The following is a 144179-nucleotide window of genomic DNA, read 5'->3' on the forward strand; positions in this document are numbered from 1 at the left end:
TGTGTGTGAATCTCTACACAAGGAGCAGTCGCACTGAAGGAGGCTGTAAGCTTTGGTAAATGTCACCGTGACCTTCTGGATGAGTGAAAGAGATCCAGTCAGACTGACACTGGAGGTCATGAATCTGGTTCGCCAAACGTCGTTATTCACACAGAGGACTACAATTCCCACATTATGACAGTTGAAGAATAGCAAAAGCGCCCTTTTTAAAGACAATTTTCTTATGTTTTTCCTATTAATAAATTAATTTGAGAGTCTTCTGTCTGTACTTTGGTTGAACTCAATCTGCAGCATTCTCATTTTCCTTTTTTTTTCCAAACGGCCTCAAACGTCTCATGATCTTAAATCATATTCCAACAAAAGCTTCAGCTGCACGCCCATGTTTGGAATTAACATTTTATGCTGTTAATTTTCCTTCAAACGCTAAAAAATCTTTAATCTTTAAATTGCTTTTAAAGGGGAAATGTTTGACACAGCACATTATTCATCAGGTTAGTCTTTTGTATTTGTTATAATTAAAATTTTCTTCTCCCACCAGATCTCTAAATTACCATCGTTGCATATTTCAAGCCTCGTAAATGAAACCTGTGCATGAGCAGCGATGAGTCGGCAGGAGTCCTGAGGATCGACAATCTGCATCATGTGGAGAGCAGCGGAGTGGCTGATCAGGACGAGATGGAGGAAGATGCATATGAAGGAACAGAGAGAGACGTACTCTGCTTCATTACCACGACGCAATCAACGCAGCTGTTCACTGCATCATCAGGCGATAGAAGTTAGGACCGCTCGCGAAGAAGAAATGAACTCATGGAGTGAGTTAAATCACTCGGGGCAATGTTGACTTAAAGAGTATCAAACACTCTCACAACTTGGCCTGAGAGGTGGTTGTAAAAAGTTTGTTTCATCTTAAACCATCACTCAATTTACTAAACGATACTGTGGAAACTGCTCATAGCCTGTCGAGGAGAGTCGGTGCAGAGCCAGACCTCCTGGAGGAATAAACACCCAGAGTCACATCGGATTCTGCTTTTGATCTGGAGCTGAACCGATGCAAGCAGAACATGGGTTACTTTTTTACTACTGGGATTTAAAAAGTGGATTTATCCTCACGCCTGTTTATCAGCCTAATGTCAGAGATATTGCAACTGTCTCGGACATTATACAGCGACAGATGACAGAATGAAAGGCATCAACTTTTTTTGATTTGAACTTTGAGCCGTGTACTTGAATTATCTAAAACATTGAGGCGTTTTTAGACATTTTGGTAACCCTTTCTTTTACAGCCTCCTAATTACCAGGTGTATTTACCCAGTTAATAGCTATACTTAATACCAATAGCGCTTTATAATGTACTGGGTAAATACCCAGTATTTTGGCCATGGTTACATTGTGCTTACCTTTTTATTACAGTGGTTAATACCTAGTAACACATGTTTGTTACCATATATTTACTGAGTAAATAGCAAGTAATTAGGGGACTGCAGCTACCTGCTTATTACCAGCATTTAAACCAATAACGCACTAAAATTTACCATGTAGTTACCAGGTAGATACCCAGCATTTTGGCCATAGTTTCATTGTACTTACCACCTTATTACCAGCACTAATTACCCAATAACACAGTATAATTTACCATGTAGTTACCAGGTAAATGCCCAGTATTTTGGCCATAGTTTCATTGTATTTACTTTCTTATTACCATTGGTAATTACCTAGTAACACTTTTGTGTTACCATGAACTTACCAGATAAATACCTGGTAATTAGGGGACTGTAAAAGAAAGGGTTACTGACATTTTTATGTAAATGTATACAACCTTGAGTTCATCATTGATTTTAATTTGATTTATAAATTTTTCTCTCTGAGCTTTATCATGCCATAGTTTAAAAACATAGCCCATTAACAAAAAAAAGCAATTTAATTCATCTTGAGTTTTAAAAAAGATGTTTGCCTAAAGGTTTGAAATATACGTCACAGTTGGAGTTGATTGCAGCTGAATTCATGCAGATAACTCCTTCGTGAAGAACTACAAACTTTCACAGCTAAACTTGGAACCAAATTCTTTGAAATGTTCAATTTAAGAAGGCCGATCTTGTAAGACGTGTGTATATAAGTCAACAGATCATGATCGAACCTCCTCCCGATACATCCTGGAGGGTCCAGATGCATTGTGGTGGTTTTTTATGGACATTTTTCAACAGATCAGCTTCAGGGTTGCTAACTTGTAAAGGCTGAAGATGACGGATCCAGTTGATATTTATCATCCCGATACGACATGTTAACTGTACACTCCCCTGCCTAAAGATCAGGGAATCTGTATCACACTGAATTCTAGTTTGCAGTAAAGTTGTTGATCCTCATGGTATTCGACACGTTCAATATCATCTGTGTGAATCAATCGAGCCGAGATCAGTGAAGTGAGGCAGCGAATCATCTTGTAACCGTCTGAGCGTTTAAACAGGCAGAGAGGCTAAGTGACTCTTCAGAGCATCACTTTGATATCCTCCGCTCCTTCACAGCTTTACATATTTCCCTCATCTGTTCTGCAGAGAGACGCATGTTAACAGCCGTCGCTTAACCGTCAGCGAGCGACAATAAGGAGAAAAGTGCGAGTTAATAATGTGCGTGTATACGTCGGGGGTTCAAAGGGAAATGAAAATCACACTCAGTCTCTGAAAAAACATTTTTATTTTCATCAAACAGGATTTTATCTGTAACCAAACACAACGTGGTTAAAAGTGTTTTTAAATTTTTTTTTTTTCAATGGCGTGTCACTCAAACTCACTGACATCACTGTTATATCACCGATACTAAGAACCATTACATTATTATAGTTACACTGAGAACTGTTCAGCTTCACTACAAACCTTCGCCAGACGATAAACCGAACCACTGTCAGCCAAACCTGACTGCTAAAAGTTAAATTATTAAAGGTGTGCAGGTGCGAGACGAACTGTTGTGATGCACCTTTTTTCTGTCTGTATGCTGTGAATGGTATCTGATCGCTGTTTCAGGACCACCACTGTAGCTGACCAATCACAGAGCTTATGTGACTTTGATTTCACAATTTGATTTATGTCCTTTAACTTCTTGATCTCAGCCCAGAATAGATGCTATTAAAGGTGCACTATGTAGTTTTTGGGGCGTGTGCATTGAGTTTTGTTTTTATGTCTAAACTTCATAAATAAACTATTCAGGTTATTCAGTCATGAAAATGAAGAAACAAACTGACCTTAAAGGACAACAACAGATTCACACTGGTTTACTTTGTTTATATGTGGCGGACCCTGCCACCTTTCTAGCTTCACATAGTGTTCTGGGACATTATTTTCCTCTGAGAGCAGCTTATTTGTTCACTTATGGAAAAGAATACACATTTCTAACCTCGTTAATATTGTAAATATTAAAATTCTGAGTTTGAATTTCTTTCCCCTGAACTACATAGGTCTCAACTTTTGGTACAAATCCAGATAAATGGACAGATTCAGGAATTTTCATCTCTTTTTGGTAAATATCTCAGGGATTAATGACTGTTTTTTTTTTTTTTTTAATTATAGGGGACTGTTTTAGAGCACATAACTTCACCAAGGCCAGAGTGCCATTTTAGTATTCACAGTGAGTTAAATTCCTCTTTTTCTGTCTTCTGATGCAGCTTCATTAGATTTAGGCAACAAAAATTGTTGGTCAGCTTTATGAAAACACGGGTTTTGTTCAAATAGACCCAATCATTACATTACATGTGTTTTTGAAAGAACTCTCATTTTCCATCCTTTTTTCTTTTTATGGAAGTGAATCATGCAGCTATGATGTTTTGGTCCGTTACAGTGACGATCACGCAGCGACATTAATCATGACGAGCCAGGAACAGAACCAACAGTGTCATCAGATTCTGTTAATGAGCCGTTTACTGCCAAAAGATCTGAACAGCCGAGACACATTTTCGTGACTCAGCTTTTACGACTGTGAGTACATGTACACTTATAAGTGCAACCCTTTATCAGAGGATGGCAGAGGTCCAGATAATTGGTCCTTAGTTGAGTTTGTTGCCACTCATCCTCTTTGCTCTTTTAGTGCAGATATTAGCTGAGACATCTATGAACCCACGCTGACTTCAGTTTAAAAGTGGCACTGGTAGGAACTTGTTAACAGCGGTGTCAGAAAACTGAGCCTGCCATCAGAAGTTCCCTTGTTTTTCGGGTGACATAGAAAAAAAAAAAAGCACAAAGAAATTAAGCTTAAAGACACTCTTTGTAGTTTTAACAACTTTAGCCATTAAAAACCCATCTGTGCTCGGGGGTCTTGCAGAGAGACGGTGGTTTGTGTTTGATAAACAGCTGCTGTTGTTCCCTCTGTCAGCGGTGCTCTTTACACATGGAGGGATTTGCTTTACGTGTTAATATGTGAAGAGCGGTTTGCCGTCGCTTGACGCTTCCTCTCGGATTATCTTCCCGTCTCATTCTGATCATCTCTCTGCGATTTATAATCCAGCCGTCAGACCGAAGCAGATTAGCATTTCAAAAAACACATTAACCGTCTCTGCGTGCAGCGAGCGCGGTGACAGACAGCCGCAGTGTTATATAGTGTGTGTGTGTGTGTGTGTGTGTGTGTGCTGCCATCAGTGTTAAAAGCTTTACTGTTCAGAGACATTTAGAGAGCTGGGGGACGACGCTCCCAGCAGGCGGCAATCAGCAGGGAAGGAGAAAACTTTTTAAGTGGGGATATAAAGAAAAAGTACGGTGAACAGAACGTGGAGAACCATCCATGTGATGGAAGCGATCAAAGTTCCAGGATCAGACCGGGTTTCCCACCAATGTCACCATATTTAGAAATCAAACACAGAGAGAGGAAACTGAACGCCTGTGTCTGTCCAACGCTACCTTAATTACGGCTCCGATATCTCGAACCTTCACTGCAGCAAATGAATCGAGACTAACGCACAAGGAGCCTAGTTTCACTCGATCAAAGTTTGAATGATGGGAAGAGAAGAAGTCACTCTGGGGGAGTTTCAGCGGGAGAAACTTCTTCTGATTGGAAATTTTCTAAAAGTGTCTCTGAGGCGACGTTACTCAAGAGATTAAACTTTGCTATAGTTTAGAAAAAATGCTGCAGAGCTGGTGTGTGTAGTTGTAAAGGTTAATTAACTGATCCACAACTTTCTTGATGACGTTCGCTCCGTCACTTCTTCTTGAACCCTGGTTTGTAAATTACTTGCGTCTCTGTGTGTGCATATATAGTTTACTGCTCTGTGAAACCAAAAAAGCTTATTTTGGACACCATTTTTAGTTGTACGTTCTATAGCTGCCGCCAAGATATTTGACAGGAACTGATTTGCTCTGACGTAGCAAACATCCAGCTCTGATCGTGACGGATCAGCTGTTTCCGCCGCTGCGTGCATTACAATCATTTCTCCGTCGTCTCCGCGCAGCGTGCAACATGGCCGATGCTCGCTGACATGCATGAACAGTTACAAACTTGCCTTTACCGAAAAGTAATTCCTGGAGACCTCTCCTCATTTTGTCTCCTGGTTTTTTGTTTACCTCTAGTCTGTTTACTTCCACAGATAAACTGGTAAAGGTTTAAGCTTTCACTCTTTAAGGTGTGATAGTAAGAAGGTTTTTCAGAAGATGAGGACGTCGTAAAATATCCCTGGAGGGTTGGAGGTCGATTTTAAACAAGGTGGGAGAAATCAGATAATCACAACCAAACGTCTGCTGACTGAGATTCTATATGAAACCCCATCCTGCCTGTTTCTAGTCCTCGGCTGTCTCTGCGTATGAACACCCGTCTCTCTCCAAGAGAAACCCGACCACAAGAGGGCGTAGCTTCACTTCTCCCCCACTGATCCACCTTTTTTTTTTTTTTTTTTTTAAAAACACTCCATTACTTCCAACATTTCAATATGACAAAGTGACGTTAGCCAGAGATTGTTACAAAGACATTAATTAAACATTTTTTTTTTTTGGAATATTTACAGTTGTAACAAGGATATCAACATCTCATAAAGTCCAACACTGTTGCCTGTTTGTATCAGTATATTCACAATGTATAGTAAAGCAACAGAAAGACAACACTGCGTGAATTGTTCTCATTTGCCTCCACATGCTGTGGAGCCGCTGCAGCCGGCGAAGTCTCTGAAGGCTCTGAGTGCAGTGTGAAGTCCTGAGGCCCGACAGGACGTTCCCCCCCCTGTCTGCACCTTCCAGTTCATCAGGACATCAAATGAAATACTCCTTTGGGTTTTCACTGGAGGCGTTCTGGGGGTCGGCCTGGTTGTTGAACGGGAAATCCGGGCTGTCGTCCTGATTGACTCCCTTCACTTCCTGGTTTCGGTACGTCTCTTTTCTCCGGTAGAGGAATCTGGCGGTTATCGCCAGGCCGGTCACGACCACAAAGATCACCACCGCGATGAGTCCTGCGAGGAAGGAGGAATTTAGAGATATAAAAATGCTGTTATATCGGGTAATTGTCCTTTTTTTTAAGGTTTCAATATACATGAATCTTCTAAAGGAACAGAACAAAAACATGCTGTATCCAAATTATACTGCCCGTCTCGCTAATCTGACTTTCAAGTACGTTACACGCCGTCGTAAATCTTTTGAATCCATCAGGCTTTTTCTGCTCCGTTGAGCACATTTGGGAAATATGAGGGCAGGTTTCATTTTAATTGGAATTCCGAAATACATCTGAAATCAATTTATTACTACATTACATTTAAAAAAAAAAGGAGAAAAAAAGACTCTGCTTTTTAAGATAACAGCAAAAAAAAAAAGGTTTTCCCATCAGCGATTCATCCGCGCGCCGGTTTAATTAGGTGAGCTGCCCTTTTGTGCGCGGAGACAGAGTCAGGCCGGTTTAATGGACAGTTTTAAATGACTTTTCTGTGTCTCACCCTTTTCCATCCGCGCGATTTATAGATTGAACCTTTTCAGTCTTCACTTTGAATCAATCTGTGCTGGCAGAGCAACAAAGTTTTAAATGAGTTTTAAATGGACTCTCGTCTGGCACATCACTTTACTCTTTCTTTGGAGCTCAACATCTGTCCGCAACTTGAGCAAAAGGTGATGTGGAACCTTTTTTGGACCCGATCTTCTATCAGTTCAAAACAGCCACACGGATGTGTTTTTAATGTTGGTATTTGATAGATAGATATCAGGCGGACTGGCTTGAGAAATGATTTGTCAAAGAGGTGTACCAAAAGAAATATCCTGGTAGAACATGATGAGACATTTCTATTTCAGTAAAGTGCAACAGGGTGAAAAGGTTCAGTACCTCCAATCAGAGCAGAGTCAGTCCTGATGGCATTGACTAAAGGCTGACCTGAACCCACTGAACCAGACCGGTCTACAGCAGAGAGAGAGAGAGAGAAAGAAAGAGGAAAGTGGTGGAGGAGAGGAAGAAAGAAGACGAGGGGGGGGGAAAAATGATTAAAGTGGAAAAACCAGGAGAGCACCAAGACACAAGGCAACGAGTGGACAAAGAGGGAATGATAGAAAATATAAGAAATCAAACATATCGGATCAGAAAAAGACAAGATCAGAACATCATTCAGATTCATTCCAGATTCATCTAATAAAGCATCACAACGTGGATGAGAGCGAGCCCAGAGGACCCAAACCTCAGAGGAAACTTTCCCTCTGCGGTCCAAATTAATTTCAGCACCGATCACACCGCCAAAAGAAAAACAAGGAGGAATACTGTTCGTGATTAATGAGCTGGAAAAGCAGCTTTCATGCAGGTTTGTCACAAAGACATGGAAAGAAGACTGGAGATGCAGACAATACTATCTTAATCGTGATCTTAATAGGACTAAAAGTTAACCACATTATCTTATTATTCACCTTTTTTCTTAAGTCATAAACACACAGAGAGAATTTTTGATCAGACTTATAAAATGGATCACTGGAGTTGTTTCCTCACTTCCCTCTCAGCGATCCATGTCGTGTTGTAGCGCCGTTAACTACAGCGACGTCTCGACATCTGTTGCTGTTTTTTATTATTCTGAGCTCTTGTGATTTCCATGACAACTGTCAGCTCCCGACCACTCGCACGGTCAGAGTCTTTGTTCAGCTACATGTCAGCCATTAGTGCGCAATCTGAGTGAGCTGAGCTGTGCAGCCTGTCGTGCCACATCACAAAGCTTCAGGCCTGACGAGTTGACCAAAGATCACTTTAATGACTCCTTCCCTTCTCCTACCTGACAGGTGGTGTGTGTTCTCCGCTGCGTAGGGATTGGCTGAAGCCGAGGAGCCGCAGTTTGACCGCGCTAACGGCCCGGTGATGATGACGGGGCTGGTGTCCGGGTGGAGCAGAGCGGCTTTCAGAGGGCTGATGGAGTTGAAGCTGACCACCGACAGACAGCCGGTGAAACCCAGAGACCCCAGCCGGGCCAAGTCTGGATCCAAATCATCAGACGCTGCAGGAAGACATTCATGGACCGTAAGTAAATGTATACAATTTTTCATACGTTGTCTACACAATCAAGAGAACCACAGAAAATCTCCTCTTCACATTCACCTCGGCAGAGTTCCCTTAAAGGGATATTCTGGTGTAAGTTTAATCCATGGTCTAAATCACCGTGAAACTGTGTTAGACTCCCTCTCGAGAGATCAAGTTAGCAGACCGCTAATTTACGGAGTTTTATCAACCTCAGAAACGACCGCACGACAACAATACACTGCAGTAAATGGATCCAAATATAAACCGCCACCAAAAAGCCACAAATAATGCTCAGAACAGCACCAAACTTCAGCAACAGTACAAACAGGGTCTCAGCACATAGTCCGGGGCATCTAACCTCTGCTAGCTTAGCTGGATTTCTATTGGGAAGCTAAAAATAGATTTCAACTCTCCTCCATCAGCTTCCGGGTCGGGGAAGTCCCGATGAGTCGATTACCGAGTGTAGTAGAGTTCCGCGGCTCATGGATGAAAATGTCTGATTATGACTCCATGGAAAAGCAATCAAAGTTCATATGTGTCTTACCTGCCAGTTTATAACAGTTATTATCGAGAGCGGACAGGGAAAAGAACGGAATTGAGCATTTCTAATCCGCACTCAGGTAATCGTCGCGTCGGGACTTCCCCGACCTGGAAGCTGATGGAGGAGAGTTGAAATCTGTTTTTAGCTTCCCAATAGAAATCCAGCTAAGCTAGCAGAGGTTAGATGCCCCGGACTATGTGCTGAGACCCTATTTGTACTGTTGCTGAAGTTTGGTGCTGTTCTGAGCATTATTTGTGGCTTTTTGGTGGCGGTTTATATTTGGATCCATTTACTGCAGTGTATTGTTGTCGTGCGGTCGTTTCTGAGGTTGATAAAACTCCGTAAATTAGCGGTCTGCTAACTTGATCTCTCAAGAGGGAGTCTAACACAGTTTAGCGGTGATTTAGACCATGGATTAAATTAACACCGGAATATCCCTTTAATCATGATTTGCTCAGTGAAACTCTGAGTCAGGAGTCTTTTGGGAAACACTGTGATGTTTCTAACTGGTGGCCACCTCATCACCTCTGCCTCACCTGAACTCAATACACACCTGTTAAATTACTGATTCTCCCTCTTATCCCTCATTAGGAGGACATCCGGTGGCAGCGCATTGACCTGATCTGATTAAGCTCCTGTAAACATGTCAGTCATTCATTATGCCGAGTACAATGCTGGTTTGTTTGCTCCACTGAAAGCAGCGGCAGGAGGAGACAAACTGACACCACGTCAGGATCCATACTTCTCATCAGCATCCAATCAGAAAGCCGAACAGACAGAACGTCAATGTCTCCGCTTCCTGTCTGCGTCCGTCGCTCCTCCGGACAGATGTGCGCTCTCACCTCTATCTGTTCACTTTATTGACTAAGCTCCCTTCATCCTTCACCTCCACTCGTTCACGGCCTTGTAAACAGCAGCTGTGAGCGCTGACATCACCGCTGTAAACAGCTGCATCAATAACGCGAGAGGTGACTGTGGGGTTTTTCTTTTTACCACGACACATCTGCATGTTGATGAGAGCGGCAGGAAACATTACAGCCGCCTGTGAGCTCCTCTCAGCCGAGACACTCGTTACTCCATCACCTCCCTCTCCGTCTCTCTGTATTCCTTCCGGGTCCATTAGTTAGGCTGATGGATGACAGGGTTGGCAGGAAAACGACAGAGAAATCCACTTTCCTGCTGCTTTTCTGATCCTGATCTGACTCTCCGCCTGCTCTGGTTTGACAGAGGGGAGGACCGGTCACGTTCTGACATGACACACTGAGCCCGGTTACACCACACTGCAGCCTCGCATCCACAAAGACAAAACCGTATGAGTAACTCCATCACATGTAGCGTGTGTGCCTCAGATCAAATGAAGATTTATTCAGTTTTATTATGAAATTGTGTCGCTTTTATGCTGTAACAGATATGGATGTCTGGAAGGTCTTTGTTTTGAAAGTAACTGAGTTTAGTTTTGATCAATTTCGTGCCTAAAATGCGTGTAAAAGATGTTTTTGAGCCCTGATTTTATGATAACAGCCTCTGTAGCTTCAATCAGCCTGAGACAACCAAAGACCGTCTGAATTTAATCAAAAGAAAAATAGTTGTGGAACCCAATTAAATTGAAATGTTTTGCATATAATAGAGAATAACTGCGCTGCTGAGCTCTAACACGAGTCATAACAACAAAAAGCTGCTGTTACATTCTAATAAAGAGCCACTTAAACGGGAAGCGCCAGAAAATTAAAGATGCCGTCATCGTCTTCCTACTCGCCATCACTTTAAAGCCATTTTAAAGAGCTGACTCACGTCTCACTGCCAGCCGCTGTGTTTCCCTTTTTTTAAAATCGACGGTGCAGTTTCTGTGTCCTCGTCTTATCACAGAGCTGTGACGGCAGCCTGAAGCCTCTCAGCCCCTCGTGTTATTAACGGCTTACATCTCAGTCCCTCTCTGATGGAGCCATGACGGAGCCAATTACTGTCTGGCCCCGGCTCTGTTACAGGTCCCTGTCCAGGACTACACAGTTAAATGGATAAAGCATGGCACTAAAACAACCTGGTTTGGCGACGCGTTGCAGTAAAAGCATCAATTAAATGGACTCCTGTTCGCCTCAGTAACAAGACAGAGGAGGAGGAGGTGAGCTTTGACCAAACAGTCTCCCTCAACAATAAATCAAATGTACTGAATAACCAGGATTATGCATTCGTAACAACCAAACGTTACCCACACATTGGAGGATAAATTCCCCCCAAAATAAAAATATAGTCATTACCTTCTCCCCTCTTTGAAGATGGGAAATTGGGTGAAGTCATGAAAAAAAGGGGGGTAAATAAAGTCTCGAATTGTCAGTGAATATACACAAAGCCAAGAGAGCGGAAACATTTGACAGAATAATCGACGGCAGCACATAAAAGTATAAGTACCTCATCTTTTGAACTCCAAAACGTCGTGCTCATGCTGTGACGGATATTAGGAGCAGGAGGTTACAATTTCAAGGCACACTGTTAGGACGAAGCAGCGAGTCCCACTTGTGTGCATGTGGCATGAAACAGTGTGTACATGCGATCCACAACACACCCATAGATCAACGGAAAAGAGTCCAACCATCTAATTCAGTCGTTTGGGAGAATTTTGCAACGCTGTTTTCTTGTGAAGCTCCAGAAATGTTTAGCGGATCTAAGAAACTTTCCAACAGCACGAGGGTGAGTAGATAATGACTGAGTTTTCATTTTTGGGTGAACTTTTCCTTTAACATTCATTTAGATACTGGGTAACAGGGTGATCTGGATGCAGGAGAGAATACAGCAAAGCATCATGGGGTTCCTGCCAACTCCAAACCTGCTCACAAGAACGACACAAGAACTTAAACATGTGGCTGAAAACATCTTCATCTGCTGAGCTGGTTCTTCTGTTTGAAACTGGACTCAGCACGTCCAGACACTCAGCATGATCATTTTAGTGCTAACAGCATGTTTACTGTCTGGCTCTACAGAGATAAATGCAGCCGAGTGTCGGATGAGGCCGAACACCTCGGAGCCGCCGGCCTCCTTTCTGCACTCACCGTGCACTTTGCCCAGAACCAGCGACTTGACGGCGTTGAATTCTCCGTCAGACGTCAGGTTGAAGTCTTCTCTGGGATTCTGGTCGACCTGCAACAGAAACAAACAGTGATGTGCTCAAAGGGGAGGCAGGGGGGGGGGGGGCAAACCCGATTGTTGAAAAACAAGCGCTAAAGTGCCCTCCTGGGAGCCAAAACGTGTGCTAAAGTGCCCTCCTGGGAGCCAAAACGTGCGCTACAGTGCCCTCTTGGGAGCCAAAACGCGCGCTAAAGTGCCCTCCTGGGAGCCAAAACGTGCGCTACAGTGCCCTCCTGGGAGCCAAAACGTGTGCTAAAGTGCCCTCCTGGGAGCCAAAACGTGTGCTAAAGTGCCCTCCTGGGAGCCAAAATGTGTGCTAAAGTGCCCTCCTGGGAGCCAAAACGTGTGCTAAAGTGCCCTCTTGGTTGGCAAAACACACTTAAACTGCCCCCTTGGTTGGTTAAAACATAATAAACTGCCCTCTTGGGAGCCAAAACGTGCGATAAAGTGCCCTTCTTTTCGCCCCTGCCCTTCAAAAAGTCTGTGCACACCACTGGAAACAAACACTTTCTCTCATTAATTGCAGGTAAAACTATTTTTGTCGCCTCACGACACAATTTAAACAGAGACAGCAGCTTTTAAACGACTGTTGGTTTGACTTCCTCTGCGACAGTTTTCATTATTTAGAAGTCAAAACCTGTCGTGATCTCTGTTTTATAAAGATGTATTTTTAGAAGAGCGTTCAGCTTCTCCCTTGATGTTTCATCTCAGCGGGAGACTCGAGTCCATAAACATCGTCACTGGCGGTGAAACTCTCAACTGGAGATAATTTTAATGAGGGCTTCTCTACTGACGGTCTCACCACGAGGCTTCAGAGAGACGAGAGAAGGTAGTCAGAGTCAAAACAGGCGGAGACCTGAGCATTTAAAGACTATTTAATACAAACACATGAAGAGATAATACATTTTAGTCTAATATTTAACTTGACTTGACTTTTCTTATCGGAATTTTAACCCATTAAATACTTTAATTGATCACTTGACTTGAAACTCTTGTTGAAACACAGTCTAGTCAAGTCCAGGAAGTCTATATCTTGTTACAAATGTTGTAACAAACTTGCATGTCTTTGGCTCTGTAGGATTTCAGACATCTCTTTTAAAAGGGAGACCTGGCCAAGAACAGTTGCAACAGAGTTTTAGTAAATTAACAGCAGACACATGAAATAATGAAATAATCACAACTAACCACATATTCTTAAGTTTAACTTTAGACTGTGGAATTGTTTCTTTTCCCAATTCAGTTCGGACTTTGGGAACGACGAATCACAAAGCGTCAAGAGAAAGAAGACTGCGATTTCCACAATTCAAGTTTAAAAGAGAAGATAAGTAAATAGAGAGTTTGCCGAGAATGGCTTTCAAAACATACCATTGATCGAGGCGACGAGCACGTACAACGGACCGTTTCACTTCTGAGTATAAAGCGCAATCAAAGTAAGAGAACCACAGTGTGTAATGAAACTCAAAAGCATCCGTTGCAGAGCTGAACTGAGTGGAATAAGTGGGTTGGATGCACGTTTGTTGGGACCAAATAAATGGTTTCCTTCTACTAAATAAACCATCAGAGACACACACACACACACACACACACACACACACACACACACACACACTGAAGGAAAGCTCCAGGTAAAGTTCTCTCTGCTTTAAATTAATATGATTTATTTCAGTTTTTCTCTGAACACGGTCGACTAACTGGAGCACGCTGTGAGATCAACAGGAAGTCCCCTCGGAGTAAAAAACATCGGACACTCTAATAACATTATAAAAACGGAGGACGCTGTGTTTTTTTCTCAGCCTGGAGTCAGCGAGGCTTCATGAGTCATTCTTCAACGGGACACCTGCTCAGGGAGGAGGACGCGATCCTGTCCACCTGTGAGACGAGCGTGGAGTCTGTAGGCTGCTGGCCGAGCTCTTCATCGAGGTTCACCTGACGTCCCTGGAGTGCGTCGTTAAAAGATATAATGAGTCAAGGTGATGGAAACTGGCACGATGAGATGCAGCTCATATTTCACTGGAGCCTCAACGACGCGGTGAATCGGGAGGCTGCACCCGTGCAGGACGAGGTCACCTTGCATTTCATCTCAGGGTGACGATAATTATACAGACATCCAGGCGGCTGTCTGCTGGTTAGACGAGGTTAACCTCATATATCATCCGGGGCCATGTTGTTAACAAGATAAGACGTTCGGTAGATCCACATGCGATTAAGACGACTCATTTTTCATCTGACGCTCTTCTAATGTGAAGTTTGTCCCCGCTGTCATCATTGAGCCTTTATTATGGAGAGGAACAAACAGGCAGGACTGAATTAAAGGACTGTTTGTTTCCTACCTTGCAGTGATTTGAATTACACCCACACCTGATGTGTGAAGTGTGTCTGTCAGATCATTAGTTACAGTATTCGAACACTTCTGCTCCGTCTTCAGTGACAGCAGGCAACTAATTATCTCAAAGGAGGGATAACAAATATTTTTAAGAGGCATTCGTGACAAATGGTCACACAGATGTTTGACTTTTATGTCCGTGTTGTTGCAGCAGATGATGATAATTACTGGAAAGTGAGGTGTCTGGATGGCAACACATTCTGATTTTTGAATTTACTTAGTGTAGATTAAATGATGATAATTGTTTCTCCTCATATGAGTTAAAGAGTGCAGACAGAGGGAAGCTCACAGCTCCAGGGGTCCTAAAGTAGTTTTTCAACTGGTGAAGGCTAAAGGTTAGTAGACGGTAGGCCATCATAAAGTACTAAAACCTGAAGTTGGCCCCCACCAAATGGTGGGAGATGCCCAAACGTTTATGTTCCCATAGAGGGATGGGGAACCCATTTGGGTCATTTTGGGGACAAGACCTACAGTTGACCGCAGCCAGGTCGGATGAGTTAGGTGAGAAGAGTAGAGAAACAGGTCAACTCCTCTTTTAGGCTATTGGATAATATGCCAAAATAACCAATTAAAAGAAGTGGGTGTTTACTGGGAAAGGGGCTCTAAAGGCCGGTGCAGGGAAAGAAACAGGGGTGGCACTTGGAAAAACCTAAGAGCAAAAGGCTGAGGTTTTGAGGGAGCAGAGGGCAGAGCATTTTTTGGCATTGTTTTGTCCACAGATTTGATAATATCAGAACACGGCCGCTTCTGATCAGGACTCAAGGCGCTAGATTTTGTTTCAATAAAGATTGCTTCTACATTCCACCCGCCTTGACTCGGCAGACTCCTTTTATGATCAAACTACACGCCGACACCTTAAAGAAGAGAAGCCCAGAAACCACAAATGAGACCCTGTGTGGTGGAGTGACTGAAGTTAACGTGGCTACAGTGACAAAAATCTACTTACGGTGGCAATCCTGCAACTGCAACGCTGTTTGCCATTTATCTGATATGGACAGAAAAGCACGGACGCTTGCAGTTTGTTCACAACTTCGCACTATTAATCAAAACATCAAATAGATTTGAACACTGCTTCATTGCCTGGTTCACCGGCGGCGATTTATCGGTCAACATCAGCAGCCCGTGCTCCACTGTGCACTGATGCCAAATCATCATATAACAGAAGCTGCGTCTGTCTTGGAATTATGACAATGACGACACACATTAACAGCTGTGTTGGTGACAAAAGGAAGAAAATACTGAGAGCGTGAGTGAAAAACACGAGTGGTTATTTTTTATTTTCTCGCTTTAAACTGGATGGAAAGTGTTGGAATATATTTTAAACCGACATCATCTCAACCTTACCTCAGCTGCTACACATGCAAGACGAGGTGGCAGACACAAAAACCTTTATTGAGACAGATTTTATGGAGCACAGTTACTTTCGTGAGTGCATTTACACCCTCGTGCACCTGTAACTGAGTTGATTTCACCTGTTCTGAGTAAAAGAGATTACCATTCCTGACAAATAAGGTGTAAGAAGACACGCCCACTCCGGTCTGGAGGATCGTGTCTGTTTGAATCGGTAATGGCTGCATTCATGGTGTTGGCCTGACTATCTGAAGCAATTTGGGGTTCAGTATCTTGCTGAATGACACTTTGACATGTAGACATTAGAAGGAGCGGATCGAACCACCAACCCTTTAATCACTGGACGAGCGGCTCCTCCTCGTGTGCCACAGCACGATGGAAACCCTGCAAACTACATGTGGCTTTTACTTTGAAAGTATCAGGAAGAATCTAAAGGGACAGCCAGTCATCTAAATGCTTTCGTTAATTTCATAATGCATAATATTGTGTTATGTATTCAGCTCTCCGCACCAATATATATATATATATATATATGAGTAGATAATATGGTGCATGTGTCTTGTTACCTGCAGAGACACGGAGTCCGACAGTCTCCTGATGGTGACGGTGTGCAGCTGTCCGTTGGCGAGACTCCTCGCTCTGCTTCTCAACACCTCGGCGTCTCTGCCGCCGTCCAGCTTGTATCTCACCTCCAGCTTATCTTCACAGACACGCGCGCACACACACACACACACACGCACACACACACCCACACACACACACACACACAAAGTTTTTCCCATTTAAACTTTTTCCTCTCGATGTAAACATCCGGGTCGTCTCCTCTAATCTTACTTCCCCCTTTTTTTTTTTAAGGATGTATTTTTCTCCTCGGTGATTAATCTGAATGATGAGTATCTGAGTCAATAAAGCTTTCCATATTAAGAGGATTAGCTGGTAATTCCCTATCAATGCCACAACCCCAAATCTAATTAATTTTACTAATATTGGGAGGATTAAGAGCTGATTTAATAAAAAGCCCCGTGGTGTCTTTGAGCTTTGAAGATTTAAACTACGCCTTGTCCTTCAAATGCATACATATTAACATTTATTTTACTTTTTTAGGGATAGTAATTACTCCCATAAAGAATATTTCATGTTCTTTTTTTCATAACAAAGCTGTATTCCCCAAGAAGGAATAATTATTTGCTCTGAAAGCTCGTCTATGTGGCCGTTGTTTCTGGTAGTAAATGATGTGTTCTTGTGAAAAGGCCTTAAGTGATTGACGGAGAATTGCCGTGTTTGGGCTGAGGAGGTTTTTACTTTGGCAGGGGGTGAAAGTAAAAAAGAAGAAATGAGGCTAACAAGAGAAAAGCTCTCAGGGATTTAATTGGACACTTCAGCATAAGTGCGTTTACCTGACGACTCCGCGGTCAGCATGAAAACCTTAATGCCCTGCTGTCCATCAGCGTCCTCTGACTCATTAACAGCAGAGAGAAAAAAAAAACTCCATTTACACCTAATCTAGCTGCAAAGTGCTGATTTTTATTGGACTCCTGGATGCTGAAAATGTCATTTTAAATTCAAAGTGCCTCCTTCTACGCTTAAAAGCCAAATTTTCACAACATAATTATTTCATACAAAAGTTTATAAAACACATCGGCGAGTTTAATTCAGCAGCACAGCGAACTTTACCTCCCCATCAGGTCTCTGTGATAAGACCAGTGAAGACCATTTCTTTTTCTCCAGCCTGAGACAAAACATAATGGCCGGCCAGGCTGGACGGATTAAAAGGCAACAGAGGCTGACGGGGTGAAACCAGAGAGAGGAAAGATCTGACAGATCCTGATAGATCTGGTAAAGCTGCAGAGCACAGCGAGAGGACGAGGAGGAGGAAGGAGAGGAGGAGAGGAGGAGAGGTCAGTATCAGGAGAAGATGACAGGGATAAGAGGAGGAGGAGGAGGAGGAGGAGAGGAGGAGAGGTCGGTATCAGGAGAAGATGACAGGGATAAGACGAGGAGGAGGAGATGACAGGGATAAGAGGAGGAGGAGGAGGAGAAGATGACAGGGATAAGAGGAGGAGGAGGAGAAGATGACAGGGATAAGAGGAGGAGGAGGAGAAGATGACAGGGATAAGAGGAGGAGGAGGAGGAGAAGATGACAGGGATAAGAGGAGGAGGAGGAGGAGGAGGAGGAGGAGGAGGAGGAGAGGTCGGTATCAGGAGAAGATGACAGGGATAAGAGGAGGAGGAGGAGGAGAAGAAGATGACAGGGATAAGAGGAGGAGGAGGAGGAGAAGATGACAGGGAGAGGAGGAGGAGGAGGAGGAGAAGATGACAGGGATAAGAGGAGGAGGCGGAGGAGGAGGAGGAGGAGGAGAGAGGAGGAGGAGGAGGAGGAGAAGATGACAGGGATAAGAGGAGGAGGAGGAGGAGGAGGAGGAGGAGGAGAGGAGGAGAGGTCGGTATCAGGAGAAGATGACAGGGATAAGAGGAGGAGGAGGAGGAGAAGATGACAGGGATAAGAGGAGGAGGAGGAGAAGATGACAGGGATAAGAGGAGGAGGAGGAGAAGATGACAGGGATAAGAGGAGGAGGAGGAGGAGGAGAAGGAGGAGGAGGAGGAGAAGATGACAGGGATAAGAGAAGGAGGAGGAGAAGATGACAGGGATAAGAGAAGGAGGAGGAGAAGATGACAGGGATAAGAGGAGGAGGAGGAGAAGATGACAGGGATAAGAGGAGGAGGAGAAGATGACAGGGATAAGAGGAGGAGGAGGAGGAGAAGATGACAGGGATAAGAGGAGGAGGAGGAGGAGGAGAAGGAGGAGGAGGAGGAGGAGGAGAAGATGACAGGGATAAGAGAAGGAGGAGGAGAAGATGACAGGGATAAGAGGAGGAGGAGGAGGAGGAGAAGATGACAGGGATAAGAGGAGGAGAGGAGGAGGAGGAGAAGATGACAGGGATAAGAGGAGGAGGAGGAGGAGAGATGACAGGGATAAGAGGAGGAGGAGGAGGAGAAGATGACAGGGATAAGAGGAGGAGGAGGAGGAGAAGATGACAGGGATAAGAGGAGGAGGAGGAGAAGATGACAGGGATAAGAGGAGGAGGAGGAGGAGGAGGAGGAGGAGGAGAAGATGACAGGGATAAGAGGAGGAGGAGGAGATGACAAGGATAAGAGGAGGAGGGGAGGAAAGTAAAGGAAAGTAATTGAAAAAAAATTGATGGTGGGAGACGTCAAATAGGAAAGATTTGTGATTTCAGATTTGAAGATGAGGACGGAATAACGTTAAAAACATAAAGAGAGAAATGCAGAGGAGGGATGGGATGAGTAAGAATTTAGAAAAAGGCGATAAAGGAACGAAATAAGACTGCGAATGAAAGGAGATGAACCTGAAAAGGTGTTTACACGCAACAAACAAGCTCCTTCAAAATAAAAGCCTGCTCACCGTGCTTGTTGATGAGCAGGGCGAGGTGCTCTCTGTAGTACGAGCTGACAGTAGAACAGCACGGCCGGACTCTGGCTGGTCCTGAAGCTCAGGGAGACGTTCTCTCCTCTCAGCGTCGTGTCCGAGTAGATGGAGGACGGCAGAGCGCTGCTGTTCCTGCTCAGCTCGTACGGCTCCTTGAAGGTGTAGCTGACGGAGGTCCCCGACTTGAAGCTGGCCGACACCTCTGGAGGAAGAGAGACGAGAGATAGTGGATTTTAATTTGCTGATATTGGGAACAGAAGGGAGCATTTCAAAGATGGAACATGGTGCACTTTGTTTCTCCACTGTGGCCTCGTTGTTTTCAAACATCAAACGTTACTCTGACCTAAAAAAACCAAAAAAAAACATCACATAGCTTCAATCTAATTGATTCCTGCTGACTACAAACACATTTAAACCTTTTGATCCTTAAATAAATGGAGGCTTTTTGATGTTTTCAGAGGATGAGTCACTGCCATTTAATTTTAATAAATGAGGTGGACTTCCAGACAAATTACTAGTATTAAAAAACATCTGTACTTCCCCCGGTGCTCCGGAGATCACAGTCCTGGTGGAGTCGACTAATGTGACCGCTAACTGCACGGTTAACTGAGCTAACGAGCTAACGGCAGCTACGGTTAGCAGAAGTTATAGTTTACTCTGCCCAATATTTGTTTGGAGTTTGCTTCTGGATTTGACCCCTCCAATTCTAAATAATGAAGTGCAGTAAGTGATGTTACTCATGGGCTCAGTTGCATTGTGGGTAACGTAGGCCCAAGCGTCGCACTCCTGTAACACTGTTCGAAACAGATGATCAAAATCAATACAGCAGATCCGGAGATATCACCTTTTGTTATTCCGCATTCCACTTCCATTTTAGAACCTGGTGCCTACATTACCCACAATGCAACATACACACTGAGTGACATCACTGGAGGCAATTTATCAGATTGCATACAGCTTCTTCTGGTGACACAAAAGGGAGTACATGACTTTTTTCAAATATTAAGTAGTACTTGGCTGCAAAAACACCATGTATACTATTTGGAATTGCCCTTTAGTTGTTCATAATATCGTCTTTGCTATTCTACATTTCCGGACTGTTTTCAGAACTCAAACTCTGTAGGATTTAAGATGCTGCTGCTCGAATAGCAGCGAAGTAATTTGCCGCCGTTAATTACTTTAGTTTAGCTTCACTGATGGATTCCTTGGAAGTGGAATGAATCGACTTTTTATCCCGCATGAACACCATTTATTTCAATTTGCAGCCTCCCTTTTCCCTCCCTCCGTTTTTTTTTTTTTCCCTCCAGTGGAATAATTGTTCAATAATACCGGGGAAGAGAACAATTGCTCCTCCGGCAGAGAACAATTCATATATTTTACAATAACTTTTTTTCCCACTTTCAATCACAGGATGAATTGCTCGGGTTAAATTGAGCTCGATCGGATATCTGCGGCATCTAAACAACTCTGAGATGATCGCACGAGGCTGTTCTCGAAAATTCCAGCACAAATCCTGAGTACTTATTACAGAAGACGACGTTTGATAAGTGCGCCTCTGTTCCCTTGAAACGCAGCTCCAGTCGCGCAGTGCTTCCACAGCCTGCTGACGTAGATGCAGATAAGTGCAGCAGATCCCAGCGGTGCATCTGGAGCCACAGAGAGTCCTCTCACTTATCGAACTAAGACATAAAGTTTAAATGTGATGACGCGCTATAAGGGCGATGAATTAAACATCAAACGGAGACTAAAATAGAACTCCAACACTTCAAACGGACACTTATTTGCATGAAACCTTTGATGCCACATGGAAGCTAAGTACTTCCTGATGAGTGTTTAGTCAGTAAAAGGTTCGCTGGGACGATGTACAGATTCTTAACCTTTAAAAAGCGGCAGAGAAACACCCACACGGACGCTCTCCACCATCTCTCCTCCTCATCTCGTGTCTCTTCTCCAGTTTTGTAAAGGACATTATGATAACATGTCCTATTACAGTCAAACAGAAGCGACCGCCCGTAATGCATTAAATGGCTTATTAGACCCAAGCGTTCAGGGTGAAGGCCTCAGACAATTTCCCGCTCTTCCATTCTCCTGCTGAAGGAATCACAAGCGTCAACCTTGGATGTCGTTTGAGCTAAAGAGCAAAGAAATGATGGAATAAACCCTTTTTTAATGGCTTCAGCTTTATAAAGACCTTGGGAACTTTCTACTCAAAAGATACAATCAAAACTTTGCTCTTCAGTGTATCATGAATGTGCACAAAGACATGCACTTTTGTAGAACCTCAGAATAACCTCCTGAAACCTGTTTGGTACATGAAAACACTCGCTGACTGTGTGACTCGCCTTCACCTCTCCGGTCTTTATGTGTGTTACCTGTGTTGCAGAAGACTCCGGTGTACGCCGACAGGCCGCAGTCGCAGTGGAAGCCGTTGACTCTCTCCACGCAGCGGCCCCGGTTCTGGCAGAACGAGCCGTAGCTGCTGCAGTGACCCGGGCAGCCGGGTCGGACCCCGGGCGTGATCCTCGCCCTCTCCTCCAGGTCCAGGGTGACGCCGTTCAGCTGCAGAGAGCGAATGCAGCCCCGGAAGCCCTTCTGCCTGGACGCCGTGCCTCCTGCAAACATAAAAAAACATTGCATGGCGTTTTATTATTTTTACATCACAAGTTTGTTCTACTGTCCCAAAACTGATGCAATCAGCATCCAAGCCTGGAGGAATCAAAGCTAGCACACCCTGAACAAAGATGAAACGCATATTAATTTGTCTGTCCTGGTGTTTGTGTGTCAACAAGTCTGTGTGTTTTCTTTCTCCCCGGTTGTTCATTTCTCCTCCTCCTTGTCATCTACAGTGAATCCACACGTCGCCTCTGCTCCCCCGCCAGCTCCTGACTGTCAGCGCTCTTCTTATAAAATGACACGATGAAACGCCGATGAGGCAACGAGCCGGAGGTGGAAAACTGAATCGGGGGCACAACTTTCATCAGCTGTCACGCGGTCCGTCCATGCAGCATCATTCTAACTGCTGAATGCCTTCGCTGAGCTGCTGTCAGGCCGGGTGTCTGGTCGCGGTGTCGGCTTTCTGCGCGCAGCGGAAAGCTTTTCTTGCACTCCATCACCTTTCCTTGCACCATCTCCACCTCAAGTGCAATTCTTCAGATTTCTTTCACGACAGCTACATACCTGAGGACGGTTGAACAGGGTCAAGAACAGATGTCCACCTTTGCTCACACATATACTGAGCACTTATATGAAATGGCACAGCAAGAGTGACAAACCTGATCTGTCATTTCTACACAAATCAGAGACTGACATTGCTTTTGTCCTTGTGGTTCAGATGTGCCGGCACTTTGCTCTCAGCTGTCAACTTCCTACCATCCAACAGCACCATCAGCTTTTCAAACCCATTAAATCGCAGCGCTCTGCTTGGTCCCTCACAATGCGCTGATACAAAAATTTAAATTACTCACCTAGGTTTCACAAAAGTGCTTTTGTGAGTGAGTCTCTGCACTCAGAGAACCAAGGTTACAATCCAACCAAACAGTGTTCTTCTCAATGACAGCTGGTTGTGGAAAGACAAAGAAAAGGAGCCGACAAAGGCAGCGGGCAAATCAGACTGCTCGCAAAGCAAACATGGATGTGAACAATGCAGGATTTACAGTATTTCAACTGATGGATTAAGTAGGAAGAAAATGCATTCGACACATTTCTGCAAAGATCAGGGATTGAAAGTGTTTTTGTCCTCAGAGTTCAGATGTGCCGACACATGTGCCGGCTCTCAGCCTTCAAAGCTGACAACTCGCGACTTGTTCAGCGGCAGGAGCAGCTTTTCTCTTCAATAAATCACCGAGCTCGGCTTAGTCCGTCTTTATGCGCTCAGTGAATGCTGTAAATCACAGAACTGAGTAGACTTCACAAAAGCAACTACAGCGCCGAGTTTGAGAAATGTCACAGAAGAGGAGAATACTTTAATTCAGCTCAGAGTTACAATATACCAGAAGCTGATCTTCAAAACATTTTGACCACATCTTGTTAAAGGGATATTCCGGTGTAAGTTTAATCCATGGTCTAAATCACCATGAAACTGTGTTAGACTCCCTCTCGAGAGATCAAGTTAGCAGACCGCTAATTTACGGAGTTTTATCAACCTCAGAAACGACCGCACGACAACAATACACTGCAGTAAATGGATCCAAATATAAACCGCCACCAAAAAGCCACAAATAATGCTCAGAACAGCACCAAACTTCAGCAACAGTACAAATAGGGTCTCAGCACATAGTCCGGGGCATCTAACCTCCGCTAGCTTAGCTGGATTTCTACTGAAAAGCTGACTAAATTTACCACTCTTCTGCAGCAGCTTCCTGTTGACGGGAAGTCCCGACGAGTCGATTACCGAGTGCAGTAGAGTTCCGCGGCTCATCGATGAAAATGTATGATTATGACTCCATGGAAAAGCATTCAAAGTTCATATGTGTCTTACCTGCCAGTTTATAACAGTTATTATCGAGAGCGGGAAAAGAACGGAACTGAGCATTTCTAACCGCACTTGGTAATCGTCGCGTCGGGACTTCCCCGACCCGGAAGCTGATGGAGGAGAGTTGAAGTCTGTTTTTAGCTTCACAATAGAAATCCAGCTAAGCTAGCGGAGGTTAGATGCCCCGGACTATGTGCTGAGACCCTATTTATACTGTTGCTGAAGTTTGGTGCTGTTCTGAGCATTATTTGTGGCTTTTTGGTGGCGGTTTATATTTGGATCCATTTACTGCAGTGTACTGTTGTCGTGCGGTCGTTTCTGAGGTTGATAAAACTCCGTAAATTAGCGGTCTGCTAACTTGATCTCTGGAGAGGGAGTCTAACACAGTTTCACAGTGATTTAGACCATGGATTAAATTTACACCGGAATATCCCTTTAACTTATTTGATGTATTCCGGCCAAATATCAGATATCAGAGTGGGATTGGAAGCAGGAACATTAGAGCAGCAGTTTTATTGAAATGGATGTAAGAAAATGATTCCAAATCCTCACAGTGCATCTTCAATGATCAACGTTTAGGTATATATACAAAAATCTTTTAAGCTAGAAGGTAAAATTGATGGGATTTTATACAAAATGATACAAATAATGAGGCTGCGGAACCGGGAACCGCAGCATTGAGGCATCTGTTACAATTTCCAGCTGTTTGTGGCGACAGAAGCGGGTGTTTTGAAGGAGACATCAGTACATTTTGCAACCAACAGAGGTATTTTTTTAAGCCATAGGTTGTTTCTGAGCCTAAACCTAACCATAACACAGCGTTGTGAAGAGACAGAAATGGAAAACTAAACCTAAACTAGTGTTTCAGCCGCTCTGCTTCAGCTCAGACAAACACGATGAATTGAAGACTAAAGTTCTGGGAGGAATCACGACTGGAAAGGTAAGATCATTTATAAAAGGCATAATGAGGGATCTGTGGAGTTAATGATTAAAAGCAAAGATCAAAGAAGCCGAAGGCGGATAAACTCTGACCAAACGAGCAGAGCCATCAGTGAGACCTTCAAGATCAGCAGGAATTTCTACCTCGGCTCTAACAAGAACGACTACGGCCTCTCCACTCGAGGTCCTGCATCGCGAGCGTGCTGATGGAGCAAACGGAACGAGGGTGAATGGAAAAACAATTAGTGAAACTGAGATCAAGAAAATCATCAAAGGCAAAGCGAGCGGCTCGAAACACAACGGGCCTCGACCTGCCGGCTCTGAAAAGCAACGTGAAGAGAGAGTTTCAGAAAGCTACTGCACAACGAAACACAGACGAGACACAGTTCATGACCAGAGAGGAGATTAACGCTGCAGCTCATTTTTATTTTTTAATCATCATTAGAGTTAATCTGAAGTCATCATCGTCAAGATCTCAACTGCAAAACAAAAGATGTTCCAATCAAGCTGAGCAGATATTCAGCCTCGTTTCAACTTGACTCACTTTTGGCACCAGGAGCTTTTCTCAATCTGCCGATATTAGCATCTTAATATGCTAAATGTGACACTTGATGAATCTCAGCTTGTTAGCACTGTCATTGTGAGCCGGTGTTAGCATTTAGCGTAAAGCGTCACTGTGTGCAAGTACCGTGTCACAGAGCTGCTGGTGTGATTTCAGACTCTGTCTTACTGAGTCAGTTAGCGAATCATTTGCTCCACAGTAGTATAGTGAAAAGCTGAAGGGCCCTTGGAAACATTTTCAAGCTGCTTGTTGTGTCTGACTAAGTCAGTTCACAGCAATAAATATCAGATAAACGAGGAAAATTCTCCGAGTCTTGAATGACCTTCCAATTAATTTGCACTCCTCCTCCTAGCTATGCACTGCTCCTAGCTAACGTCCGGTCGCAGGACAATGAAATAGACAAAATTGGACTCAGGTTGATCAAACAACAGGAAGTCAGACACAGTTGTGGTCCCATCTTCACAGAAACTGTCCTCACCACAACATCTCGGATCAAGCCGTTGCAGGATGAGAAGTGGACTCTGTGTTTACATCATTGATGCTTGCTAAGTTTAAATGTGAAAATGCAGATCAAACATTCAGAAATAGCGGTTTCACACTGGCACGGTTCTGGTTCTGGCACTGGTTCGGTTCTGGAGTCTCAGAACCTTGGTGCTGTCTGGCGAACCAGCCCGCTTTCACACCAGTTCAAGTGGAACCAAAGTGGGAGGACGTCATTCTGCGTCACACAGGCGGAAGTAAACACAGCAACAGCAAAATGGAAGATCGTGTGGATTATTTACGAGCGTTTGTTTTGTTACTGCAGCCATTTGCTCAGTTTTTTAAAGTTTATTAATTATTTGGTCTGGCGTTCGGGTGAACCCAGCCTTGGCCATCTCTTCCGAAAGTTGGTTTTATAGTTTGCTCTTTCTTGTCGAGGTCTCTAATTTCTCCTGGAATTCCGGTGATGCCCAAATCGCCACCAAACACTTAGTTTCTTCTGCCGACCACTGAACATTTTTCTTCTCCATCGTCTTCTCTGCTTTCTTTCCTTCTCGACACGCCCACTGATGATGTCACGGTTCCCAAGGAAAAACCAACTATTTTTAGGTTCCGCTGAGAACCGACTTTTCAGGTTCCGAACAAGTTATTTTTTCAGTCTGTACTTGCCGGCCGGTTCAAAGTTGCGTTCGGGAACCAGAACCGTGCCGGAGCCCTGCCAGCGTGAAACCCCTAAAAGATGCAAATTCAAATACAACAGAATTATTTCCTGAGTGTATTCATGCTTTATGTATACATGTTTATTGCCTCAATACCTGTGGATGCAGCCTCCTGCAGAGTAACAACAATTACATCACCTTGAACCCCGAACCTGTCTAATAACAGCAGGTTTTTTTTATTCAAACTAAATGGAATTACCGTGTCCTCCGGCACAACTCGCAGGATGCAGAGCAATAATATCTCCACATACCAGCCGACACCGAGGCCGATGCAGCGCCAATAAAACTACGGCTTATCTTTCCAGACCAGGCAATACGACAAGTAATGTGGAATGCCGCTCGCAATGAATGCAAAAGTCCTCCAACTGAAACCGCTGCGTGTGGATATTTTACACCTGCACATATCAGGGCAGTAAAGACAAGAACCGAGCAATCCTATGGTTTATAAATCCATGCGAGGCCATAAAACGGGTTGTTAATCTAAACGATGTGATTCACTGCCGTATAAATCTGTACAAGGAATAATTAAGGCTCTTAAATACTTATGAATTCACGGACGACAACAGCACCGTATCTATTTATCCACGCAGCTAAGGCGACCGACTAATAAATCTGCGGTGGGCTCATAAATGTGCATGTGATAACGCAGCACGACTATTCAAAAATGCATACATGGATTAAGAATCCCAAGAGAAGTAAACATTTTTCCACATGAATTTATCGGAGGCAGGATTACAGCTCGCCAATCAGATGCACACAGCTCATGACTGCACACAAACTGAGCTGTCAGTAATAAATATGTATTAATATATTGTGGACTTGTGCACATTTACATTACATGAAAACAGCCAATTCCCCCAATCGGCTTTCTCAAGGTCACTTTAGCAGGAAACAGATTATAAATGTTTTTATACGGATGAAGATGAAACATCTGTTACCAAACTATTCTGGGAAATAACGCTCTTACAACACATATAACTACATTTGACTCATCCCACCGGACTGTACTGATTATTCAGAGGTAAACATACGCGGGATGCAGCTTGTCGGTGACCTCAGAGCGGATTATCAGCTAAACACACTCAGCCAATCAGCGTCCAGCTCCTGTCTCCCCGCCGCCTTCATCCAATCTCGTCGCTGTGTGTCGGTTTGTTTTCCCTCCGCAGTTTGTGTTGACTGATATGAAGTGACACACATAATGTTTGCAGAATGATAAAACCTGATAATAACTGATGGATTTTCTTCACACAGGATCTCAAGTGATGAAGATGAACGCGGCTGCAGGACCGATGAAGCTCGCATCAGAGTCGATTAATCACACGACGGCTTAATGAATCAATTAGAGACCCTCGCTGCAAGAAACCACATCACACACTACACTTTATATTACTGCTCCCTGATGCATGCTTTATTTATTAACCGTGATTATTTTCAGTGTTCACAAACCACCGACTCAGCACTTTTATATATTCAATAGTGCTGAGCAGCTAATGGCGTTCAGCCAACAGCAGTTTAGTGCTTTGTAACTGAATATTTCTTTTCCTTGTAGACTTTGTAGGAAGAGGATTGTCTCGATTGGATCTCAGTATATTAAGAATTCACACAGTCGGGCTAAAAGGCCCGTAGAATAGATATTTAGAATCAGCACCTTTTTATTTCTAATGCAGCTGAGCCGACATTAAAAGAGAAACAAAAATACTTTTTTTTTTAAGCTCCGTCTGAGGATTTAATCCCAGTCTGATGGTAATCTGTACGATCACCTGAACTAACGGCTAATGACCTCTAAACTTCCATATCCCCCGAGTAAGTGTGTGTTAAAATGGGTTTTCTGTATTCACAGACTCTGAATGGAAATTAGTCAAACATGTGTGAAACAGCCACAGAGAGGAAACTCAGATTGCTTAACTTTGCATCTAAGCCAAAGTCTACTTATCCTACTTCTTCCAGTGTGACAGTTGATTGCGATTTATATCTATAAGTGTTGATTAGTTAGACGTACTCAATTTTTTTGTGTCCTTATTTCATGAAAGGTGTCCAGAGAAGCTTTTGGACAACGAGTGGTTGTTATGGAGCGGATGTTTTCAGGAGTAGTACCCCGTTTTGTTGTTATCACTCCACAGCGTTTAGAGTCAGATTACTGTAAATACACTAGTGTAGCAGAGCTTGGTTAACGTGCACATCTAACATCATGTTATTGTGTTATTATAACAAATCCTACAATGTCACCCAGCGTCAAAAGCTGTAGGATCCAGAATTATTAATTATTATTTAAATTTTTCACAATCTGAACACGACGGACAGATAAACACGTTTCACGACAGGTCAGTCAGTTAAATGATCCTTGTATTTCTGCATCTTAACATCACAAAACAATCCTTTCTTCGGCCTGCAACCGATAATTGGGTTTTAAATTTTCTCCTGGCGTATTACAAGTGTAGCTCACAGGCAGGATCAGTCGTCGTTGCTGCCCTCTGGTAGCTGGGAGTATTAATAAGCTCCACCACTACACTGATAATGAGCACAATTATTGATCAAATGCGATGGTTGTCTGAAACTTATACAGCTGTACTTTCCCTCGTAAGTAACTAGAAGTAGAAGAAGTAACTAGTGCTGTTCTAATAATGTGAAGTGAAGCATGCAGGATGGAGATCGTAGGTGAAAAACACTGAGGTTTCAAATTCTTGCAAAAATTGGTCCTGCGACTGTTTTGAACTTGAGAAGTTTTTCCTGCTGCGAGGCACTTAAAAAAATGTACTGACTAAAAGTTTCTGTGATCAAGCTGCTGACTTGAGGAGTCTGAAACACTGAACTGCTGCCTCTCTGGAGAGCGAAGAGGATATGAGACACGAGGCGAAGTGTGTTTTGTAATCGGTGCCTGAGAGACGCAGAGCGGCAGAAAGAGACTGTCGCTTTGGTCCCACCAGACCTGAGAAGGAGCCGTGAACCCGGCAGCACCGAGACTAATGAGGCCGAAATTCACACAGAGAACAACAAAGCGACAAAACAACAAGGCTATGGAGAGTTTCTGTCTCCCTGCCCAGCAAGAATCCAAAAACAAAAAGATAATCTCATCCTCACCGATGAACAGCTGGCTGTTGAGCTGCAGGTGGAAGTGTCCGTCGGCTGGAGCCTCCTGCGTGGCGGCAGGAAGGTCGTCCAGTCGGAGCGACGCCTCCTTGACGTTCCGCTCGGCTCGGACTCGGTGCCACCGGTTGTCGTCCAGCGGGACGCTCGACTCCACGCGGACCTCCAGCGGGCCGTTACCCACGTCGAAGGAGAACACCACCTGAGTGGAGGCTGATGGAGAGAATAGAAGAAGGTGGGAGAGGAAGAGAAGTCAAAAGAAAAAACAAATAAATCTCTGTATTCCCACCATCTGCTTCATCAAACAGAACTGATGAAACAGACGCATTTCATTGTGTAAAAGACATTTTTAAATTCCACCGACACATCAAACCGACAATACAGTGCTTTCATTACACCGCGACAACAGAAGATTCATTTTTAGCCTCCGCAGAACCAAATTTTAATCAAGGAAATGAATCCAGGCCTGCCAATCAACCAAAACCAATTTTCGTCTTGAATTAATCAATACCAGATCAACAAAGGGACAGTTGTGTCTTAATGAGGTTTCAAACTCGGCAAAAACAACATGTCCTGACTCCAAACAGCAGCAAAATGGAAATTTAATACTGATCTTATTTATAATTTCCCCCTTCTTTTGGACAAATTTGTATATTTTTAAAGTCCTGCCACTAAATCAACCAGCGCTGACATGAATGAGGATGTGAGGCTGAAGGAGGAATCTGTATTTTTACATAAAAAGATGGAACAAGTCTTCGCTTTCTAGCTGCACGTTTCCACACAGCTCCCGCACGCCGTCTCAGACCTGCCAATACTCCACGTGGGAATAGAGAACAGGAGCTTTAACAAGTAGGTACTGTTGGACTCGAGTGTACGGAGACCAAAACAAAGCAGATGTGGGGGGGGGGGTGTGGTGGTGGTGTAGGGCTCCCTGGAATGTGGTTTAATTACTCTTTCGCAGCAAAAACAACGAGCACAAAAGCCAACGGGGCTTGTAACTGAGGCAGCCCGGGTACAGTTCTCTAAGGATAACAACAAACAAAAGACTGCAGGGTCTGGCAGGAAGGCGTGTGCCGATTACGTGGAAGAACTCGCAATGTGAAAGGAAAAATGTGACGCAGCCAACCTCCCAGGTAGAAGCAGGTGCTGATTCTATTCTGGGCCTGCAGGCCTCCGCTGGTACATGTAATCAGGTCGTTGCACGTGTACGGTTTTAAAATAGTTGTACTTAACTTGAGAATTACCATTTTATACTTCTTTCTATTTATACTCCACCACGTTAGAGGGGAATGTTTTCGTCTCTACTACACTGTTTCTATATGAACTGTAGTTAAATGACATATACTGTATACATTATATATGATTATCAGTGAAATATAAAGTATTTATACGGATTGATTAAACTGATACAGAAACAAACAAGACTTTGCAGCATTAACAGGCTGTATACATGTGCAGGTACAGTATAATGATGTAACACTCTGATGTGTACTTAATGTGCACCGAGAGCATCCGTGACTTTCACGTTGTATTGTCCACAATGAGTTCAGTTGCATTGTGGGATATGTAGGAACCAGGTTCACTGCTCTGTGTCGCGCTCCTGTTGGAGTCATTACGGACGGTTTCAAAACAAATTGAAACAGCCGAACCAGAGATGTCACGTTTTTCATCCAACGCACTTTTTTAAAACCTGCTGCCCACATTTCCCACAATGCAACTTGGCCACTGAGTGACATCACTGAAGGCAATTCATCAGATTACACGCAGCTTCCTCTTCCTCAGGATTTATACTAACTTTATCACACATGCGGTAGTGATCTGCAAGACTAATAAACACACTTTAATGTATAGAATTGGTGGAGTAACCCTTTAAAATGCTACTCAAAAGTTAAAGTCCGGGATGAGATCTCCCAACTTTACATTTTTGTGGGGGAAATTCTCTCTTATAACGGACAACTTAACTCTTTTTTGTACTTTTATTTTGTAAAATTACAACAAGTATCTGAAATATTTGTATTTTTTGCAGCAGGTCTTGATGTTTTTTTTGCACTGCAGCTGTTGCCGCACAATGTCGGTGGTGAATCTTAAGATGATCGTCGTCTTCAACATGATACAGTCAGACAGGAACTATGGTGCTTTTTCTTTCCTTTTGAGATCCTTTATTCACAAACCAACCAGAGGAATGTCTGCACTTCATCGTTTGACCGCGTCCTTGCGAGATGCAATCAATAAGACCCGAGATGTGTGGAAAACATTTCTGTGTGGTATCTGTTCTGGTGATAAATCTGTTTGAGTGGTCTGAAGTGTTTTCAGTCCATAATTTGGTATCACTCAGTTTGCTTTAAACCTCAACCACAGTGATATAAAAAAGTACCAGGCACCATCACCAACTTTTGACAAAAGAAAACCCAAACAAGCGTGTGAAGCCGAGCCGACCCGTAAAGTTTCTCTCCGAGCTCCAACGCTCAGGACCGCGGCCGGCTCCACGGGCCTGTTGCTCCGTGCTGAACGTGTCCACTCCTCTCCAGTTGTCTGCTCCAACAGCAAAAGATTTACGAGGGCAAAGGCGAGGCAAACCCTCATCCTTCACGTTGCGCTGGTGGAAGGTGAGGACGTATTACTATGGGAGCCCAGGACAAGATGAAACAATAAACCCCCAGCATCCTGCGGTAACTTCATTTCTGAAATTGTCCTCCTCAGACTCCACAGCCCACAGTGTTGCAAAACGATCCGAGGAAACCGACAACAGAGGATCGGTATTCAGAGCTTGGAAACAACCACGCAGACAATAATTTCCCCGAGGAGAGAGAGAGACAGTGTCCCCGTATTAGATTCTCTTTGTCCCTTCAAATCTCATTTCGAAAAGACAAATTCCTCCGAAACGCAGCCAAAGAACAGCAAAGTAAACCAAACTAAAAAGGTTAAGTGAAGTAAAACGGCGTCAAAAGGACTCTTATAATGGATACAAGGCATCCAGAACACCGTCACACACCACCGCCGCCCATAAACATGGACGTCGTTCCAGCCGCGACACTGTGAGGACCATATGAGCACAAGGACACCTTGTTGGGTATTACAGCTATATTTTAAATGGCACATTATATGATGGGCTATAAACATACCTCTCTCTCACCGGCCACATTTCCATGGCACTCATAAACTAAATAACACCCTGTTGGTTATTGCTGTCATAATCTAAATGACACACTATGGCGCCCATAAATATGTGAATTACATGAGAGACAGGAATTAATGGAGGGTCGCGGCTGAAGTGTCCCCGAGAGTTCATAAAGCTGTAAAATTAAAAATGAGAGGAGGGCAAAAAAATAAAATAAATAAAGCTGTTCCCTTTTTTTTATGGATTTCATGGTGGATGCATTTTGTTTGTGTTGTGAATACAGTAATGTCCCACGAGGGGCCAGCGGTCGTGCATTCAACTGAAGTCTTTTGTGGTGGGGGGGAAGAAAATTGATCGGAGAACACAACAAACGATTCAACCTAATGCAGAACAAACACACGAGAGAGCAGCACAAGCTGCATACAAACCAGCCGCTCGATACGACAGCAGACTGCCAGTCACTCAAGTCCCGTACAGATCAACAAACAGGACCAACACAGGAAAATTATACAAAATTTCTCCTTCCACACGAGGGGAAACATCGATATTTTCATTTTTGTGTCATTGCACGCCTCCTTTGCAGCATCACAAGGCTGATTTCAACCTATCGGGGCGCAAAACACACGGCGGACGATCGAAGACGGGACGAAACAACGTTAAAGAGTAAAAAAGACTGTGGACCAGCACAAAATGTGGAGATTTGGCTTCCTGTGAATGAGACTCAACAAGCAACTATCTTCGTGGTGTGTTCAGGAACAGCTGGGACAAATCCAACTGTTTGTTTTAGCTTTTCACAGAAATGACCGGTAGAAATATCCTTCAGATGGATAGTTATTTTTATACTTTGAGTCCATTTCAGAGCCTGTACTTACACAAGTATCTGTATTTCTACTTGAGTTAAGAATAGGTGGACTTTCACCACCTCTGACAGTCGTGTGTTAAAAGACTCGCACATATCTAATCCCCTTAAACTGTATCTGATCCGGTCTTCATCCAGCAGCTTCTACTCACAGCTCAGTTCGATCCGGATGAAGTCTTTGATGCCGAGGTTCTCCAGGAACACGCCGGAGGAGGCCGTGGTCTTAAACAGGAAGGAGATGTCGGCGCTCAGCTCTCCGTGGAAGGTGGGGAAGTGGAGGTACGACGTCTCCTTGTCGAAAAACGCGGCGTTCCAGAAGTTCTCTGACAAAACAAGAGAGCTCAGTGTCAAGATCTTCGAATGGAGATCACAGCAGAAATGAGCCCGTTTGAATCGGCTGAAAACACAAAATGTGCAGAGATTCTGGATGTGCTTCAATGTGTCATATTTAACTCTCTGTTTGAAATAAAGTAAACAGCGTTCACTTTAATCTGTTTTGAAGACATGGGTCTCAATCAAAACAGAAAAAGACGTAAGTAGCGTGGGATCATGGGAGTTATTGTCTTGAAGTTAAACAACCAACATCGCCATGAAAGTCTCTCTCTGTGCATCAGGTGCACATTATCACGGACGAGGTTTTTCATTTTATGTTCTTTCTTACTCTGTTAATGTTTCCTTAAAGTTGTAGAGACAGATGACCGAATGAAACACACATTTACCTTTAAGAAAATGAAATGTTCGAACACTGATTGAATGTTTGGGATGATGTCAGGACACAACTCAACAAAATATGCATTGGAGGTTGAGTTTTAAGAAAGTTTAATGCAGAAAAATGTTTAGTTTTTAAAGGAATAGTTCGACTTGGACGACTCTCGCCTTCTGTTTCCAGCCTTTTATGTCGTGCTAAGCTAATCGGCTGCTGGCTTTAGCATCAGTCATGCAGCGACAGTCATTTCCATACCGAGACGTCTTCTCTCATCTCAGAAATCGTGTGTAACTAGGCAACTGGAGGACTTGACTTACTGTCTCCATGACAACGGAGCGGCCCCACCCTGTAGGCGGCCTCTGACCCGGGCCTCTGGATGTCACCCAGCACCAGAGACCGGACGGGGAGGCTCTCCTTGTGCGTGAGCAGGCCGGAGTCTTCAGTCCTGGAAGAGGAAAAACCAACACACATCACTCACAGATCCCAAACTACGATGATCTGCATGCAGAGATGTATCTGCGCTTGTGTTTTCCTCTTACATCTCTCTTGTGACAGTATTACATGTTGTAACCAGCTGATGTAAACATTGCACCGTATAGTTGCAGTCTCTCAGGGACCTATTTATTCCCCCCAAAAAACTGAATTATAACCATCTTGACAGTCAGCATCCATCCCTGGCAGTTTGTGAAACCGCTACTCCCGAAACACAACACCACCTGTCCGTTTGACGCCCACATGCAGCTCTGTGCCCCCGCGAGATAATCCGCCCGTTAGCCTCGTAGCGAAAGAGGAGTTGTGTTATAAAAATACATCCAGGACTGGAAGGACTGGAAGCGAGACGTGTGCACAGCACTTTGTGTGTCTGATGAAATATTGAGGAGCGGCAGCGGCAGCTCCGGTCTGCAAAAATAGAGTCGGCGTTGCACAAACAGTTTGAAATGGGAAAGAGATGGAAGGAAGGAAGTGAAGCAAAGACAGGATTGTTTACAACATGTGGAAAAGGTTGAAACAGTTTTGTATTCGCAGCTGCTCGATTTATCCCGGTCGACTCGTTGTTTGCCGCCACAGTTGCAGGTCAAAACTTCTAAATATGCAGTTTCTTTAATTTGATTCAGTAAAAATACACCAAATCATCTCCAGATCTGCAACTGCATCCTACATCCTAACAAAGTTTTCTTTAATGGATTTTAGAACAAATCAGAACATTGCAATAACAGTTCCTTCCCTTGCTTTTGTTTAAGTTGGTTTCTCATAATCAAAACATCATTCTGTCTTTATCTACTAAATAAAGTCCATGTTTCGGTCTTTGTTTCACACATTCACTTGCGCAGACGTTTGTTTAAAAAAATGAAGACGTACCTCATCACTTCTTTTGTTATTGTTAGAAGAAATTCCTAACAGTGTATTTCTGAATGAGTTACAACATTTTCCAAGCGCTGCAGCGGATCAGAGCCGGGCTAGCTCAGGGTGCAAAGCTGGAGAAATAAACACCACTGCTGATACAGAATTCATAGGATGTGACTCAGACACAACGTCTGAATGATCAGTTAATGTTTTAAAGTCTAAGTCTAGTTTGCCGACTACCCAGAAGTAACGATTGTCAACCAAATGAAACACAAACCAGTGGATTCTCTCGGTTTGATCACTGATAGACACATAATGTAAGTACACAACTCGACAAAGTACGTAACAGAGTTCTAGTTGTTTTAATATGTGTGAAGTGTTCAGTACCACTCCATGCGGTCGGCGTCACAGTTGCAGTAGTGTTGTGGGTCAACACAGTCGCCCTGCAGGCCGCAGGCGCACTGCTGGCTGCCTGGCTGAGCTCCGCCCCAGTACGTCTGGACCCGACCGGCACCGGGACCGCCGAGCCACCAGCTGAACGGAGAACCCTCTGAAACACACACACACACACACACACACACACACACACACACACACAATCCACAACAACAACAACAACATTACTATTCTGCTCAACAGTGAAACATTTACAGGTTCGGCTGAAATACCGAAGCGGCACTCAAACATGATGCATTCAGAGACGGGACGCAAAAACAGAAACATGAAACTTTTCCACCTCCTCTGGGGACGAAGCTGCAGACTCAATCTTGGCTCTCACAATCAAAACTGGAAACACTTTTTAGAAAATATATCGAGGCGCATAAATAAAAAAAAAAGTCTTCTGTTAGGAGTTGGAGCATCATTAAAATGAGAACGTTGTGAGTTCGGGGTCGGAAGAGGTCGATCCGTTCCCTCATTACAAAAAAGAAAAAATCAATAACATCCCTCTACATCGCTTTTTTAATGTGTTTTACTGGAACATTTTCTGCACAACAACAACATCAGTAAGTCCATAAATACAGCTTATAGATGTTTTTCAGCACGTACTGTTCTCGACTTGTCATTAGATGATCAGACTGAAGTTTGATCGGCAATAACACTTGATTATAAGCCAACGAATGCCCAGAAAGTAAAAACCCTCCCTTCACACATCCGTCTGTTTCTTCCCCTCCCCTTGTTTTCCTTCCAACTGTAACCAGACTGAAGACACAGGATTTAGATTGTAACGCTAAAAACAAATGTTGAGTTTAGCAAAATGCAAATATAAACATTTACTCTTGTTTCCTTGGAAAATCTCAGCCAATTAATGACTTTGTCAGCGCGATGCAGACAGAAAGAAACATACAGACGAGCTAAGTGGGACTTAAAGCAGGCGATGTTTAAACAAAATCGCGCGCAATCCATTAATCCGGCTGACTGGTGAAGAGGAGGGAAATCCTCGGAGGATGAATGAGTCTGAAGCAACGAGCGTAACAATCGTTTTGTTTCGTCTGGTGGGGAGAGAAAGATGTGTGGAGCCGCGGGGAGCTGAGATCGTTTCATATCGCAGCTTTTGTTTTTATAAAACAAAACAAAAGATAAACGCCTCATAACTCACCCTGACAAAACTTTAATGCAAAGATTGGGTACACATATTTGTCTTACATGGTGTGCATTCAGTGTTTACAACTTGAATGAATCAGAGTTTTTCTATTTGTTTTGCCCTCGTTTAGTCTGAGTCGAACAAAACCTCCAGTAAGAAACCTGGTGAAGTTACCCAGAGACATGACGGTAACAGAGCTGAACAAAATCAGGCTTCACCTGGAGTGTTGAGGAGGCGGGACCTCCTGCACTGGTAGGACAGCTCCTGCTCGCAGTGCTCCGATTGGCTGATGGCAACCGATAGCTGCTCCTCTTCAGTTGCGTAGTCAAAGTGAACCGAATGCTGGTTTCCCAGCGAAGACGGTCGGAGTCTGGTGGCCTCTGTGTTGTTGTGCTGGATCACCATCCACGTGTTCTCCTCTGCAGGGACGGACACAAACGTCACGAGGATGCAAATATAATACACGATGTGGTCAAAGGTGTTTTGGCTTCAAAGGTCTGGGAGGTTTTTCTCTTTTTCTCTTTTTCTTTTTTCTCTTTTGTGTCTCACTCTTTACAACCTTTCTGTCTTCCACAGGTTAATGCGGTTGGTTCCAGGTAACCAGGCAAAGAAGTTACCCTTCTTTAATCACTCATGTCAAACCATCTTAGTCTACCGATAAAGGCATGATAAATATGTGAAAGCAAAAAACCTCAAGATTTTGTGGTCTACGGAAGCCCTAAAGGGCCATGCATTCATACATTTTATTTCCTCTGTTTTCCCGTGATAAGTTAATTTCATTTGTTTTCTTGAGATCTCGAGTTATTATCTCGAAATAACAACTGCCATTTTCCCGAGACAACGGGATAATTTTCTTGAGATCTCGAGATAACGAAACTTTGCTTTCCCGAGATAACTATGTAATAAATTTCAGATCTCGAGATAATGACTGTGATATGATTCAGCTATGTCGGCAGCGCAATCTAAGTGAGCCTGATGTCGTCGTTGACTACATCGCTGACCAGCTACGAGGTCCCGGGTGTCTCCATGGATACCGAATGCCTGGGGCCTCGTAGCTGAAGCTTTGCTAACCGTCTTTTTAGATTACGCACACTAATGTGTATATTATCTGTAATAGCAAGGCATAATGCTGTTTCAGCCTGTGTCAGACCTTGATTGAAAAGATATGTGACGCAGTGATCGATATGCTCCTGCTCCTCTGACATTGCTACACTGAATGATGTTTCCTGCAGTGATTTAATATACTACACTATCGTTTTGTTTTCTCAAGATCTCAAATTAATGATACCGTTATCTCAGGAAAACGGAGGAAATTAAATGTATGAATGCATGGCCCTTTGGGGCTTCCGTAGATGTCCACTGTGGGGCTTGGTCACTTCCAAAAAATAAAGACCTCCATGTTATTCTTCATTTAACTATCTATTTTTATCCAGTATTTTATTGTTAAAGTGTGTTTCACATTGATGTGTGCAATCTAGTGACCACTGGTTGCCATTACATGAAGTCTGGACTTCATCACGACATTGGAGAGTATCTTGTATCCTGGCAGTGACTGGGAATTTAAACTACACGCATTTAAAGATGAGCAAGTTTATAAATTGTTACAGGTACATGGATGGATTCATTTGCACTGCATCACCTCAGGCCCACTTCAACATGGAACTGTTCTGATTATGAAAATCTGATTAAATCAAATCATTTTGTTTATTAACAAAAAATACTTCTGAGTCTTGTGTGTGTTGATGAGAATTGTGATTAAAAGTTGAACCGCGAAAGATTTTTCCAGTTTCATGAGTTGGTCTGAAGTTTGGGAATGACGTTCAAACAATCGTGTGTGATTGTGAAATCGCGGTTCTCCGTGTTTTGTACGTGAGAAACAAATTAAAAGATTAACAGAGAGGAAACATGAAGAAAGAAAGGCACAACAATAGAAGAATCAGCATTATTCAAATTTATACAATTATGTAAATCGTGTAGAGCTCTGACACAGATGGCAAGAAAGATTCATCAGAAGAAAATAAACTCTATGATGACGGAAGATTAAAAAAAGCTCAACATCATTATTGATTATGTGCAATTAATCATAAATAATGTAAGTAGTGACACAAGAATGAGAGAGTGTGTGTCACCTGTCATGTTGCAGTAGACCAGCTGCGGTCTGATTGGTCCGCTGCCGTCCACGTCGATGTAGAAATGTCCCGACGTGTTGCCGTTGTGTTTGTACGCCTCGCAGGACTGTTCGTACACAGCTGGGAGAGGAAAAGAAATAACGAGATCAGCTCCGAGCCCGAATCACGTCGACATCGCGGCGTCAGGAGCGGCAGAGCTGCAGAGGATTATGGGTACTGCTTCATATGTATGCGTCTCCACTGAATCAACGTCTCATAACCGGGAGTGAAGACAATCATCTCAAGTTTTATGTCTGCAGCAGCGTCCCCATAAAGTCAAGATGACTCCAGCTGGAGAGGACAGTTATGACTGATGGGAGAACAAAGACGCAATAAATAAAACTTCAGCCCGTTATCAGCGCCTGCATCTTCCTCTCCACCTCCAGAAGTCTGCCTCTCCAAATCCATTTCTAAAGGTTCTGTTGGAAAAATGTAACCAAGATATTATCAGTTTCTCGCATAGCTTTTGTATTTAATCAACATTCTTGCTCTATCAGCAGAAAGCTACAAGGTCACATGAGTGGACAAATCCGATGAGGAACAGCGTCTTGCTGTTCAACCACAGGGTGAAGCTATACCGTTTATGTGTGAATAACAACTGTCTATGTATGTATGTATGTCGTGCAAAGCACAGAACATGCCTGAAACAAAGAAGGTGGGAGCGTAACGTTACACCTCATTAACCACAGAAATGTATATGTGCCTGAATCTTGCATAGCAACACTCTGCAACTTGTTATCTTGTAAGAACCAATCATATGCGATCACGCCCAAATGTATGACAATAAAAGATGTGCATGGGGAAGAACTCGTTGGAACGCTGATGGTCAGACTCACAGTGCTGACCTCCGTGCTTCCCCTTTGCAAAGAAAGACAAACTCTGAGTCCGTGTCTGTTTGTGATTGTTTTATTCAGTGTTAAACCTAACATTTCTTGGTGCCGTAACCCGGATCCCAACATACCAGCTCTGCCAGAAGGAGGACGACACACCGAAGCCCGTCGACGGCCAGGACCACAACAGGTGGCCTGAAGGAAAGCCCGGGGGAGTGAATTCTCCGCTCGGCCGGTAGTATAGACGTCCCCTCCAACTGAACAGGGCTGGATTGACGGGATCCGGACAGACATACCAGACCGGACTGCAGATAAAGTGAGTATACTGAGCATGGTTATGCTGAAATAACCCGAGTAGAATAAGTGGCGCTGAAGGACCACAAGGGAATAAAATAGGCTAAAAACTAAATAGTGATGTGTAGTATCCCATGAGTTGAAGCAGCAGCACTGACCGAACCCTTAACGGTGTCAACGTAAATCAGTGGCCTGTTGAAGTAGACCATGGGCGCTAAACACTGAAAAACACTATACAGAGTGAGGTAAAAAAGCCTATGAGGTAAAAAGGCCTAGGAACAATATTGTAAGGAATAGTACGACGTCTAATAAAAATGGGTAACTGTAATAACAGTTGTGGGTCCAAAAAGGACCGAGAGGCCTCGGGTGATGAGAAGTTCATGCAGCAACTCCATCCCCACAGTGTACAGTATCTAAAAAAATGGAAAAAAAAGTACGGTATAACAGGTCGACTTAGAGTAGAAGAATTAAAAGAGCTGGTCTCGCGTTTAGAAGCGAGCGTAGTCGCTAAACGTGGTAGAAAAAAAGATAAGCGAATGGATGAATTAAGGAACGCTAAAAAGTGGCTCGAACAGGCGGAGAAAAGGCAACAGAACGTGAATAAACAAAAGCAGGAAAGGCAGAAAAATAAAGATGCCAAGGTACTGTTTGTACGAAAAGAAGATAATGAAACAGTGGTGGGGGGAACCTTTTCCCCTCCCTACTCACCCCCTCCACTTTCACCTCCAACCCCTCCTTCTCCGACTCCACATGCAGCTGTAGGCGGAGAGCCCAGTCGTGCGGTACAGACTGACTCCCCTGAGAATGTTGAAACATTTTATCCAAAAGATAAGTTGAAGGCTGCAGCCAAGAAAACAGATTCTAAAGAATCCACTCAACATGCTCTCCGAAAAAGAGAGACTTTACAAACTCCAATCCGATACAGGCTCGGGCCAGAATCTCCATATGAAACCTACCCTATGATTCAGGTTCCGAATCCCAATACAGCCAACGGGCAGAGACCAACTATGTATGTATTTAGGCCCTGGAATCTGCAGGAGGCTGCAAACGCCGTAGCCGGCATCCCAAGCCCCGAAGAAGACCCCGAAGAATGGGTAACAAATATGACTGACCTCATCCACTCTTACAGACTAAATGGGCATGAAGCTGGGGAGGCAATACAGTCGGCTCTAGCTAGAAAATGGGCAAGGGTTAAAGGGAATTATACAGGCCGAGCTGACGACGGAACAATACATTCTTATCCTGAAGACGGTACTCTGACGGGGGGCTATAAAGATAACCTCGACGCTTTATTCGGCCGCATTAAAACAACGTTCGCCAAGAGAGCAGATTATGCCCGCATAGCCGCAGTTAAACAAAAACCCGGCGAAGACCCCGATGATTTTAAAGCCCGAATGGAAAACGTTTTCCGGGCTAACAGCGGCATTACTCATGATGAGGACGAAAAAAGTGCTTACCAACAACACCTCAAACTAGCTATAATAAACGGACTCCAGCCAGGCGTAGCCGCCTGGGTGCGAAGACGTTATATAGGGCTAGATACCGCTAGCATCCCAGATACGATGCAGTGGGTTAGACGTTCTGAGAGCGCAGACCCCAATGCGTGTCATCGATGTGGGAAACGTGGACATTGGTCCAGGGAATGTAGATCTGGCCGGGGAGGCTACAGGGGTAGCTACATGGGTAACCAAAGACGCAAATCAGGGTGGGGAGACAGAAGGCCTGACAATCAATCAGCCCCAAATGACTGGGATAGAAGTTGCAAAAGCAGCCGCGGTCGGCTCTTTCGGGAAGTCAGATACTTATAACTCTGAGCCTGATGACTCCCTTATCACCCGTGACGTTATCATAGACATGCAGAAGGCCGCACGGAAGGGCGTTTAAACTTCCAGCTTTCTCCTCAGAAATCGAGAAAGCAGATGAAGAAACAACATTAGCAGAACACATGAGGAAGCTGTTCTCAGAAAAACAAGTGTCAAATGCAAATTTACTGCCGTCTGATTCCTCTCCCCTCCCCCAGGAAATCCCGAAGGTGGTGCCAGGCGATTGGGTGTTCGTAAAAGTCATGAAGAGGAAGTGCTGGTCCAGCCCACGGTGGGAGGGGCCTTACCAAGTGCTACTGACGACGCCCACTGCTGTGAAAGTTGCAGAAAGAACCACGTGGATTCATCTCAGTCACTGCAAACTACAGCCGCTTCCTACCTCAACTGAGTAGTGGGGAAGTCTGGGCTACAAAGGGGCTTGGCCGTATAGAAGCCAAGCGTCTCAAACCCAGTGAAGAAACCAACCGATCCCTGCTCTATCAGGAGGTCAGGAAAAGGCTCGGACAATGTAGGACGCCCTGGCCAACGTCACCCTAGCCCTCGGGCGCTCACTGGCGAAGGAACAGCGCAGCATCCGTGAAATGGTGATGCAGAATCGCATCGTCCTCGATCTACTGGCGGCGTCACAAGGAGGAGTGTGCACCATCATTGGAGAAACCTGCTGTACATATATTCCGGACGGTCTCAGCGATGGAGGAGAAACACATAGAGCGTTACAAAATCTCACCGACCTCCAGAGGTATGTACTGGACAACACCCCAGGGGCGTCACCTCCAGCTGTCTGGTTAGACAGACTGTTTTCCAGCTCCTGGTGGCAAGTCTTACTCAAAGCATTAGCCCCTGTTATCATTGTACTTGTATTAATTTGCCTGGTTGTATCATGTCTACTGCCATGTCTTCGATCGATGTTGGAAAAAATGATTGAAAGAAGTTTTGTGCAAATGCAATTACTGTCACATAACTATGAGCCTGTACCAACTGAAGGATAAAACTTTAAAGTTGGAATGTCTGAAAGTGTTGTTTGAACCAAAGCACAATGATGACCTTACTGAAACTGTGAATAACAGGTAGTAAATGTCTGGAAAAAAAAAAAAAAAAAAAACTAGTTCAAAACTGATAAACAGGAGGGAAATGTTGGAAAAATGTAACCAAGATATTATGAGTTTCTCGCATAAGCTTTTGTATTTAATCAACATTCTTGCTCTATCAGCAGAAAGCTACAAGGTCACCTGAGTGGACAAATACTATGAGGAACAGCGTCTTGCTGTTCAACCACAGGGTGAAGCTAAACTGTTTATGTGTGAATAACAACTGTCTATGTATGTATGTATGTCGTGCAAAGCACAGAACATGCCTGAAACAAAGAAGGTGGGAGCGTTACGTTACACCTCATTAACCACAGAAATGTATATGTGCCTGAATCTTGCATAGCAACACTCTGCAACTTGTTATCTTGTAAGAACCAATCATATGCGATCACACCCAAATGTATGACAATAAAAGATGTGCATGGGGAAGAGCTCGTTGGAACGCTGATGGTCAGACTCACAGTGCTGACCTCCGTGCTTCCCCTTTGCAATGAAAGACAAACTCTGAGTCCGTGTCTGTTTGTGATTGTTTTATTCAGTGTTAAACCTAACAGTTCCCACACCTGTTTATCTTTCTTCTTCTGCGCAGCCAAAGGCCTTTTATTCATCACAGTTCCTCAGTGTCATTAGGAAAAAAAAAAAAGGTTTTCACAGAAACATCAGCACTAAAAGATGAGACCAGAGGTGAACCGTGTGGGAAACTCTCCTCGTTCTGTCTCGAGGATTTTAACTCGAGGGAATTTGGCGCAGAATGAGTAAATCTCAGCCTATTACCATCCATTCACTGTTTGGCAGTTTAGTCACGGCTACAGTCTCATTAACCTCCATCATATCACTCATTAAACAAACAGGTTTTTTATAAATCTTCCACAGTTGCTGAGCCGGGCATCAAATGAAGCTCACAAATTGGTCGCTTGATTTGAAAAATGTTCCCCTGGCTGCAGCCAAGACCCTGAAAACACAAGGACACGGCTTTTGTTGTTCAGTCGTAACTCACAATTTGCAGCAGCTTCACTTAAGGCATAAAAAAAAACTGTATAAGTGCTGAACAATATGGCTCCTGAGTGCATCTGTGATTGGCAACCCTGGAATCACAGATTTTCTGCCGTTTTGAAGTTCAGGCTGTGAGCTGTAAGCCTCTTTGCCACTTGGAGCTGCCAACTTGAAAAGTGCCTTAAACACTCTTGACATGAGAGAGCTGACATGTACATAAAAGTACCAACACAGAGAAATTACCAGCAGCCTCCAGGCCCGTTCTACTCATCCATTTTTCATGCCTCTTTTTTCTTAACGTGCTCCAGCGACATTACTCTTCTGTGGTAGAGTCGTATCTTTTGATACTTCTTTCTGCACAAGATAAAAGTGACTGCGCATAAAAGAAAAACTCATCATCGGCCTTTCTAGCGCTGTTTCTCTCTCACATTGTGCCTCTCATCACTTCATTGTAATTTCCATTTTATCCATCACAGCTTTGTTGCTATATTCTGTTTTTTAGATCAGCCAGCAACCCTTTTTTGGTACTTATCACCAGTTCGACTGAAAAAGCCACCAGGGTTAGTCACTGTCTGGTTTAATACGGGACATATAAAGTCTTAAAGGTCAACTGATAAAAAGAGCTCAGTAGCAGCATTTTCCTGAGCGATGCCTGTGTAGAGGAAATGACAGAAATGTAGAGATGAGAAACAGGCTGTTCTTGCCTCTTTAACAGCCGTCTCATAGCTCACCAGCTGATTTTGGTCTTAGCTAAACTTCACAAAATGACTAGAAGCACAAGAAACAGCTAGTTCCCGAATCAAATCACACACTGGATTCAATGTCCTGCGCTTCGTTCGCCCTCCAGCCACACGGACCAGCTTCCTGTGACTCGTGTGCATCAGAAAAAAACAACTTAAAGGGATATTCCGGTGTAAATTTAATCCATGGTCTAACACACTGTGAAACTGTGTTAGACTCCCTCTCGAGTCTTAGCTGGATTTCTATTGTGAAGCTAAAAACAGACTTCAACTCTCCTCCATCAGCTTCCGGGTCGGGGAAGTCCCGACGCGTCGATTACCGAGTGCAGTTAGAAATGCTCAGTTCCGTTCTTTTCCCTGTCCGCTCTAGATAATAACTGTTATAAACTGGCAGGTAAGACACATACGAACTTTGATTGCTTTTCCATGGAGTCATAATCAAACATTTTCATCCATGAGCCGCGGAACTCTACTGCACTCGGTAATCGACTCGTCGGGACTTCGCGCCAACAGGAAGCTGCTGCAGAAGAGTGGTAAATTTAGTCAGCTGTTCAGTAGAAATCCAGCTAAGCTAGCGGAGGTTAGATGCCCCGGACTATGTGCTGAGACCCTATTTGAACTGTTGCTGAAGTTTGGTGCTGTTCTGAGCATTATTTGGGGCTTTTTGGCGGCGGTTTATATTTGGATCCATTTACTGCAGTGTATTGTTGTCGTGCGGTCGTTTCTGAGGTTGATAAAACTCCGTAAATTAGCGGTCTGCTAACTTGATCTCTCGAGAGGGAGTGTAACACAGTTTCACGGTGATTTAGACCATGGATTAAATTTACACCGGAATATCCCTTTAACACAAACAGGCTGAACAACCCAGATTCCCTCTGAGCGTATTTGCCAAAAAACAACAGCACATATTATCAAAATCGACTTTTAATAGCTTCATTATGTCATTTGAGCTTATTCGGTGCATATTTCTACGCAGTATGTTGAAATCATTTAACACGTAGCGGGATTGCGGCTCCACGTTGAGCGCTCTGTACCTGATGGGGACTTAATGTAAAAAGCAGCGGGTCACAGAGCGATTGCAGTGGGAGGAACTGGCGGGTCTAATGGTTCAACCTGGCCCTGCTGTTCCATGAATTGCTGTGTGTGCTGTTGTTTTATCTGACAGGTGACTTACAGCTGTGGCAGGTCGCTCCGCTGTAGCCGCTGTCGGAGCAGTTGCAGTGGAAGGCGATCCAGGACTGACTGCAGCGGCCGCCGTGTTCACAGCGACTGGGCGAACACCTGGAAGAGACAGGAGAGGTTCATCACAACGTTTCTCAGGTTCACCTGTGTTTGGGAGGAAGACACGGATGCATTGTTATAGATTCTTTATAAGCACTGAGACAGCAGGTTTAAAAAAAAAAAAATCCATTTGCTTGTTTTGGCAGCTCGAACGTTTTGGAAACAATTCCGCAGGTTTTGCTGCCAAAAAGCTTTCGATACGGTCGATGCCCGTAGACGCCTTCCTGTCATTTTGTTTAAAAAAAAAAAAAGCTAAAGCATCTTTTATGTTTCAGCTGAGTCATTTATCCTACAAACATTGGCTGGAGGGGATCTGGCTGTGAGGAACAAAACCTCGACCTCCTGCGGTTATTTCATAGACGGTGATGATCGGCTAAAATTGCTGTCAAACTCTCGTTGTCATCACAAAAACAAAGTGCGCTTCAGTGTGCACAATTAGTCGGTTACGTAAAGCTTTTTTCATCAAACGGGCGGAACAGCACTGCGGATTATGTTGATTCAAGCACGTTATTTGTTTCACGGCCAAATGTGTGTAGGAGGGTCAGGAACAATGAAACAAGCGGAGAGATACATATTTCAGTCGCAGTATTTTGAAAAGGTCACATTTTCCATTTAGGCATCGTGTGGTGGGAGGCTGCTGGACTGAAAAAGGGAAAAAAAAACACTCTCTCTGGAAAGTTAATTCTCTAATGTGGACTGGAAAGACGGTTCAGCTGAGCAACAGAACAAAATCATTTAAATTCCTCACAACTTTCTTTCAGTTGATGTCATCGGGAGAAAAGTTTCCTTCCGACAGAGGACAGAGAAAATATTCTGAGCTGGTTGCAAACCACGTTTTCAGACTTGGGTTCTTGATTTACCCGTATTTTGAGGTTCTAGTTTAAAGACATCAACATAGCCTATGTTACAGGACTTTTGAAAGTTCTGTCAGTTTATTTGATTTCAGCCAGCCCAGGCATAATGATATGTTCAAATGTAAACCGAGCCATGAACACTTCACGACCACATTACAAATATACTGGCTGACTTCCACATCAGCAGCTGAACAATTCGTCAGAGGTGTTGAAGCGAGGTAAGAAGGCTGGGGAACATCTGGGTCGGGACATTTTCCAGCCGTGTTTGCAGCAACTAACAGAATATTTTTGACTACACATAAGGACATTTTTCAGCAACTTTAGTGGTGACAAAACAGGATATTTTTGACAAGATGTTGGGACATTTCCGATCATTCTTGTGCTGACAAAACCAGGAATTTTAAGCAAAAACATCATGTTTTCCTGCCCTCAACCACATGGTTTCTGTGGTCTAAACCTGACTAGACCATATTAAATTAAAATTATAAGTTGGCCACATATCTGTACATTTCTGGAGATTGGGTTGTACAAATAACTTAGCTGCCACAGACAGGATATGAACAAAGATAACTAGCTGTTCTTAAAGACTGGTGGAAGCTCTTTGCCTGCTTAGTTGCTCACATGTTGCCTGTCTTCATGTTACATTACAGCCACGTGATCTTTCCCTCTCTACTGTTGTTGACCTCTGGGCATCAGAACCTTTGATAAATATTACATTACTTTGCAAGCGATGTTTCTTCAACCCGTCTTTATATCGATCCTGCCTTGACCTCTTTTAAAATCCTTGTTTTCTTCTTGTATCTGACTCAGAAAACAACATTTTGTGTGTTGCTTTCATGGCCGGTTCCTTCGGCAGGGTTCGGTACACACACAGACGTAAAAAAAAAACATAATAACTAACTTCACTCCAATTCCACTGCAACATTTCTCAGTGTGTGTGGTGTGTTTGTGTCCGTGTCCGGGGGGGGGGGTTGGGGGGGAGCTGGTAACTGGCATGCTCCTGTTTATATCGTAATATCGAAGGAACGCATGTTGTGAGCGTTAAATGTGAACGTATGTGACGACATTTCAAGTGTGTGTGTTTGCAGGAATACCGAAGAGAAAACGGACGACTGCACAGAATCTGCAGCCTGTAGATAAAAGGCCCTGACTCAGCAGCCTGTCAGCCCGCTGCTGTGTGAATTTCACCCCCATTTATCTCAATACTGCTTTGATCTAAAGTGAGCTAGTTAGCATTCACATTAAACTCATGTTAAATATTAACCCAAACGGCCGCTGCCTGCCGCCCACTTATTTTTCTATCAGGAGTTTTAGTGCGTAGGAAGTGACATCGATCGGCTCGAGACGCTAACAGATACGATTCTTGAGGTGGAGACATTTCTCTGCAAAGCCGTGATGATGATGGTGATGATGATGAAAAGGCTGGAGTTACATTTCTAGAAAAAAGGATATAAGGTAGGACTCTGAGCACCCCGTGAGCCAAAAATTCAACACAGCCATTTAACTTCTGTCACAGAGTATATTGGCTCCGGTTCCCCTCCTCCTCCCTCAGACTGCGCAGTGCACCAAGCCTTTGTTCAATCACTGAAAACCCAGTGGCGGAAAAAAAAGTTTTCAGATCATTTACTTTAGTCTGTAAAGTATCTGAAGTATTCATTATACAGACAAATTGTCCCCGTCTTTCATGGCTGCTGTTAGTGATCAACAGGGCGCGGACCAAAAAAAAAGCCGATGACAGAAGAGGCAGCAGGATAACGTCAAGTGATTTATGGTAAAAAAAAAAAAAAAAAAAAAGGTTAGATGCAGACCAGCAGTAGGCAAGTAGGTGAAAGAAACTCAAATACTGGAAAAAGCAGAAACTCAACAAAGCTACAAGAAAGACTGGCGTGCGTGAGGGAGCGGAAACAAGGTGAGGGAGTGGGCGGAGTCGGCCAGGTAGCTGCAGAGTCGATGAGGGAACGGAACGGGTGTGTCAGTCAGGTGATCAGGTGATTGGTCGGCTCACACACGCCTGACCACAACAGAGCAGCTGTGCTAAATGAATTAATACGTCCCAAACCTAGCCACTAGGTATTTGTGCTGTGTCTCAATTCAGGGTCTGCATCCTCTGAAGGACCCGGCGTTCGCGGTCTTTGAAGGCGAGTCCTTCGGAGAGACCTTGTTAACCGTGTCAACCGTTGTTAAATGGGACGGTCTAACCTCTGGAGCATTTCCTGGTTGCGTCACCAGATGTTTTACCCTTACGTCACGATTTCTGAAAGTGACGATCTACGCCACACGATGTCGCCATTTTCTCTCTTTCTTTCTTTTTTTTCGGGCATGCAAAGAATCTTGGGATATGTGAGGCCACGAAGGAGAGTAGCGGTGCATCCTCCAAAAAGAAGGAAAATAAGGCCACATTTGGAGGAGCCTTCGGATTGGGCAGCCTTCACGCGGCGTTGTTACATAATTGGCCTTCAAATGCTCCTAAGAAGGATGCAGACCCTGAATTGAGACACAACAATGGTGTGCAAATTTGTGACATGATGACGTAGTGTGATGTCACAAAGTCACAGAATTAAAGGCGGGACCACTGACGGGACGTTTCAGGAGCAGTGTTTTCCGTCTGTTCCTTCTGTTGATGCTGCCTTTGACCTTATTAACTTCCAACATACACAAGAACAACATAACACACGAAGAAAAGAAAAAAAAAAGGTCCTTTAACCCCATCAAAGATCCCCCAATGATGATAACAACTACTCTACATACGGAACGGCAAAAGATTTCTCAACATGCTGTTCTATAAGTCAAGCGAAAGACAATTACTATAATTATGTTGATTTTATGACACAACACACGTGCACCCTGACAGGCACCTTAATGTTCTCCTGCGTGCGCTAAGCTAACATTGTCCTGATGTGACCTTTAAACAGGCCGGTTTGCCTCAACACAAGGTGTGAACTGATGCTGCAGAGTCTCTCCTCGTGGGTTTGAGCTCCATTTTTTGCTTTTTAATGGACTGTTTGCTTTGGCTAATAATACTCTTTGCTGCTGGCAACAATCATAAAGCACACACACACACACACACACACACACACACACAGCTGCAGATATAATAACCTGCTCTGAAGTATGACCACAACACTGAAGCGGTGTGGGTGAGTCCATTTTCCAGCAGAGTTTACAGTACAATATATCCCATGGGCCCAAAATTCAATCAGCAGGATTACAGCCAGAGAGCATCTGGCAGATGATTTTTCTCTTTTCCGGGAAAAAATAAAAAGCCTCTTTTTTTTTTTTCTTTATTATAGGTCTGTTTCAGCGAGCAGTCAGATCTGCTGCATTCTGCTGCATAATAATCTGATGAACGCAGAAACGTGTTAAATTAAAAGCACTGGAGCGGATTCTCCTTATCTGGCAGAGATACGCGGTCGGTTCGATATCCGTGCACGTATGTTGGTGTTTACATCGAGTTTAGTGTGTGTGTGTGTGTGTGTTACGCCCCAGGGGAGGTTTATAATTGCTGTAATTGTCTCATTAATTGTGCTCCTATTTGGCGTCACACCAAAACAGCAAACAATTTGTTCTGCAGTCTCTCTCTCTCTCTCTCTCTTCGCTCTTTTCCAAGACAAGATAGATGGAGGACGGAGTTGTGACTTCATATTAGTTATTAAGAGAGTACTTGGAATATAAACATTATGTAAAGATTGAGAATTTGGACGTGAATCTGTGGTTTTATGAGGGAAAACTCTTCTCTGTAACGGACGACTTGGACATCACTTTCGCTGTTGTGTTACTTGAATTTATTTATCTATGTGTTTGGTCTTAAATGTTTTATCTAGTTGTCTCTGCCAAGGAAGATACATGTTGTTTGTTGGGTTCGTTGGTTAACAGAGGATAACACGAAAAGTACTGAATGGATTTTCAGGAGAAAACTTGGAGGTAAGATTGGTCTCGGATGAAGGGATACATTTGGGAATTTTTTCTCACTTTCTTTAACATTACCAGAGTTAGCTCTTTTTTTATTTTGACATTCAACTATGTGATGTAATAATGGATCGTATTCTGGCATATTCAGGTGGCTGATATCCACTAGTGATTACAACTTGATCTGGATATAGGGGACAGTATGGATTTATACTTTCGATGATCATCTTACCATCGATGACTCTCATTTAAAATATTTATCTTACTTGCTTAGGTGGCAAAATTACGCTCACATAGATTGTAAAACCAATCATTTAAAAATGTTTTTGTGTCTTTCAGCAGACTTACACTACATTCATGACTGATTCAAACACCGTGAATCCTATAAATTACAAATTTGTCACTATTTCTCATTATCTGGAACCTGCTCATGGATTTAAAAAAAATTTAATATCAAAACACTGACGGATTAACAGATAGAAAGTATTCTGTTTTATATTCCGTCCACATTTTGTTTGCTCCAGGTGCTCCAGCTTCCTCCCACAGCACAAACAATCTCCCACAGGTTTGAATGTGAGGGTGAATGGTTGTTTGTCGCTGTGTGTCAGCCCTGTGACGACCTGGTGACCTCTCGCCGAGTGTCAGCGGGGATTGGTTCCAGTCCCCAGCGACCCTGGGGTAGATATTATAGATTACGGATGGAGGGAGGTGTTCCGTTCATTCGATTAGAGCTTGAAGATCATCACCGTTTTTGTTCTCCAAATGTTAATCATTGACAGTTTGAAGAAAGACACGTCTTTGAGTGTTGTAATTGCTTCTTGGAAACAAAGTTCATCTCTATTTCTGTCTCAAATGCCAAAGATTAAAGTCCTTAACTCCCATTTTGTGTCTTGGTTTTTATAGTCTTTGTTTCTCTATCATACGTTACTGTATCACCAAAGGTTGATGTGGCGGTTATACAATCTAAAACCCACCTTATATTGAATCACTCTCTATGTGACTCCATAAGAAAAGCAATGTAACTCAACATTTATGGCTCGACTTGCCAATTCAAGACACGAAGGAGGTATAAATTGAAACAATTGGACAGCAGGGCTACACAACATACTGACACATGGACACCTGAACACTGAAATGTGAATGTTGGAACATCTCTTTTCAAAATCGTGTGCATTCGCCTGCTGCTTTAACGTCCACTGTGGCTCCCTGCGAGTTCCCGTAGGAACAGATACAGACAATTGTAACACCCCCGAACAATAACTGTGATTTTCACAATATATACTGAGCGTGTGTGTGTGTGTGTGTGTGTGTGTGTGTGTGTGTGTGTCCTGGACGATGCATTCTCTCTTGCGAGTACATTATTCTGTCAGCTCGGAAAAGGAAAGAAACATTTTCATTCATTGTTTCCAAACAAGAAGAAGCGCTGCATGATAAAACAATCAGCAACAGAAGAAACATTTCTAACGTTTCTATTACAGTCTGTCAAATAAACTGTTTGTGTTTTGTCCTGGAAAATACTGTTTATTTAATTCTGCTTTGAGGCGGAAGAAGAATGAGTTGTCACACGTTTTCTGTCTAAATGAGATTTCTAAATAGACGATAGTTGACGTCAGACGTTAAACGGCACAGTCAGCAACAACAGCTTCATTTTGTCTCCTTCTTCACAGTTGTTTTATGGCCTTTAGCTGCTTATCTCACCAGGATGGTCGAGTGGTTGAGGTGTGGCACTCACGATGCAATGAACACAAGTCCTGTTGAAACCTGTCGTTCCTGTATCGACAAATAGATTAACACTTTTTACAGAAAAATGCCATCGTACGCTGACCTTTCACACTCAGTATCTCAAGTAACTTATTGATTCGGTCAACTTGCTGTTGTTCTTGTCCTAAGGTGAGCGAGCAGTTGAAGTCACCAGGATGGCCGAGTGGTTAAGGCGTTGCACTCAAGATGCAATGGACACAAGTCCTCGTGGGTTCAAATCCCACTCCTGGTATCAGCTCTATATTGTGAAATGCTGAAGATGTCACTTTGTGTACTCAGATTTCTTCAGGGTAAATCCTGGGTGATTGTCGATTCTCACCTAGAGACATCCCCACAGTTATGTTTGAGATAAGAATCTGAACAATCACATGTCTTTAGAATCGCATCATCAGATCGTGAAAGGTTCACTAGGAAGACTTATGTATCCTATGTAGGGCCAGAATCAACAATCCTCAAAACTTTTACCACGCAGCATTTTCATTTCAATGATTGATTAAAACAACGTACTGTTGACATCTCCTTCAACAATTGTGGGTGTTTAGCTTCACATGTGAAAAGGAAAAGTCACCAGGATGGCCGAGTGGTTAAGGCGTTGGACTTAAGTTCCAATGGGCAGAAGCCCTCGTGGGTTCGACCCCCACTCCTGGTAGTCAGAGCCACTGGAATATCTTAATGTTTAAGGACAGCCAGTGGAGATTTTGACTTCAAATACTCCATGTATGTCAGGCAACATATGCAGCCTGTGCTGCTCTAGTGTCAGCTGACAGCTGAGACGCAATGAACCGGTCTTTCAGTGCCCTTTATAACTGCATTTCTGTTTAAAGCCACAAGGATGGCTGGTTTAAATCTTACTCCTCAAATACACAACGCATGTTTGTTGTAAGGCTCATGAGACCTGTTGAAACCTGTTGAAACCTGTCATCCTTGAACAAATCAGATCGACAAATCTGGCGGGGTCACTTCCACTCTGACCTTTCACACTCAGTATCTCAAGTAACCGACTGATTAAATCAACCTGATGTTGTTCTTGTCCTGTTGCAAATCAGCAGTAGAAGTCACCAGGATGGCCGAGTGGTTAAGGCGTTGCACTCAAGATGCAATGGACACAAGTCCTCGTGGGTTCAAATCCCACTCCTGGTATAACCTCTCTATTGTGTAATGTTGATGTGACTTTGTGTACTTTGCAGCAGCGTTTCTGGTTAGAGAGTCATGATGACTGTTATGATGCTTGACCAGTTCATCCCCATGTTTATGTTTGTTCAGACAAACATGCCAGAATCAGCATCCATTGACCTTCAACACTCAGCACTTCATTTCAATGATTGATTGATTAAATCAACTTGATGTTGTCATCTCCTACACCTGTTGTGAATGTTTAACATCAAATGTGACCAGGATGGCCGAGTGGTTAAGGCGTTGGACTTAAGTTCCAATGGGCAGAAGCCCTCGTGGGTTCGAACCCCACTCCTGGTATTTCAGGCAACCTGCGTTGCTTTTAGTGGCATCAAATGACAACTGAGTTGCAACGATTGGTTAACACGTCTTTCAGTGCTCTTCATAATTGCTTTCCTGTTAAATGTCATCGACTAAAGAAGAGTCGACTAGTTATTGGTTTAAATCTCACTTCTCAAGTACACAAAGCGTGTTTGTTTTAGGGCTCGTGAAATCTGTCTTCCTTGTATGGAAAAATCAGATCAACACTGTCTAGACAAAAATGCATAAGTACCTTTCACACTCAGTATCTGAAGTTACTAATAGATTAAATAGCCTTGCTTTTGTTTTTTCCTCTTACAGCTATGAAGGTAAATCACCAGGATGGCCGAGTGGTTAAGGCGTTGCACTCAAGATGCAATGGACACAAGTCCTCGTGGGTTCAAATCCCACTCCTGGTATAAGTTCTCTATTGTGAAATGTTGAGGATGTGACCTTGTATTACTTTGCAGGATTTCTGGTTAGAAAGTAATGATGCTCGACCAGTTCCATGTTGATTAAAGAATGTGGGTGTTTACAGTTCAATGAGAGGAAAATGTCACCAGGATGGTTGAGTTGTTAAGGTGTTGGACTTAAGATCCAATGGGCACGTGGGTTCGAACCCCACTACAGTTACATAACAATTGCTGTGTCTCAATTCAGGGTCTGCATCCTTCTGAAGGCCAATTATGTGACAATGCTGCGCGGAAGCTCTCCCCATTCAAAGGCTACTACAAATGCGGCCTCTTTTGGAGGATGCACTGCTACGATCCTTCGTGGCCTCACATATCCCAAAGTTCTAAGCGCCCAAAAAAGAAGAAAGAAAGAGAAAGAATGGCGACATCACGTGGTGTAGATCGTCACTTTCGCAGGCCAGGGCGGCAGAAATCATGACATAAGGGTAAAACATCCGGTGATGCAACCAGAAAATGCTCCAAAGGCTAGACAATCCCATTTAACAACGGCTGACGCAGTTAACAATGTCTCTCCGAAGGACTCGCCTTCAAAGGCGGCAAAGGCCGGGTCCTTCGAAGGATGCAGACCCTGAACTGAGACACACCAAATGTCTGTGCAATGACCTTGTGGAGTTTTTGAATTCCAGTACTGCTCCTTGCATTCCTCATGAATCATGGTGTTTGGTTAAGCAAACATTCTTCTATGTTTACACACTACTCCTGGTACTTTCTACTGAAGAACTTACCCAAACTCAGTGTAGTTTTAGTGTCACGTATCGAGAGACACAAAGCTCTGTGCTCATTTACTTCTGCAAGCAAGTGTCAACAGAATTCTGTCCAATATTGATTCAACATTTAAAGGCAAATGTGATCAGCCTCCTCCGGCTGTACAGAATATAAGGGGAGGTGAACAATTTTTTGGAAACTGACCTGTCGATGATTCCACACATGTCGATCTGCAGGTTGCTGAAGGTTCCCAGCTCCTTTTGCTGCACCATGATCAGGTCCACGTCCTGGTTGTCCAGAGTCAGGAGACGCATGCAGCCCTGGAAGACGTTAAAGGGGTTTCTGCATTCCTGCCCGTCGTCTTCAGCGGGACAGCCTGAACAGAAGAGAGGGGGAATATGAGTCAGAGAAGACTTCACTATCACTCATGTCTTAATATGATACTAATACTAATCTAATTATGAAAAGACTTACATATAGTAGATAGTATGATTGATCAATATTTCCATATTTATGCAGAGTTGACAACTTGACTCGTGATTAATCTCTGAATATTTGTTCATCTGCTCCCACAAGGCTGTTTGACACTTGATGGGGTCTAATTTCTTAGAAAACTAAAGTTTATCTATTTCGCTCTTACCACCAAAGAAGAGTTGACTTTGTATGGCGACAGGGAACGTCGGGCTTGCATGAGCGCCGCCTCCTTCTTCTTTATCCACAGTGATGCTCAGACGACCTCGTCTTGAGTTCAGCTCCACCGAATGCCACTGGCCGTCATTTAGAGCAGAACCTGGGAACCGAACACCCGTTAACACGCACTGCTGAATATTAGATTTTTTAATGTGTTCATGGGTGCACATCGAGCCGTTGGTGCGAGACTTTTTTCCAAGTCTAAAGCCAAGCTTGGGCACTCGTGTAGTGAGGACTGAATTAGATCTCCCATCACACCACAAACTGCCAAACATGCAGCAAATGAAATATTTGGAAACAACTTGTAAATGTTTGCACGCTCAAACAATATTTAGAAGATTATCAATCAAGAATTATTTGGGATATCTGGGGTAAGAATTGTCTGCTGGTGGGTAGAAATGGTACAAATGGATTTAAAAACCACTGGGAGCAGGTGAGTGCAGATAACACAGGCGTCCACTTCCTGCATTATCTGTGTGATTGACCTGCAACAAGTACCCATGTGGCTGTTCCTGCTTTGAGAATCTGTTTGTTGTTCCGAGTTGAGAGAATAGATCAATATCTCATTATCTCCTCTATTTTTCTTACTGAAAAGAAGAACACGCCCCAGTCATTTTACAGTGCTATCGGCTGCTCAGTGTTCTGCCAGGTTGATGCTGATGTCGGACCACAGCTTGGGCAATGAGCATGATACAGCAGATGTTGGTTCAAACCTTTGCCCCAATTTATCAGAGAAACGGTTAGAAGTGACCGTCTTTCCCTTATATGTGATCAGTCTTAAAAGCTCTGGGTTAGGTTGACTTGGAAGTATAAGCGCTAGCTTGTCTCTTTAGCCTGACCTGCAGTGAGCTCCAGCAGCGCCCTGCCAGCTTTATGGATCTGCAGCCGCAGCCTGGCCTCATTCAGGTACAACCAGACCACGCCCCCTTCCTGAGGCAGGCCGAAGGTGAGCAGAAGCCCCGCCTTGTTCCACGTCCTGAACTGGAACCCCACGGACACGCCCCCCGAGGAGGAGGACGCCGACGCCCCCGGCAACTGCAGGAAGCTCTGGGGGCCGGGGAACGTCACGGCGACGGAAACTGGCTCAACACAAGAGAAGGTCACATTGCCCTGAGGCGGAAACATACAGAGCGGAGAGAGAGAGAGGAGGAGGAGGAGGGACGGGAAAAAGTGATTACTAGAGAGATAAAACAACATGAAACATGAATATTAATCAGCTGCAGAGGGCGTGTCGATGTGACCTCTGTCGCAATGATCTCATCAGCAAGTCTCCTTAAAGAGGACATTGGTATTACCATAATGATAACAAAGAGGCCTTAGAATAAGATTAGGAAAACCAACTGAAAATACCAAAGTCACCCAGCTCGGAGGTATAAGAGATAAAGAATGAAAATGAAAGAGAGCGTACAGTAAGCCCCGCACTACAGCATCTTGACATCTCTGTTACAGTCCATTGTTTTGAGTAGTGGTTATGACACCGGGTCTATTGCTACGGCTGCAGCTGTAATATATTACAGCCCCCTCTGCTCTCTGCTGGGAACATCCGTCTGCTATCTTTACAATGCTCCGGAAACACAGATGACATCTAAAAGCCCTTTGTAGAGCTGTTAAAGTGATGTACACTTGATCACGTTGGAGTGGGCCGGCTGCTGCTGCACAACACGTAGTAAAGAGTTACCTTAAAAAACCCCAAAAGTCTCACTGACGCACCATCCTCCCTCAGCCTCACTCGTATTTTCTTTGTATTAATGCCCCCTCACAGAGCCGTATGAAGCACCGTTTAGTCTCTGTGCTAAATTGGACCATAACTTGTGGCTAGTGCATTAAGAGCCACGGTACTAGCATAAAATTGCCTCTATTAGATCTTCAACCATGCATGTGAAATCTCTGAACCTATCTACTAAGAATTCACTCCTGCCTGGGCCTTTTTAGAGCATTTATCACTCTGCACAGAAACGCTTCACAGCCTCTCGCTGATGAGATCGCTCCACTCATCTTGAATGTAGAAACATAGATAAGGAGACATTAGTGAGGGTCTACCCACAGTCTACACTCCCTTTGTCCTGGCTTCATTCAACGTCAGCAGCTGTATCGAGAAAAAACAGCATCTACAGCGCCTGACTGGTAAAGTCAATGCCATTGAATCCCAGTTGAATCAGACACACACACAGGGGAAATGCTTTCAAGCAAGGGTGACCAATAAACAACAATAGAAAAAAAAAGCAGAGTCTTATTATCTAAATCAAACAGATCCCACAAGATATATATCTGATGGTCTGTGGCTTTGGATGCACTGTGTTGAATAAGTGATCACAAAGTCACAAAAAACACCAAGCAGAATATTTGATCAGTGCTCGAATGACCAAAAGGAATTTTGTGGAGGCAGTCTATAGATTTTGGGTTCAGAGACCTTTGTCCAGAGATTGATGCCATACCCTCTCAGATAAAGGCCTGAGAGAACAGAGCGTGCGAGAAGGAACTGAACTTTGGAAACTCAAAGCTGTTGCTGACAAGACAGAAGCCAGATCACTGCAAAGATCTCAGTGTACGTTCACACACACACTGAGGGCGCACACAAATTAGTTTCCAACATTGTTTTATTGAAAACATATTAGTCACACACTGAAAATGTGTTTTCTTTAGTAGGGTTTGGGTTTTCATTAAATTGCTTCAAGTTGTTTTATTTTGTAGTTATATCCTCACGGGTCATGTTGTTTCCACTTCCTGTTGACTCATTTTAATAACGTTGATTTACACTTCTGTTCTTTATTATCCCACTGTGGAAAATTCAGTTTGCAGCAGAATATGGATAATCAATGAACATGTAACAGCACAAAAATATAATTTGTGAAGACACATCTTGATTACAACCAAGAATACAAAGCCGCGAACCAACAATTGCGTTTTGTGTTACATGTGGAAGATTGAAATCTGTTGCACTTTGCCCACACCTGACACTATCCACCACCACCACCATGAGCTACCTCTCATCATCCTCCCCCTCCTCTACGATGGACTCTCTCTCTAAAGTCACCTGCATAACCCTTGTGAAGTATCGATAAATCTCCTTGCACTAATCTCCCCGCCTTGTTGTCTTCTTCTGGGTTCTGCTTAAAACGACACATTGTCTGACATTAAGGGAGAAATCAGACGCCTCAAAGAGAAGCTGGTCTGGTTTCCTAAAATTGATCCGGCCTTACTTAAGACCTGGCAATAAAACATGTCTGCCAAGGAGGACGGCTGTTTGTTGATGGTCTTTCTGGACACATTAACAATGTGACCCAGTCAGTCGTTTTTGGACATTAAAGATGCCATAACAAGAGCATCTTTATATCCACATTAAAGAAATTAAGCCTCGGCAGTTAAATCAGTCAATAAATCCTCCTCTGATCAGCACCATGTCATCACCACAGAAGATCTGAACTCGGGTCCACCTCGTGGCCCTGGGTGCACTGATTACTTCTGGTTCAGCTCTGTGAACTTACCTTGACTTTAACTTGGTGGTCTTTGTGTTTTACTAGCTGTATCAGGTTGAGGCTGTTGTACAGCAGATTTTCCAAGCAGCCACGGAAGTTCCCCTTGGAGACGACTTGTTTCTGAGAGTCGGGGTTCTGGACTGCCCCCACACTGAGCTGTGTTTGGACAGAACCAACAGACACATACAGTACATATGGTTGAATACAGATTCTTTCTTCTGAGGTTGTGGTCATATTGAACATTCAGCGGTTGTACAGATTTCCTCCCACCTGTCTGATCTCCCAGTGGCTGAACTCTGCAGGGATCTGAACCCTCTCGGTGTGTTTGTCCACAGTGAGGTTGAGGTGAGAGCTGCGCCGCTCCACCGCTAAATGGTGCCAGTGCTGATCGTCTAACAGGCTGCCGAGAGAGGCGAGACGCCGGGGCTCGGAGGATGAACCTGGAAGAGATGATGATGATGAGCAGAGAAGGTAGCAGTATAAAAATGAGTTTGTCTGGTGTCAATCAGAAGACTATTCCTGTATCTGGCCTGATGCTAAGAGAGGTGAACACCAGGCCAATAGCAGCTTCTTCACTGTGATTAATATTTAAATTTTCTCAGTATCCCGCAGAGAGCAGCACGCTGAGGTCAGCCTCTCTCGTCTCGTTAGGGACTATTGAATATCTGCATAGTAGAATTTGAGAACGGAAGCCAAATATGTGATAATGCAGAGGAATCATGGCGAGACATCATTAATGATAGATGAGCGCCAGCCGGTCCAAATTAGTGGATCCATTTCTACATCCCCCCAAAGTGCTGGGAGAGAAACTTTGTTATTTCTGCTGAGAGAAGGAGGCGCAGAAAGAGCTGAATACAGTCGGCCATTAAAAATGCATCGAGATATTCTTTCGGGAGGAACAAGTCCAACTTCAGAGAGAGGAACAAAGACAGTTTGGAAGTTGATGGATAAATGTATTTTTGGCATTTCAGCCCATTTTGTGAGATGATATACTTGACTGCAGTTTGGATGAGAAAAACAACTTCATTCAGACGGAGAGAGTCTGGATGTGGAGCTCATGACAGCGAGGAAGTCTGTCCTGTCAGCACAGTTATTGCCATGAGTTATTTGATTAAAGTCTGGACGAGTTGAAGAGAGACAGCTCAATCGATATGAGGGGAAGGATAGTGAGACTTAAAAACAAATAAGATGCTGTCCAAGAGAAGAGAGGGGACATCATGACTGAGGCTTCATTGAATGGATCATTTGATTATCGTCTCAATGACTGGGAAGAGAAAGAGGGAATCAATATGAGAGATCAGAGGGCAAACAAATAAAAATATAATTCATATTAATACATACAACCCTGTCTTTTCTTTTCTTTATCACTCTCTGTCTTCCTCTGCAGATTTATTAGAGTGTTAAAGCCATCAGGGAGAGGACTTTTTTTTTTTGGGACCAACTGGAGAAAATCTAGGAGTGAAATGTAAAAAAAAAGAAAAGTCCACTGAGTGTTAAACCTACTGTCAGTGAGTCCTTGAGCAAGATTGTGATATGAATTGTGATGGGGGGGGGCACCAGAAATCAATAGGTCACTTCCTGATGGGAGTGAGAATGTGCACAGAAAATATTAACAAGCAACAGGTCAGCAGTTCCGAAAAATTCAAAAGATGGGGGTGATGGCGCCGAGGAAAGGTCACGAGGTTGCAAAAATCAAAACATTTTTTCATCATCAGAGCTCGAGCGTGCAAAGCACATCTCCATGAAGCTGTGTTCAGTATTTGAAGCCCAGATAACCCTGACTGTGGCTGTGAATGTGGATGTGAGAGAGACTGCACAACAAGGCTTACTGCTTTGGATAAATGATGGATTAAAAAGTGACAATGACTGCAGCGTGTTTCTGTGAGCTTCGAGAAGGGTCACACTGGATGTGTTCGCCTCGTTTCTCGCAGTCTCTGCTGAACATCATGTCTGCAGCTGTCGATTGTGACTCTGATTACACAGGAAGACAAAGACAGCACTTATCAGGAACTGCTTCCACTGTAATCAGCTCCAAACATAATTTTTCAAATTATAAACACACTTGAGAGAAGCAAACATTTTGGCACTTTGATAGCCCATTAAGATTCACACTCATGTGTCTTCCTGAGGTTTATATCTCATGAGGAAGGTGGGGTGAGATGACTAAGCTACATAAATCTACTGCTGAAGGGACTTTGGAGGTTTAGTAAAATGTCTATCTAACACATTCTCACTCCCTAACTTGGGTCAAGTATGGCAGCTTGATCGGTGGCCTTACACTTTTGCACCGATGGTCCCACAGTCAGATAAGAAATAACAAATATACAACCTTTAGTTAGACTATCAAAATAAAGCTTGCTGAAAAGCATTTCACACTGTGAGAACTTTGGATGTGCAGGAAAGGACAAAGTCATGTGACTTTTCTCATCATGGTTACAATAATAAGCATAAAACAAAACGTGTTTTATATCGGCACATATCCAACATATTCACCAATACCAAAATATCTATGACAGGCCAATACCTTTTTATAATATCAGCCAACCGTTACAAGGTTTCAGCACTAAAACTACTTGGTTAGGTTTATGAAAAGATCATGATTTGGGTAACCTTCAACAGACACTAAAGCATGTCGAGTCATGTCATCCATCCTTGGAGTCTATAAAAATCTGACCTAAATGAAGAATACAAAACTGATGATTGCATGAAGATTTAATATGATACACGAACAGGAAATTGGGAAAAAAGGCTTCTGAGATCCTTAATTTAAGAGGTTAATGGTCTTTAAACATAGTATCAAACTGTAAAAGAGATGCTGGACAAAAGACAAAAAGTCAGCAATGAGGTCACAGCGATCTTTTATCAATTAAACATCTCATCCTTAAGTCGAAGTGGACATTTGTGTTAGATGAAAAGAAATTCTTGAGATACTGCGTTCACGAGAATGGGACGAAAGGACGGATAATGCCGTTGACCACAGCTGTGAAGGTGACGGAATAAAAAGCAAATATCTGACACAGTAATCACAGCTCAAGGAAATCCTGATGCTTCTCAATCTGACAGGACAGTTTAAATTACATTACAAAAATCTACCCTCACATTTCTTACCAGTAATGTTTTGTGTTCTGTTATCCAGGACAGAGTTTCTGTCTCTGTGCAGAGCTGTTACTCGGAGTTGCCTCATAAAGTGAACTACACATGCACCGGAGGGGGTCAGACCAGCATGTGACGGTGTTAGCAGAGCAGTCCAGATCATGCATGAGCTCAGGGTCAACTAAAACACAGCAGATGACCTAAATTACACAATCTGTAACCTAAAAAAGAGAGAGGGCAGAGAGGATGGAGAGGAAATGGGGAGGAAAGGAAAGATAAGAAAGAAGGCAGAGAGTGAGATAATGAGAGACAGGATGATGAAGGGCATCCGACCTAGAGAAAAAAAGGCTGAGGACTGAACTAGCACATTAAAATGTCAAGAAAAAAACAGAAAACATCGGAAAACTGCAAATGGTCTCTTTTGATATGGAAACAAGTAAAGGAACTGGAGGTCTGTGAAGACAAACAACAGTAATTGGAACAGAAAAGAGGGAAACAAAAAGCAGTTATAAAAAGGGCAGAGACAGAGGGAGAGAATAAGGAGAAAAAACTGTTTTTGTGTTTGTTTGAAGAAGCCGAGCTCTCTTTCTCTTCTATAGTTTCAATGGACGGCTTTGAATTCCTCTTACTTGAGCTGCAGTCTCTTCTAACACTGACACTGAACAGTGTTTCTGTTAAGTAACATGATCTTAAATAATGACATTATCTCAACAAACTGTAGTTGGATTGTCAGTAAACTCTGTACAGGCATTCATGTTCTCCAGAGGATTCATCTTCCTGTATTTAATTAAGCCCTGACTCCTCATCTCTAGCCAACAAGTGAAATATCTCAACATTCCTGAATCAAAACTTTGTACAGATATTGATGGTTCCCAGAGGATACATCCTAACGAATATAGTGTCCAAAGCGACCTACAGTACTTCATACATACATTCATACACCGATTGTGGTGGCTGCCATGCAAGGTACCCACCAGCACATCACGTGCAGTTTGCCTTTCAGTACCTTGCCCAAGGACACTTCAACATGCAGAACAGGAGAATCGAACCAGTGACCTTCAGATAACAAGACATTGGCTCTGGATAATTGATATTCAATGGATACCTTCTGGTTACTCGACATTTAAGGGATACCTTCTGGATACTCAATAATCAATGGATACCTTCTGGATACTCGATATTCAGGGGATACCTTCTGGTTACTCGACATTTAAGGGATACCTTCTGGATACTTGTTATTCAGAGGATACCTTCTGGATTACTCGACATTTAAGGGATACCTTCTGGATACTCAATAATCAACGGATACCTTCTGGATTACTCAATATTCATCGGATACCTTCTGGATTACTCAATATTCATCGGATACCTTCTGGATGCCCAATATTCAAAGGATACCTTCTGGATCACTAGACATTTAAGGGATACCTTCTGGATTACCCAATATTCATCGGATACCTTCTGGATTACTCAATATTCATCGGATACCTTCTGGATACCCAATATTCAAAGGATACCTTCTGGATTACTAGACATTTAAGGGATACCTTCTTGATACCAGACATTCAACAGATAACTTCTGGAATACTCGATATTTAACAGATACCTTTTTGGATTTATTGATATCTACACAAATCTCTGCTCAACAACAAAAACTCCGTTCTGGTTTCAAGTTGAGCTTTGAAACTTCGATTTCGAGGACCATTCTCACTCCAACTCCGAAATAGTCACTGGGCTGGCATGGACAGACGTCCAAATGAAAATAACTTTGCAAAATGTTCTTTTTTGACCTGAAGAGATTTTATTCAGCATTGTTGCCTCTTTAGTCCAGCATAGTATTTGCTGTTATTTCTTCATATTTAATGTAAAGCTTAAAAAAATTGTAAATCAGTAGAAAGCATTTTCATACAGGATTAATTTAATACATCATTAATAATTCCTTGTATGAGCCACATTGAGAAATACAGTAAATCTGACATGTTTTGATAAAACCACTAGTAAAGTAATTATATGTTCTAAAAAATGTCTAAAATGTTTTCAGAGAATATATTTGATTTTAATTAGTTAACAGTGTCAACATGTTGCTCGTGTGTGAACTGCTGCCCGTAGATTACAGCAGATTTTACTGTGTGAACAAATGCACAGTCAACGTCAACACAAGACATCCAGTTGTTACTGCCATTAACGGCCCGAACATGCCGGCTGCAGTACAGCTGAGGATCCATGAGCAGCCCACTCACACAGTTGTGCAGGGACTCAAGAGAGATGGTTCCCGTTTACTGTAGCATGTGTTAGGGGCTGGACTCTGCCAGATTTGATGCATAGATGCAGTCTGTACAGGTGTGTGTGTGTGTTCTCTATGGAGGTAGACGTTGCTGAAGGAAGTTCCCTCTTGGCAATTTCTTATAAGAAATTAGGGACCTTAAAAGAAGCTTTTCTATTCTATTTTAGTTGTTTTTTAAATGACCAGAAACAGAAGTCCCCTCTTAGCAGTGGAGAAATCAAGTGCCCTGTTAGCAATGTTGACAGGTATGTGTGTGTGTGTGTGGTTTTTTTTTGTGTGTGTGTGTGTGTGTGTGTGTGTGTGTGTGTGTAAATGGGGTTAAACCAGAGGTTGCCAGGCTGCCATGCTGAATTATCAGCATATGGCTCACCTCTCATCAGGAACCCCATCTGGCAGCTGAAATATTTTCTCCATCCCTCCCTCCGTCTTCATCTCCCTCTACTCTACCTCAACCTCACTCCTTCCCCTCCTCTTTCTTTTCATCTTTCTTCATCTTCATCTTCCTCCCCCCTTTCTTTTTTCACAAACTCCCTCATCCCCTACACCTTTATGTTCATTCATCCATCCTTTTCTCGTTCTGTCACCAAGTTCCTTTGTCCTGTAAAGGTAGGAACGGGAGAAAGGAAATATTTAAAAAAAAAACACGCACACATACACGTCAATATCACTAACAGGGCACTTCATTTCTCCCCCATCTACGAGGGGACCTCTGTTTCTTGTCATAAAAAAAAAAATTTAATAAAAGACTTCTTTTAAGGTCTTTTACCATAACATTACGTCAAATGTGATCTTTTAATTTAATTAAGCAAAGTCTACCTATCATGGAGAACACACACACACACACACCCCCACACACACCTGTGCAGACGGTATTCATGCATCAATTCTTGCAGAGTCCGGCCCCTAACACATGCTACAGTCAACGGGAACCATCCATCACGGCTGTAACGAGACAGAGACGCCGCAGCAGAGTGCGAGACAACATTTAAACCAATCAGGTGGCAGCGTGTGTCGTCTATCCTAGAACAAGCACAGGGGTGCACTTTGGAAAAAGCCTGGGAGCCCTAAATTGGGGGACTTGCTGAGGAAATGAGTCTGATTTTCATGTTGCTTTGCCACTCATTGGTGCGTGATGTTGTACTGTACTTCATGTATTTGTCTGTTGTTTTTTCCCTGTGATGTACGTGTCTCTGAAAAAGATTATTTTCAAAGTCTGAAGTCTAAAGTCTAGAGCTGAAAGAGTAATCCTCACCAAGCCACAACAAATCCAAAGTTATTTTTGAGAATTTATGTCCTTGTCCACCTTCTAAAGTTGTTTTGTAGCAGTAAGTCCACAAAGTGAGTCACAATTTACCTGAAACAAAATGTGTTCTTGCTGATAAACCCGCTTTGAGCTGTAGATTTTTACTGGTGTTGCTGTCGGATGATATAGATGTAAACGTCATGTTCCTTATCAGAAGAAATGTGTTTACCTGCCGCATTTTTATTTTTCCAGGGGATGTCGACAACATAAGCTTTCTTAAGCCCTGCCATTTATAACAGCAGATTTGGTTGTGCTACCTTTATATCCCACTATCATTCTACAGATAAGCCTGGTGTTTATGCAGGTTTTTCCAGTGTAGTGGCTATCAGCATGAATAGATGTCAGTATCTGTCAGTATATCGGTATGTGGTGTGTTGTACCTCGTCTGAGCAGCAGCTGTAGCTTTCCTCTCTCCAACTCCAGACTGAGGCTGAGTCCTCCGTCTCCCTCTGCGTGCAGCAGCGACCCAGAATTCCTCACGGTTTTAAACTTCAGAGAGACGACGTCTCTGGGCGTCCGCCTCGTCCCGGGGCTTAACCGGTACACCAGGCTGCTGCTGCTGCTGCCGTCCAGACTCACGACATCAGAAGCTGAGACACAACGAAGAGATACAGCAGTCAGGAATATTTGGTCATATCAGTTTCTGTAAAAGAGCAGTGAAACATTCAACCAGCACCTTAGGTCCTAAAACCATGCCCCCTTTTTCAACACAAAAAGTAGAGCTGGTGCACAGCAGGTGGTGACGAGAAATCTTTACTGCGTGTAGTAAATAAAATGTAGTAACTTTGCTCTCGTTGGGGAGATGGACTTTGCTCCAGTGGCGCAAAGGCACAGCCGATTGAAAAGTTTCCACAAAACTACAGTCAAGCGAATGTAACTGTGTTTAAGTCGACAAGTTCTCACTCCCAACTCGTCAAATACGGCGGCTCTACTAAACCTTTGCGCGTCAGTGGTCAACCCAGACACAAAAAACTACTCTTAGTGTCTGGTTAGACTTTTAAAATAACATTTCAGGAACAATGATGACTTTTGGACGTTTATTAACATTGTGAAATGGTCACGGTTTGGTTAGGTTTAGTAAAACATCTAAATCAAAGTCAACACACAGGAAAGTAAATCCAGGTGTCCTGGGGGAAAGTCCAGCATATCAACCACCCTACCACCCTACCGCCCCCTCAACTCGGATTCCTCTTGTGCTTTATACTACTACGCCAGAGGGGAGCCTCCAGGAATATAGCTCAAACACTGAAGTGCAAGGCCACCGACCAGGCTGCTGCTGAGTGAGAACAGGCTGCTTCGAGCAGAGGTAAACATGTAGGACGGCTTCTGTTGGTGTTTTTCCACAGCTGCAGTGGAGCTCTGAGCAGAAAGCAAACAGAAAAATACAGATAGCCTTTCAAGGGAGGGGGTGAACAATCAGTGAGGATACAATCTGTGTAAGAAGGACACATCCTTTAACATAGAGAGTGTTTTGAGGCCAACTAAAGAGCTTGTTGTTTAATAAAAGATCATATCATATCATTTCAGATTTCTAATTAGATATTTTGCTTCTGTTTCTGTAACACTTTATTGTTTCCATCTGGCCTCTTCTTTGCTCTTTGAGTTCACACTGGTGCCTGGTACTTGCAGCTTGTTAGCAATCAGGAGACAAACTTCTTTTTATGCTCACGGAGGCCACGAAGGTGCACGTGTGCTGCCACTGGTGTGCATTTAAGCGACTGCCTTTTGACAGCAATTTGTTTAACAAGCATTATTAATTTAATGATTATTTGTTTTTCCAACCCTGTCTCTGAGAATTTATGTTCGTACGCGACTAATTTGCAACAGCGAATACATTTTGAAGGAAACGTCGTACCAGCCTTATTAAGTTTTCTATCAACATAATGAGATGATGTTCATTAAAAGGAGCAATAAGCAATACTGGAGGGAGACGGTTGATTGTTGAGTCTCATTCCCAGTGTCATCAGCGTCAAAGCATCGTATCTGATGACCTGAGAGTGAGACTCAACAATTATCTGTCTCACACATTGAATCTCTAACATATTTGGCAAGTCGAGATGCAAGTCGAGGAAGATTGTGGTCTTGGTATCCACAATGATTTCCTGACTTTAAACAAACCAAGCCAAAGATGGTAATGTCTCTGGTGTCAGAGTCCTCATCTCTGTATGCCCACCATCTACTCAGACCAGGTCCCGGTGGCTCCTCTGCAGTACAAACATCGACTCCTCTGAATATCATTCAAGCAGAAATTCCGTTTGCCAACACAAAGAGATGTATAAAAGTATTTCCTGGAAGTCAGGACTCGTCTCTTATCTGTCCACTGCAGAATAGGCAGGGCTCCCATCTCCAAGATGCAGTCCACATGATTTTGTACTGTCGTATTAATAAACTGCAAAACTAGTTACATAACAGTGCGGAAAAAAGCAGATGCAATATGTTTTATTTGTGTCTGATCCACATGAAACAATCTCTATTCTTCAAACAGCATGTTTTTGTTCTGTGTCTAAATTAAGAAACATTGTGGCCAGAGATGTTTTTTCCCCCTTTAAAACAAAAGGTGGATGTTTACAGTTCAGATATGATGTGTTATTTCCCCCCACGAGAGGAGAACAATTATGCTGATAATCTGTCGTGAAACAGAACCAATTAACGTGTTAACGAACTGTGATTTCCCGCTTTCTCCCGGAGGCTTTTCTGGCTTCAGGGAGAAGAGTGTGAAACATGATGGATATCAGTGATGAGATGATGTGAAAATTAAAACGTTGAGGGAGGCAACAGTTGGTAGGAAGCCAAGAAGCCAACATGCAAAACTCATACCAGTCAGAAAAAGTGTGTTGGGAAATGTGCTAATGTATCACAAAAGAATATAAACTGGTAACGCAACAGGTGTGCATACTAAACATAACACGGTGATACAGTGTGAAAATTATGAAATGAGAAAACACAAGGCACTTTAATTGATTACGAAGTACTCAGAGAATTTACACCATGTTGTTTTACTTTTGAGTGGGAAAAAAACAATCTGGAAACCAATTAAGAGTCAAACAGATGACGGAGAAAGTGCCTTCACCCACACTCACAGTTTCCCACAGGCGGCAGGCCTTACAGGTTTGGATTTGCAGCCTCCCTAAAAATTATGAAAAATGAAGCTTTTCAGAATTACTTTGAGGTTTTCACACTACTGAATATGTTGAGAGTAAATCTATGAAGCAACATGTAGACTGTAAATTCAACAGGATGACTGAGTTACGAGAGGTAAACTATCAAGGTGCTCCTTTCATTTAATTTATTCACCTTGCCAGATTTCTTGGGTTCATTTTGAGACTTTTGTGTGTATTTTTTTATCCTCTTAAAGCTGCTGTAGATTATATATTCATTAAAGTACACATGAAATAATTCTAATGTCTCTGGTCTTCCTGCTCATAAAGTAAAAGAGAAAATACACTTTCTGGTATCCCTGCACATCCTATCCAATCAGGACAAAGAACTCCACCAAGAGGCGGAAGTGGAAAGCAGCATCCTGCGGTTCTGGTACTTTCAGGGGCAGTAGAGGAACAGGGAGAGTTATCATCTCTGGTGTCGGATTATACTGCTTAAAGGGCCAATCAATAAAAAACACTAGAAGGCAAAGAAGTTGTGCAAGCATGGTGACGTAGGAGACGCTTACAGCAGATTTAAAACAACATTTTGTCTTGATTCTGATGCATGAAGCCCTTATTCTGTCTTACTTTCTTAATTCTGCACACGTGAATTGACACAATATTTTTCATAACGTTTTTATAAGAGTATTAAAAATGCTGCTTGGCATTCGATCTCTTCCACTTCTTCCTTCCTGGCGGCTACATTCTTTTCAGTTCTCTTCAATATGCATCGTCTTTGCTCATTAACTACCTGCAGGTTGATTAAGGCCGACTTTTAAAGAAAAAGATGGTTGTTATAAATGGCCTGGACCCATTTCCTTCTTGCGAGTCTCTAATAACTGTTGCCTCTCACAACCAACCTTCTTATTACAATAATCCAACAGTTCCCCACTGAAGACTTTGCTTTTATTACTTCTCAATTCAATTTGAGTGCAATATTTTTTAAATCACGTCTCGTTCTGAAGATTAGATTTCTGCAGCAAACGTTCCTCTAGGTATGATTAGTCCAGTACTTTATTACTAGCAGCTTTACTTGTAAGCAGCAGGATAGGTGTGTAGTCTGTGTTGCTATGGTGACACAGGCCGCCCTGGAGACAGCCAGCATCTGTCCACTCCTATGAGAATCCCAGGAGAGCCCAGTCAGGGCGGGCGAAAGACAACAAAAAAAAGACTCACTGTAAGGACATCCGTAGGTCTCCAGCCGGAGCCCAATCCTCCCGCTGGGGTTCCAGTCCAGAGGAATGAGGCGGAGGAATCGAGCGACGGCTGGCTGCTGCAGCTTGTACTGAACCACGCTGTCTGCATTACTGTTACCTGGAAAAGACTGAAAACACACAAACACATGTACAGAGGATTTATGAAGTCAGGTTTCCATCAAAACACAGCGAGAATTTCAGAAAATACAGTGAATTCTGGCACCATCATGCAGTTTAGTTGTGTGCACACTCTATTCCTGCAGGGTCTTTTTCTTTTTGTTATAGTAGATATTTAAATCTATTCTCATATGATATTCTTCTGGATTAACAATGAACATGTTCTGCCAAAACGTGCCATTTAAAGATTGAATCGGTCACTCTGCCTCCGTCCTGACTCCGGGCTGCAAGCCTGATGGATCGCTCTTTTCATCTCTCGCCATCTCTCCCATCTGGCAATCTATCCTAATTACATCCCTCCCTTGAAGTTGACATGCAGGTTAACTGGCTCTCCCACAGCTGAATGAAAGCTTAGACACATAATTAACGTATTAATTCCTCTGTAATCATGAGAGAGTGGAGCTGGATGTGCTCGCATGATGGGGAGAGATGCTGGGTTGTGTTATAGTCTTGTAACAGTGCATAGATCTCCTTTATGGCAAACTTTTGCTGTTCTTACATCTAAAACAGACATTTATCAAATTGATTATGCACGCACTTGTATATAACAGAATCATATTTATCTTTAGAAACATGACCTGAGTCTCCTGTACTGCTAAATAGTGAGAAGGAAGTTAAATGTCTCTTGCGGTGTTCAGCTTCCTGTTTTCACACCTGTGTTCACTGAAATCCACACTGTTTAAATGTATTGTGAATCTGCACTCCAGGTGCTTTGACGAGTTTGGGTCGGATGGTGTCACGCAATGGAAGGCATCCGGTGACGATGGCAGGTGAGAGGTTCTCATTTTCCTCTCATTAATGTGCACCTCACGCCTTCTTTATTTCGAGGTTTGTTCAGTTTAGAAGCATTTAATCTTACACAGAACATTTGAAGAGTTAATGCAAGAGACAGAAATGTGAGAAAACATCCGTTTAGCTGGTCTTCGCGCTCTTGAGGCTCAGTAGTTAATATGTTGTGGTTTGTCCAGTGACTCTGCCGTCAGCGTTCTCTTCCCACAGACTGTAAAAGCTGAGCTGACCAACGCACAGGAGTTAAGAAGCAGTTTGAAATGTGTTCGGCATATGTAGAGCGTCAGATCAACCTGTTCTTAATCCACAGTGTTGAGATTAGCTGGATTCAGCTCTGCTCCCGATGAAAAGCTCCTCCTGTACCGCTGTAACAAACGTGGCTTTACCCCGGATAATTGTCCACGCTGGCAGTGAACTAAACCTGTGTTTTTCCATTTTTTCATTTGTATATTTGTTGCTTTGATTTTGGTGAAAAAAGGAGCATGAAAGTGAGAAACTCAGAAAAACATAATTTGAACTGGCTCACTGTGCTGACGGGATTCATCGCTGTGATTGCTTCCTACACAAACAAGATCAAAACGACTTTGTATTCCTGTGGCTGTGTACAAAAATAAAACCATGTACAATTACAACAGGAGACTTTAAACTGAAGAAAGTACATCTTTCTTACATTATGTCAGCCTGGAACCTTGTATTCCATTCATCATTTGATGATTTATGATAATGTAACACTGCCTCAGTACGTTTATATTATATTGGTTTTATATTGCTTGAATCAAACCATAGAAAACATAAAAAATCACCTTGTGTAGTGTTATTTCAGCCCTGAACCAGGAAGATGCTCAGAAACTCTGCATGTGATCTTGTGTCATGCTGTTGTTAGCGCTCTTACCGGCTGAATGAAAGTGTCCTTGATTAGGAATTGACACTAAATTAGCAACAAAATGGCAAAGAAAATCCACACAAACTTTCTTTTTTTTAAGGACTGATAGCCAGAGCAATGAGGCAGGGTATAAATAATGTGTCAGTCTTGTAGGAAACGTCTGATATTATGAATAATATGCGTTGCTGTCTTGCTGAGAGTTAAGCTATGTTAAGTATGAAGATACTGCCAACAGATGGCTAACTTAGCTCAGGATGAAGACGGGAATCAGTTCAGGAACAACATGTCACATCTCGACTGTTTGGAATAGTTCAGCACAAAACAGCAAACTGTTGTCTTTAGATTACAGATTACACAAACAGGGTCCAAATGTTGAACTTTCAAAAATGTCATTTCACGTTGTTGTTAGCTATTTAGCTAGTTGATCAAAATTGATTTGTTCTTTCTAGTTGAATGTTTGCTATGTTATGTTTATGTTCATGTTTATGTCATTGTACATTGTGTGCTAAGAAAAAAACAAAGGCAAATTCCTTATACATGTTCACATACTTGGCAAATAAAGCTGATTCTGACTCTGAATTTGACACTAATATAGCAACAAAATGAGGTAACTCCTTTAGTATTTCTGCAGGATTTACCGCTTGTATCAGTCAGTGCGTTTACATGCACAGCTTAGTCAGATTACAGCCATAGTTCTGCTGTGCTACTCAATCAGACAACTGCAATTGTCCGAGTATACATGCCGGTGAGAAAATCGGATTATTGTCCGGAGCATGTCATACCCCGGTACGACTAGGTGGCGCTGTACCCATTTCAACTAGTGTTAACGGCGCACCTCCGGCTGACCTCTTTACGTCACCAGCTGCCTCGGCATTCAAGAAAGATGGCGTACGAAGAGCGAGAGGAAGCTACATCCTTTGTACACTTCGTATATGGTGTACATGATAATTACACAGACTAGATGCACAATGGTGCTCTTTCTTGGGGTGATTTCGGAGGAAAGCCGCCGCCGCCGCCACCGCCGCCGCCGTCTACTTCTGGCTCACAGCCCCGGGGAAAAATCTTGCACCTGCGCGGAACGCAAAATCCGATCTGATCCGCTGGGACGTATACATGCAGGAGTAATGCGACTATCAATCGAATAATCTGGGTGCTTTAATTCGACTATGAGAAATCCAATCCGGACCGATTTTAGTCAGACTAAGGTGTATACATGCATCTTAGAAATCCGATCATAGTCTGACTAACACAGTTATTCGGTTTTCTTGAGTGTCATGTAAACGCACTGAGTCATACATGTCTGGATGTGAAGCTGCAGGCTCCAGGTGAGCCAGCTCTGTCGTCTTTGAAGTATTTTTTTTTTTTCTATCTATGTGTGCCAGACCCATACATGAAGCCACGGGCAAAAAGAAAAAACGGTGATGATTGCCAATGCTATGTTTGATAACGATGATCAAAATTTAAAGCCCATTTTGATTGATTATCCAACACTCCTTTTCTCTTCTTCCTCCTAAGTAAAACAAACAAAACTTTAGATTGAACGTGTGCGTTGAAGCGCTGCGGTTCAGCAAACAAACACACTGGAATTTTCCCTTTCGTGCTCCGGACTGCATCGCCTCGGCATCGGCCTCGGCCAGGAAAGTGACGCTGCGCTGCCTCTCTGTCCCGCTCCGTGTCCGTCAACAGCAGCCTAAGTGTTTTGGCAACAGGTCCGCACAGTCAGCAGAGCTCCTTCATTGGTTCATACATTATTAATGAGGAGTCAAAGGCTCCTGATGACTGTGATTATCTCGGCAGGATAGACTGATCCCTGCAGACCGGCGCTGCTAAACGCCAAATCCACAATAAATATGAGCGTGGTAGTGCAGGAAAATGAGGCGTAATGAACCTGAGTGGTGTTCATCTTCACATCTATTACCTGATACTGCACCTACAGTACAGTCCTGTTTGTGCACTTGTGTCTCAGTACTTTAGGTGGTACTGTCTCGACCTACCGCAGCCTCTTTTCTACTTGTTTCTAATGGTCTAATGGTTTTCTGTTTGGCTTTATCTTTATTGCAAGAATGACAAATGGAAGAGAGAATACATTCAAGTTAGAAGGATATTAAATTTAAGATTAAAATAATACTAGATTCTTGATCTGCACGTCATAACGGTTGAAGAAAAACAACACTTTGCTTGAAATGGTAAAATCTCATTTTTATTGTGTTCATTGTTCATTTCCTTGTGTTCTTTTGTTTTTATTACTGAAGTGAGATTGTGTTATCAGTGGTCGGCTCAGCCTGAGATTGCAATATCACACTGACCAATCAAAGTACCGTTTAGTTAAGAAGTTAAGTTATTCTGTGTCTACTATCTCTTGTTCATGATTGAGGGTAAACTGGAGCGTGACGTCAACGCTGTGGTAAAGAAGGAGCTGAGCAAAATGCAAAGGTTTTCATTTCTGAGTCAATCTACGTTCCAACTCTCACCTTTTGGGTAGTGAATGAAAATGTGGATACAAGCAGCTGTAATTAGTTTCCTCTGAAGGGTGTTTGGACTCAACCCTGGAGAAAGAGTAAGGAGCTCCGACATCTCGAGCCTGAAGTTAGTCGGCAGTTATAAAAGCGATGCAGACGTCTGATCAGAATCGTTCCTGGGCGCCGTCTTCCTTTAGAGGTTTTCCAAGCATGTCCAAATTGCAGGAGACCTCGGTGTAGACCCAGAACATGCTGGAGAGAGATGATACATCTTTCCTGGCTTGGGAACGCCTCGAGATCCTTTCAGAAGGAGCTGGCAAACTATTTTAATTAATTTGGCTTATTAGCTTAGCCTGTTTTCACCTCAGCCCCAGATTAGTGGCAGAAAACGGATGGATGGACTTGACTTCAAACACAGATGTATATATTTTGACATATATTCTACAGTTGTCTGTCACTCAAGCAGGTTTGTATTCTCCATGGAAAGACATTTTCTGCGAATATGTTTATTTGAAATTGTTCACGTTTTTGTTAAATGCATTAAATGCAGCACCTTCTCACTCTCATGGTTATTTCATCACATTTCTTCAGGGGAGTAACGCAGGTTTTGAACGCCAAGAGCTACTTCAGTATAGATTTATGATTTCACCGTATGCTGTTACTGTTCTTCTACTCATACTAGTTGTTTCAGTGTGTTTTGTTACTGTCCACCGCAGTATGCACTCACCCCTATACTGTCCTCCTGTCTGTACTGCTTCCAGTTGTGTCCCGTGTCGCTGAACATCAGCAGGTACGACGTCAGCCAATCGGAGCTGCCGTAGCGACCCTGAGTGGCGACGGCGGTGATCTTGGTCCGCTCGCCCAGGTCGACCTCCAGCCACTGGTACCTGTCTGAGGTGAGAGGAGACCAGCCTCCAGCTCCTGCAGGCGGAGAAAAGATTGATTTTTTTTTCATATTTCAGCCTACAAGGTAAAAGATGTAATAAGCTTTTGAGTCTCCAACGTGTGTGTGTGTGTGTACTCTGTGTGTGTACATGTGTGTGAGGAACGATTGCTTGACCTTTGAGTCTCACCAAACATCACATTTTGTTATTCGAGTCAAACACAGAACATTCCACTGAAACACATATCGCAGTGTAAAAACCCATTTTGGCGTCATGTGTTCTTCCTGTCGCGCTGGAACATACGACCGGTTTCAATCCGACACACTGCAGGAGTTTAAAAACACAGGAAATTGAATTTAAAAACGCCTAATGCACTCTGATTGCTACCGCATATAACACAGAACGTTCCCTTAATAGCCATTTTAGGCTCGGCACATGTTGGAGTCCATTTGTCTTCATGAATCAAAAAAAAGAGACTGTCGACATAATGAAAAGCTCAATTCCACCACAATTTTCCAATTTGCAAACCTGCAGCCTCCACAGCTTTTCATGCTGGTTAAACATTTGTCTTTGGATTGAGACAACAAAGTGCTGATTAGCAGGATTTCTGGATGACAGTGTGTTATTTTTTTTCCTCTCGCTTTCTCAGCACACAAATGCACCGTTGTGCATTACTTTAGCTGCTGTGTAATGTGGCTGAATATGTTATAAAGAAACACACAAATGGCGTTGATAGGAACAACACATGAGTCTGCAGAGTCAGTAATGAAGCTAGCAACTTTATGAGGCTGTATTTCAAATTGTTCAAAACTTAAAACGTGTTCAAAAGTACATTGCTAACATGGGAATGTCAACTTGGCATGACTTCATCCTTGTTCACCGTCCTATTTCAGTGCGTTTGTATATGAACATTTGCTGTGAAACATAAAGTCCAACTGGGTCTGATGGGAGTCTCATCTGATAATGACCAAAGTGCCGGTCAGATTTTGACTTGACGGTGCTGCTGGAGAAGAAGTCAAAGGATCAGCAAAGTCATCCTGAGGGTGAGGAGGACCATGAATGCATCATAGACCTGCATCAGACAGCGCTGCTCAGCCTTGCTTCCAATTTTGCACCGTGTTCACTCGCTGTACTGCAGCAAAGAGCGTTTTTATGTAGCGCTCCACTATAAAACGTATATATATATACAACTATTGACACCTTGAACTGCAAACAAGGTCAATAATGTGTTTTTCTATAATTAATTTTTGACCCATGGAGGTTTTTGTGGTGGTACAACTTTCTTTGAGCAGAGAGAAGTGATTTTAAAACAGTTTGACGTCATCACAATGTATAACTATGGTCCTAGAAAGAACCTGTGTGGGGAGCATCGGGGAGAAACTCCACTGAAGATATCCTGTGGACGCGGTAGCTAGAAATCCAAAATTCATGGCAATCACATCCAGTTGTTGATGAGATACTTCAGTCTGGACCACGTGGCCGTGCAAGGGCCGGATAACCGCGTGTACTTGCACTTTCCAAAACATAAACTGGACCATGGAAATGATGAGTTGGACATGAAATATAGGTTGACAGATGTAACCTTAGAATCTATAATCACATTGAAAGTTGTGAATCTAATCAGACTTTTATTCGTCTGGCCCCTGAAGAAGAGCGATTTTAGAAATCTGTGATTAAAACCACTGAAACGTCTTCTTCCTCGTGGCGAGATCCGAGGCATGGATCTACTTCGCCATCACTGACGAGGTGTTTTACTGGATTTAGATCATGAAACAACAATTTTCAGACCACAAATTACTGTGTCGCCTCTTATTACATTTCTATATCAAAACGTCATCAATAAGTGGTTGCGGTGCCAAGCATCGATCTGTTGCACAGAAAGCGACACCATCTGCATCCACTCCCAAATATAGTATCGCTAAAAGGCTGTGGCGTGATCTATTGATTAGCTGTACGGTGTGCTTGCAAGGCTGGAACCTTTGCTATATAGAATATCATCAATCGGAGGTTGTGGTGCCAAGCATTGATTAGTTTTACAGTAGCCCTGCAGGTTTGTATCATTTCCCGTATTACATATCACCAATGAGGAGCGGTGTTGTAACATATTGATCGGTTGTATTTGAGGTCAACAGGCGGAGGAAATACAAAAAGGGGGTTTGATGAAACATGCTGTTAATATTTTAATTAAAAGTGTAGCTTCTTTGATAGGCTGGAGGCGTTTCCTCCGTGTAGTATTGCCTAGTTGCACATTAAGCTAATGACAACGTGTCTCATCCCAAAAGACTTTCAATAAACGCTGTTATTGATTAGCTGAGTACAAGCACATTGCCATTAAATTTGTCCGTGTTTTCAGATACAGAGACGACTGCGACAAGAGAAAGAAGCGCGCACGCGTGTGTGTGTGTGTGTGTTTGTGTGTGTGTGTGTGTTTGTGTGTGTGTGTGTGTGCGCATGTTGGAAAGTGCTTTGTCAGGCCAAATCAACGCCTCAGAGCTCAAACGCCAGATGGACGATTCTGAAGGAGGAGGCTGCTGACCAGTGTCCCACTGAGCGCGTGCACACACACACACACAAATAAAGACAGCATGGCACAAACACGCACAACAATTAATAGAGAGGAAGAGCGAGAGGAGGCGATACCGCACACACACACACACACGGGGAGTCGGCGAGCTCTTGGAACGCATTAAAAGAACAAACAGAAAACAAACAGTGTAAATGTCAGTTGTTCTCACGATGCCGTTCTGTTGTATGCTCGTTGTTGAAGCAGCGGGAAGCATTTTGAAACAAAGCTACTCACAGACTTCATCCCGAGCCTCCAGAGGACAGTACTGAGCTGCTCAACTGTGGGGCGGCAGCTGAAGGCCAGTCGTAAAGACATTTTCAGCAGTCGGAAGAACGGCTAATGTCGTCTACGCTCAACAAACAAAGACCACCAGGAAACTTTCATCAGTTCTTCAACATAGACCGACTGGTAAACTGGTCAGCTTCCTCATCTCACGCTCAGTTTTATTCTACTTTCAGTGTTTGAACTTCCTCGCACGATGTTGCCAAACACTCCTGACCCGACGTGGGCGATCCACCAAAGGGTGAAGTGCCGACACTCACCCCGACTGAGTCACATTCAGCGGCAATCACTCAATGGCAGCCGGCCAAACATGCGTAGGCAAAAGGCAGAAGTGCAGCCCTGAAGTTCTCCTCAGCCTTGAGATTCTGTCTGACAGAACTGATGATGAGCCACATCTTTGTTGAAGCCCGACATCTTACTGAATGTGAAGACAGAAAACAGCTCTTAACTGTGATACAAACACAGGATGGCTGCCACAAGATAGTTACTTCATAACCTTTCAGCGATCTTGCAAGAGTCACAAGTTTTTCTCCATTGTAGCACGACTAGGAAAGAATCTGCTTCAGTCGCCCTGAAGCCGCCATCGATCGGAGCCTCCGTTCCAGCAGCCTGAGGGGTGTCAGGCTTTGTTCGTACTTCACAGCTGTTTCCATACAGTCTACAATCTGAGGCCTGTGTACAAAGACGCTCCACACACGTACACTAGAAAAACAAGATGGTGATCTGACGCGGAAAAAGAAGAGCTCCCGTGTTTTGTTGTGTTTGGCTGAACAACAAGAGCAAGTTTAAAAAAGAATCTTGCGTGAGACGCTTCATGAGAAACTGACGATGGACGGAGAACATGTACAGTTGGCGTGCTTTTGATGTGAAGGATGAAAAACACAACGTGGCTCAACAATTGGTTGTTCACTGACGCAAAGCTTGCAAAGCTGCACCAAATAAAATACCAACTGTAACAGAACTGCCACGAGTTCAGGTCCAAGTCATGTGTGTCTTCTTTGTAAGCTACCCAATTACAGCTAAATGCCAAGAAAAGCTAATAAAGTTACATTTACTGGTACCGTAAGGTCAGATTTTTATTACACATCTACAGTAATCGTTCTTGAGATCAATATTATGTTTGGTATTTTGATTATAACACAACATCTTTCCGACCCTGGGTTTGAGGAGTGCAACTTGTAAAAAAAAATGAACATTTTCTATATTCGCTTATTTTGTTCTGACTGAGAAATGCCTCTGAAAAACCTGCAGTGAAAATAAATCAGTGTCGGCTTGGTAACTGGTGGAGGCTGATCTTTAAAGAGCTAAAGGCCACGGCTAATAAGCAGTCGACTAACAGACGTGTCCAGTGACAGAAGAACAGAAAAGAGCAGACACCCTGACCTTTACTCATGAGGATTAGACAGGGGGAGAAAAGAGAAAGAGATTAAAGGGAAACGACTAAGAGACCGAGAGGCGTTACAAAGATCTGCTGTGTCCACCCTGTCAGATATAATTGAAACAGCGGCGAACTGATGGCTGATGGTCTGAACACTTCCTGTCACGGCTGTCACGTTAAATCAAAGAGATCTCCGCGGTTTCCCTCCAGACGGTGTCCGTCAAAGAACTGACTCGGACCGTCCAACTGCACTTAACGGTACCGTCACGCATGTTGACCAGTGTTGGAACGTACGTGTGACTTAAATGCCAGTCAGGAGTATGACATCACTGCTCTGCCAGCCAATTAGAATGCCAAACAACCAAATCGCCAGAATACATTTTTAGCTCTGTAAGCTGCTACTTCCAGCGGTCCAGTTATCGCTCTTGTTTCTTGTGGTCTGGTTAGGTTAGGCACAGAAACCACTTGGTTAGGGTTAAGAAGACGCCATGGTTTGGCTTAAAATACCCGTTTGGTAACCAGATAAACATCTGTAAATGTCCCCAGGTCTCCTTAAAAAACACCTGGTTTAGTTGCCACAAAAACAGCTCGTGATGGTCGGCCGTCCCGTTAAAAAAGACGGCATTGGTCGCCGCAAATACGCATGGAAATCTCTCCACGGAGTCCAAATGTTGGCAGCCATGTTGATTCCTCCCCCTATCCTCACCTGTCCACTAGACGCCCGTCAAGAGTTTCTTTGCCCGTCGCCTGCACACCTGTTCCTCGTTACCTCAATGAACCACACCAGTGTTACCTCGTTAAGTCTCCATACATACCAGGCTCTTGTGCTCTCTCTCCTGTCTTGCCAACATTGCTGCGTTGTCATCATATGTTCTCTTTCCTCCTATTTGTATTACACAATCCTGCCTGCTGCCTGTCTCTGACCAGCGTCCGGCTTCTGTTCTGTCAGACTTTGTTTGCCTCTTTCGTCCCGTCATCTTCCAACCTCACACCCGCTGACCACTTCAAGTAAAATCCCTTTAATTGAAACCAGCCCCGTCAGTGTGTCTGCGTTTGAGTCCTCTTCTGCTTTGTCTGTACCTTTCGACAGTGACAGCTGTAGGCTGCACAGAGGCTCGTACACACCTGCTCAAAAATGTAATTACAGCTACAGCAGACAGCAGCTACAGAAGAACCACGTAGAGCGCAACAACAACAACATACGATGTGCCAGCTTGACATTCTTGTGTTCTACCAACACATTTCTGATGCCAGCGGACAGTATTGATAGCATCGTTAAAATAAACCTTAAAGACTTCATGTTGATAAAGGAAGACACAACTCTTAAATTAGCCAACCTAACCCAGGAATTCCACTGGTTACATGTACGTTACGGAGCGGCTCTGCTGCGGCTTTGCTCCGTTGTCAGTTCCCACGATAATTACATAAGTTATATGATCTATTTATAAATACACCAACAAACAGACACAAGGTTAGTATTCCCAACCGAAGGATTGGAAGAGGTGCTTGGATTTTCCTCTTTTTTGAGGATTTTTGAAGAGTGTTTTATTATGAAAATTAACTGTATGTTTTGGTGTTTGACTTCCTGTCTGCTCTGTACTGATTTGATGCACTGTTCTCCTGCATCTGGCAGAAATAGAGGCCTGGCAGATCTGCTACTTAAGGGTACGAACTGACTGAGCTGCAACGGAGTAGATACGTAACGCGGCGGAGCCAGTGGAAGTAAACACGTAAGTCTAGAGTGAGAACTATCTGCTCTGCTGGCTTGGCAGGTGGAATTTGGGGATAAAACTTCTTTACACGTAATTTCCTGTGAACTGAAATGATTTGGAAATTATGGAGCAGTAAAACTGGACATCAACCATTTATTTTTGCCTGTTTTTCCTTAAAAGTCCCATCAAATAATTGTCCGTAGCATGATAATGTGCTGTAGGGTATACTTCAAACGTATCTTTATAGATATTAGGACAAATCTGTCGGACAAAACAAAAACCTCAGGTGCGTCTAGCAGGTTCAGCGCTCCTGTCATACTTGATACTTCCTCTTTCAGCACTCTGACACATGACACCAGCCCAATTTGTTCTCCCTCTTGTTATCAGAGCAGCACAGCTAGTGTACGTAACAACAGGTGAGGACGAGAGCCTTGTCGGGCTGCACAGCTCTCCTTCTGCTTCACCGCTGAAGGGAAACCAAGCTTGACGCGAGTCCGCTGTGGACGGCAGCTCCACTGTAAGGAACAGATGGACGGATAAGTAAAAGAAAGGACTGTCGGATCATTAATAATGCACCGATATTCCACCTGACAGGTACAGAGGATGGACAGGAACATACAAAGGGAGAGACGGAGGGGGAAAAATGAGGGAGAAGCTCTGCCTCTCTGTCCTTTTCCATTCCTGCATGACTCTTCATTTTTCGGACGGATAGAAAGTCTCGGCAACACGTCTCCACTCGATTTTCAAGTGCAACACTGGAACTTTACAGTAACATACGCACACAATACTCGATTACTCGGCAGTCTATACACACACAACCAGAGCGGCTTCCAATTAAAGTTTAATTCCTCTATTAAATCTCACTCATTTAGAAAGCGATTACTGTGGCACAATACTTCCCGTTTTAAAAAAAAAAAAAGAAGTCCATTCCAGCCTAATTGCAGCGGCGCCACCGATAATTGTCAGTGTTGCCCGAGAAAAAAAAGGAAACGCTTAAACATTGACGACAGCCCATTAACACTCAGAGCTGGTTAATTAGTTCTTTAACGATGAAAATGTGACTGCGAATAGAGCGGAAATCCAAAAGATGACAGTTTTAGAGGCAGATGGAAAAGGGGAAGAAATATAAAAGTGAAGACAGGAAATCATAATGAAGAACAGGACAGGCTGAGGACCAACACAACGCTGCGAGCCCAAAATAGTGAGTCATTCATCCGGCAGGTTCTCGGTGAAGGAGACATTCATCTCCAATCAGCTGCCTGTCAAAGCTTTTCAGCCAATTCTAAAGTTGGTGTGCATGCACAAAATGTTACGCATCGCCTTTTTTTGAAAAAGTAACCGTCCTACATAAAAATGAATATGTATCTCTGTGAGTGCTTTCGGCCAGACGTGAACACATTTATCACTCCTGAGCTGCGTGTGATAGAACAATGTGGCAAGAAAAAAACAAAGAATATATTTTAGCCGAAGCCTTCACCTGTTTAGCACGTCAAAGGCCCGTAAGAGACTGAATGGATCCCGGTGACAGATGGAGAGGACATCAACTCCACTTTATGTAACGCAAGAAGAAGTCAGAGTGAGTCTGCATCCAAAAGAATATAGAGGATGCGGAGGTAGGCGGCTGACTTTGAGTTTGACGGTAGAAAATGGTGCAATAAGTAACTACTCGATTATTTTTTCGGCACTGAAAAAAATAATGTTTTGTCTGTATGTGAGTGATTAAAGTGATAGTTCGGGTCTTTTAATGTGGGGCTGTATGAGGAACTTATCCCTGCTGAAAGCAACGGCACAGGAAGTCGTTCATTCCCGGTGCATTCAGACTTTATAACGCCCACTCCACAACGCACAAATAATGTTTATATAATAATTATATAATAAATAATACAGCAAGATTATCTCATCGCACACATACCACAGTAATTTTATTCAACAGCCATTTTTTATTTTATTTAACAGTAAGCATGTTATTGTACACATGGCCTTTTATTGATTTTTTTTCATATTATATATAGCGCTTTTTCTATATTGGCCCTTGTATTTTGATTGTACTTGAATGTACCCTCTGCTCTGATAACTTTATTAACCCCTGAAGGAAAATTAGTTCATCCATCCATCCATCACCAGCAGTAAAACACATTTAAGGCACTGGAAAGAAAATACATCTGTTTATGTGTACGCCGAATTTTTAACATTTTTGGCGCTTTACTAACAAAGTTTAGTAAAATCTACTTTCATCTTGATCTTACTTTGAAACTATCCATAGTATTATGTATGAGGTTCTTTATACAATCTTTGATCAGTCTTGGTTTTATAAAGAAACCTCTACCTCGAAATAAATGATTACATTTTGATGATAGTCCCTTGCTGTGGGAGAAAAAACTAGGCTGACGAAGCCCACGTTAATAAAATACCATGCGGTGGTGCTCCGTGGCTTTTGATAATCTGTTCATTTAGTGAGTAAATGAACTGAAAGCAAAGCTGCTCCTCTGAGAACAACGAGGGGAGGCAGAGAGTTAGCGGCGGCGGCGGCAGCAGCAGGAGATGGAAATGAGACGGAGACGTTCATTTATTCATCGATTTCCTCTGCAAACAGCTGGAATCGTGTCAGCTTTGCACACTTAATCCAGCTGGGGAAGGAAAATGTGACACAAGCAGTCCTCCCTAATCTACCAACAACTGAAGTGAGACTTCAACAGTGCAGTAGCAAAGGGATGCATTAGTCATTTCATTTACACTCCCACTCCTAATACCTGCACTTTCTCATACTGACATGATTATTATTAATGAGAGGAAGTCTGAATCTTTGCACGGGCAGTTTGAGGCATGTTGGAAAAATATGCTGGCATAGATGTATTGTGGTTTTAAAGGGTAAAGCCGCCTTATGATGGTGGTGATAATGATATGACTATAGAGACTCATTATGTTGATATTTAAAGCAGCAATAATTGATTTTTCTTGGGGGCAGTGCAGCAACCTTTTAACATTGCAATTATTGCATTATATGGTGAGCCAGCAAACCGGAAGCATTTAGCAGCAAAAACCGAAAGTCTCGACCGTTAAACTGCAGGTTGAGCAGCGTTCTGCAGGCTTCTTCTTTTTTTAGTTTCCCAGGTGCTGAAATCAATCAGATGGAGATTAGACCCATCTCACACTCCCAGCCGATTCTGAGCTTTGATGTTGAGATAAAGCGGTGAAGCACGTTCCCTGCAGAGAGCTCCACAACAAACCGCGATCTTCATTTTGTCAAAGCCTCGCATCAGCATCCAGCTAAGGACTCCCTACAGGGCTTTGTGTTGGATAAACAAACTTCATTCACAGTTATCCGTCTGGCAACCCAAGCGGCATCTATAGAGAATAAAGACGAATGAAAGCAGCTATTGCTTGTTTTTTTTTTCTTTCGGTTTGACGTGTCTCCTATAAATTATGATCCCCTCTCTCTCCGAACTAGTCACTGGTGAGTTGTCTATTAGTCCAGTAAAACTTTTCTGTTTTGAAAGGTTTTGTGCTTTGTGTCCTGAGCCCAAACACAGTCTCTTTAGTGCTGAAATGAACTGCTGCAGTAACAGATGGCTGCACCTCTCCTGACAAAGAAACATTTGATCAAGACAGAAGGATGCGAGAGGTACTACAGATACATTTTAATCTACATTTAGTCCCTTCTATAATTCTCCGATGCAGCGGTGAGAAACCCTGTCAGTCTGCTTTTTCCAGACTGGAGATTGTTTCACACAAGACGGAAAGTTATCAGCATTCAAAATATCTTTTAAAGGCAAAAAGCAGGGCTAAAGATTTTTTATTAAAAACTGACAAGTTTCAGGGCATCGGGTTGGGACTCGTTTCGTACCGTATAATTGCAACATCTCTAGCTCAATTTCAGCCACAGTCCTCCTGCCAAAAAATGCCCTAACAAGCAGAGTGTGGATTTCCTCCAGGCAGTGATGCACGAGTTGGAGTTATATGCACTGCCACTGCAGATTATCCACATATCAGGCGAGCTGAGTCATAAAAAATAACATTCTGATTAATAGCAAATGCACTCAACGGAGTGCAGGTTAAATAATACATCGTTGTTGAATAAAATATTAACTGCATTACCTGCAGAGATTTCCCAGGAGCAGAGATGAAGGATCGGATCAGTCAGGATTTAATGTTAAATAATGTTCTGTGTTCTTCTACACACCCAATATGTCACAAATAAAAGTTTCTTTAAAATAAAGCAGCGTGATGAATCCTGAGCTCCATCAGAGCTGGTTAATTCTGTTCACTCTGGAGAGTTTCCTCTGTCCTGTCAAGCTTATAACTACAGCTTTTAGTTTTGCTAAAACTAAAAGCTGTTTGGCACAATTATTTACTGCATTGACCTTTATTGCATAACAGCTCCTCTAATCATTGAGGTAAATCATTAAAGATGACACTCATACCACAATAAAACACACAGTCAAGAAATCTCCTGGAAATTTTCTGCAAGTTGACATCATTTAAAAGGAAATATAGCCTTTAGAGACGGAGATGACGTGAAATGTCCATGGGATTGTGAAAATGATTCATTTGGGTGGGCGGTAGGTGGATAAGTTATGCGTAATTCAGATGATGTCAGTGATTGGCGCATCACTACCAACAGGTTTGTCTGGGGGCAAATTGAAGCCGCAACTGCAACCCCAACCATCGACTCGAGAGAGAGAAGTCAATAAAAAAAGGTTTTTGTAAAGTTGTGATTCACCACAACCACGGGAGGTCCTTGAGAGTACAGTCATACATGTGGGCGACAATTATTAGTCTGATGGAAACAGTAGAATGCGAGATACAAACACCTACAAAAACAAATGCCTGATCCCCTCAAGGCCATGGTGGACATAATGAAATGGACAACAAGAGAAAACAAAACTTTTTCCTTGCAGCACATTTTACAGTCAGCGAATAAGAGTCACACAATTGTTATCGAGTAAAATCCTGTCCCACTCATTCAACACAACATCCTCCGGTCTTTAATTCACAGCAGCACAAACGATTTCTCACCGTCTCTCCTGTTGAGTTTGGCGAAGCCCGGCGCGTGACTGCTGGACAGATGGGAGGAGCTCCTGAAGGACGACGGCGGCAGATTGGACACCAGCGCGCTGTCACACACCTCTGTCAACCAATCACAAAGCAGAAAAAAAGCACAGAGTTTAGGACACTTAAGATCCACTTTTTAAAATTACAAATCAAGGTGCGTGTTCGCTAAAAAAGTTTGGTTTGCAAAGATTTTTTGTTCAAGCAAACAAGATGGAATTACATTTCCTCTAATATATGTTCATTTTTGGTCACATGGTGCTATAATGGAACTTTATCATATACTTGAACACTGTATAGCAGCTGATCTTTATGAGACGCCAGAAATGTTAATCTGTATGTCAATCAAAGGAAATTTCCATAACATTATTATTAACTTTCAGGTGACCTAGTTTTGTCAGTATCATATCAAAGTACTGAGGATCCTTAAGTATAACTTACATTTGCAATTGAATTATTACAGCCGAAAAATTTAGAAATTATGAATTCTGTTGCATGAAATAAAACCCAGTAGTGTTTAAACTTTCCAGGAAAGCAGAAGTTTTGCAAGTAGGACCTTTGCACCTGACATCCATTCATCTTTCTAGAGACTACAGATATTGGAGATGATTGAACAGAAACACTTGTCCTGAGCGATGCAGCACTTAGAGGTTCAGAAAAGCAGAATACCAGAAGTAGCGGGCAGGAGCTTCACATTGTTTTAGCCTGATAAACACCAGCTGAAGAGGAGTGGAGTTTTACCATTGATGGAAGTGGAAACCAGGCCTTTGACATTAAACTATGGTCCTTCAGGGAGGAGAAAGTACTTCACAACAGCAGGTTGCAACAGGAACATGTCCTCACTTAAAATAAGTTAAATAGTTTCATGGTTAAATATAAAAGTAGCTGGAAAGAGGCGTCCAAACTCTTGTCCAGAGTGGCAAACACAGCTGAGGGCAGAGATCAGTTAAAAAAGCCACACCGGAGATTTTACCATTTCTGACACAGCTGGAGACAGATTGTTCTTCATATTTTTAGCCTTGGTGGAAAATGTGTTTAATACTTAAAAACAGCAGGATGAGAGCTCACTGATGCTGAGAGGTGGGAGGCTTTTATCTCAAAAATCTCACCAACAAAGAAATACAGAGTTGCCTTCAACTTGACCATCCATCCGCCGCAGATAATGAAATCCACAGAGATAGAAATGCCTCTAAATCAAAGCCAAACCACCAAAATTAGAGTTATGAAGTATTCACATGAGAGAAGGTTCATCATCATTCCTATTGAGTCTGTGAACATTAAAACACAAGTGTCGAAATGGAGTCTAATCACGGAGAAGCAGGTCTAATGTTCCCCAGGTGGAAACTGGTCTTTTAGCTGTAATGACACCATTTTAGATGAATGAACAGTGTAATAATGTCCACTTGGATGAGCGAATGGTGTAATTCTGCCCGAGATGGATAAATGAAAGCTGTAATCGTGTCCTGTTGTGGAGATGAATGGCGTCCCGACTGGCTCATTACAGGCTGGCTGCTGATGGAGACGGATCAGCGTCGGAGGAAGCAAAATGTTTCACTCTTTTAATGGTTTGTGGATGATCGCCTGCAATAAAAAACGTCATATGCAGTGCATGATGTGCAGTAATTAGCAATTGGTTTATCTCTCCAAAGAACCTATCGTCTGTCACTATGCTGCAGCAGCCCCGACCTTCACTTCATTTTGCATCTGAACACAAAGTAGAACGACGGAAAAGTCAAAAAAATAATTGAAAATCAAGTTTTGTCCAAGACATACTCCAAACAAAAAGGGGGCAGCATATCACCAGTGCCACCACTAACTTCTGCTGTCACTGCAGTTAGCCTGTTAGCTCAATTAAGCGTGCATCTAGCGGTCAGGACTAGGAGCTAGGTGCACCAGGGGATTGTTGGTTACACTGATAGCACTGGAGCTTCAGACAGGACAGGCTGGGGCTAGCGGGTTAGCATGCTAACATCATTAACACGATACATGTTCTCGACTAAAACTCTTACGTATTGCACCTTTTTAATGTAGCTAGGCTAGTGAGTATCTTGAAGCTCCCTCTAGTGGTACGTGGAGGAATCCCAGTAACTTAAAACCATATAATTCTATAAAAATACGACAGATTTACTTCAATTAAAAAACTTAAATCAAGTCTGATTTAACAGAAGTTCAGTCTTTCCTGTTATAGGTTCGTCTCAGCCTGCTGAGTAGCTAACCCACGTCACACAGGCAGACGTCGTCCATCCTTCAAGAAGCGTAGGCGCGACTTTATTCTATAATGAGGCGCTGACGTTGTGCACACTCTGTCGTCTATCATTTAGAGAAACAGTCTACCAAACTGTAGAAATGCAGCCTGTAGTGCAATTGCATCCCACTCACACACACTCACAGATTTGTGACCATCAGCTCAGTAAATATTCATGGCTTTTCCTCTGCCGCTCCGCACTGTAAGCTACAACAGCCGAACTCACGCTGCCTCCATCTGAAGCCTCCCTGTTAATGGATGTTGTTCTCCACCTCTGAGACAAGAGCCAATTACTATGATTCACGCCGCGGTCCGATCCCGGCCCACTACTCTGACAACGAGGCTTTCGCTTTGATTACTCTGTCAACATCGGTGTACTTCATCTGAACAGCACAAGGTCTTCATCTGCCTCGCGTTATCCACCACCGCCTGGTGATCTCGCTGCTTTTAAAAAGGGAGTTTTGCATTTAAACAGACACGGATTTCACAACAGTGTCGGCTTATTTATCTTGAGTTGATGGATTCTTTTGCATGAAGTGAAGAGGACAACACGTGTCAAGCAGCCTTTTTTTTAGAAACCAGTTGCATTTCAAGTGTGATTGCTTCTGAAAAATAAGACTACACCTCCCAAAAGGCAAATCTTCGACCTGTAAAGAGGAGAAATATGTTTTAGGTGATGCTGAATCCTGCAGCATTCATTTGAAGCATTAATAATAGCCAACGGTCAAATTCTAAGTCCTGTGTTCGCTCTGCTTTTGTCTCTTGTCTCTGATATTTCCATCATTACAAATCAAAGTTTTGAAAAACAAAGCATCAGTTTAATAATGTGATAAGTACATGTGGGGAAACATTGTGATGCAGCTGACAATAACCACTTCATTGTCTAAATGGAATCACAAGCACCAGGATGTAATCAATACAGTGAATAGTCAGCTCGACAAACAATCCCTCCAATAGCCTCCAACTTACGGCTTCACGTCCAAGGTCAAAAGGAAAGGTGTAGATGGTTCTTCTAAGCTATACTGTCTTCTCCTCTAAACAACAAAACCATTTTCCGTCAAAGGAAATCTTATATATGTATTTGAGACACTCTAGGGTCTTCTAACCTTTAGGACAAGAGAGTCTGAACCTTCTCTGATGTCCAAGGTTTCACAGATGGTTTTGCAGTGATTCAGCCTCAAACACGCCAGCAGTTTTCAACAACATTCAGGTTCAGGGACGATCATGGTCACACAAATATAATGGTTAAGGTGCATACTACAGGACCTTTGTTTCATGTCACACACCTCATCTCTTGTTCCTGTCCACCGCTATACTTTCCCATCTAATGAATTTATGTTTGACCAGTGATCAAGTGTTTTCTTGACCACGTGATCTACCAAATCCAGCAGAGGTAACTACTGGTTTCTAGAGCCGGCAGCTTCAGGCGTGGTTTAGGCGAGACAACCAGCGAGAGGCAACTGTTTGTTTGCAAGACGCGAGTTGCTATTGCATCACCTCCATCAGAACCGGAGAGTATATTCTAGTGAAAGTCGAGCAACTGAAGGCTTTTCTTGATCGAAAGGAGATTTTCGCTCTTCGCTCAACCGGCTTCAGCAAGAGTTTGATTTACCAACTGTTGATCTAATCGGCTGTACTTGGACTGAAAAGGACAGATGGTACGTGGCGCAGCAGGTTTGGCTTTGATTAGCTTTATTTGTTAAAAAAAAAAAAAAAAGAACACTTCACAGTCAAGCTAATTCAGCAAAGTATAATGAATCTGCCTGCACACTTGAGAAGAGTGGCTAACAACACCTGATGCTGCATTTTCAGCAAGTGACCAAAAAGACATCAGTACCACGAAAAGCTCAGCTCCTTTGACCGTTAAAGTCGGTTCTAATTACATAACTGTATTCAAAAACAGCAACATCATTCAATTAGAATTCCCAACTTTACTATTTATATAATTTAGTCTGGTTGTGAAATGATTCACTAACATTAAAGCGAAACTCTCGCCAAAAAGCAACCGAGGCTTTATTTGGGATTGAATATGAGTCAAACCTTCGTGTGAAAGCATAATTACAACGAAAGAGGCACTTTTAAGATTTACCGTAGTTTCAGTTTTGGGCACGTTAATTTTGAACGGGAGTGCATGGGGCAAGACATGCTAGCATCAAAATTGCTAATGGTGAATCGCTCCTCAAGTGTGCCTGTCAGGTCGCACTCGGGGATCGACACTTTTTGCCCTGCCACGACGGCGACGCGCAGGAGAGCAGCAGCTAACGTGAGTAGTTCAAAACCCTTCTTTTTCATAAACTCTGTGTACACAAACAATGTTCTCAATGCTCGTGTTCATGAGTAGAGACCCTGGTGATGCTACGAGCAAAGTTTCATGTTGTGTCGAGCCTTCTTAGTGTTCTAAAAATAGCAATTTTTGATGCTAGCATGTCTTGCCCCATGCACTCACGTTCAAAATTAACGTGCCCAAAACCGAAACTACGGTAAACCTCAAAAGTGCCTCTTTCGTCGTAATTATGCTTTCACATGAAGGTTTGACTCATATTCAATCCCAAATAAAGCCTCGGTTGCTTTTTGGCGAGAGTTTCGCTTTAAATGTTGCAGACGGTGGTTTTTGAAAGGTGACACTGTGGCTCTGATACTGAGTGAGTCTGGAGTCAGTTTGTTCAGGCGTCTTGATGTACAGTCACGTTACACTTCAGAGCCAATCTTAAATAATTCTTTTGTTAGTGACCGAGTGGTTTCGAGCCTCATACATATTTAACACCGCTGCTTTAAATGCGGTCCGGCTACTCAACAATCATCTGAAGGCCTCCAGCTCTGTGGTCGTCAGAAGCTCCTCCTGATAGTCTTTATCCCCGCAGGCCTTGGGGCCCGACAGACACTTGTTACTGTGGGTGGTCGGGGAGCCCTCAGCGTGAAACGCAGGTGAATTACAGTCGTCTGAAGAGGTGAAATGAGAGGGACGGCTCTCCAGAAGCGAGTGCTGTAATCCCCGAGGAGATAATGTGTGGTGAGAGCACATCCTCGCTGAGGTAACACTCAACGCGGAGCGAGAGAGAGAGCAGAGGAGTTTAAAAACACCCGGCCGCTTTTTCCTCTGCAGAGCTTTGGCATTTAAGAGTGGACGTCCCTGACAGTGTGACCAGTGGAGCACAAACACAGACAGCTCAGAGGAAAACGGAGCTAAATGTTGAATACCTGCTGGACTCTGCAGCCACCGAACCTCGACACTGACCCCGGCTGTGTAGAACAGAGAGCTTCTCCTGAATAATAAACTCCTGCACCTTCCTCCTCCTGCACGAAAAACAAACTTTCTCTTTCTGTCAGCGTCGATGTCTTCCGGAGGGAAACATTTAGAAAAATGTGTTTTCCTCTGACATTTTTATTATCTTCATTCATGTAAGCCAAAGGAAGGAGACGTTGACATTTTCTGAAGCATCTCTTGCGACCAACAGCTAAGAGATCAAGACGTCGGAGGAGTGAGGCACTTAAAGCAGAGAAGACGAAACATTACTGTGACATAAGATGACTTAGTGTGGGGAATAAAGCAAGGAAAATGCTCTTTTGCTTTCAAGTAAGAACAATACAGGAGGAAAACGTGGGAGAAGAGGCCACTGAGGACCCAGCAAGCTGAGGCAGGACGACATCTCCGCCTATAACATAATATAGGAGGTGATTCTGCTGTCTCAAATCTGCTGTAGAAGAGAAAACAGTATTTACTGATCTAATAATGGACCAAAATAGGATGCTATTTCTTCCTCAGGTGAAAAAAAGAATAAAAGAAAGGAAGTTCCAGTGTAATTCAGGACATCACCAGGCGTTATATTGGTGTCTGAGTGATGGGATGTGGCTTTTCATCTCAATAAAAATATCCTCCCATCAAATGAATGTTTAATCGTTTGCTGGTACCTGAGGAGGATTTAGAGTGCGAGAGAGTCAAAGCTCTCTCCTGCAGCCCATCCATCCACCCACGGTGTCAGTTTTATCATTCCTAGTGAATAAACTGCGAATCTGACGGCAGTAAAAAAAAAAAAAAAAAAGTCTCAAAAGATTTAAAAGAAGAAAAAAGATCCTCTGGAGTGCCGAGGCCTTGGCACCGTCAGGCGCAATTAATCACCGCTGACATGATAGGCGGACTAATACTTGGCACAGGAGGGACAGAGGAGGGAGACCACGGATCATTCACCTGCATTGTCCACTTCTTTACTGTTTGGCTGAATAGCAAAGTACCCCCAAAGAGTCCGTGACAGAGCCGGAGACCCTGAATACCGATGAGCTCCATCCATCACCTCAACAAACAGCAGCGAACAGAAGGTCCTGCACTCCAGAGCTCTATAAGCCCCGCAAACCCAGAGTTCAGCCCCTCTCAGTGCGAGTCGAGTCCACTTATTTAGCCATTCAGAGCGCGTAGCGGTAAGCAGGATAATGAGGCTCCGCGCGACGGTTGTTGCTGCTGCTCCAGAGCACTAACAATCATCCTCAAGCAAGAATACGTCAATGCTCATTTTACTAATCCGCCAAAGTTTCTACCTCCAGTTTGACCCGAAGAGAGCTCGGCTGAAAGAAGGGGAAGAAATATAAAAAATAATGCTGTGTGTTTTGTGTGAGTTGCACAACGTGGCGTCTTAACAACGCGGCCGCAACTTTTTGGAGTTCAAGCAGCGCTAGTCACGATTCTAATAAAAGGAAATAAATAAATAACAATATGAGTCCGTGGAGGGAGCAACAGCATGCATCACCATAACTGAGACGGCGTGCCTCAACTTTTTTATTTGTTTACTCAGTTTCATTTCAGCCAGCCGATATTGCCAGAACATCCTGGCACGCAGGAGATTACAGGGCCATTTCCATTACTCATTAATTTGTTGAATAATTTCTACAGTTGGACGACTCATTATTTAGTCCATAAAATGTCGGAAAATAGTGAAAAATAAGTCTCACAGTTGCCAAAAAGTTGCAGATCTTCAGTTTTCAGTGCCATAAAACAGAGAAAAGCAGCAAATTCTTACAGTCACACAACATTGCGTATTCAAGTACAAAAGACATTGATCAATAAATTGATTTTTTAAATGATTGAATGCTTTTTCTGTCTATTCACTGATCCGGAGGAGAAATGAGTTCAATTTAAGCCTGTTCCTCCCCTCCAGAAATCTGGTTTGGAGCTTTGTCTGTTCAACCAAGACTATCTGATAATGTAAAGGGAGAAAATCAGGTTTACTGCTCACAAACTGATTTTGGGGCCGTTTTGATAAATATCAAACTTGGCTGAACCACAATAGAATCACTGCAAAGTGTTACTGCAGCAAGTTGTTGTGCCATAGTCCCAATTTTGTTTATGTCTGCTTCCCCACGGGATCACTTTAGGTGGTGTGACCTTTAAATTTTGTATTGACTGCACGTTTGAGATTATAGAAAAGAAAATCTGTGAAGATGTCTTTCTGTTTCTGATACAACCGATCTCAGAATTTGTTAGGATTTTAAAGCTCCTGTAGTTTGAGCCTGGCTTCGTCTTTTGTGATACATCTGACGACTACAATGCTGCATTCATGGTCAGCATGGTGTCCAAAGTTGTATTCTGTAAGTGTCGTAAAAAATTACAAAAATTACCACACTTATAGAGTACAACTTTGAAAGCCGTGCTTACCATGAACGCAGCATTGTAGTTGCCAGATGTGTCGTCACACTACAGGAGTTTGAGGCCTCCTTCTCCTCCGACACAACAATTGGAGGATAAATCTGAATCTCCTGAACTGCTCACAGGGTGATTTTTTAGCCACCCTGATAAATATCTAACTTGTTTGATATCTAGGATTCAAATCTGGATGATTATGTTGGTATGTTCTCAGTGGGACCACAATAGAATCAGTGCAAACTGTTAATGTTACTGCAGCAAGTTGTTGTGCCATAGTCCCAATTTTGTTTATGTCTGCTTCCCCATGGGATCACTTGAGGTGATGCATTGCGCCCTCTGGTTCGAGGGTGGTGTAAAGTGTGTATGTGATGCGCAATGACTTTTAAATCTTGTATTGACTGCATGTTTGAGATTAGAGAGAAGAACATCTGTGAAGACGTCTTTATGTTTCTGATACAACCAACTTCAGAATCTGTTATCTGGATCTGGATTTTAAAGCTCCTGTAGTTTGAGCCTGACTTCGTCTTTTGTGACACATCTGACAACTACAATGCTGCGTTCATGGTCAGCATGTTGTCCAAAGTTGTACAAAGACCTAAAATAATTGTCCCTTATATGAAAATGCCTATGATGCATGCATGACTTTGCAATTGTGTCACACTGAAGAGAAGAGTGCCAGTTTGAAGGTTTGACAATAGATCCACCCTAAATGAAAGTCTACTGATTGAGATGATATAATTGAAACTAATAATTTCACTGCTAAAGTTTGCAGTTTTAATTACGGGCGCAAATGAGCCTCTAGAGTTTTCTGCTTTTTGTTCCCACTTCCCACAAAATACAATGCAAAGTTCAAATGCTCCCTATCTGACTTTAATTAAGTCAAATTGCAGCTTTTGTCCTATTTTTCAATATATTCCAAACTAAACTTGAGGAGAAAAACTAAAATAATAACCTTCGCTACTGCTGTGACAACATGCTTCGTAAACAGTAAACCACACGACACATTCCCTGTTTAAGTTACACACCACGCTAGATTTATATTCTGGCTGTGATAGATAGAACAAGCTGATTAAAACTGCTGAATTATTCAACAGGAGCCAGTATCTGTTCTAAAGCTGCCTGTGGCCCCGACTTGTTAATTGATTAATTGAAATGCAGAGCAGCGTACTGTGCTAACTAATACCCTGAAGGTAAGGACATGGCAGGAGCTCTCCTCTCCTCGTTTAATTAGCATTGCTTTGGCACAAAATTAATAGCACAGGATGAGGGAATCTGATCAGGCTTCATACCAGCATATGGCATCCACCATAAACAGCCACCCTGCAACTGCAAAGCTCTCACCAACTTATTTAATGTAGGTTACTGTAACATGTGTTTATGCTACAGTCTGAGAAAGAAAGGCTCAGATATTGAACTGAGACACAAAACGTGATCGAAATGAGCAAAACAGGGATTGTAAACTGCACTGAAACACAACATAGAACTAATGACACAAAGTGCTTTCTCACCTTTTGGTTGGTTGCCAGTTATTAAAATATGTATTTATGCAATGTTGTAACCATGATGACAATAGAAAGTTTCTCAGACAGTAATATATATTTCAGTATCAAGGTAAAACTACAAACAGAGGTATCCAACCCAGCTTCCAGAATACATTTTGGCATCTGTAACATTTGTGGGTTTCATATGTTGAATTTCTACATTTGAAACTTTGTTTAAATGTTTTATTTATGTTGTGACAACTTTGTGGTTAAGATCAGGATAGGCTGGACTCAGAAGTCACTTGGTAAGGGTTAGGAAAAGATCACTTCTGGTTTAAACTACCCGGGTTTGTCGCCCCAAACATCTCTGAAAAGAGCTTGTTTAGCTGTCGGTTAGTCTCGTAAAATGGTCTGCTTCTTGGCAGCCATCTTGAACGGCTCATATACAAGTGTGTCACTTCAGAAATGTCGATGAAACAAACAAATGTAACATAGTGTTTGCAGAAATTGACACTTAGAAACGCTGCCTGTTTCGACTTTAACTCAAAAAAGTTGATTTTTGCAATATCATAAGTTTTGAGTTTGATATAGACGTGATGCAGAAGTAGTTTAACTCCTCATCTAAACTTGAAATCGCAGGCAGTTTAGCTTAGCATTAAAACTAGTAACACGAGGTAACAGTCAGCTAGCACGACTCTGTCCAAAGGTAACAAAATCCACCTGCCCGCACCTCTAAGCTCCCTGATGTACATATTATAACTCATTTAAATACAACCAATCTCATCTGGTTGTTTTCAGACTTTGGTTTCTGTATGTATTGGGTGTGTGTCAGGTTTTAAATATGAGCGGTCCAACTTTATCAGATCACTCACGACCCCCAAACAGTTAAAATAATCAGACCAACGATTGTCCACACCTTGGAAACCTGGACAAAAAGGTTATTTTCTGATGTAAATACAGCGTTCAAGAGAAAGAAAGTCCAATAAAAAGCATTTTCCTTTGGTGTCAAAGCATCTGTCAGCATCACATGGTTCATAAAAGCACATTAATGTATATGTGCAGTCATCAGCCCACACAAACCGCTACCCTAATGCATGCACCATTCTGGTATTACGCTAATCTACAGCTGCCTGTGAAAGGATAGCACACAATCATCCTCCTCACCGAGGCTCGTCACAGCGAGCGGCGACGTGGGAGGCTGTGTGGGAGACAGACATCAAGCAGATGAAGTGATCAACACAGCGAGGAGCCGCATCGCCGCAGCGTTTAAAAACCTCTTCATCTTTAAACTGCCAGGTTTTTAAAAATGCAGACAGAGAGTTGAAACGAGCGGCTGAGAAAGACCAGACGTTCTCTCAGGATTCGGTTCGTCCGCCATCGATCAGGAGACCAGACGGTGGCGGGTTCAAGTCCCGCGTGGACGAGTCAGCACAGAGTGGATATGTGGCGCTGTACTGTACTCACTGTGCGTGTGTGTGTGTGTGTACAGTTAATAACTGACTGAGTGAAAAAATGAATTTCCCCGCCGGGGAAAAATAAAGCAATTTTTATTTGAATGCTGCCGGCTGCATCACTCTTACAGATGGCTCCGGGGGGGAGACGTGTATCATAAAAATCTACTAATTCACCAGCTGCAGTAAAGTAAGTGATTTGAATACATTTGCCTCTTAATTGAAAATATCAACACATTTCCATAGAAGAGAAAAAAAAAAAGGGTAATCTGGCTCCGTCACTCAGGCAGAGAGCACACAGATATTCACATCATCCAGGCAGTTTAGCCAAATTAATTCATTTCAAAAGTGAGACATTAAATCGAATGGGGCACTTGGGACTCATGAAATGGAGGGGAAAAAAGCACCAGCGCTTCAGTTGAGGGAGTTATAATGTAGAAAATACTGATGCCAGAAACGTTTATTACAAACCATTTCTCCTCTGCAATCCATTGATCTGACGGTAACGTGTTCAGTCTTGACGTAGAAGGACAGTGAAGTGCCACGCGTGACGACTCGTATCGTTCAGATTGAGCTCATGGTTAAAAGTAAAACCGTGATCACTGACAGGATACAAACCCTTGTTTCTCACATATAAATCAGTGTTTGCACTCATCTGTCCACCTCGACATCCTCCCAGATGTTTTGAGGCGGTAACACAAAGATGCGCTGTCTCCGATTTTCACACAAAAGATGCTTTGTTTTTCTCAAGACGACTCTTAAGTGTCGCCGCTGTGAGGAAATCTGAAAAAACACGCGACAGTTTTCGCCCGTTTCCTCCAGCTCCTTTGACTATTTACAGAAATAAATGAACTTAGATGATAAACAAGCTTTGCTATACTCATCTTTTAATAAAAAATCCAAAATATATAGACATTTTTCAAGGCATTCAAAGTTAGAAAGTCCAGAGACGCCACGTGTTTGTTCACATTAAAGAGAAACTACAACCAAACTTATCAGCTGTTGTTGCCACAGTGGGGCTCTATACAAGGTCTCTACCTGTGTGTGTGTGTGTGTGTGTGTGTGTGTGTGTGTGTGTGTGTGTGCTGCCTCTTCACACCAAACCACAGCAGGAGTTTTACTTTACAGCCGTGCTCCCTCAGGAGACATTAGAAGACAAGTGCTCTTTAAAAAACCAAACTTCTCTGCTGTTAATGTGACGTTCTCCGTCTTCTGCTGCCTCTCAGACGCTCACAGCTCCTGAGGCTGCAAACACACACAGGACACTTTCTTTAAGAGAAGAGAAGAATTTGTGTCCTTTCCAGGAGTTTCAGAAAACAGCAGATGAGACAAACACCGATTAGGGCACCAGTCAGAAACGTGGGACAGTGTTGGTCACATCCTCATCGACAGACTGATGTTGTCTGTTGCAGGAATAGTAAAAACTTTTACATTTTGGAAAATCTGCAGCAGCATTTCAGAACTCAACAGATGCCGGCGATGTTGTTGACGGTTGTGGTCCGGAAAGCAGACGATTGTTTCCTCCTCACCGGTATTACACACATTTGTCCTCTGCCTGCCTTTAATTTAATCTTCCGCTGAAGCTTGGGGTCAATCGCATCTCTGAATTGATACTTCAGAGAAATTCAATTTGTCGTTAGTTTCTCCGAGTTAGACTTCATCACGTTATTGCTACGCGAGCGGTCAGGACTTGGAAAAAACCTCCAGCAGCTGCTCTCTGCATCACAACATCTGTTCACATACGTTAAGTAATTGTTATAACAGACTATGTTAATGAGAACTGATGCAGTATAAAACCCCAGGAGGAACATTATGTTTCCTCTATTATATGAGGGTATGGTACAGGACGTAGTTGGTGGAGATTTAAGGTCATTACAGGCCTCTCTAATCACCACACTATAGACCACAACATTATGTTCTGTACCGAATGCAACGTGATGTTAAATAAACCTCCAAGCAGCAGATGATATAACCAGATACTTACATTAAAAAGGAACTCTTAGGTGGTTATGAAAGAGTCTCAGTTTAATCCTGTTGTCTCTGTATCAGTGAGGAATCTGGCGACTTCTACACAGTTATTCCTGCAGCTCCACTTTGTGAGTCTCAGTCCCATCTCGTAAAATACTGATGCTTTCATGATTGCAGATAATGTCGGCCACCACCAAAAAACAACCTACCGTGATCGTCGTCCCCCACCCTGATTACTTTCACCTGTCCGTTAACAGCTTGTCTTTCGTCTTCATGCTTAGCCTTTGTTCCTAGTGTTTTGAGTATTCCTGGTTTTTGACTTCTGCTGGATTTGTTTGCCTTTGCTGACTGACCTCCCGTGCACCGAACCTGATCTTAGTAAAGACATTTACTTTGCCTAACTCTGTGTCGAGTCGTGCTTGTGAGTCCATACTATTGTCGTCGCCCGGTCATGATACTGAGGTTAAATGGCCGTTAATCAGCTTCTGATTTGGGAATTTTGAGAATATTTTCTCACAAAATAATGTCGCAGGAGTTATAAGATATTATAATATTGGTTTCCAGCTGACCTTTTTCATGTAAGCTAATTGATGGATACTTTTGAAACAGTCTACTCTGTATATTAATACACCTTGCAGAAGCAGAGGTGGATTTCATCGTTCGATGTCGAGATTCACTCCCGTCGATCAGTTTCGGCGGGAAGAATCATTCGTACATTCGTTCGTTCAGTTGCGTTTCCGGTACAACGTCGTTTAGCGGTGAATCATGTAATGCAGTTCTCAGCTCCTCGTTCTCAAACGATCGTGCTAACGGTCAACATAACACTGTAGTTCAAGGCAAATACAAAGCTGCAACTTCATGATTATGTGTACTTTTAGACAACACAACAGTGGATAATGTGTATATTCACCTTGACAATAAATTGGCATGTATTGAGCCGAGGGTGACTGACTGACTGACCGAGAACGATGAGCTACGAACGAAATGAAATGGGTTTTTTTCATGGAAACAGTTGCTATGCTTTCCTGTTTCTCATTGGCTAAAATGTGACGACACTGTCCTAGACTCAGCATACGATTGGCCGGCTCTCAGTCCTCCTCACCACTCTGATTACCAAACGGTGAACAACACAGCGACTCGTCTGTGAGAACGAACGATCGAATGAGAGAGAAGTGAAACGTGGAATCAGGTCAGTTCGTAAACGAGCCATCTTTATGCAGAAGTTTGCTCTGATGTCCTTGAACGCTTTTCATTATCATTAATGTTGACACTGTTCGTAGGACAACTCTCGTTACAGAGTGCTGGATTCTCCTGACTACTCATCTTTTTAAAGAATTCTGTAAAACCAAAATCCTTTGTTGGGTTTTCTTGGCGACAATGTTTAAAGGATGTTATCGTTAATCGTGTGGGTGCTAACATCGTTATGGTTATTGTTTTTGGTGTGGACGGCCTTTAAAGGTCCCACCAACCAGAATTATTTCTTGTCTAGTATATTAAGTTGAATCATGACAGCTGAGAACGAGGAGCTCCTGATGACCACGTACACTGGAGGCACTGTGAATATAGAGACCCACTTCAACCTCGACTTATCATAATCTTTATTGTCGACTAGCATGAAACAAGCCTCAAGAAGTTCTCTGCAACTTAAGAGGCGTATTTCATCCCTCCTTTATCTTCCACTGATAACTACTTTAAGCATCTGTTGAACCGATCTAAAAAACACCAAATGGATGGATGGAGTATTTTACGCCTCCGACCAGTGATGTGCACAAGGGGGGGGCAGGGGGGGCAGTCGCCCCCCCTCGTGGCCCAATTGTTGAAAAACGCGCGCTAAAGTGCCCTCCTGAGAGCCAAAACGCGCGCTAAAGTGCCCTCCTGAGAGCCAAAACGCGCGCTAAAGTGCCCTCCTGAGAGCCAAAATGCACGCTAAAGTGCCCTCCTGAGAGCCAAAACGCGCGCTAAAGTGCCCTCCTGAGAGCCAAAATGCATGCCAAAGTGCCCTCTTGGTTGGCAAAACACACTAAACTGCCCCCTTGGCTGGTTAGAACATGATAAACTGCCCTCTTGGGAGCCAAAACACGCGCTAAAGTGCCCTCTTGGGAGCCAAAACGCGCGCTAAAGTGCCCTTCTTTTTGCCCCTGCCCTTCAAAAAGTCTGCGCACGCCACTGCCTCCGACACTTGTGGGAGGTACAAGCGCTCTGTAGTCTTTACTTTATTAGTCTGATTCAGTCTTTGTTTAACTGACTGAGAGCAGCATGTGAGGAGGAACAGTTCGAGGCTGTTCCTCCAACTTTCAAATGTCACCCCAAAAACCAGTGATAGTGATTTTTTTTTTTGCCTAGACATTAATATTAATGTCGGTGCAGAAACCCGACTCGCAGAGTTCTGCAAAACTGAGAGCCGAACATGAAAAACGCACACATAAATGCACACACACACTCGAGAGCCAGCGGGGGGTGAAATTGTCGAGGCGGTTGAGAGTGTCACTGCGGGGAAAACAGACAGAATGAAGCTGCTAAATTCTCTGAGCAAAACTATCTGCTCATCCCTTCCGGTATCCTCTGCTCCTTCCCTTCACCTCTACTGACCCTTTCACCTCCTCCTCCTCCTCCTTTCCTCTTACTAGTCCTCCTTCTTTCTCTCCTCACGTTCCGTCATTCGTCCTCGTCCTCCTCCTGCTTTCGTCTTATGAAGTCAAATCATTTCTTTTTGCGATGTGTGGCGGTGCGTCCAGAAAGCAGATGGCGGCCCGTACACGCACACACACACACGCACACACACACACACACACACATACAGCAAAGTCAGTGAGGGATAAAATGGGAAAGGGAGTAGAAAATGTCAGCGCAGTTGTGAGAAACACAGAGGGAATACTACAACCAGACCGACCAGACCGACTCTGACCCCTAAAGTTTATCCTCTCACACTTCACACTGCTCTTCCTCCACTTCCTTATCCACCCTCCTCCTCCTCCTCGTCCTCCTCTGCCTCCCACATTAGCGCCTAACTCTGATTAAGCTCCGTCTCGTTCTGTTAAAACCCAGCCTTCCACTTCCATCTCTAATGGCCACTGACTCAGCTCCGTCCTCCTCTCTAATGCAAACCGACCGGCCCTGCTTCTCCTCATCAGCAGTCGCCGCAGAGCCGCCGCAGTCTGCAGAGCCGCGGTCACACCGTACTGACTCCATAAAAAATACACAGCAGCGACAGCATTAAGCTGCGATCAGCATCTATCCCGGCGTGTAACGAGGACGCATTAGAGCCCCGGACTGTGAGGTATGAAGTTATGCAGATGCACTCATGCAGAAGACAGATATTAGCCAATTAGCCTTGCAAAAAAAAAAAAAGTTGAATAATGCTCCTAAGTAACATATTACGGGGCCACTTTTCAGATTCCTCAAGGTGAAACTGATTATTCTAATGCAGGGAGGAGGTATGAAAATGTGACATTAAAATTCCCGCAGCAGTCTCCGTCTCCGGAGCTCAGCAACACCACCTGCCTCCGTCTCTCCCTCTCGCTGCGTCTCGAGCCTGTATTTCATCATCTTTACTCTGCGAGAGTAAGAGCGAAGGCAAAGTCAAAGTCGCAAAAGTGTGGGAGCTTAACATAACTGATGACCGTGGCTAATAGGATGACCATTTATTTAGAAAAGGCAACTTCTTTGATATCATGTAGGGTGTGAAATACAGAGCAGAGTGGGGAACAGCTCCTGGGTTTTGCTGTTCCTCCGTCGACGAACGTATTCGGCAGTCGTTTGGCTCGCGGTTGCTACGAGGTGTAATTTGTTTTTAAATGCCAGCAAAATGATAATTGTTTTCTCAGTAACATTTAACAGAAACACCCACAGCATCCTGGGTAGTCACCAGCGAATGAGTAAGACACAACTGATGAACTAAATGTCAATAAACAGTAAAAGTTTCTCGCTCGCAAGGCGAAGAAGTCCAAACACCGGATTTGAATAAATGTGACATAATTTCTTTCGACACCAGAGTGGAGTTGTGACAATAAACTGATTCAGTGTTTCCAAATAATTAACGAGACTCTGGCGTCGTGCCATCATCTAAGTTGCTTCAACATAGTCTCACTCAGTTTCTTATTTATGGTCATGTTATTTTGATTTAGCCTCTTGATTTTCCTCTCAAAGTGCACCAGATTAATACATTTAACTTTTAACAGTTTTTGCACATTTCTTTTCCTGAGCGACCGTGACCTTGGACCCCCCCTAGAGGCACCGAGGTCCACCTACTATCCTCTCATGAAATCCTGTGGGAAACACTGACGGAACCAACGTGATTCAACCTGATCCAAGGTCAAAGCAACACGCAGAAGAATCTGTCTACTCGAACAGAGACGACCGAAGGGTTAGGGTTGGACAACAGACAATCAAAAAGACATTCACTATTAGACTGCTTGTATTTCTGTTTCCTCTGACAATGACTTCAAGAGGCTTCATTCCAAACGAGCAGCAAACTCTTGTCTCATCATCCATCCATCCCAACCATATCCCTGAGTCTTACTAGCTAAAAATACCTGAACCCTGTATATTATCTCACTATATATTTGGACCATATTAACATTCACGTCAACACATCAGTTAGTATCGGGGGGGAATAACGTGGCCGATGGCTGTGAACAGACTCGCAGGAGACCGGAGTTTGCATTCTGTCACAGACGTGTAATCAACTTTTTAATTTGTATGAACTGCCACCACGATATTTCCCCAACCATAAGTTTACAGCTTCCTTTCCGAGATACTGAGGAAAGCCAGGCGGTGACATTTATTATTGACATTGTGAGTTTTGCAAAAACAAATACAATTTTTCATGCAAGAACTCAAAATCTCACCAGGTATCTTTCGCTCTTCAGCTTCCCCATTTTTCTAGCAGCTGCATAACATATTCAGCGATGTGAGAATGGCTGCTGCCCACGTTTCTTCTCGAACACTTTTTAAACACTCGCCCCTGACACTGCGAAAACACACAGTGAATACATCCTGTGGAAGATGCCCTCTGAACATCATCCCCTGAACATGAGTGATACACAGTCCTGACTTCCACAGGTCAGAAATGATGAAAATCTCACATGATGAATGGCTTTATTTTGGGATTTCTTCAGCGGACAGCCTTCGACATATACAGCAGTCCAGCAGGTCCTCATATCAAACGGATGGACGGCACACTTAACCGCCTGTTCCTGGGTTAATAAATCCCGTTTCATGACTGGTGGCTGGCGTGTTCACTCCGTAACCTTGAGTTCATCAAATCCCATTCATGGCTCCACTTTGCCTGCGCGCATTTCCATAAATGACACTAAAGAAGAAATATGAAAGGGAATTATCCCCAGCTACTTCCCTTCTTTCCTCGCTGATGCTGCCCTCTCATGAATCATAAAGCACCGGGAGGGTTTACACTTCACCGTATTCACACCTAGTAGTTCATATTCACAGTTTTATGTTCGTCTCAGTGCAAACAACCGGCTCGCTGCGAAGCAATAAATCCACAGGAGACAGGGCAGTGCCAGAACCTGAAACAGGCTGCTGAATTTGCACCAACCTCAGCATTTTCTCAACCAGGCCAATCCCGGAACACACGAGGGGTTACTTCACGAGCTCGAGAGATTCAATCAAGCACCCCTAATATTCCCCTGGAGCGTCCACGGCTTGAATAACCAACTCTTTGAAGAGCCCTGTCGCGTTTATTGAGTGGGTAATAACACCCCTGAGTTAGCAATTAGACCTCCGGCATATAAATCACTTCCCCTCAGCTTCAAACGTGTGAATGACCAAACAAATCCGCCTTTAATTTGATGTAATTATCGGAAACGCTCGTAACAAAATCAAGGCAAAGAATTTGTGATCTTTCTGACGTGTCGTGCCTCTTTGTGGCGCGATCACAGGACAGCTGAAGGACGTGCAGCAAACGACACATTCATATTCGAATATGAATTCAATTCACCTTGACTCTCACCTGACAAAACATCTGACTCCCCGAAAACGGCTTTTCAAACTCGACAGCTGACATTGAGGCAGGACGCTGAGGCAGGCCTTTCTTTCTCTCGGCGGGCGGGAAAATAAACGGACTACTAATAACGGCTTTGAGTTCAAAACTTCTCCGATCGAGGACGGCTGGGAATCCTTTGACTCCAGCGAGCTGCCATCATCTCAGCACATCAGCACACACACACACACACACATACGCACACAGCGGGAGTGTAGTGGTATTATCTGTCATTAGGCTAGGATTAAAGTCATTTAGTGTTCTTGAGATTATCTGTCATTAGGGTATGATTATAGCACACACTCCAGTGGCTCTAAATCAGCTCAGACGGAGGATAAAAAACCTCTGGGAAGACTGATGAGGCGGAGAGAGAGAGAGAGAGAGAGAGAGAGAGCAAGACAGACAGCATACCTGAAGACGGCGGTGGGGAAAGTGAGGGCAGCCATCCAATCCTTCATGTGTGGATGATGAGTGAGATGATTAATGACTTTCTGCCGCTGCAGAGCTGGAGAAGATAGTGTATTATATGAATAAATGATGGGTTGTGTGTCATCGCGGCTGGTTCGCGTATTGAACGTAACATGACCCCGTTTTTAACCCCATCTCTGCCGAGAACATGATCTGAACATGAAGAGGACGGAATCGTCTGCGTAGATAATATCAGCTGTAACTACAAGCTACAGCATAATGCATGTGTGTGTTGTACGTACGTTTTATAAGATGTCTCAATAACTCTGAACAGGGTTGTTTCACTTATTGAGGGATCTAATAATGAAACGTGTGATTATTTAAATGAGTTTGTGTGATGATTGTTTTACGCAACTGACTCGTCTATTTGTGATCTTGCATCTATATTTAACATATTCTTAGGCCTTGATCTCAATGAGACTTCCTGAATAAATACAGACTGAACAGATGGGAAGAGGAACTGCTACGATGAACAAGACTGAAGCTAAAGTGATTTTCCTTAGAGAACGCTGAAGAAAAGCCACAGAGCAGAGAGAAATTGGTGCTCCCTCTCCTGTGAGCGCCGGTCGCCATGTGTGAACAATTTAAAAACACGACCCAGAGCTTGCAGGTGTGTCGGCAATGCCCGCTGGATATCTAGGAGGATAAATATCCAGTGAATCACTCACTGGTCGGGGCGCCATGAACGATCTCCTTCTCAGGGTTCAGGGAGCGGCTGCAGATGTCAGCAGCTGTATGAACTCAGTCTTATCATGCATCAATTTGCGTGGAGACGGCACAAATAATAATAGTTTCTATCAATGACAACAGGCAGTTACACGTTTTCTATTCAGGATTAATCAATTTCACCCATATTCCTGTCTTTCTATTCCTCGTTTTTGTTGCTGCAAACCAAATTACCAACAACCGCTCGGGCCTCCTGTCATTGATCAGTCATGTAGTGTGTAAAGCACAACGACTACACAGACAGAAAGTCGTGTAGTGTGACCGAGGAATAAGCAGCGAGCAAGCTAGTCAACTACTGTTCGTTACGCTGATGTCTGACACCGAAGAACAAGTGGAGATGAAGGCTGACCGTTGCGTTGCCTCCCGCCTATGTTTAAAGCTTGTTAGGTTTAGGGAAAGATCAAGGTTTGGGATGAAATGACAACTACACGGAGGTGATCACGGTGTGGGGAAAGATCGTGGTCTTGCTTTAATAAAAACAGTGTTGACTTTCAATGTCAGTCTCATTGTATTTCCTATAGGTGCTCGGCTAAAATGCACACGTAAAATTGCTTTTTTAATAGCACTGAAGGTAATTTCCCCCGGCAGAACTGATGTATAGACCACTGGAATAAAACTGTTCCTCATTAACACCTCAATAAATCAGCCACCTCGTCATAGTTGTCATTACGCAGAAAAACAATTGCATGCTGCACAGATGCTGAATTATTGTGAGGGAAGCAACACAAACATCATAACCTCCCAGGGCGCATTTCAGCACCTTCAATTTACTCTGACAAACGGTTTTCGGACAGACCTTGCCCCCGGCGCTCGGCAGAGCACTGGAGCAAATGACGTGTGGAGAGAAGTCACGGACGATTATTAAGTGAATGATGAACAATAGGTGGGCTCTCTCGGGGATAAACAGCTGAAGGACAACATATTGGTCTGAGCGAGCTGTAGGTGCTTTTCTTCGTGCGGCGCTGGCTTTTTCTAAAGGCCAGACAGCTGTGGCTTTCCAAAGTAATTTCCTTGGAGGCAGTAAATTCTTTAATCCAGCTGTTGTCTGTCAATAATAATGTAATCTGGTGATCTTTATCGTATTTTCTGTCCTTTCCTCTTTTCATCCTTCGGTTCATTCTGCTCTTTCGGTCTGATCCCTCTTTAGTAATTTGCTATCTGAAATATTACGACACCATCGGCTTGTTGTACCTGTCGTGACGTGTATTAGTCATCCATCTTTATACTATACTACGGAAGCCCTAAACGGCCATGCATTCATACATTTAATTTCCTCCGTTTTCCCGTGATAACGAGTTAATTTCATTTGTTTTCCCGAGATAACGAGATAAATTTTTTTGAGATCTCGAGATAACGAAACTGTTTTCTTGAGATATAATAAGGTGTGTGTGTGTGTGTGTGTGTGTGAATGAGTCAGTCAGTTGGCGTAACGACTGTAAATGACCTTTAATGTGATAATTGTTAATAAGAACATCTTGTTTTCATTTAGTTAACTGACATTCTTTGAAGCCAGGTTATTATTTCATTAATTATATTAGACACTAAATGCGGGACTTTTATTTTTACTGAACGTGATGAAATGATTTAGTGTGCACCTGCTGATAAAGGGTACAAGCTCTTACGGTGTGTCCGGAGGTGAGTTATCTCGGGAAAACAAAGTTTCGTTATCACGAGATCTCGAGAAAATTATCTCGGGAAAACGGAGGAAATTAACTCGTTATCACTGGAAAATGGAGGAAATAAAATATATGAATGCATGGCCGTTTAGGGCTTCCGTAATATACATATATACACCTTTATACTGTTCATCCATTCCAAGCTTCTGTCCCAGCCAACCTTGTGATCTCACCCTGATTTGCAACCCTTCTTTAACCAGGAATGTTAACAAATGTGTAAGAATATACAAACATTTGTGTATCTACAATATTTACGCCTCTCTTTTGTTATGCCTCTGTAACTTAACACTTCTTTTTTGTAGCACTTTGTTGCATAATGTATTTTTTCTAACACATATCTAAATGAACTTAATCCTACCTGAATTTTCCATCTGGAAAGTTTCATCTCACCAAATGTTTTATTCTCTTTCCACACAGCTCGTCTCTCATCTTCAAGTGTAAACACACACTGAGGAGCTTCAATGTACATTATCTTCAACTTGCTGACCAGTTCTGCACTTAAGCAAGCATTTACCTCTGCAACTTTCTCATTTTCAGCCTCAGCCTGAGGAAGAACCGCAGAGGGAGGAAGAGTCTCCTCCGCAGAGATGTACTGTATTCATTACGGGATGTAGAAGCGGGTCAGACGTGTCTCCTTCACCTCGCGGCAGCTGCATCTTCATATTAATGTACTTACATAAACTCTGACCTCATGTTTGCTTAAAACACCCGGAGCAAAGGCAATTAATTTAAACCCACAGTGGGAAGAGTAACACACACATGACTTTACACACACACACCCTCTTGCTAGGAAATATACACACATATCCACACACTAACACACACTGACCAGTTTGTAGCATGTTCACAGAGGCGATTACGGCTCTCTAAAAGTTAATTTTACTAAATATGGAGTATTAAACAGCTTCTGAAGACAGCGGAATGGACACTCTGTGCTACAAACTTAATAAAAAGGTATCCCGTGCAGGATTTCCCTTAAAAAAATTTATAGACTCATGCAAAAGTAAAATCTTTCAATCACCACATTTCATCCACTAGGAATATTTGTCGGTGTCTGTATCTGCATTTCTTCCTTCGTTCAGGATGTTTCTGGGAGTCAGCTTTTGGGCAAAGCTGTGTCACCCCAAGCCAATAACAGTGCAAGGTTCTAAATCTTAAAATACATAATGACCAGGTTACATTCGAGTCTCATGCCCCTTTTTAGATAGAATAACATTCTGAATTAGAGACATTAGCCGCTTTTAGGTAGAAAAGGTGGCACATTCTCAGCAAGGTAAAGGCTGCAATGTGCCGCCTTGTCTTTCTAAAACAGAGGTGTAATATTCCTTCTTTTCCAAAAAGCCGCCACTGGGGTAGGTGTAAACATGTGACATGACGTGAAGCACGAAGTTGGGTGTGAACAGTGAAGCAGGTCAAATTTGTCTTCAAAATAAGAGCTTTACATTGCACCCCATTGGAGTTTAGAACTGGGTTCTTAGCGGGGGGCTTTTAATTTGAAGGTAGCGACCGTTAGCAGCTTGCCGCTAGAACAACAAGCGGACAACGAAGACAGCTACAGAGACCGAGGAGACGCTAGCATCTCCTGGATCTCAGCGGCTGTCCAGTTGCTCATCTTGATGTTCGCAGATGAAGTGATGGACTGACTGCTGTGATCAGCTGTTTCCTGGTTTTAAAACTCCCCGGCTGTGGGTCGCAAAAGAGTGCAGGTCATCGACACCTCCGCCTATCTCATGCAATTGCCGATTAACATGGCAATGGAGGTGGAAAAAAGTGTACCCTCCGAGGCATCAAATTGGTGGACCAAAACAGACCCCCAATTTATCGCCTTCTGTCTAAATCCACGGACCTAGCCGCAAAAAGGACGGCCACATTGGCGGCTTGCTGCCCATAAAAACGGCTTCTGTCTCTCTCCTCTGCTCTTGGTCTGTGACGGATGTATGATGAGTTGTATTGTTGACTGAGGGTGGAGCTGAGCTACAGACACACACACAGAGCAAACATCAGACAAGACACAATCTGACACACAATCTGCAGGACACTGTGGAGGTTTTGGGTTTGTGTATTCTTGCTTTAGGACGTAGTCGCCATGAACCAATCGGAAAACTTAACATCAACATCATCACCAGACTACGATGTTTTTGTTTGCTTTGCACGTTTGTCGTACACATTCATCTGTGAGCTTGTGTGTCTAACGGTCACTGTATTGCCAAAAGCTTTTACAATGATGATGGTATGTTTCATGATGCATATAAACATTTGATGCGACAAAATCACATCGTAGTTACAGAAATAACGAAGATGTAAAGCAATGGCGAGCAAAAACAGAAACTAACAACACAATTTGATGTTTTAAAAACACATTGCAGTGCAGCCGTCGGGGAAAAGATGTAATAAAAAAAGTAAATTATCACATTTCTTCGCACAATAAGTCATGTAGCTCTTTAATTAATTAGCTTGTACTCAACATCTGTTTAAATCAAAGCCACTTTTGAATAATTCAGGCCTTTATGTTCTTTATCATAATTGCAAAGGAGTCGTGGAGAAATCAAACCCTGTCAATCAATAACGTACAATTTATCCCCCGAAGCTCATATTACTTATCAGCACAGCGCTGGCCTTCATGTACTGTTACACTGCACAGTTAGCAATTAACAACGAGAGTGTGACATGTCTTGAACAGACTGAATTTATGCTTTGAGAAACAGCTGAATTATCCAGAACAAGAACTAGTGCAGGAATCAGGTGGATTTCTGAAGGCAACAGAATAACAATACAGCACAAACTAATTAAATATTCCACTAATTAATGTAGAAATACATCCAGCCTGTGTTGTACGAACTCAAATTGGGGGAAAAAGCTTAAATAAACCAGAGCAAAGTAACTCACAAGAGATGAAAACTTTCTGAGGGCACAATTAGAGACGAAACCAATAAAACACTGCAGAGGAAGAAGGAGGAGCACAACGGTTCATGTCTCTCAGCTGCGAAGGAATAATAGAGCGGGCTTTACTGTTACTGACATTAATGTTATTCAGAGAAGGTCAGCAATAAAATGTGCTGTTTTTCTTTTGGCTTCATTTTGCATCAATGGCATACGGTCACATTTTTAATTAAGCTGGCTCGATTTAAGGCAATGTCAGCCTTTTTCAGCCGCTTCGGTCCAAACTGAAATATCTCAATAACTAGATAGACTGACATTGAATGAAATGTTCCCCTGACGCCTTCTTTTCATTGTTTCAGCTTTGTTGTCCCGGTTCTTAGTTCTTACCGCATTGACAGCAGCGTTGCAGCGATTAATCAATCAGCTGTTAATCAATTCGTCAGTCAAAAGGAAACCAGTTGCAAACTAATTTGGTGATTGATTTAATCATCTAAGTCATTTTTCAAGCACAAATGTCAAACATCTTCTGGATCCTGTTTCTTAAATGTAAATATTTGCACATTCTTAGTCACTTGGTTGAAGAGTGTTTCGGTTTTGCGGTGTTGGTTGGACAAAAGAAGCAGAAAACAAAAGTCTAGTTCCTCATACGGGGGCGGCCGTGGCTCAGGGCTCTTGTTATTGGAACGTCGCTGGTTCGATTCCCCTGGTCTGCATGTCAAAGTGTCCTTGAGCAAGATACTGAACCCCAAACTGCTCCTGATGTGCTGGTCGGCACCTCACATGCCAGCCACTGCCATCGCCATCAGATACAGCTATGATTGATTTAACTGCCCTTTGAGTTTGGTGTTAATTATAAAATGGGAGACCAAACAACGATGGTCACCATGATAAACATTATACCTGCTCAGCGTCAGTCTGTTGGCATCGTCATTTCAGGGACGTTAACATGCTAAACATGGCATTTAGCTCAAAACCACCACGTCCCTGAGTTCAGCCTCACAGAGCTGCTAGTCGTCTCTCCGTCTCGGTCTTAATACAAATCCAATTTTCCACCTCTGACATCTTAGCGACTCAATTAGAGGTACTCATTTTAAAAATGGTGACCTTGTACTCAACGGCAAATTGGTGTACAGCTGCCCAAAGGAGCCAAACTTTTTTTTTTTTAAACAGAGGAAAAATGTATTCTACAACCTCAATCAAGTTGCAAATCAATGCGTGATATTCATGCGCAGCTGTTCGTCTGCATGAAGAAATTAAAGCCTCAGTTTACTGGAGTAAAACTTAAAAAAGGACCAATCCACCATGAAAAGACATCATTTTCACTTCTGGTGCATTTATTGCAACAGTTCATCGACTTCTTTTACACAGCAGCCAGACTTCGACTGATAACTGGTTGTTAAGAAAACCTCGGTGATGACACAAAGAAGTTTAGACTCACTGACTTTGTTTGTGGACCGAGTCCGATGAAAGCCACCTGCTTTATTCAGAGCACAACTTGTCCTGAGGCTGTGTGGAGTGCTGGTCTGTTTTCTGCAGCTCCCACTCGTCTTCACAATGGACTTCTTGGAGTATGATTCTTGAAGTGCAAAACTGTTACAATGGAAAGAAGCCTTTCCTCTTTTTCACTGAGGGACCGACACACAAATCTTATTTCAGTGTTCTCTATAAAGCTTCACCATTCAATATTTATATTTCAGGTCCTAAGTTTTTAGCGTCTCTCAGCTCTTTTATTTATTTTCTAATGGTTCACAACTGTTTTACTTCCCTCTCATCAAACCCTCTCCAGCAGCAGGCAGCAGACTCTTTATGCCACCTTTCCAAACGGCAGAGTGACAAATTTAGACACAAGCTGGGTGAACACAGTCGAGCATTCATCTCTTTAAGAGTCAGACCGGCTTTTGTCTCCATCAGCTTTTGAGGAATGATCCAAAATCCTAACTTCATCGAGTAAACATGACTCCAAATGGATACTGATGTTGTTTCATATCTACCAGATGTGAACCAGCAACTGTTTGGTGTTCAACAACTTAAAGGGATATTCCGGTGTAAATTTAATCCATGGTCTAAATCACCGTGAAACTGTGTTAGACTCCCTCTCGAGAGATCAAGTTAGCAGACCACTAATTTACGGAGTTTTATCAACCTCAGAAACGACCGCACGACAACAATACACTGCAGTAAATGGATCCAAATATAAACCGCCACCAAAAAGCCACAAATAATGCTCAGAACAGCACCAAACTTCAGCAACAGTACAAATAGGGTCTCAGCACATAGTCGGGGCATCTAACCTCCGCTAGCTTAGCTGGATTTCTATTGGGAAGCTAAAAACAGATTTCAACTCTCCTCCATCAGCTTCCGGGTCGGGGAAGTCCCGACGCGACGATTACCGAGTGCGGTTAGAAATGCTCAATTCTGTTCTTTTCCCTGTCCGCTCTCGATAATAACTGTTATAAACTGGCAGGTAAGACACATATGAACTTTGATTGCTTTTCCATGGAGTCATAATCATACATTTTCATCCATGAGCCGTGGAACTCTACTGCACTCTACATGTGTCTTACCTGCCAGTTTATAACAGTTATTATCGAGAGCGGACAGGGAAAAGAACAGAATTGAGCATTTCTAACCGCACTCGGTAATCGTCGCGTCAGGACTTCCCCGACCCGGAAGCTGATGGAGGAGAGTTGAAATCTGTTTTTAGCTTCCCAATAGAAATCCAGCTAAGCTAGCGGAGGTTAGATGCCCCGGACTATGTGCTGAGACCCTATTTGTACTGTTGCTGAAGTTTGGTGCTGTTCTGAGCATTATTTGTGGCTTTTTGGTGGCGGTTTATATTTGGATCCATTTACTGCAGTGTATTGTTATCGTGCGGTCGTTTCTGAGGTTGATAAAACTCTGTAAATTAGCGGTCTGCTAACTTGATCTCTCGAGAGGGAGTCTAACACAGTTTCACTGTGTGTTAGACCATGGATTAAACTTACACCGGAATATCACTTAAATAAACGAACAAGCGAACAAGTCCCTTAAAGTGGCCAGAAAACTCAATTCATACCTCCTTAAAATCAACACCTGAACCAACCAGTTGTTTCCTTTTCCCCACGAGAGATCTGCCGTCCGATCACAGCTTCCGGTTAAATCAAAGTCTCCATAAAAAACACCGGCCCCACCTGCTTTATTCCACTTTCTTCATGCACAAAGTTATTTCAAAACACACAGTGACTCTATCACGCTGTTAATATCAGAAGGCGATTAAACGCTCAGTGACTCCGCCGCCCCCGCGGGTTGCTGTTTCACACGCTGGCTTCCTTGAATCTCATCACATAAACCCCAAGCGCTCCGCTCCTCCGGCTAACAAGTCATCGGAGCGCCATCTGTGGCTGTTAAAATATGTATATCTACTTTGTTGTCGTTTAGTACCACCTCCATAATGAACGGTGAGCGTGTCTGCGGGGAGGGAAGGAAGAAGCGAGGCGGAGCCTGAGAACCCGGCGGCTGGGATCCCTACCGCCTCTGCAGGCTAACTTATTGTGCCGCTGTGGTTTATGGTCCGTGCATGATGAGTGTGCTGCTGGGTCGGGCCGGCCGAGACAAACAGAGAGATAGACGGAGGAGAGAGAGAGGATAGAAAAGGCAGAAAAAGAGAAACTGATACCAAGTGACAGAACCACAGATTGTAACTGAAGCCGGAGAACAAACAGACGACTGAGCTTAATATCAGCTTTTAATAAAACATTCAATACTTATCACTGTTGTTTCTCTCCAGCCACAACTCCAGTGACATATTGTGGTATATAAGCTGCAGACTGCAAACTACTCAACACCCCTCGTCACAGCCGTGTATTCAATAAGAGGAGTCAGGAGGGTACAGTGTCAGATGAAGTGACCCGGCTAGAATACGACCTGGATCTTCTGCACTGGAGACTCCCGCCGGGTGAGTCGGCTAACTTCGTGTTTATCGCCCGGCTAACTTGAACAGGAATAAAATGAAGTAATAGCTCAGTGCACCATGTGACGCTGTCATTAAATGGTTCAGCCGTTACGTCGTATTAGCTTCAAAGCCTGGCGCTCCTCCTGAGGGCTCGCTCTCAACCTCACCAGGACAAAGAAGGAAGAGGAGCTGCTCCCTCTGTAGATGTACAAGGCTGATTCTGAAACTGCTTTTCCACAGAGCAGCAGGTTTGTTTCACATTGGCTTACACTGCCATTATCAAAAGATCTGGATGGTACCCATAGAAGCGCTTCATGCAGTCGCTACCCTCCTGTTGAGGTACCTAGCATACAAATCAGATACCAAAAGGTGAAGTAAAATCAGGCGAAACAAACAGAGTCACCTCACCATCTGCGCTCTGGTTGTTTCAGCAGACTTTCGTCAAAGAAATCTTATTTCCTGGTTGTAATAAACAAACACGCCGAGAAAAAGATGTCTATGGAGCGAGAGCAGCAGAGACAAAAGACAGTGAATGCAGTCTGGGCAGAGGATAATATATAATATATATTATATATGTGTATATGGTCGCCACCTGGCAGTAATATACAGTGCAGGTCACAGGTAATACATGCAGCAGCAACTCCTGGAGAGGTGAAAATGGAGTTACAGCCAGAGCCTGGCTGATAGCATCCCTGCCTACATCTGCAGAAACACAAGCACGCCTTTGTTAGTTTCAGGTGATTATCCTGTACACTAATTAAAACATAATCATCAATATTATGTTCAATTTCTGCTATAATATCTCCCTAAATCATTCACGCTGGATCTTTAAACCTTCAGTGCGGTGACGACTGAGACAACCTGCAGGGAAAAGCTGCTCCCCGAGGCCTCTGTCGGGGTTTTACTGTCCTGTTGTGGACTAAATGCTGTTTCAGAGTCTTTCACACTCTGACAGGGATAAAATCAAGAGGAAGGAAACGGAAGCATTAGCATTGGTTTGGGTCTTGAAAATCCCCTTATGGGTAAAGTCCAAGTTGTAAGCCGCACAGAGGGGGGTAACGACAGAAACATCAAATCCCCCTGAAGAAGGAAAGAGCAGGAGGAGAAAGTACAGCCGGAGAGAGGGATAAATTAGGAGCGGAGAAACAGGAGGAAACCCGTGCGGGAGAAGGTAAAAGGGAGGAATTTAGGGAGGACGGATCAAGCGACGCAGCGGCAGCTCTGATTCGGATGCAGCGGGAGGGCAGAGCTGCGGGTGAAAAGGAGCGACAGGAATACTCAGCGAGCGTGGAAGAAGGGACGGGAAGCAAAGCCGGGAGAGATGCGTCTGTTGACAGCTGGAGAAACGGAGGAGGACAGAGGCTGACGGCAAACAGCAGGAGGAGAACAGAGGAGAGAAAGAAAAACACAGCGAGCTGAAGGACGAGTCGATGGGAGGGGAAAAGACAGCAGATCTGAGTCAGAAGCAGCCGGGAGAAGAAGAGCAAACGGCTGCAGGAGGGAAACAGCGGGGAGGCAAAGAGACAGGAAAGGAGAAGGCAGGAGAGAAAGAGTGAGGAGAGAAGTCAGATATTTTTGGTGAGCTGTCGATGCTTCTTTCAGGAAGGAAGAACTACAGATCTCCTCCTCCTCCTCCTCCTCACATCATCTCTTGTGTCCCACTGTGGAAGGAGCGATCAGTCTCTTGGCTCTCTCTAACTGTCTTACAGCCGACTGACTTTCCATTACACCGCAGTGAAAGCATCAGATCTCAATCATTACCCTGCACGTGGCTTCGTATGACACTTTCACGATGATGTGATGGGCGAGAGACGGCCCGTCACACAGATGAGGACCAGAGTGATGAGCGTCAGGCAGATGAAAGAGAAGAAGAGAAGAGGACGCCGGAAAGGGAGAACGTGGTCACAGAACAGAGAGGTTTGTAGATCAGAGAAGGAAAAGAAAGCAGATGAAAACACACACAAAAAAAGCAGAGAGGAGGAGAATCGAGGGGAGGATCGGGTTGCAAATCAATAAGCTGTGAAAAGGAGGAAGAAAACAGGACTTTTACAGCCATCTGCTCACATTCAGGCTCATCACAATTCATCTCAGCCTCTTTCCTCCCTTCATCTGGATTCTCTCCATCTCCTCACTTGGATTTCTCTCTCTCTCTCACACACACACCTGCACATCCACAGCTCAGCCAAACCAACAAATCTGACAGGAAATAACTTATTTTCTCCATCACAGAGGTCAGACCATCCAACCAGCTTCCTCTCATCCTCATCCTAACCTCTCCAATCTGCACAGGTTACCTCCTCCTCCTCCTCCTCCTCCTCCTCTTCTTCTCTCTCTCACACACATCCCCTCCACATTGTGCCTGCGCGCTGGAGAGCGCCAGCAGGACCGTGGCTCAGTCCCAGGCTGCTCATCACGCTGCGCCGAGCGCCAAATTAACCAGAAAAACAAAAGCGATAACGTTGTTTTTACGCGCACGGTGGATGAACTGGCTCCTTCTCACACAGTTTAGGGGTCACAGTGAAATGGATCTTTTTGGCTCTAAGATTAAAAAGTGTCTTCCAGCATCTAGAGATTCCCACGAGGGAGATGTGGTCATTAACTGATTAAGTAAATACACAGCTCATTAAAAAAACGGAGGATTTTGGTTAAACAATTCGTTTGAAGCGAGAAGACAGCTGTTGGATCTAATCCAGAACTTGTAAGTAAGGTAATTAAAACATCATCATTTACATCAAATCACTCAAACGCTCCTTATTTCTCCTTTGCAGCCGAAAGCTGATGCGTAACTGCGACGCGCAAAATCCCACCGATGCAGGGTGGAAGAAATTCCTGCACTTTATCCTAATTTACAAAACAAGTATACAAGACAAACATTTGAGTCTATCACTAAATCCAGAAAACACAAGTGGTGTTTTATCCAGGTTTTTGCAGCCGCCCCTCCGGGTCTGCGCTGCCCGGACTCGCTCCGTCTCCTCCGGGGAGGAAAGTGTAAAAGCGCGCAGCCGGCTCACCTTCTCCGGTTGTCCCGTGCGAGCTGCAGAGGAGCAGGAAGACCTGAGCGATAATCCCAGCGAGTGTTTTAGTCCACAGATCCATGATGAAGCGGCGGGAGGCTGCAGAGAAGCCCGGCGGCTGCTGGAGGAGAGAGACGGCCAACCTCTCCTCTCCAGCTCCAAGAGAGATCTCCTCAAACCCGAGCGAGGGAGGAGAGGAGGGGAGGGAGGGAGGGAGGGAGAGAGACACAGAGAGGGGGAGAGAGAGAAAGAGAGAGAGAGAGAGAGAGGTCAGTGAAGTGTGCTGTCTGTTGTTTCATGAATTCAGCAGCTCTGTGGTTGGAGCCACATGCTGCAGTCAGTGATGAATAAATCCACTGGACATGATTTGTTTGGGAACTTTGTTACCCACAATGCCACGCTGTCTTTAGCTTCACTGCATGTTAGCACATGAATTAAAGGGGAAAAGATACGTACACACACATACACACACACACACACACATATATATAAGGTTACTGGGAGAGTCATCCCAAACAAAACTAGACTTTCAATAACAAAATGTAGCCGATGCAGCTAAATGCTAAATGCTAATATCAGCTTGGAAATAAAGCGTGTTGGCAACGTATGTTTTTAATGTGACTTCACATTTCTTTATGTTCAGTTTTCAATGTTATCGATCAGGATTAAAATGCCACAAACCCGGTCGGCAACGTCCCGACTTTATGTTGAAACGATCGTTTATTTGTCGCCATCAACACGGCTTGAAATGTTCCCGAGGTTCAAAGTATGCAGTAGTGTCACACTCACAAATGTTGAAACACAGTCTCAATCACGAGGACATTACGTAAAACCCAGATGTAACGTGCTGTGGGGCCCGTAGAGCGTTAGAGACTCTCGCCGACCCAGCTAGCTAACTTGTATGTGGATAAGATAATCGTCCAGCTCTTCTAGACGTTCCAGAGTTTATTGGACCGAATGGCTCAAATTCTGATGGTGAAACAAGTCATGTCAGTTGTGACGCGCAAAAAAAAACCACATCCACAATTTCACAGCGGATTCCTTCAACATGTAAGCTTATGGTAAAAAGTATTTTTGGGCTGCAGTGACATCACGTGACAATGTACAAAATTACATTTGGCCACCGAAAAAACTTTTATGTGTAACTTTATATTTCTTTATGTCCAGTCTTCAGTTGCTTTTCCTCTGGTTAGGTTTGGGCACAAAAACCACTGGGTTAGGATTAAAATGGCTTAACACACCTGTCTTGTTATCCACAAACATGGCTGGAGACGCTCCACTTCCTGTCAAACTTATCTGGTATTTGTCGCCATGAGCGCAGCTTGAAATTGTCCTGAGGTCAACTCAAAAATATCCAGTGGTTTCACACTTACAAACGCTGAAACAGAGTCTCAAACGGCAGTAATTGGCTCGGCAGCCTTCTCGCCTGCAACTCAGGGATCAAATTATGATACTGAAACAAGTTTGTGGGAGTTGCTGCCACTGTTTTATAGACACAATGTATTTTTAAGCTGCAGTGCATCGCGAAAAAATGGCTTCATTAAAACGGGCTTAAAATACCTGGTTTAACCACAAACAAGGTTGGAGACATTCCCGACTTCCTGTCAGACTTATCCGGTATTTGTCGTCTCTGGCTCGGCGGCCTCCAACATGGTGGAAATTCACAGAAGCGGCACGAGAAACCTGTTGTGGAATGGCTGCAAAGCTACTTCTGCTGGCAGTAACATCTAATTAAGCTGGTTATTCAACCGTTTCAAAAGCGTTTAAGATGAAGTTCGTTAACTAAACCTCTACAAAAGTGTGTGTCTCATGCAACAGTGGACGTGACTCTCTTGGAATAACTGGTGAGCGTTCAAGCGTTTGAGTAGCACAAGGTTGTCCTGTTCTTCCCAATTTGCCAAAACATATGTGTGCATGAAATGTCAAAAAATGGAAACTGGCCTGTTGGCACGAGATGAGAAGTCAGAGGATCACCAGAGTCATTAGGATTCATCCTCTGTGCACCTCTGCATGCCATCCATCCAATATGTGTCAGTCCGAGCCGAAGTCGTTCAACCTCTGACCAACCGGTCCCTACAGACTCACTGATGTGATTAAAAATCATCACATACATTCCACAGATGGCGCCTGAGTGTTTCACCCAAGGAGATATTAGGATGTATCGCAGTTAGGGAATAAAATACTGTGCAAGTAAGGAAATGTGCCAAAATTCTGATGGACAAAAGGAACATGTAAAGGGATTGTAATCAGCACAGACTCCTCCAAGAACCAGGACAGATGGGAGATGGATCGGTGCTGAGTAGATATGAGCTACAGTAACATCGTTAGGAAGTCGAAGTCTACGGTGTGTCACGCCTAATACCGTCCCGGAGGCTTGAAAAATCGAGTACTGTACAGATTGTCAGCCGTGAACATAAAGAAATGAGTGTGACACAGAGTGAAAGACGGCAAACAAGAAAAGAAACGAGTGGGAGGTCGGATCACACAGACCTCACGGGATATAACGTGAACCCAGAATAGATGTGAGGAAGACTGAGTGATCCCATCCAGGTCACAAGAGAGTTGTCTTATCCTACATGACGGTAAAATCAGATGTCTCTCTGATTTACAAGAATCGCCCACCTGCTTCTGTACAGATAAAGAACATAAAGTCGGTAAAGTTCATGAGTCATATCAGAGCTTTTATGGGCAGCAGTGACGCAATCTTTCTTGCTGCTTCGGGGGAAAAATGAATTTGGTGTTACATTATTCACGCTGATGCCGCAATCATAGTTTGATTGGCTGACTGGTGTGCAATAAAAGCACCGGAAGTGTATGTGAAAGGGCTGGTTGGACTCCTGTTGCAACCGATTTTAAAAAGGGACCTGAAATCCAAAGTGTCGTAGGCTCGTAGCTTCCACATAAACACATAAAAGTGGCTGTGATTGGCTTGAAATGGTTTGATTCCAACAGTGAGACACAGAGGGGGAAAAAAAAACATCCAAAGAAAAGCTTCCCAGCAGCATAAATTACCTCCCTGCCATTTATCCGTAGGTTCCATACGCTCTAAACACTCACAGTTTCCACAAAATAGGGGCTCTATATGCTCCCAGCAGAGCGTAAAAGCAGAACAGTTGCCTCCCAACAAAGCAGCGAGTCGAGATCTATTTTGGTGAAATGATGACAGCCTGGAAACGGCAAAATAAAAAATGTGTTGTGCAGGATTTTATTTTTTCAGCATTGGAATCCGTTGTAACCTGCAGCATTCGTACGACCTCCCAAAAAAAACAAGTTGGGACTTTCGACTATTATCTTTTCTTTAGCATATACTTAAAAGAAAAACAGTTCAAAGACAATATTTTTGTTCTTATACCTCATAAACATCATTGATTTTTGAACATACATGCTCATTATGAATTTGACACCAGCGACGTGTTCCACAGGTGAACAGGTTCGTTGGTAACAGGTGATGGTATCCACCTTCAACCTCGTCACCCATGATATCTTGCACACATTATGGGCGAGACGCCTGGAGCGTCCTGTCAGTTAACCGACTCTGGTTTCCGTGGTAACAGGATGCTAATCCTATACCTCTCGGTTAGCCACTTTATAGAGTGACTAACACCATTATTATATTTAGCCCACTTAAGCCTTGAAAGTGCATCGAGTGTGTCAGTGATTATCGTACTTTATTACTCACGCTAGTTCTGCCGAGCACCTGAAGTAACATCCGTGATGGTGTCCACAGTAATGTCCACATGAGGTGAAACTTAACTTTTCTTTGTGTTGCAACTTTAGCGTCTCTCTTGTTTGTCAAGATGTTCTGGTTGCTCTGCTCTTGCTCTGTTTAGGTTTAGGCCATGTCCACACTTACCACTTACCTTCCTCGGCATCGTTTCAAGAATATTTGCGTCCAAATGGATCCATTGTAAATGACTCAACAGGCTGTAGTTCATATTCCAGCCTATAGGTGGCGCTTGAAATTCACCAAAAACAGAGAAGAAGTGACGGAGCATGCGCATAAAGCTTGCACACTGTATACAAAGAGACAGCAGAAGGAGACCAGCACAACAAGAAGACGAAATGGCTAGTCGGTTGTCCATAATCCTTTTTTGCTCAGCGTAGTGGCAGAGGAGGAGAATATTTTGCCCTCGTAACCCTGATAGGCTCAATATCTTCTGCAGCATGAACACAAACATGTAGTCCGCCATTGTTGTTGTTATTGTTGTTATGAGACGTCGTGGGGTTAAGAGGTCGAAGGCTAGAGGTCGAGGGGTTGGGCGATGGCGTCCTCGATAAACGAAGTATGCAGATCTGCTGTCCACACAAGAACATAAGGGTGGCATTTTCAAATTTTTCCCCCATGAGACCACGTTTCAAAAAAGTGCGTTCACAGAATCCATGTGGACGATCGGCCAAAACAATGCAAAACATGTGTGTTTACACACTCAAGCGTTTCCATAGAACTACTTGGTTAGGGTTAGGAGAACATCAGGGTTATGTTTAAAATACCAACTCTGGTCGCCACATAAACAGCTGGAGATGCTCCGCCTTCCTGTAAAAACACACCCTGTATGGTCACCACTAAAATGGCCCCCACAGACTCGAACTGCGGTCGCCTGTTGTATAGCCTTGTGGCTTGTTATATGCCACCGCCCTTCCCTCCACCTCCTGATGTGAAGGTCTGCTAATGAGCATGTGATGTGATACGCCAGGTCTGATACAAATGTCAACACTTGTCGTTAACAGCACATTATACTCTGGCGACTGGGCTGGCTTAGAAACACTTTGTAAAACTGTGATGATTACATTCTGTTTTTAATATCTTTTTGTTGCGGTTTTGTGAGTCAAGTTTTATAATGGTCAGGGAACTACAAACTCACTGCAGCCTGCAGGAGGAGAGTGTTGGATCCTGGGTAATATTGCAGCAAGTGTTAAGCCCGACACTTACCAAAAACTGTTTTGTTTTTTAATGTAGTTTCCTTTTGCACCTCGGGGGGTTCTTGAAGCATAACTGTTCTCTGCATCGAGGCTTTCATCCTATTACTGTCTAACATGGAAACCATGTCTTACAATTTGCTTATATAACCCATTAAAAAAAAAAAAAAGTGTTTTATGTTAAAGAATTAATGAGAAGAACAGCTGCCAGTGTGAAAATGAGTACCAGTGGGCATTCAGTGTAAAATGAGGAGCAGTGAGGAAAAAAAATAAAAATGGCATGCAAAACACAAACCCATTTTTCATGCTGCTCACGTAGCCGGCCATGAAAACCTGAGTGAAACCGCTCTGTGTTAGCTCCGAAGAAACATCCCTGTTAGCGGACAAGAGGGGTAACTGTGAACCCACATGGGAGGGGAGCTCTTGGTGGCATTCAGCTGGGGTTGATACATGAAAAGAGAAAAGCCCTGAAAACAGAGAGGAGAGTCAGCGGGGGGAGTCTGATAATGAAAACGCAGTGAGAGTAAAGACAGCAGGGGAATCAGATGATAAAAAAGACCTGTTGAGTGGAAACACAGCGCGGGGGAATCGGATAACGCTGAAGTCAGAGTCTGAGAGAAACACGGGATCGCACCGTGCATCACACACACAATCACTGTGAGCGTCACACACACCTCAGGGCCCGCGGACACGCCTCACACTGAGACACCGGCCGGCTGTTTAATGTTCAAATCAGTCGGGCGACAGATTTGAAAACTATGTTCAGCTGAGATGCGCAACAGGCTGTTTAACGGTCACGATGATGATTATTTTCGCTTCGAGCTCCCAGTTTCCCATTTCCTCTCCGAAAAAACCCGCCGGTTTATGGAGTCGTGATGACACAATGTGGCTTTTGTTAACACTTTCATTGTTGGGAGAAAAAAAAAAAAAAAAAAAACATCTTTCAGCTTTTCCCTCCTGTGAGAAAGCGGAATACGATGTCTGTTTTGTTCGGGGGGGAAGATTACTTGCTGCTGGTCACAAAGGTTTGATAAAATCTCCTGGCAGACGTGAGCGAAACTGGCTACAATGGGAAATGTGGGGAAAAGCAATTTGTTTCACTTCAAAGAGAAAATGCGGCCTCCCTCGTCGCTGACCGAATTGTGCCTCTCAGAAATGTGTGCACAATGATTTCATTCTGCTTATTTATTTGGGGGGCATTGACTTTATTGAATGATTCCCAGGAACGGCGTAACTTTGCTCTGCACCTCCGCAAATCTCCTCAGGCACGAAATGGTGCATTAGTGACTTGTTTCCCAAATGAAGGCGTTTGATAATCTCATTCAGGAGGCGTGAGTGTGACGGGTGGATCAACGACGTGGACCACCGAGGTCAGGAGGGAGCAGAGCCTGAGGGGGGGACGCTCTGATTTACAAAGTGCCAGTTAAGGTCACGAGCTTTGAGCGGTGACAGAGGAGATACGATCACAGATACAAGCAGTCGAAACACATTTCCCTCACAGTCTCTGAGCGTGTCCTCAGGGAGGGGTTGGACAGATTGGATATCCAGGAGGAGCAGAGAAAAAGAAGCCGGGGTGAGGTGGTTCAAATGTCTGACCAGCATGTCGAACGCCAGCCTGTCTCCTATAAACTGTGTGACATGTCGCAGTAGGAAAAGCGTAGCTGATAAAATAATAGAGGCTGAATCTCGTTTACCTTTTTCAGCGTCAGGGTCTTGATATTGTTCATTCTGGCTCGCTGTCATACTGGGACAGAAGAACAGAACCATGTTCTCAGTGACACTGGTTTAACTGTTGCCGTCCGCTGTTGTGGGGTTCTGGATGGAGGTTGCAGACTGATATTGTAGAGGTAAATAATTTGTAAAGAGTTGCACCCATGAAAACAGATTGTGTTGTTATGGATCCCACTGTTTTTCTTACAAAACCTGCCCTACTTTTCTTTGTCTAAAGGCTGTGTTATGCAGCTCTGGTTGGTTATGAGCGAAAGTTTCCTTGATAATTTGCCAAATTCGTACTTGTACTCTGTCTGCTGCTGCTCCACACGGGGTCAGTCATCTTCTGGAGGCCAGACATCAGCTAGGTGACCATTCAGTGCGTTTACATGCACAGCTTAGTCGGATTACAGCAAACTGCAATTGTCCGAGTATACATGCCAGTGAGAAAATCGAATTATCGGCCGAAGCATGTCATACCCTGGTACGATAGGTGGCGCTGTGCCCATTTCAACTAGTGGTAACAGAAACACTTCCGGCTGACCTCTTTACGTCACCAGTAACAACAAACTGCCTCGGCATTCAAGAAAGATGGCGTACGAAGAGCGAGACGAAGCTACATCTTTGTACATTACATATATGGTGTACATGATATTTACACAAACTAGATGCACAATGGCGCTCTTTCTTGTGGTGATTTTGGAGGAAAGCCGCTGTTGCGCCGCCGTCCTTCTACTTCCGGCTCACGGTCCTGGGAAAAAAATCTCGAGCCTGCGCAGAACGCAGAAATCTGATCCGATCCGATGGAACGTATACATGCAGGAGTAATGCGACTATCAATCGAATAAACTAGGTGTTTTAATCCGACTATGAGAAATCCGATCCTGTCCGATTTTAGTCAGACTAAGGTGTATACATGCATCTTAAAAATCCGATCACAGTCGGACTAACCCAGTAATTCGGTTTTCTCGGGTGTCATGTAAACACAATGACTGCTGGGCTGTTGTGGACACTCGACTGTCTGATTTGACTAACCTACCCAGAGGCAAAGCAGCTGCGACCGCTGAAGTGGTTGGTGTGTTTACTGGGGAAACTACAGCTCATAATCCACTGTATCAGTATCGCAGCTGGTTGTTTTGTTTTACAAACACAGGCACAGCCCGTTAACACTGGTGAACACGGGAACACAACCTTGAACAAGCGCCCGGTTGTGTGCACCGACCCCGCCCTCCATGTTATTGTCCTGCGGTGGTGTACAAGAGCCACAAATCTTTGCTAAGAGGAAAGCGGCCTTCAGTTGAACTCCTGTCAAAAAATCATGGAGGTATTTAGTATTTAGGAATTTGAGTACCAGGACCCCAAAACTGTCAAGTCTTTCGTTACAGGAGAGGGGGGTGTGGTTTCATCGGGTAAAAAAAGAAAGACACAAGCCAATCTGATGTGAAAAAATGGTTCATTTCACAAAACTGGAAATGTGCTGCTCGAAACTGGCAGGTGATTGGATGATCCATCTGTCTATCACCTGAAAACCAGCATCTTTCTCAAGGACATACTGGTTCAGTATTAAAATGTGGTTCTGTCTGTGCTGTGCTGATGTGTGTCCTCACCTTTCTCTGGATTTAGTTTGAAGCAGTTCTCCTGGAAGAGGAGAATTAAACTTGACTTAATTTTCTGTTAAGCACTGCTGCCTCCAGTCCAAATAGTTTCCCTCTCACTTGGCCAGACTGACCCCACTAAACGAGGAAAGGACTCGGAGATTGTATGAACTGCTGTAAACATTTATGCGGAGCAATTGACTCCCAACAACCAATTAAACAAGTTGAATGGAAGAAGGGGACAGCAGGACGGCGCTGGATGGAGAGGGAGGCTTTTGTGTGGATACCAAATGAGTGTTATGACGAGAGTGTCATCTGGACAATGCTTCATTACGAGAGTGTCCCGGTCGCATCCTTTATCTGTAGTCAGAGTCTCCACTTTCAGGCAGCTCATTGTGTTTTCACACACAGTCGTCGCTAACACAGTGTTTGGATGACTACTTTCATTTGAAACAGGAACGAGATGAATATTTACACCCAGACAGCGTGAATATGTGAGAAAACATTGGCTCGGGATTTTGTCAGTTATTCTGTTTGATTCGGTGGATAAATATTGATAAGAAGCAGACACATTTCATTTGAGTCCGTTTACCGCGGCGTCGTCTCTGATCTCATTTATGTCAATAATCATATCGGGCATATTTTTACAGCAAATTAGTTTCCTCATCTGCATTCATAGCCTCACATTTGTTCGATTTAGCCAATACTCAAACTTCACAAGCAAAATATGTTTAGTTTTTTTGCTACTGAAAGCCGTTCTGTCATCCATCAGCATGAAGCTGCAGCGAGCCGTCAGTAAACACTTATTAAGGGAGTAAACGGAAGTATTAAGAGCTCAGAGTGTCTCTGGCGTGATGAGCGAGTTTGCCGCTGCCTCGTCTTTTTTTGTCCACACTCGTATATTTCTGCTGAATACCAGACGGAGCGAGAGCCGGTGATGGATGCTGTCTGACTGTACTTTATATTCACAGCAGCAGCTGCAGGCTGTTGGAGGCCTGCTGCCCGACCGGCCGGCCAGTTGGCTGAAACACTAAAGACACTCAGAGGTTCTTTGAGAGCAGAGCAGAGATCAAGCTGCTGGAAGCCAGAGGCAGAGAAACCCACCAGTTTGAAAGAGAAGTCAACTACTCTGTGAACTGTACACTGAAGCTTTCCACCTTTTCCAAATTAAATAAAACGCTCTGCCACGAATGTCTGGTTGTAAAGTAGTTGTAGGTGACGATGTTTAAAGATTGGATGTTTAGGTTAGGGTGTTTTTTTGTTTTCTCGATCCGGCCTCGCAGCCACTGACCTACTACACGGCTGCCAATATAGAGAGCTGACATCCTGAACTGCCTTTTAAGCCGCCCTCCGTTCCACTCCTCCGCCGGCCTCCTAACTCTCTCCGGCTGGACACGAATCCAATAAAGGGTGAAGACAGCCGCTGACCTTTTAAAGTTTTCACCAGAGGCAGTTGTGTAACTACAAAAAACATCAGTGGATATCAAGCTTGGTGGTAGATGATCATGTTTAGACCAAAAGCAGGGGAAGTAATTACTGTAGAAAATGGATTCATGATCCTCTAATTCCTCTAAATTGTCCTCTGTGCCAGGAAGAAACAAATATAACCAATAAAAAAAACATTGCCAGTGTGAACGAAATATAAAAAAACTATTAAATACATACGTCACGTCCACAAAAGTAGAAATAAAGAGTAAGTGCATAATAATGAGCCCATCGGTTATGAACGTGTTAGCAACACTGCCTCAGACAGGGTATATGGTGGCTAGCTGCGTTAGCTCTGATCGAAGGAAAATGAACAAAACAGATCATAAAGGATCCTTTCTTTCGTCCCCCTTTCTAATAAGCAGAAATGTAGCAAAAGGGTTTTCACGTCTATATAATAAGATAAAACTGGGGTTTAATCAGTATCGGTCGGACATTTGAGCACAGTGGTGCGGGCTAAAGTGCCCTCTTGGGAGTCTAAACAGGCGCTGAAGTGCCCTCTTGGGAGCCAAAACGCGCACTAAACTGCCCCCTTGGCTTGTTAAAACATGATAAACTGCCCTTTTTGTTGGCACAAAAACACGCTCTAAAGTGCCCTCTTGGTAGCCAAAGCGCGCGCTGAAGTGCCCTCTTGGTTGGCAATATGCACTAAACTGCCACCTTGGCTGGTTAAAACATGATAAACTGCCCTCTTGGGAGCCAAAATGCGGGCTAAAGTGCCCTCTTAGGAGCCAAAAGGCACACTAAAGTGCCCTCTTGGGAGCCAAAACGCAGGCTAAAGGGCTAAAGTGCCCTCTTCAGTGGCGAGAACACACTGTATGTGCCCTGTTTTCGGCCCTGCCCTTCAAAAAGTCTGTGCAGGCCACTGTTTGAGCACCTGCTCGTTAGTTGTTTATGTGCTTATACTTAGCTAACATTTATTCTTGTGATTTGGTTGATTTATCATTCTTGTGTGCCCCTGCTGACACAAAAAATAATTTCTGTATTTAATCAAAGAAGAAGTTAAAATTACCAACATCAAACGTTCAAAAGGTTTTTATCCAACAAACTGTGTTGGTTATGGTTTTTTGTCTCTGAATCTTTTAAATCTTGTCTCAGTTTTATTTAGAGTTAATTAATCTGTTAATGTAGCAGGTTTTGTTTTGCAGAGCGGAGAGTTCCCCGCTGGGCTTCAGTGTCCCGCAGTCACGCTGTTGGCTGCCGATAAAAAAAATCACATTCTGTCCTAAATTATGAAAGCGTTTTCATTTTCAGAGTTCATTAAATGTCACCAAACTCGGAAGAGTCTTGTTCAGAAAAAATAAATCTGCAGAGCTTAAAGCCCCTCGCGACCATCTTGTGTCCCGCTGGTTTGTGGTTCAGATGGGAGTCCTGGTGAGCCCCCATTGGACCCGAGTGGAGTTGGCACCGCACTGCACGACAGACTAGATCACATTCTGCATGTTCACAGTTTAAAACCTCGAACATATCACTTGTGGGAGAATATCCAGCATGATTTAATGAGGCAGGTTGGCAGCACATGTCAGGCCTGATTAACACTCAGATTTCAGCTCAACGCTTCGGGACAATCTGTGATTTGTAGCGCTTATTAGCGTCATAGCTCTGCTGCTTTTTAGGTTCTTGCAGAGGCTACGCATGACCACGCTGGGAAATAAAATTACGTGGACTTCCTTTTTCCAGCCTGTCAGAAACAAAGAGTCAGATCTGAAGTCATGTGCTCTTAACTCTGCATTCGACAGGAAATAAAGGACAACAATAATATATGAGTGAACTTTGAGAAGATTCTGCATCCAAAGAAATATTCAATGATTGTACTTTGTTTTGTTGATGAGAGAAGACACCATATCATATTTCTTTGCTGTCACTTTGTTTATTTCTTGTTCCAAACTGATATTGGCTGTGCATTGTGGGTGGTCGCATAAGACGGCTAAGAAACTAGCTGTCCGGCTCCTGTTGATCGACAATCAGCTGACGAATACTTCAGGACCCACCAGAACGTCGAAAGTTCATTCCGTGAATGGTGCAAATTCACAAAGATGTACTGCAACTGATCAAATTGACTTAACTCATGGCAAATTTCTAGCTTTCGGGGCTTTATCTGGTAGATAATACAGTTCGGATATCAGAAAATCAACATGAACTGTCAGGAAAATGGGTTTTATGAGAACTTTAAGGGCCTTTTTAAATAATTAGAAGGGCTTTTCGAGTATGGTGGGATGAATCTCATTCCTTGATTTAGTTACAAGGTCCCACGTAATTGTAACATTAAAGATGTAAGTGCTGCACCTTTAAACGCAATCTTAAACTATGTATAAGACGGTAGGTTCATAAGAGTTAAGGAGCCCAGTAAAGAGTCTGATGATGAAAACAGCAGCAGGAATTCAGGTGTGCTGATCTTCACCTGATGTTAAAGACCGGAGCTGTTGAGCTGAAGGTCCTCCATCAGCTCCATGTCATCATCATCATCATCATCATTTAAGCACACATGCAAAACCATCTGTAATGACCCCTGGTTCTGCATCACTTGAAATTCAGACGCTGCTTCCAAAGATTATCGCGCTATTTATCTGTCGGCACAAACAAAAAGAAAATCCACGATTGTTTGCAGCCTATTTCTTTCCAATAAACCCCACTGACGATCTTATCAGAGGCGCGTGTTTACTCAACTGATAATATTTATTTCAGTCTAGTTCCACTTGTGCTGATTTTATATCTAATCTATCTGCGGGTGCTTGTTTACTGCTTTTCCTTTTTTTGCCTTTCGAATTACTGCTGGGAGCGACAAAATCTACACAAATCCGGGATGTTTCCTCGTATTTCTTCAAGCAACAAGATTGTGCCATGAATTGTATTCTATTCTATTTATTCAGTTAGTTTTTGGTGTGGCACACTTGAATTTAAAATCCATAGATGCATTCCAACAGAACCTGATGAGGAATGGTTCTCCCTTTAACTCACCGCGGATAGAAACATACAGGAGCGGCGACTTCCTGCTCCAGACTCTCGCTTTAAATGTCAGATGCCTGCCGAGCCCTAAATCCCATTTATTTACTTTGCAAAGCAATAGTGCCGTATTGACATATCATATTACTCATTTATGTTTATCATACAGCAGGATTATGTTCACAGCATCTATCTAAATGTCAGCTGTCACTATCAACAATGGCTGAAATTGTTTTTATTAGTGGCGTCCGGAGAAAACGGAGCTGGATTACGTCGCTTTCTGAAACCGGAGAGCCGTCCATCATCCAGAGCTACGTGGCTTAGCGTCCAGAGCTACGTGGCTCTATTACTGTGTTTGCTCAAGGGTTACAGGTTATATCTCACCAGTGCTGCCGATGTGATCACAATCTTTAGCCTTACTAGCAGTGCCAACAATGGCAACGTTGGTCTGAGAGTCGGTGCATCACTTTAACTTAAATGTAAATATCTCAACAACTGTTTAACATTTACGGATGAAATTTTGGACGGACATTCATAGTCACCAGAGGATGAAGCCTACTGACTCTGGTGACTTTTCCTCAAGCACCACCATGAGGTTGTTTGAATTATGTAAAATGTCTCAAGACCTACAGGATAGATTGGCATGAAGTCTGCCATAAACATAAGTACATCTGCCTGAATCATCTGTAGGCAGGTGTATAAGTGGCTCAGGAGGAAGGGGGTGGAGCAACAAGTGGTGCTACTGTCTATGACATCACTTTTAGGCTGTTGCAGGCCACAGGGCGGGCATAGAAGCTCATAACTGGTCAAATCAGGTGTTAATGAATAGTCTAGAGTTCGGCACCCATCGTAGGTAACTCTGTGTGGTAGTTTTATGTGTGTTTTTATATTTTACTGAAAAATTACAAGTGTACATTTGGGAATAAGAGACACTAACACCCAGACGATTCTTCAGTGAGTTGTAAAAAGTTCGTTCTCGCTTGTTTGCAGGCTAGTTGGTGTGTTTGTTGTTGATTGGACCTGCCTGGTGTGGTTTTATCTTGAAATGGTTTTCATAAATGTAATCCCAAGAATCTGAACTTTCTTATAATGTATGGAAAAACTATACACTTAAATTAAAGTGCTACTTTTGTTTGTAGCGGTTGGCGAGCTCACCAGCAGCCCCCCATTTTTATTAGTGTAAACGAAGCGTATTAGCCCTTTATATCCACACATGGAGTAGGTCCTCTTCCAACGACCCCGCCATGTTGCACCACAAAGTTTCTACAGAAGCCAGAACGAACAAACACTGACGGACCTTTCGTGTTTTTAGCAGGCAAGCTGTAACATCACCACTAGATAAGACCATCATTGTGCTGGATGGAGGTGAAACTGGCCAAATCTGTGGGTGTGACTGAGCCATCTTATCCTCCCTCACCTTGAAGCGGCTCCTTCTGGAAGATATTTTACATTTAGCGGATGTAAACAGCCTCCAGGGTGTTTTATAAGCCTGGATTGGAAGCAGAAGAAAGGAGATCCGCATGGGCATAAAACTTTCCTATTTTATCCTCGATACACTGATGTTCTACGACTACAGACAGCACCTCCGCTAATCCTACATGTTTCTCTTTTATGGCATTTCGGGGTTTTTGCTGTTTTGGAACAAAGCTGATCAGACTGGCAGCCGCAACTTCTTGGAAGCCGCTGATCGGTTCGCTGCAGCTCATCTCTTACAGGAATTAACACGCTTTCTGATGGATTATACAGCAGCAGACAACAGCTCCTACATTTACATCACAGAGAAAAACCTCTGTGTTATAAAATAAAGACGTCTTAGTGTAATCTTTACTCCCGCCACAGTCTTAGAACAATTAATCATTATAATATCAAAGTAGGAAGAAGCAAAGAAGAATATATATCTTTTTTTGTTACTTTCATCAACATAACAAAGGTCCTGTTAATTCATCTCGATGCAGTAATTAGCAGAGGAAATCTACCAATTCTGCGGCTTTGCTTTTTGTTTTGTTTTCTCTTTGAAATTCACTTTTATTCATCATGAGCCAAAAGTCTTAAATGGATCAACGTGAACTCTGTCGAAGTAAACTAGTGCTTTGATTTTAATCCAGCAATATCTTCTCAAAGGGCACAAAAACACCAATAACAATGACATTCTTTGTGTTATCATCATTAATAAACAAACCACCCATATCATATCATGTTTCCCTGCTCTTCAAAATGTAACCCAAGCTAGTGCTGCTCAAGTGCTCGGAACAAACTTTTGTGTTTGATTTAACTTTATATGACTCAGTGCTGCTGCACAACATTACTCACTAAACCAGAACATATCTGAAGTCGGCTGGAGAGACAGCAAGAGTTAGCTAACGTTCATCCTCTCCTTGTCAGAAAAACGACCCTGCGGAGCCGTTGTTATGTTGGCGTTGGGTGGCGACCCCCTAGTGGCCTTAGTTATTATTACGGCAGCAAAGGAGGAAGTGAGGAGATGTACTGCAAAGACTGAGAAAGCCCACATAGGGAGGAGGTCAGGGAGGGATGGATGGGCCTTTCAACCTGATAGTGTAAACTTAGTAAAGATGCATCACATACATTACATCACTGCAGTTTGTACGTAACGTAAATACACCGTAACTCATTTTAACCCAAACCAGTATGTGTTTACCAAACCTAACCTAATCAAAACAAAGGGCGACTGTATGAAGAAGTTCCTGAAAACCAGTTACTGGTTGTAATGCTTCAATTTGCAACCGTCCCGTCGTTTTTGGAGTGACTGGCAAACGACCTGTTCAGTCGTTTAGCCACCCAATTGCCAGAATAATAATACATTTTCACTATCATTCCCAACGTTTATAACAACCTTGAGCACGGCAGCGTGTCCTGATCCTTTTGAGAATATCAGCGGTGAACCGTCATATTAAGAGTATCCAACCCTGTGGACTTCTGGGGGACTCACAAGCAGATTTAATTTCATATTTGTGGAGTATTAATTACATATGTTGGCATTTATATAGTTTTTTGTTTTGTTTTCTCTTTGAAATTCACTTTTATTCATCATGAGCCAAAAGTCTTAAATGGATCAACGTGAACTCTGTCGAAGTAAACTAGTGCTTTGATTTTAATCCAGCAATATCTTCTCAAAGGGCACAAAAACACCAATAACAATGACATTCTTTGTGTTATCATCATTAATAAACAAACCACCCATATCATATCATGTTTCCCTGCTCTTCAAAATGTAACCCAAGCTAGTGCTGCTCAAGTGCTCGGAACAAACTTTTGTGTTTGATTTAACTTTATATGACTCAGTGCTGCTGCATTACATTACTCACTAAACCAGAACATATCTGAGGTCGGCTGGAGAGACAGCAAGAGTTAGCTAACGTTCATCCTCTCCTTGTCAGAAAAATGACCATGCAGAGCCGTTGTTATGTTGGCGTTGGGTGGCGACCCCCTAGTGGCCTTAGTTATTATTACGGCAGCAAAGGAGGAAGTGAGGAGATGTACTGCAAAGACTGAGAAAGCCCACATAGGGAGGAGGTCGGGGAGGGATGGATGGGCCTTTCAACCTGATAGTGTAAACTTAGTAAAGATGCATCACATACATTACATCACTGCAGTTTGTACGTAACGTAAATACACCGTAACTCATTTTAACCCAAACCAGTATGTGTTTACCAAACCTAACCTAATCAAAACAAAGGGCGACTGTATGAAGAAGTTCCTGAAAACCTGTTACTGGTTGTAACGCTTCAATTTGCAACCGTCCCGTCGTTTTCGGAGTGACTGGCAAACGACCTGTTCAGTCGTTTAGCCACCCAATTGCCAGAATAATAATACAATTTCACTATCATTCCCAACGTTTATAACAACCTTGAGCACGGCAGCGTGTCCTGATCCTTTTGAGAATATCAGCGGTGAACCGTCATATTAAGAGTATCCAACCCTGTGGGCTTCTGGGGGACTCACAAGCAGATTTAATTTCATATTTGTGGAGTATTAATTACATATGTCGGCATTTATATAGTTTTTGTGTTTCTCTGCATTTGTCAGTGACGCACACAACATCCATTTACCACAGTAAGACAATATCCTCCATGTTAATCTATTGATCATCTCTGTGCAGTTTACTGGAACATGTATGGATTTACCTTGACTGTAAATACACCTATTTATCAACCACAGTATGAAGAAGAAGCAAATCTACTGACCTAGACCATGTTTGTTATATTACGACTTGGCTAAAGAATGTGAAGTCTGCCACACGTACGTACTGCGGTGGCAGATAGCTTGAACATATCTGTGCATTGATTGCACCTGAGCCTCACTATTAATATCCATTAATGACCTCATTTGAGGAAAAGAGGGAAATAGGCTTTCATTAAACCTGAAAATAGCACCTCAATCCACCTCCTTCATTAAAAATGTTGTTGAAAGGAAATTCATCAGAGCCAAAAATCATCCGTTATTGGAGGGCAGCTCAACCGGGGAGGAAATTAATCCTGCGGATCATAATTACCACACCGAATATTGGCTGGATGTCTCTGTCTCTCAGACCTTCAGTCCAGAGAGGGAGAAAAAAATAGGCAGTGATTATTTCTAATGATGCAGAAATTCAATATGGATTTACTTGGATTTATTTTTGGGTTAATGCGATTTTTTTGAATGTGGATTGGTTTGGCTCATTCCAGTTATTGCTGCCAGGGTGCAGTTTCGTCCTCACTATCAGTAGCTACAACTATGCTGCAGCACAGAGGAGAAGAAGAAGAAGAAGATGAAGAAGAAGAAGAAGAAGAAGAGCCTTTTTCCAAAATAGCTCAATTACCAAGAATATTGGCTGGGTGAGCTGGATGGCCAAGATGAAATTTTTTTTTCTGAGAATTCAATTCAACAGAGTTTTCACTTCCTGACAAGATCTTATCTTAACACCAACAGTAAAGTGTTACAAATACAAAGTGTGTTCAGCCAGGAGATCAGCAGCACATACACAAACCAGTCGTACACTCGAGTCAGACTCAAACGCTGCTGGGTATCATTCAATCACATATGCAATTACAGGGTTTGGAGTTCATTAGTGATGATGTATTGTGTTCTTAGTGTTCATTTAAATGCTCACACCGCTGTTCCTGTGTTCACACGCGCATCTGAAAGCATCCGACTCAACACGCAACAGCACATCTCTTGATTATTTATCTAATATTGGATAATAAAACATGGTTGTCAGATACAAAATACAGCTGTGATGCATCTGACTGACACATGAAATCTTGGTGTTTTATCAGTCCTGGTTTCAATTGATGGTTTGTGTCTTTCAAGCACCGGAAACAATAACAAGCCAGTAGATGACCACTTGTATTGATGAAGAACATTCTGTATATGAGCACTAGCAATGATACTCTAAAACCTCTCATTAGCCTGACACTTGCAGGGTTTTTTTTTGTCACAAAACACAAACTTATGAGCTTTATACACGTGTTTGAATAACAGACATATATTCGCTAGGTGGCATTAAACACGGCTTTGAATAAATGCTAATGTTACTCCACAGCTGAAACACTTGCTGTGTCTCAATTCAGGGTCTGCATCCTTCGGAGGAGCATTTGAAGGACAATTACGCCACGCGAAGGTTGTCCCAATTCAAAGGCTCCTCCAGATGCTCCTTCTTTTCCTTCGTTTTGGAGGAAGCACCGCTACGATCCTTCATGGCCTCACATATCCCAAGATTCTTTGCATGCCCGAAAAAGAAGAAAGAAAAGAAGGGAAAATGGCGACATGGCGTGAAGAAGATCGTCACTTTCGCGGGCCTGGGCGGCAGAAATCATGACGTAAGGGTAAAACATCTGGTGACGCAACCAGGAAATGCTCCAAAGGCTAGACCGTCTCATTTAACAATGGCTGACGAGGTTAACAAGGTCTCTCTGAAGGACTCGCCTTCGAAGACCACAAAGGCCGAGTGCTTCAGAGGATGCAGACCCTGGATTGCGACACAAGTGTGTGAATAGGCAACTGTTGGCAAGCAAGTTTACCAGATTACCTTTAAAAGGTGATAATATGTCAGTGCCCAGATATCAACATTGGACCAGACACCTTCACCCGGCCCAAATTACTGCATGATGTCACTTGGCTGGTCCATTCCTGTTGTACCAGAGCTGAGCCACAAACAAGTCTGGGCCCGATCCAGCCCACAAACATAAACTGTGGCCCGGATTTGGGCAATCTTGGCTCATTCAGTTTCCGACCTGTGGCCATGCGATGACTTACCTGTGACTCAGATCTGGTAAACAGGAGTGGACCACCCAAGTACCATTATTCGTAGCGGTATGTGGACCGGATGAACGTATCTGTGTGGTTAAAAAAATCAGTTATTTTGTGTTTACAGGAGTTTAACCCCATCTCCTACGTCGAGTTAATAGTGTAATGTGTTTTCAAAGGCACAATCAGAAAACGCACACATGAAGCGTTTCTAGGAGAATATGATGATGTATTTTGGACAAGCTGTTTTGCTATTGAGGTACAAACGCTCGTCGAATGCTTGGAGTTCTACTGAAAGAAGAAGGAAAGAAAGTAAGGAGAGACAAAAAAAGAATTCAAGGTCAGACTTTGTACAGTAAGTTGTTCGGAGAACATAGTGAGGTGGTCATTAAGTGGCTTGCTATGATTCAAGGTTTGTGAGTGCAGGTTGTCTACGTAAGTGCAGCGGTTGCCATCGTGATTCAAGCAAAGTTGGTAAAAGTATGATGACAGGAATGTACATCGTGCTTGTACGCATCTTTTACAGATTATTCGGGATGTGTTTCGCTGAGGCTTTTATTCCTTTTGTACGGTTTATCTTTTCAGAAGTCACCAAAAATGTGTCGTTGTTTTCTTTACGCCCCTCACATGAGGTCCAGATCTCTGCTGGCTCAGCTGAGACGGGGTTGAATAAAAGTTCAGAACAATGTAGACACTCGATATGCAAGCACTTTGAGACAAACGCTTCTGTTCTAATTTGTTCTTTTTTTTCAAGACTATTTATATCTGTCGCGTTTATCCAGGCGGTCTGAATTAAGCACAATATGTCTCCACTTCTAGCTGCGTGCCTGATTTAAAGTGAAGAGCCTCAGAAATGGAAATGTTCCTTCCTTTGTTGGAGTTGTGCTTCAGATCTCTCTTCACTGCACTCAGAGGAGATTTACTCACACGCTGACAGACAGGAGCAAGAATATACATGAGAGCAGAGCGAACTGATTCTGTAAAGCTGCATTTCGGTTTATCTCGCCTGACGCAAACTAACAGCCTCGCAAGTGGAAACGTTTCTTTCAAGATAAGCGACAGCAGAGCTCCTTAATCCTTTTTCAAATATATACAAGGATGTACAATTACTGTTTATATCAGATCAGGTGGAGGGAAGTTGTGACAGAGTGTCGGGTGAATACCGTTTGGTTGAATTGTTACGGAGATCCAAAAGCTGATCGTATCCTGAATAGAGCTGCGACAAACTCCAAGAGACAAAGCAGCATCCTCCTCAGTCTATCTCTCCGACACGTACTATTTAGAGACACTAAAACTTTATCGTCGTACAGAATTTATTGGGAGAGACTCGGAGTCAGCGAGGTTCTCCAGTGATTCCCTGAAAACGCTGTCAGACAAGATGTAGCGAGAATATTTCTGAGAGGGAAAATGAGAAAAGTCAGGAGAGAATTGTTTACCAGCTGTTGAATCGGCAGACGAGCGAGGTCTGATCAGAACCAGGAGTGGTAAACAGAAAAACGTCTGCGTCGAGTTACTCCATTTTGGTTTGCGATCAATAAAGCAGCAGGGTGTGTGGGTGACATTTGTCTCATGCAGATTTATGCAGATTACAGACTAATGCTGCTCAGAAACCCAACAAATCTTCAACAACCAGGTCTGGCGACTGAACGCCGAGCTGAAAGTATTTTTAATTTGCCTAAACTCAAGTCTGATGCCTCTGATGCAGGAACATCTGCGAGGAGACGCCACCAGCTACGATTCACAGCAAATAAAATCAGACGAAATTATTTTCAGAAAAAGCCAATGTTTGCTTTTTGTCAGGCAAGGAAGCATTTTTTTTAAGATAAATGTACTTTTGACATTTATGTTTTGGTGATTCTAGGCAGGAAAGAAAAGAGTTCACCAGCTTTATCGCACCTGAGGGAGAAACACAAAGGCAACCTTGGTCTGACAGATTAAGAGAATTGTGTGGATTTGAAAGGATCTCGACAGGAGTCATGGGGGATATTGATTTGTTTAGCTAATCAATCCTATTGGAGGAATTCAAGTTTTAGTTGACTAGTTTTGGAGAACTATTTATGAGTAAATACAGCAAATTGTCTTGATGGTGTGGCTTGATGTTGTGCTCCTGGGTGGCTGTATCGCTGTCTCACTGGCTGATGAACTCACTCACTATCTTCAGGCCTGAGGGTCACTGAGAGTGTCATGGAGCGTGACATTAGCCCAGAGCTTCGCTGCAGGACTGAATGAACCGCTGAGCGGGCGAGTGCCCGTTTGACTGACTGACTTTTGAGGTTTGTATCCAGCTGAGGAGCTCCTGAGGAGTGTTGTGAAGCGTGATATTAGACCCCGAGCTTCGCAGCGGGAGAGAATTCGAGAGTCCTAACAACCTCTGAGCATCTCCGACCCGTCGGCTGTGACTGACAGCCGCTCTCGTCTGGAACAATACGCCGCTAAAAGGGAGAGACCGCCTCAATAGTGTGGAATGACGAGGAGACGGTCAGCAGACTAAACCTGCTATTACCACAAAGTGAATGTCTACAGATTACTGAACGCTTTGACAACGCTGATGGATTTGGCCGAGACCGAGAAGCGAAGCTGCCAGTAGGATGGAAGAAGTGAACCACAGATCACTGGATGACAGGAGGGCGCCGTGAGGAGTCCAGGCCCGGCAGACACGTCACAACACAAAGTGGCAAGAAAGTGAGAAAATCATTACCAGTGACCTTCGCGAAACAGATGGTGCTGAGCTTTGTGGTGGGGTGACAAAGGCTGACAAGATCTGTTCATGGCAAAATGGCTACAAGGAGGAAAGCTCAATTGGTTTTGGATGAGACAAAAGCTTTACGTCATAGCTTCTCCCAGAAACTCTTTCCTGCAGATCCCCACAGTCGTGACGTTCACAAGGTGAGCGTTGTTGCAAATTCTTGGGTTGTTGGAATTAAACTTGCGAGCGCAGCAAGGACTAACAAGTACATTCAAATCTATTGATTTCAGTCTAAATGTGGATGTCAGTCTGACACAAAGAAACTAGATAATTCATTTCTGTCCTGTTCATCTCAGTGAAGATGAGTCTTCTAAACCTCGAAGAGTTTCACCTAAATTTTGACCTGTAAAGGAACTTTACTGTCCGATCGTCAGCCGATGTCATGAACACTAAAATTCCTGATATTATTCAGGTTAAGGAGCATTATGTGGACATTTTTACAGGGCGCTCAGAACATGTTCAAGTCCAGTTCTGTGTGTTGCTAAGCCAACAGTTTGCACGGTTGGCGTTGAGATGCATGCTCAAAAGAAAAGCCCAAATTTCTGGTAAGAAGTGGAAACACACCTACTTGAAGAAATCATAACAGGCTTGCATATCGCAATTCTAACCTTTTCCAAAAGATGGCTGAATGAATGAAAGAGGGAGGCAGAGTTGTTGAACCCGAGTACGCACGACGGTATGTTGATGGGAATATCAGTGGAATATTCATTGTCATTGGCCAAGTAAACAGCTTAGTAGGATGACTGTCTTTTTTTAATGAAGGCAAAAACATGTATATATTGTAGTCTGTGTCAGAGACCTGTTGTTTCAGTGCGATCTTGTTTGCATACATCTAAATATCAGAGTACAACAAGCAGCGTCACAGCAGGTCCAGCAATGACTGCCAGGATAATGACGCGGGGTGAAGAGAGTAGTGTTGAGTGTTTGATTAAAAATATGGTTATTAAGCTGATTTTGCTCCGAAAACATATTGGCAGAAGATTAAAGCCAACTGTTCACTGGAAGGGTTCTTGTGATGGACTGAAGAACTAGCGAGCATGTGTGATGAAAGACGATGAGAAAAAAACAGCCAGACTGATTTTTCTCAGACTGGGAACCCAAAAGTTGTTATTGATGCTTTTAACTGAGGCTGTCAAAAAAAAAAAAAGAAAAAAAAAGGTATTTGTAACAACTTTTAAGCCTTTTGTAAATCAGACTGGTACCAGCACCTGGTCTGATTCAATATCCCCATTTTTTTTACATTGTGTGAGATAAATTCTGGTAAGTATAAAATGTTAGAAGGAGAAACATTCCTCAGCGGTGAAACAAGTATCAGAGTTTTGTAACACCGTTCTGTTGGAGTGGTTTTATAAAACACTGCAGTGCTGCTGTTCTGGTTTCAGGGCTCAAACCTATGAAAAGGAAATTGCCCACATGTACATTTAAACAATTATTCACTTCTAATAACCTGCTTCACACTCCTCGGTAATAACATAATTTCCTGCTCTTCACTAACTCTTAATGCGTTTAGTGCTGCCTCAGGCTACATTCTCCATTTAGACGGAGTTTCTCCTTTACATATGTAATTTCCTCCTCCGCCTCTCCTCCTGTCTCACTGACTCCATGTTGTCCTCTTCCTGTCAGTGTCGGTCATTTTCCTCTGCAGGAAGCTTCTACCTGTCACAGCCGACACTTGTTTCTCCCTCCACCAATCTCCTCCTGACAGCAGTGGATCTGATCTGAGCAAACTATTTCTCCTCCCATGTAAACATCCATTACTGACTGCCGAGAGAGAGAGAGACACAGGGAGGACGTAAGATCACACAAAGTGTTCATACATCCGAGGCTGAAGTGATTTTAAATGTCTTGAACACAACAGACCCGGTGGAAGCTTTGACCTCAATTCCGCAGCAGGTTAGGACATTTCCATGTGGTGGTCTGCTTCCATTACAAGAACTCCACGAGCATCAATTGCTGCAACAGCAGCACATCGCTACGGGAGAAGACGTCAGCAACAGCAGCAAGTGAAGCAACAAGAAAAGGCTGTTATAATCCGTACAGTATCACAGCTGGAGAAGCAATGTTTGTTCCTAGTTTACAAAAGCAGACAAAAATCATTGCACATGCTCCTTCCCTGTTCCTAGTGTTTGTTCCAGCCTATCACTTCTTTCCCTGTTCCACATGTTATCAATCCCATCAGATTCATCCCTGTTTCCAGTGTTTTTCCAGGCTTTCACCTCCTTCCCTGTTCCTAGTGTTTTTCCAGTCTATGAGCTTCTTTCCCTGTTCCTACTGGTTTTCTGTGCTTTCAGCTCCTTCCCGGTTCCTGGTGTTTTTCCAGCCCATGACCAAGCCCATCAGCTTCACTCCTGTTCCTACTGGTTTTCCGGGCTTTCAGCTCCTTCCCCTTTCCTAGTGTTTTTCCAGTCCACCACTTCCTTCCCTGTTTCTAGTGTTTTTCCCATCCACCAGTTCCTTCCCTGTTTCTAGTGTTTTTCCAGTCTATCACCTCATTCCTTGTTCCTAGTGTTTTTCCAACCCAATCACCTCCTTCCCTGTTCGTAGTGTTTTTCCAGCCCATCTACTTCATCCCTGTTCCTAGTGTTTTTCCAACCCAATCAGCTCCTTCCTTGTTCCTAGTGTTTTTCCAGCCCATCACCTCCTTCCCTGTTCTTAGTGTTTGTTCCAGCCTATCACTTCTTTCCCTGTTCCACATGTTATCAATCCCATCAGCTTCATCCCTGTTCCTAGTGTTTTTCCGGGCTTTCACCTCCTTCCCTGTTCCTTGCGTTTTTCCAGTCTATGAGCTTCTTTCCCTGCTCCTACTGGTTTTTCCGGGCTTTCAGCTCCTTCCCCTTTCCTAGTGTTTTTCCAGTCCACCACTTCCTTCCCTGTTTCTAGTGTTTTTCCAGTCCAACACCTCATTTCTTGTTCCTAGTGTTTTTCCAACCCAATCACCTCCTTCCCTGTTCGTAGTGTTTTTCCAGCCCATCAGCTTCATCCCTGTTTCTAGTGTTGTTCCGGTCCATCACCTCCTTCCCTGTTCTACATGTTATTCCTGCCCATCTACTTCATCCCTGTTCCTAGTGTTTGTTCCAGCCTATCACTTCTTTCCCTGTTCCACATGTTATCAATCCCATCAACTTCATCCCTGTTCCTAGTGTTTTTCCAGGTTTTCACCTCCTTCCCTGTTCCTAGTGTTTTTCCAGTCTATGAGCTTCTTTCCCTGTTCCTACTGGTTTTCTGGGCTTTCAGCTCCTTCCATGTTCCTGGTGTTTTTCCAGCCCATGACCTCCTTCCCTGTTCCACATGTTATCAAGCCCATCAGCTTCATTCCTGTTCCTACTGGTTTTCCGGGCTTTCAGCTCCTTCCCCTTTCCTAGTGTTTTTCCAGTCCACCACTTCCTTCCCTGTTTCTAGTGTTTTTCCGGTCCATCACCTCCTTCCCTGTTCCTAGTGTTTTTCCAACCAAATCAGCTCCTTCCTTGTTCGTAGTGTTTTTCCAGTCTATCACCTACTCCTAGTGTTCCAGCCCATCAGTTCCTTCCCCTTTCCTAGTCTTTTTCTAGTTTATGAGCTCCTTCCCAGTTCCTAGCGTTTTTCCAGTCCATTACTTCCTTCCCAGTTCCTAGTGTTTTTCCAGCCCATCACCTCCTTCCGTGTTCGTACTGTTTATCCAGTCCATTACTTCCTCCCCAGTTCCTAGTGTTTTTCAAGTCCATCACCTCAGTCCCTGTTCCCGGCACTTATTGAGCATTATTCTGAACACGTGGAGTGATGTTCAGCCAATGGTCTCACCCATTGTTAATGTGTTAGCATCCAGCTGACATAAAACAACATTCACTCTACATTTAGCTAATTTTTGGTGCCTACCAACTCTCAATCATGTGTATTTTTCATAATAGTTCATGTGAATCCAAAAATAAATTAAACATTAACCAGCCGGCTGCTTTTGACCATCCGCCAGCGACCCCAGTATGTCATGCGTACGATCATGTCACCTGACAGCAGGGCACCAGACAATGTGTGTGCAGCTCGCGGTCAATGCCGTCTCTTGGCTCATTATTATTATAAAGGGGTAAGCCTCCTCAAGGCTCATCCTATCTTTGCCTCCAGACACACAGAGTCTGCTCACATAAGTATGCCAAGTGTGAAGGACGGCGAGTAACCATGTCAACGCACAAATGAAACGTTCCTAT

At 43.4% G+C, this 144179-nt stretch overlaps 1 protein-coding gene, 1 long non-coding RNA gene and 5 other non-coding genes across 7 annotated transcripts; 6 read left to right on the forward strand and 1 right to left on the reverse strand.

The window, feature by feature from the left end:
- Nucleotides 1–2669: 2669 nt before the first annotated feature.
- Nucleotides 2670–118570, reverse strand: LOC115572765 (contactin-associated protein-like 4). Its single transcript, XM_030403200.1, is given in 25 exon segments — nucleotides 2670–6412; nucleotides 7270–7341; nucleotides 8195–8413; nucleotides 12022–12109; nucleotides 16397–16530; nucleotides 19255–19303; nucleotides 19305–19480; nucleotides 21651–21890; nucleotides 29528–29746; nucleotides 33663–33833; nucleotides 34534–34661; nucleotides 35948–36110; nucleotides 37361–37561; nucleotides 39272–39391; nucleotides 46253–46359; nucleotides 55736–55907; nucleotides 56172–56321; nucleotides 57061–57331; nucleotides 59707–59853; nucleotides 59968–60137; nucleotides 66758–66967; nucleotides 70694–70841; nucleotides 75749–75942; nucleotides 86860–86970; nucleotides 118360–118570. Coding segments are annotated over 25 exon segments (3942 nt in total). The 5' UTR covers nucleotides 118445–118570; the 3' UTR covers nucleotides 2670–6215.
- On the forward strand, nucleotides 39960–43847 carry LOC115572766 (uncharacterized). Its single transcript, XR_003982152.1, has 2 exons — nucleotides 39960–40456; nucleotides 42455–43847. It is a non-coding gene; the product is annotated as an uncharacterized LOC115572766 (long non-coding RNA).
- Nucleotides 53030–53112, forward strand: trnal-caa (transfer RNA leucine (anticodon CAA)). The gene has a single exon. It is a non-coding gene; the product is annotated as a tRNA-Leu (tRNA).
- Nucleotides 53447–53529, forward strand: trnal-uaa (transfer RNA leucine (anticodon UAA)). Its single transcript has one exon. It is a non-coding gene; the product is annotated as a tRNA-Leu (tRNA).
- Nucleotides 53938–54020, forward strand: trnal-caa (transfer RNA leucine (anticodon CAA)). Its single transcript has one exon. It is a non-coding gene; the product is annotated as a tRNA-Leu (tRNA).
- Nucleotides 54271–54353, forward strand: trnal-uaa (transfer RNA leucine (anticodon UAA)). The gene has a single exon. It is a non-coding gene; the product is annotated as a tRNA-Leu (tRNA).
- Nucleotides 54690–54772, forward strand: trnal-caa (transfer RNA leucine (anticodon CAA)). The gene has a single exon. It is a non-coding gene; the product is annotated as a tRNA-Leu (tRNA).
- Nucleotides 118571–144179: the final 25609 nt, after the last annotated feature.

This window comes from Sparus aurata, chromosome 21, assembly GCF_900880675.1.
Source record: "Sparus aurata chromosome 21, fSpaAur1.1, whole genome shotgun sequence".
NCBI lineage: Eukaryota > Metazoa > Chordata > Actinopteri > Spariformes > Sparidae > Sparus > Sparus aurata.